Here is a 126,263-nt window from a genome sequence, read left to right as displayed (position 1 = left end):
AACTACTCCACACTTCCCATTAGGAGGAAATTTATTTTTGCTTGGAGAAAAGACAGTATCATTCCTATTCTTCACTCACAGTTCCTTTCATTCCCAAATCATCCGGTTGTATTTACTTAGTTATACCTCCCTTGGGGCACAAAACATTTAAAGCAACTTAGGACAGAAATATCTACAATAACTAAATAAAGAATACAGTGGAGCCTGCAAACCAAGGCGAAAAGATATCAGTTATGTAGTTCTCATTAAATGAAATTGAAAGTAAGAAGGCTCTCCTGATAAATTATTTTCAACAATGACCACATTATTCTCTGCTCTGTGATTTACCTGCCCGGCAGCAGATGTGACATTGTGACATTTGGAGTCTAGACTCAAGACGCCTTATATACTCCACTCTCAGAACTCTGCCCAGCCTCCATGAGAAGTCCAGCTGGCTTGCAGGAGCATGAGAGACTCCACATATCACAGTTGAGTCAGAGCAGTTGTTCAAGTTTAGACCTCAGATTTATGAGAGAACCCAAGCAAGATCAAGTGGGCCTGACCCAGATGAACTGAACTTCCCAGCATACCCTAGACTCACAAGCATTGATAAATGGTTGATGTTTTACCAAAGTTTGGGGAGTAGTTTCATCTGTTATGTAGCAGTAGATCACTTATAAAGAATTTATGAGATGAAGCAAAACATCCTACAACTGAATTCTAAAACAAGTAAGTGGAACTTACTTAAGTGGGATGGGTCCATTGTCCTTCCCAACTGTGGGAATTTCGCCTGGAATCTCTCATCCTCAAGGAATACTTTATCTGGGTCCTTACCATATTCCTATTTAAAAAAACAAAAACAAAAACAAAAACCTACTGGCTCTGTGCTCATTCTTTTACAGCCTTGATCTATTTCAAAATGACAGCTACAAATCTGATGAACCAATCTACAGTAAAGTGTTAAGAGATTTTCCTTCCAGCTACTATTTTGCATTTCATCTATATTTTTCCAATGTTTGTAATAATAAGCTAAATATCAGATAGTAGGAATTCCTTAAACTTCCAGTCAATGCCGCTTCACCTCTCCTCCTTTTGAAAGGCTTGCTATTCTACTGTGAATGTCACTTCATCAGTGTAAACTGTATTTGTTAATCTGTAATACAACAGAATTGAAATAAAGGATTTCTATCATTCCTTGTAGTTCTCTGGATTTGGGTTTTGTACCATCACTTACTTGTCTTGGTGTGTGTATTTTTTCCCCAGTTAATAAGTACAGGAGACCTCCTATGTAGCAGCTGATTAAAATGCAGGGATGCATATCATGGTTTCAACAAAATCGCAGTATGTACATGACATATTTCATCCCAACATAGAGGAAAGCTATGACTACTTATAGGAAAATGGCCATATGCAAGCAAGCTCTGTTCTTCACCTTAAGGAAGAATAACACATGGACCAGAATTCTATTAATGATTATAATGTAGAGAACATAATCTTTTTTTTAGAAGTTTTCATAATATTCTTGAACTTACAGAAATCTGCTATAAGGAAGGAATCAGATATAGATGAAAGATTTATGCAGAATGGTGTTCATAGCAGCTTCATTTATAAGTGAAAAATCAGAAACAACCTAATTTTCCAACTGACAGTTAAGCACAATTCATATAGTAGAATATCAAAGTTAGGCTTTCAAAGACTGTTTAATTCCACATTGGAAAATATCCACGTATAAAATTAAATGAAAATGATGGAAAGAAAACATAGACAGTATTATCCTATTATTGTAATAATATATAGAAATGTAAATAAATGGAAACAGAAAGAGGGAGTAAAAATAGTCTAAAATGCTAATGTTTCCGGGTAATATATTACTTGTATATAATTTATTTTTAATGTTTACCATGAGCACTATTACATACATGGTTAAAACCCGCTCAGGAACACTTAGGAGCCTTTGCTTTCAGAACCCAGGGAAAGCAGCCCGATCCCGCCCGGCCCGGCTGCTGGCTTTGCGTGGGGCAGTTTGAACGGTTTCGGAAACAGCTGGCCGGGCGCGCGCGGAGGGAGGGACGCCAGTGTTCGGAAGAGCCGCCCCACGTGCTTTCGGGGAAACTGCCGGGGAGCGAGAAGGAGAGGGATTGAGAGGAAACCGAAAAGCGAAAGTCAGAGCTGCAGGGAGCAGTACGCAGGCGCAGCGGGGCTTTCCGGCAGCCCGCCCCACTTCCTCACCGTGGTTTCCCACTTTGTCCGCACGCTCCCCTGGGGCTGCATATTGGCTTGCGGGACTGGGTCCCAGAGGGGTTGGTCCACGCGGACCCGCACGCGCGAGTGTTAGCCCTGCACACGACGGAAGGCGGAGGCGCGGGTGGCTGCCATCTCACCTTAGAGAGAGGGAGGAGAACGTCTGCTGATTTCCGCACCTAAGGTGCTGGAAACCTTGCTCATCCACTTCCAACGTTTCATTCTTTCGTTCCTTGTCCTGAAAAGGTCTTTTTACCCGCTTCACTTGGCTATCTACACAGTTTGCACTCGCACTAACTCAGATCTTTTCCTGTCTGGTAAGCTCTGACCCTCAGCCAGCCTGTGTGGTGGTGGGCTGGCAGTGTCTGTAGGCGTCCTTAGGCTCGGTCTGCGTGGGGCTTGCCTCTTTCTTCTGGGGTCTTCTCGCCCCCGTGCCTTCTCAGTTATGGTGATTATACCAGAAGAAAAGTGGGAGAAGTATAATGGAGAATGCTTAGTTACTGGACAATGATTTCGAAAGTTCGACTGGCCCGGGAAACATAATTTTGTGTAATGTCTGTGACTTTACCCAATGCTTCTATGAGGCACGAGACTGGATTTCTTTGGGCTCTGTTCGCCTACTCTTAAGGGGCTCTGCCTTCTTAGGGTGAACCCAGCACCCACCTAGAACCTCCAGTGTGTGAAAGGGACGACCACTTTGGCTCCCAACTTCCAGCCTCTTGTGAGAGTGAGGACCAGCCCCCTTGGCTGCACACAAACAACATCCTAAGGTCCAGAGTTCTGCTATGCAAATAGACGTTTGTTTTCCCCTGTTAGAACACAGGACCAGCTGGATAATTTGTAGGGCACATTGCAAAATGAAAATGTGGGAGCCTTTATTCAAAACTAATTTAAGAATTTCAAGAAAGCAACAGGAGAGCATGAAGCCAAGCATGGAGCCCTTCTTAGTGGCCTGCCCTGTGCAAGTCAGACCTAGGTGGGGAATTGGGGGGCATTTCTGTAGGAACCTGGTTTGATGATCACTTCAATAAAGAAACAGATTTTATAACACCAGTCACCTGTGTAAAAGCCTCTGCTGGCTTCCTGTTGCATTTGCAATAAAAGCCGCGGCCCTTAGCGTTCCCTATAGAGCCTGACAATTTGGTCTCCCCTACCCCTCTCACTCATCTAATTTCACTCTCCCCATACTTCACTAGGCTCCCCTCATTCCCCTGGCCTCTTTCTGTTCCTCAGATACCCCAGGTTTTTACCTGCCTGAGTCCTGTGCATACATAACACTGCTCTTTTGGGATGCTCTTTTCCTGGCCGTGTTCATGGACTGCCCTCTTCACATTCTCTAGGTCTCAGCTCAGTCATCATCCCTTAAAAGACACCCTCACTGATTCCTTCTTCCAGTGACTGAGTCACATGTGCAATCCTCTTAACACTTGTAACATCTGTCCCTGTTTGTTGTTTGTCTATTTTTTTTTCTTTTTTTTTTTCTTTTTGAGACGGAGTTTCACTCTTGTTACCCAGGCTGGAGTGCAATGGCGCGATCTCAGCTCACCGCAACCTCCGCCTCCTAAGTTCAAGCAATTCTCCTGCCTCAGCCTCCTGAGTAGCTGGGATTACAGGCACGTGCCACCATGCCCAGCTAATTTTTTGTATCTTTAGTAGAGACGGGGTTTCACCATGTTGACCAGGATGGTCTCGATCTCTTGACCTCGTGATCCACCCGCCTCGGCCTCCCAAAGTGCTGGGATTACAGGCTTGAGCCACCGGGCCCAGCCTGTTTGTCTGTTTTCATCTCTCCTTGCCAATGTATAAATTCACAACAGAAGGGACTTTGTTCTGTGTTACCCAGCCTTTTCCATCCAGGATTCCATGAGACAATTCAAATTTTCCAGGGCATCTATATGCGTAATGAATTCCCTGCACTCCTGTATATCTAGAATGGCACTGTATACCATCCCTGGGAGAACTGAGAAAATCATCAAGCAAATTGCTTTCTGTGTCTTGTGGTTCAGAAACCCTGGTTAAACAAGGCAAGGCCTGATATAGGCATTTTAAAATATTTTAAAAATATTTTTTGAACTAGTGAATAAATGAACATCATTGACCAGCAATGGGATCAGGAATCACAGGTTAATTCAGACATTCAGATCTCAGCACTGGCTCTAAGACCTATCGAGCCACGGTTGAGCAGGGGAGAGAATAATGAGCAGGCATAGTCCAAAAAAACTTCCCTAAAGGATTTTTAATGAGAACTCTACTCCTCCACACCCCTTTCAACCTCTCCCCTCTCTCTGCCCTCTCTGGATGGCAGAGTTCTTTCCGTCTGCAGCAGTCTATGAGACATCTAAGAGGATACCTGTCAAGCCTAACCTAAGAGTGTTGTGGAGGACTTTTACCGGGGGCAGACATAGTAATGGCCTTGAGTTTAATGGAGAGTTTAGGGGCGATTTCAGGAACACTTGGTTCATCTGTGAGTAGGTAGATATCTAGGATGTTAGGCATGCCTGAGATAATACCTAAATCAAAGGGAAGTTAGAGTGAGCTGATAAAGAGTGTAATTCTAGACAATGTCTATTGGAGGTTAAGGGTGAGATAGGAAGTCCCCTCTGTGCGATCAAAGGCAAGTGTGTTTTGGTTAATCAGGATGAAGCATAACACTGAGGACTGTTTCATGATTTTAGAGTTTGGAGTTGAAGAGAATTCTAGCTTAGTTCTGCAGGCAGCCCAAGGAGCAAAGGAAAGGAAGGAATGAATCACCATCCTCAGATGTGTTCAAACACCAAATCATTAACAAATAATTATTCAGGGCCAAATTGTACTAGATTCCAGGAATATAACTGTGCGCAGGGCTGTCTTGGTCTCAAGCCTAACAGAGCTTGCTTGGAGTCTATTGAGGAAAACAGATGATATCATTTACACCAAAGGTGTACTGTGCTGGGGATCTAGAGGCTGCTATGGAGGAAGCATGGCATGATCTGAGGCATGCACATACGTGTGTGTGTGTGTGTGTGTGTGTGTGTGTGTGTGTGTGTATGTGTCTGGCAGAAAGGCTTTCCAGAGCCTGAAGAATGCATGAACATTATCCAGGTGCAGGGGTAGATGGGATGAGGGTGGAGAATTGAGAGGATGTGGCAGGCGAAGTGGTGAGAACATTATCATAGAAACTGAAAGTAGTTCAGTCAGTCTTGTGTGCAGTTGTTTGGGTGGATAAGAAGCTGTTGGGGTGGGGAGGAGTGATGAGAGACGCGCTGAAGACTAAGAGGAGACTAAATAATACATGACTTTGGAAAGATCTGGAGAATTATGGTCTTTATCCAAGCCTGGGATTCTTAACCTAGTTTTTGTGCCATGGACCCCTTTAGCAGTCCAATGAAACCCACGCGTTTTTCAAAAAATAATGTTTTTAGTTGAATAGATAAGATGCCTAAGATTAAAAAAAAACCAATTATATTGAGATGCTGGTATCAAGCCAACTTTGTGATATATTAAAACCAACTTTGTGATATAGTAATGTAAATGATTTTTTTTTCTCTTTTTTTGAGACAGGGTCTCACTCTGTCACCCAGGCTGGAATGAAGTGGCAGCACAGTTCACTGCAGCCTCGACCTCCTGGGCGGACTTCCCAGTTAGCCTCCAGAGTAGCAGGGACCATAGGCACCTACCACCACACCTGGCTAATTAAAAAAAAGAAAATAAAAGACAGGGTCTCACTGTGTTGCGCAGACTGGTCTTGAACTCTGAGGCTCAAGTGATCCTCCCACCTCAGCCTCCTACAGTGTTGGAATTACAGGCGTGAGCCACTTCACCTGGCCAAGTGCTTATTTACTAATGACATTAAATAACAGGATCTAGCAGTGGGTCCAATTAATGCAATTTCAAAATTGTGCTTAGCATAAACAATATTTTGAGATAACTTTAATAATTGTGCTATAAATGTGGTATGGGTTATGGTCTGCTGCCCTTATAACTGAAGGAAATTAACTGTAGTTAGAAGTTTGTGGAAATAAAACCATAACTTTGCCATCTAAATTCATGAGCCCCTTGAATTCTGTCCGCACACCGCAGACAAGAACTGCTAATGCAGAGCATCCTGAACCATTCAAAAATTTTAAGTAGGGAGTGAAATTATCCAATTTTAGTACAGCCCTCTGTGTACACATGAAGCTACATAAAATTGCTTCTTGTCTTTACTGTAAGGAAACAGAGAATGTCCTTCCCCATGTTTTTATGGCATCCCCCTTGTGAGTACTCTGGTAGAAATCTTCTGTCTTTATAGTGGTGGTTACACAACAATATGCGTTTGTTAGAATTCGTAGGCTGACATGCATAAAACAGTGAATTTTACTGTATGTAAATTATATGTCAATAAGCCAGACTTTCAAAAGGACATCAATAAAATCAATAAATGTTCCTGGTCAATTTGGAAAAAAAGATACCTTTACTCTGTGTCAGATATTGGAGCATGTGCACACAGAGGCCAAATGGTATTGTGGACTCTCTGTCTACTGCTAGAGCAGAGTATTCGGATGTCTTGACCTTTAATTCTTTTTCTTTTACTGTGGGGAGTTGCATGGGCTTCCCGAACTGTGGAAGTAAAGAAGAATCCTTTGAATTTGCCGGAAGTATATTCATTTTTTATGATGCTTTGGTGGGGTAGGATTCTTGCTACCTTAGTTTTTGATGAAATTCATTGGCCTTCTTTCAGCATTTATTACAGATGAAGGCATTGATAGTACAGTTGGTTAAAATGATCTTTTAAATTTGAAAAGTCATTAGCAAACTGTGTATCTGTGATTGATCTGGGATGGGTGAAAGGAGAAGTGAAACTAAATCTACGTTTTGTTTCAATTTCATTAAATACTGCTTATTTGCTACTAGTTTGTTACCAACTGAATGTTTGTGTTCCCCTCTGAAAATTTGTATGTTGAATTGGTAGTCCCCAGAGTGATGGTAGTAGGAGGTGGGTAGATGATTAGATCATGAGGCTGAGTCCTCAAGAATGGGATTAGTGCCCTTCTAAAAGAGACTTCAGAGAACTCTCTAGCTCTCTTTCTATCCTGTGATACAATGAGAAATTGACAGTCTGCAACCTGGAAGAGGGCTCTCAACAGAGCTAGACCAGACTGACACCCTGATTTTAGACTCCCAGCCCCGAGAACTGTGAGAAATAATCTGTTTTTTTATAAGCCACCCAGTCTGTGGTACTTTGTTATAGCAGCCTGAACTGACTAAGTCACAGTAGGCAGAAAAAAATATTCTGGGGTAGAGTTTGGTCAAAACATGGTCCAGATTCCCTTCCTGTTGCACCTTCTGCTCATGTAGCACACCTTATCTTGAACTAAACAGATCTCCCCAGGACTTCCCTGACAAAACCTCATTGCCCTCTGCTATGGTTTGGATGTTTGTCTCCTCAAAGCTCAGGTTGAAATTTGATCCCAATGTTGGAGGTGGGACCTAACGTGACGTGTTTGGGTCATGGAGGCAGATCTCTCATTAATAGATGAGCACCCTCTGGGTGTGGGAAAGGTAAGTCCTTACTTACTCTGTTAGTTACTGACAGCGCTAGTTACTAAAGAAAGCCAGGTGCCTTCCCCACTCCCTCTTGCTTCCTCTCTCACCATGTGATCTCTGCATATGCCAGGTTCCCTTACCCTTCCTCCATAACTCGAAGCAGCCTAAGGCCTTCATCAGATGCAGGCACCAGTGTCATGCTTCTTGCAGTCTGCAGGACCATGAGCAAAATAAAGCTCTATTGTTTATAAATTACCTAGCCTCAGATATTCCTTTTGAGCAACACAGCACAGACTAGGACAGAAAATTGGCACTGAGGATGGGAGGTTGCGATAAAGATACTTGTGAATATGAAAGTGGCTTGAAACTGAGTAACAGGCAGAGGTTTGGAAGAGTTTGGAGGACTCAGAAGAAGTTTGGAACTTCTTAGAGATTGATGGAGTGGTTGTGACCAAAATGCTGATAGAAATCTAAAGGTCATGTTGACGAAGTCTCAGATGGAAATGAGGAACTTACTGAAAACTGGAGCAAAGGCCACCTTGTTAAACGGTAATAAAGAATTTGGCTGTATTGTGTCCAGGCCCTATGACTTTGTAGAAGGCTAAACTTAAGAATAATGACCTAGGGTATCTGGCAGAAGAAATTTCAGTAGCAGAGTACTCAAGAAGTGGTGTGGCTACTTTTAAAAGCCTATGCTAAATTGTGGGAGCTAAGGAATGACTGAAAAGTGTAATTTGTAATTAAAAGGGAAGCAAAATATACAAATTTGGAAATTTCATGGGCTAGCCATGTGTTAGAGAAGGAAAGAGCATTTTTAGGCAAGGAATCCAAGGGTGTGAGGAATCTGGGGGTGCTACAGAGCAACCATTGCTAAAGAGATTATTGTGACTAAACCAGAGCCAGGTGTTAGTAGTTAAGAAAATGAGAAAAAGGCCCTGAAGGCATTTCAGAATGCCTTTTTCTCAAATGCCTTTGAGGCTGACCCTCCCATCACAGGCCCAGAATCCTAGGATGACAGAATGGTTTGAGGGGAGGACAGGCCTGGAGACTGTTGCCCTGTGACCAGTCTGCTGCTCCCCATATCTCCACCACTCCAGATGGCACAGCCATGGCTCACATTACCTCGGTGGCCCCAGGTAGGACTCATGCCGCAGCTCTGGAGGACATAAGCCATAAGCCTTGCTGGTGTCTACACGGTATTAAGTCTGCAGGTGCCCAGAATGCAAAAGTCATGGAGGCTTGGCAGCTTCCACCTGGATTTCAGAGGATGTATAGGAAATCCTGGATGCTCAGGCAGAAGTCTGCTGCAGGGGCAGAGCCACAACAGAGAGTCCCCCTGGGGCAATGCCTAGTGGAGCCAAGGGACTGGGGCTGATGCTACAAGGACCCAAGAAGTATAGTCATCAGCAGTGTGCAACCTCAGCCTGGAAAAGCTATAGACATTCAACTCGAACTTGTGAGAGCAGCCAGTGACCTTGGGAGTAGGGCTCCTTGAGATCGTGGGAGCCCACTCCTCATACCAGTGTATCCAGGATGCAGGACATGGAGTCAAGGATTATTTTGGAGCTTTAAGATTTAATATCTGTCCTCCTGGGTTTTGGACTTGTGTGGGTACTGTTGCTCCTTTTTTTACAGATGATTTCTTCTTTTTGGGATGGGACTGTTTATCCAATACGTGTACCAACATTACATCTTGGAAAGAAACAACTTGTTTTTGATTTTAGAGTTTCATGCTTGGAAGGAATTTGCCTTGAGTCTCAGATGGGTCTTTGGATTTTCAAGTTGATGCTGGAACAAGTTAAGAGTTTTGGAACTATTGAAAAGGGATGATTATATTTTGCAACATGAGGAAGACATGAGTTTTGGGGGGCCAGAGGAGGAATGCTATAGTTTGGATGTTTGTCTCCCCAAATCACATGTTGAAATTTGATTCCAGTGTTAGAGGTAAGACCTAATGGCAGGTGTTTTTGTCATGGGAGAGGATGCATGAATAGATTAATACCCTCACATGGTGGGGGACATGAATGCATTCTTACTCTGTTGGTTCTTCTAAGAGCTGGTTGTTATAAAGAGCCTGGCACCTCCGCACTCTGTCTCTTGCTTCCTCCCTTGCCGTGTGATCTCTACAAACACCAGCTTCCCTTTGCCTTCTGCAGTGAGTAGAAGCAGCCTAAGGGCCTCACATGCAGATGCAGGTTCCATGCTTCTTGTATACTCTGCAAAACCAAATAAACCTCTTTATGAATTATCCAGCTTCAGGTATTCCTTTATAGCAACACAAAATGAAATAAGACTCCCCCACAGAAATGATTTTTAGAGCGCAAGAATCACACTTTTGGGAAATAACTCTTAACTCTGGGATCAATTAATTAACCCCAGTTAGCTGGGGTCAGTAATTATGGGGTCAATAACTCTGGGATCAATTAATTTTGGTTTTCTGAATCTAAATAAAAATAGCCACTCATTGAGCTTTTATAACATGGCCATTGTCCATACTGTAGAAAGTGAGCTACAGATGTCCTTTATTTTCTACCCCCAAATAACAAGGATGACTGTGATCACATAGAAAACCTTGGCATTCTGCTACCATACCAGGCTCTATATTGAGAAGTTTTCTTTTTTAAAACTTCTGTGAAATAGGTAGGAGTCCATTGTACTTTTGATAAATTCCAAGGAGCAAAGAGCGTCTGCAATCTTTTATTGTCTAAATCCAATTGTTTAAGAGCACTTCCTGGAAGGAAATTACTTCTTTAAAGATAAAACTGTAATAGTCATGCTCCGGTTTACATTATTTCATCCAATTCTGCTGCCAGTTGATATAAATATATATATATATATCAGGCAAATTTTAGAAAACTGGGTTTTGTGGAAAGAAGTAGAGACTGGGAGGATGCACCTCCAGTAAGATGAACGCTTCCATCAAGCGGATGCCTTCACCCTGAAAGCATTTGGGAGCTCACAAAGGAGTAAAGGAACTGGCCTTGGGGCAGGTGGAGAGTTTGTTCCATGGGAACAATCTAGGAGCCAGTTGGGCACATGTGGGTGGGATGAGATTGCTCAGATGGAATCTCTCTAAGTGAAAGGGCAGGTTATAATAATAACCTTTTTTCTCTTGAACTCTTTTCCATCAAACATTGGCTTCTACCTGTTTGGTTTGTCTGGAGGACCGGAGGTAGGCAGAAGGAATTAAATAAGAGCCCTTCAGAGGGGGCTGCCTTCTCTGACTCGGCAGTCAGGGCTCACCTTGGAAACCTGGTTCTGTATTTTTCTGCATCTGGTCACAGCAGATGCCTCAGTAGATGACTCCCTCACCTGGCGCATCAGCATCCCCAGGGCTCAGCAGGCATAGAGAGCTCTCCAGGTCTTGAGCATTGGAGGGCTCCATGCTATTACTAAGGACAGCAGCTGGGCAATGGCACCACTAAACATCCAGTCGGAGTGAGGCAAGGACCAAAATAGACTTGCAATTCGCATGTATTACTATCCAGGAAACCACCTACCCTTCCTCTTTACTAGAGAAAATTGAAGGAATGGAACTTCTCATTCTAAACCTCTTTCCTAAGTCTCAGGTTGGATACATGGGATCAGAGAGACTATTAGAGCTGGGAAGGATCATAGAACCCACATAGTCTAACCTCTTCTAGAAATGAAGAATGAACAACCTATGAATAAAATCAGTCACCCGTAGCCAGAGCTGTTATTCTCCTAGTCCTCATTTCATGAGTTGTTGTTTTAACCCATGTGTCTGCTTATAACACCTGTAAAATCAGTGCAATTTGCCCAAGATACCGCCAGGAATGACTCTGGATCCCTCCTCCTATGGTACCAGCAGCTGTTGAACCCCATAGTTGGGATAATGTTGACATGGCACTGAGGAGGCGTCATAATTCAACCCTGGATGTCCTGTGAGTTTCTGCTTATGTTCCATCATGATTTTCATCCTGGATCTACTGTGATCACGGTGTCTGGTAGCACTCATCACACTGACTGGCTTATTTGCCTTTTCCCTCAGGCCTTCCTGCTGAGGTGTAGGTTTGACTTTGTTATTCTTGACCCACCCTGAAACATTAACATTTACATTTTCTAGCGAAATTCATAAGTAACACCAGAAAGACAAATCAGAAATAAACCAAACACAGGCAAGCAAGTCTTCTGTTAATATTGTTATTAACACTGGTTTCTTAAAGTTGTCTTATCTTGCAAGTTTATCTGAAACTTTGGTTTCTAGCATTTCAGTTACAACACTCCCAACTGGGGGGTGCCATGACAGTGAGAAAAGAGCTTCAGATGTCAAACATTTCCTATAACCCGATATTTACAAAGCTGAAGAAATAAAATGTGGTCGTTGGGCAAAGAACAGTCTTTAAACTTTTTCATTTGCTTCCTTTCTTGGTGTGTCAGTTTATCCTGTCATTCAGCAGAATAAGGAGACTTCATCTAAAATTAAAAATGAAAATAATCTTTAAGGAAACTACTGATGTGCAAGTAAATCACTATTTCATGTGTAAATAAACCTCCTCTTTTCTACTAATTATAATTTTTCTATTACTTAGTTAAAATACTTTAAGTATTTGCAAAAGTAATTGTGGTCGATCAATCTAAAATCAAAGGTATCTTTCAAGTAGACAGAAAACTGTTTTAACGAAAAGGCCTGTTCATCCACCAAAAACACAATGCAATGGGTACAAAATGTAGCAAAAGTTCTTTTAGACATAAATAACTTGATGATTTAAGGGAACTGACATAGAATAAGCTATAAAGGAAAGTGAATTTTTCATCTATGGAAATCTTCAAGAGAAGGTCTAAAAACCAGCCAAATACAATTTTTTAAGGCTTAAAGTCCCTCCAAGTTTCTGTTACTCTTTCATGTAAATTGGGGGTTTGAATCCATTGACAGTATTGGCAGATAAGAGTAAATAGGATGCATCCTAACATTATTGCATTAAAGATTATGACTCAATTCTCAAAAAGGAGAGCATTATTATGCTATTGACTGTTATTCACATATTACTTGATGAGGCTCCAGGTTCTTGAAATGCAAGTCATAATCAAGAAAAATTGCAATTTGTGATGCTTGCCCTGTTAAGATAGCAAACTAGATTTACTAGATATTAAGTAATTAGTAAGCTAGATAGTATACTAGGTTTATAAATCATGACCAATAAATGTTGTTTGCTAATGTAGAGAGTGGTGGGGAATGAGAGGGCCCATGGTGCAAGTAGGGATAGTGTGCTTGAGTAGGGTATAGGAATATTTTGCCCTCTGGTGGTTTCTGAGGGGAAGAACTTAAAGCAGTTTAAGTAAGTGAAGGTGTCTGCTTTCAATACCCATAACATCAGCAACACCATCCAGACATCTTTCGTGTTATGCTTATGATTTTGTTCCAAAACATGTGTTTTCTCCCTACCCAGGCAGAATTTCAGCCCCTTTGATTCACACACCACCTTTGCATCATTGGAAATGACTTTGACCAGCAATGGAAAATAAAGGGAACATACTGCAGTTTCAATTGTTGCGGGACTCAGGTTTTCTCTCAGCACCGCGTACACGCTTGGAGACATGGGAAGAAGGTCTGAAGGAGAATGTGGCTCTGTTGAATCACTTCGGCTTAAAGAGATAACAAGGTCAATGTGGACAAGGATTAAAAAATAATCATAGCTCACGGTGACTTACTGTGTCAGGAACTCATTTCTAGGGCTTCATCTATTTGTGACACTGAGTTGTCTAATTCATTTTATATCAGAACATTCAACTTGCTATGGAATATATGGCATGTAAAAGGGGAATTTTATAATTCTAGTCACCACAGATTGTGCTAAGTGTGCCAGGAAATGGGATATTGAACACTAAAATGCCTTGCTCTCAGTTATGTGCACTCTGCTCTATCTTTAAATCTCCTATAGGAAAGCATTTACTAAAAGAAATTTTGCATGTGACTAAGATTACTCACATTGTTGAGATGGGGATAAAAACAGAAGGAACATAACCTTTGTCTCCTCTTTCTGTTGGTCTTGAAACTGAAAAAAAAAAGGCACAACGTTGGGGGGAAATGTCAATATTATCAATAAAAGTGGGGGAAAAAGTGTCTAGAAAAATATTAGCAATGCTAAGAGGAAGAGAGATTATACAGTTGTTCGGTGATCCACAAAAATGTTTTGTTAAATAGGGGACACAATCTTTCAGATAAGCATAAAATGTGCAGGAAGAGAAAAACAAATCTCTTGGCAGGCCTAATCTGACTTTACATATTAATGCCTCTGAACTGTGTGGGAAAAATTGAGAATCAACTATATTACCTATCTTCTGTTTCATTTAAGTTTGATTATAAGGACTGATTGAGTCATGTTTTGGGAGATAAAACCCAGTTCTTTTCATTAAAAGTGACAGCAATCAGAACCTTATGATTACAAACATTTTTGAAGTACAGACGTCAGTGTTCCTGAAAGGATCTTTGTACTGTAGTAACCGTCATGTGCAAACCTCACCTTGGAAAAATTCCCCAAACTTCTCCGGTATACCATGCTGAACTAGTATTTGTTCCAATTTCCCAATCTGAATTTGTTGCAGTGATATTTGTTATTTCATTTGATTAGTTGTTGAACGTCATTGAAGAGCCACCGGTTTTTTGCTTTTATTTTCTTTTGTATTTTTGTTTATTTCAGAGGGCATGAAGTCAGGTGGCTGCCAGTCTGTGAGTGACAACTGTAGGATATTCTACACGATGGTGCCCAGAGATTTAGTTGCTACAGATGAAGATTTTTATGGATTGTATACACTTTCGTTAAAGAAACAGAATGGTGAATGTACCTTAAAATTACACAGCAATTTAATGAATTTTCTTTTATGTATTAGAATAATATTTACTGAATGCCTGTTTTGGCCAGGCATTGTTCTAGGTCCTTAGAATACAACCAGGAAAGGTAGGCTGGGAGTGCGGGAGGAGGGAGAGGAGGAAGCACAGATCCACAGATACCCTCCTTGGAAAATGAACAAATACCCTGAGGTGTAAGACCACAGTAAGGTTAAAAATATAAAACTTATAAACCCTGGGGTTCCTTTGCGAAATACAGACTTGCTTTGCTATTACGAGCTTCTCATCATTATCCCCTCTTTCTTTTCCCTTCCCTTAGTCACAGACATGAAGTCTGCATCACTTCTGTCTTATGAAGGAGAAAACTGAAGCTCTCCAAGTGGCCGTGAGAGGCCCCCACAGCCATGGTGAAGTCTAGTTGCAGCTGCTTATTACTCTGCTAGTGTTAGACAGCCCATTGGTCCCTTTTCAGGAACTGCTGACATACCACTTCATTTCTAATGCTTTGACCTCTGTATGCTCCTTAGATCTTAACAGAAATTAGAGTAAACAAAAAGAGGAACTTCATTTACTTTGCGCCAATATGAGGTTATTTTCCAAAATCTTAAGGAAAAAAAAACAAAAAACAAAAAACCAAAAAAAAACACAAAAGAACCTAACCTTCACCAAGCTGGGAGCTGTAGTGTTTACCGAAGGCTTTGTCTTTGGGAATGTCAGGATATAGGTACTTCAGAGGGTTTTCAGGAATGTTTTCAGCCATGATAACTTTGTAGTCTCGCAGGATGTCAGCGAATGGCAGAGCAGACAATCGGCCTTTATTGTAGGGTTCTACAGAGTGGAATCTCACTTCCCCTTAAAAAACAAAAATTGCAGAAATACACAGGTTCCTGTACACATTCCCTGTGACCATTTTTTCCTGCCCACATTATCTTCATGTCACTGGAGTGACTTGTCAGTTCATATCACTTCAATGTCAGACCTTCTGCTGTCTGGACAGTATAGATTGTTAATACAATAGAGCTTTTGGGATTCATAGGTACCCTGTTCTGAGACAGCTGCAACAACAAATATTCAGACCCACTGAACACATGACAAACAGATCAACACATTATTCACAAAAACTGAAAGACTAGTAACCAAATTTAAGAAAACTAATTTCACATGAATAAACATTAGTAAGTATATACCATTTTCAGAATGGTCCACCCAGGTGAAAGTTATTCCTCCAAGATGGCTTTCACTGAATCTTAATAAAAAGGTACCAGGCATTTTATCCTTTAGCAAGAGCCGTTCTTTCTCTTTGCTAACAAAGCCCATGACAAACCTAAAAATAGAACATGCATGATTTTATCTGATCATTATTGCATCTGATCACTTATTGCATCTACAAAGAACAGACCTAAAGTTTGTTTTGAGTATAATCAAAAGTCATTCACATCTGAAGTACTTATATGTACATTAATATACATAGTGATACTCCACAAAGAATAAGAAGTTGCAACTATTTTTTTTCTATGGTACTAAACATGGATAAGAGAAAAAGAAATAGAAGAAAACCAATGACAACAGAAAAAAAAGAACATAATTAACTCATATGAAAAATATAGCCTATAACTCACCCATCAATCCAAAGGGGAAGAATATGTTTCTTAATTAGATCCAATATTGCTTCAAGCCATGTCCAAAAGGTAAATGATTTACCAGGTAAATGTTCCTAGAGGAATAAACAAGCACTTTAAGACAATGATTATTTAAGTAATAATAATGTTAGGTCAATTTTTCAATAAAATATTTTCTTTAAACTGAACAACACCTTAGTTTCTTTTAAAAATATCCTTATCTGGGAAATTCTTAAAACTCCAGGTCGTAATATAGAGACTTAGAAAGGAACATTGTATTAAAAATATGTATCGAAATGAGTCCCTCCTCCCCTGTTTGTACCTTGCAGAACTTGGCCCAGGTGAGGTGACCATCAGTGTAGCCAGAATGGACTGAAATGAAAGAAAATAATGAGATTTTTCATCCAACAATGAGATGCTTCAATTTTGTGCTCAATTTAGATATTTCCCCTCTTCCCTTTCAAGCATTTCTTAAGCACCTGATATGGGTTTGCAGTGTACTGAGTGCTAGGAACAGTACAAATATAAGACATCATCCTTGCTCCTAAGAAATTTATTATCTAGAAAAGAAGATTTTTGGTGGAGAAACTATGGTTTAGCAAGCAGGTGGGTATCTAGGATATGGGTGGGTAGAATATAAATTGTCAGAGGAGAGGAAGGAGAGCAAGAATAATATAGGACAAGGCATGATGACCATGGACCTGACTCATATAGGAGACAGGAAGAGCTGCCTAATGTTGGTGAATGAACATTATAAAACACATTTGTGTAAGTTAGGTGTAGCTAGATTACCAGGAATGTTGCCTATTGATATGGAAAAAATAGACTAGAAATCTGTTAGACAATAAGTAGCCATTGGCTGTTTTGATCCAGAGCAGTGAAAGGATGCAAGAGTTTCCATCTAAATTTTTAGGGAAATTATACTCCTAAGAATAATCTGATAAAGGTCTGAAAGGATGTGATTGCTATCTATACTACATGTTTAAAAGCTTTAGTCACTCTAACAAATATTTATTGAATGCCTACTGTTGCTGCTTACGAATTAAATTAGGATCAAAACATGTATTTATATTAAGTAAATTTTGTCATATTTTCTGAAGTCCTAATTTATTTAAGTACATATTGATCCAAGAGTAGGCACGAGTGGCAACCATCCCAGCACCATGTGAGTCCAGCTTAAATCACACATGATTCTACTTCTGCTGCACAAATGGATCTTTGGCTGTATTTTAACTAGAAATGCATATAGATTTAATTTTAACTCTTTTTGATGCTAAATATGTTAAACCCTGACTTGTCAAAATACAGCTCTCTTAGAATTCTTTTAGAAAAAGTTTGGATTATAGTTGGTTCATGTAGTACCAATGACTCTAGTTTGCAAACTTTAGAAATCTCAGTCAAAGCTTAAACCTTCTTGGTATGCAGAATTAAGTATTGCCCAGGTGTCTCAAAATTTCGATTACATTTCCTGACCTTTGTGAAGGAATCAGTCATTTTCCAGCTGGCTAATGTCAACTGAGATGTTAATATGAACGATCAAGGCACCATTAAGGCTTCATATCATATTTAGTGGAAACATAGCCTGGAGACCGGGGTGGGGAATAGACCTCCAAACGCTGGAGACTGGAGTGAAGAATAGACAGGGAGGGGCTTTGGACCGGGACAGGTCTGGCCCGTGGCTTGCTTCTGCTATGTACTAGCCATGCATCCATGGCAAGTCACTTAACTGCTGCACTCCAATACAATCACTTATAAAATTGATAGAATAAGTTTAGCCTTGAAGGACTTTTCTGAGAGTCAAAGATAATATAGCACTTAGCTCTGTGCCTGGGAACATAGTAGGCATTCCATAAATTATGATCATCATCATCATTGTTAATAGTAGTAATAGCATCCTCGTTATTTAAAATGCTTGAGTACCAAAAACTGAGGCAAATCCTCCCTATCTACCAGCTCTCACCTGTAAGCTTCTCTGCCAGCATATTGAGTTGATCTGAATTAAGGCCACGACCAACGTACGATGAAAACTGCCAGCTCATCACCTCCAGTAGTTGACTCAATGTGGCAGGTGGAGGATTATTAAAGAAAACCAAGTTCTGAAATAGAGTCATGATGATGATTTGTTAATTATGTTACAGTGGGTAGCTAGTTAGGTATGAGCAGGGCAAGAAAGGTCTCCCCCTGTTCTGCACACACACACTAGGAGTGTTGGGTGACCCATTAGGTGATGGTCAGGCAATTGTTAAGTGTTTCTCAAAAGTCATCATTGGTTACAGCTGGTGTCAGGGAACAATGGCGTCCTAATGGAAAACACCTAAAACCAATCAGCAGCTTCCCAGTAAGATCTCAGAGTGGGGAGAAGTAACACAAGACCCTAAAAGGTCGAGCTCCACACTTGGTTTCTCAACTCGCCCACTTGGCCCTTTTGCAAGTTGTACTTTCCTCCTTTTCTTCCCTTTCCTTCCTTTTCTTACTGTTCTAAAGCGTTTTAACGAACTTTCACTCCTGTTCTGAAGCTTGTCTTGGTCACTCCTGCCTTATGCCCCTCAGTTGAATTCTTTCTTCTGAGGAGGCAAGAATTGGGGTTGCTGCAGGTCCATACAGATTCAATACAGCCAATAGCAATTACGCCAATGATACTGTAATTCAATATATTGGATTCCTAATTTAAACTCTTTAGGCCAACCTAAGTTAATATAAAATATCATCTCATCTCTGTTGTTCTTAAGACTAATGTCTTTTCCCAAAAGTCTCCTTTTGCTTCATGTATTTATATAATCAGTCTCCATCTTTCTTGAGAAGAATCACTTGACATCTCTTTTACTTTTCCCTATCAGTCTACTGATGCAAGTACTTAACACTGTCCAACAAGTAATTTGACAGATACTCTTTTCTAGAACAATATTCATCCTAAACAAAACTTTTATCATGTTTTAATTGGTTTATCATGGGGTTGGCCCAAGTTTTACCTTGACCAGACCAATCATCCCAAAGTGCTAGAAACAGTAAATTCCCAGGCTAGGGAAGGTAATCCTACAATATTAAGATTAACCTCAGATTCCTGTTTTATGGACAGCGTAGTAGTCTTTTCTTATTTGCTCTAGATAATTAAAAAAAAAAAACAAAAACAAAAACAGAGAAATGATCTTGCTATGTTGCCCAAGCTGGACTTGAACTCCTGGGCTCAAGAAATTCTCTTGCCTCAGCCTCTCAAGTAGCTGAAACTATAGGTGTGCACCATGGTGCCCAGTTAAGTAAGAAAATATTCTGTGTGGTCAACTACAAACAAGATTGTGCCAGAAAGGGGCCAACAACAGTGGAACATGAGACCTCTGTTCCAGATTACTGGAAAACAGATGTCTGAAAGTCAACAAAAATGTTCTAAGAAGAGGAAAGGAAGAATTCAGAAATCCAATGCATTGCCTGGAGAAGACCATTGTGAACATGAGCTAAACTGGGCTTAGATTAATCAAGAAAAAGAACCAATTCAAGAGATTTCAGAAGGTGCAAATAAAAGAGGACACAGCATTCAACAAAGAATGGGCAATAGGAAGAGGAGGAATGAAGAGAAAGAATTTCTAGGGAGTTGGTTTTATGTGAACCTGACAATGGTGCCTGGAAAAGTGACCAGAAAACACAGAATGCAATCAAGGCCTAAGGATGTAGGTTTTGAAGCAGGACAGAATTAAGAGGAGAAACCAGGATTAGTTGTTCAGATTGGTTCTGTAACTAGGCTGTGAATCTGTATTTTAACAGCTGTATATTATCTTTAGCTCTAGATTCTCATCCTAGAGCCATGTAAATCTGGGATAATGTGTGTGATGACTTCGGTGCCTTTCTTACAAAAGGAGGTTGCTGAAGAAAGCTAAGTGCAGCACCGCTCTGTGAGGCTGGAGAACAGAGAAGTAGCCCATCACTCCTTCTACTTCTTGGAGTTGGAAGAAAGCTGAACAAGTGTAGGTCTAATGAGGATCAGCATTTAATCTCAGGGGCATTGGCTGTCCTTCGCCTTACAGACCAGGTGATTTCTCTGGTAAGTTCTGCTCTTTTGGGGGTACTCTGTGCAGTCTTCCTCTCTGCAGTTAATTTTTCTCAGATGCTGGGGCACTTGAGGAGGAGAAGGAGTAGGGCTGGGTCATTTTCCTCGTTTTTTTCCTTATTAGAAACATTGAATTAAGAAGAAAGAACACTTACAGCTGATTCATTATGATCTCATTCTTACTGCTCGGATCTAAAGTACAAGAATTCTTCCCTTTGGAGGGAACATTTGCTTTGAATTAAGAAGAAATGTTGTTATTTACATTTGACCTATTTTCTCCAGACCTTAACGGTTTCCAGGACAACACACTGAGGTTTTGAAGGAGGGGTGCAAAGGGAAGTGCTGACACATCTTTTTTGCCACTCCCCTTCCCTGGTTGTCTTATAAGAAGAACATGTATTCACTGATGGCTTTGTGACTTGAGGCCAATTTTGAGTCAGTGTCACAACCACCAGATGGCATCAAAGCCCAGCGTGAGCCTAGAATGGATGAAATCTGTAATTGACTTGAAAAATGTGTGCTGTCAGAATAGGGTTAGGCAAGATTGATGAATATTCTAATTACTTACTTGGAAACCAATTCTCTACCTTTGTAGAAGAGACTATATGAACAAGGTGGGACCAGAAGCAGCTGAGAAGGAGTTAACTAAGAAGTTTCCCCCAAGTTAGTTAACAGAACCATAGGATGGCCCTGGAACTCTTATATACATAGTTGGGAGCTGACCAGATTCTCAGAAATAACAAATACTTGTCTGTTACTTTTGCCAGCAGAACTCTCTCAGGGTCCACAAACATTAGAACATAATACTTTAAATATGATATGAGAGGAAACACACAACTAGAAATAAAGCAACTCTCACCCTCACACCTCTGGCACACACATCTTTTGATGCAGATGTATTTGTTGGCAATAAAACAAATCAAATAGAATTATAGAAGGTGAGGTAGAAATAAAGTCTACCTGGGGATCGTTGGTTGACACGTTGTACCAAATGATGGATGCCCAAGCATTAGGTAACTGACTGACATTGGAAATCATCACCACAGGCAATGAGCTGGTCTGGTTTGGGGGAAAAAAAGCATGACTCAGGAAATCTCAGAAAACAAACAAGAATCTGAGCAACAAATTATTTAATGAATATAGAGTTCATAATGCCTTTGAGCTTTTTGTTTGATTGATTGATTGATTGATTGAGACTGGGTCTCACTCTGTCACCCAGGCTGGAGTGAAGTGGCATGATCAACACTCACTGAAGCCTCCACCTCCTAGACTCAATCGATCCTCCTGCCTCTCTGCCTTCTGAATAGCTGGGACCATAGATACATGCCACCACACCCAGCAAATTTTCGTATTTTTAGCAGAGATGGGAGTTCCACCTTGTTGCCTAGGTTGGTCTTGAATTCCGGGGCTCAAACAATCCACCCGCCTTGGCCTCCCAAAGTGCTGGGATTACAGGTGTGAACCACCGCACCCAGCTATGCACAAGCTTTTATCAATTATATGTAACCAGAATATTATGTGAACCAGTGAACATTTGACATATTGATTTTCTAAATTAAAACAAAAGCAATGAATAGGGAATATACTAAAACCTAGAAAATACCGAGCTTATGTCTATAAATGCTGACCAATTCCTGCAAATGTCATTAGTAAATAGTATACGTTCTTTAAACACCTACCTCCAAATCCATGGTCAGGCCATAGAGGCAGATCTGTGTTTCAAAGGTTATGGAATGAAGTTCTTCAGTCACCATGTGACACCCCTAAGGGAGAGAGAAAAAATTGTTACCTCCCAAATGCATATTTACTATCTAATAGAAGACTTCTTTCTATATAAGTTAATACATTCATTAATAAATTAATAAAATTAATGCCCCCAGACAGTCTCTAGTATATAGAACATTCCCTCTTACTGTCTTAAAAGTTATATACAGAGTTTGGAAAATCTTCAATTTCCCAAACAGAATGATTTTAAGTCTTCAAAACAAGATAATTTCTGGCTTTAAAAATTGTAGCATAGTTTTTTTTTTTTTCAGTTGAAATTTAGACAAGTTGTTCTTTATTTTAATATTTGAAAATTGGTCCTTTTGATTTACCAAATGTTAATAAAAAAGTCCATATATGCACCGGTATACAGATACAAGTCTTAGTGTCACAATGAATTTGTTTAAAAAGAATGCAAGACCTCCTTCTGGTTTAACATGTAGGTGGATTACATGTATTTTCCTCTGTTCCCTCCCTACCTTACCTCCAATAAGGTAATAGCTGGAGTTTTATTCATTTCCCAATAAAGCAAAACTGTAATCTAGATCCCTGAGTAAAAGGTTGAGGAGTGCAGAGTGAGGGTAGAACAAAGAACCCGGAGATTGAAAGCACTGAGTGCCCTGAGGCTGCAGACTGTAAACCAGGATGTGCTTTAAGACCCCCAGCTCAGGCAGTGAGGTCTCCACGCCTCCTGACCTGGGCAGAGGAGGGAGGTTTGCTCTTTGGGGCAGATGAGTCAGAGGAATTACAGAGGCTGTCTACATTCTGGGAACAAGGTCAAGCTGCAGGCAGGGGTTAGGTGCTGTGTGTGCTGAAGAGAGGAAGGTTCTGTGAAAGTTTGTGGTTGAGCCCATGCTTGTCCCTCCTCTGACATCTAGAGCCAGGCTTAAAATCTCCTGGAAATGTATCTGGGAAGTGGACCAGACCAAGGGAGGTAACATACAGATACCGCCTTCTACATCCACCACTGCCCCCCAGCAATCCATTGAAATAGCCAGATTCTAAGAATCACCCTAAGTCTACAGTTCCCAACATGCATATAGAATATTCAGGCAGTTTTTTAGTGCCCTTCTCTTAATTATTAACAGCAAATTGATGATCATCAGGCTTTAACAAAGGCTCTCACATGAAATGAGGCTGCAAAAACAAAAAACTCAGAGGAAAAGTAAAAAAAAAGAAGAATATAAGAAAACAGTGAAAAAAGTCTCCTGTATTCAGCTCAGTCTGTTCAATAAATATATGGCATGTTGAAGGAGCAAATCAACCATCTGCAATGGGAAGACAGTGCTTAGACACTGATTTGAAGAAGCCAACTGTACAAAGCCTTTTTTGAGGCAATGGAGGAATTTGAATACAGAATAGGATTTTTTTAAGGAAGGCTTTTTAAAAGTTGTTGTTTTGGTTTTTCTGATAAGGGTATTGTGGTTAGATTTAAACATTTCTTATATTCTAAAGATACCTGTTGAAGCGTCTATGTTATACTATACTATCTGTAATTTAAGAACTCCAGAAAAATGTATATATAGGGGGAAAATAGGTTAAATATGATAGGCAAAATATTAATCATTGTTGAAGTTAGGTGATGCATAAATCCATTCCATTGTATTTTCTCTCTACTTCTGTATATCTTACATTAAAACATTAAACACTTTAAATGTTTATATTTACATATATTTGAAAATGTTCAAAACATTAAAATAGTTTTTAAAAACTATATAAGACAAATATTGGATCAGTGAAACAAGAATAGAATATTATAAGAAACATTCCCAAAATAATAAAGAACCATTTAAAATATAATAAGTACAATAGACAAGTCAGTAAAAAGATTGGATATAGAGTAGAGGAAATTTCCCAGAATGTAAAACAAACAAAAAACTGTCAAAGAAATAAAAAATGGAATAGAAAAGACAGCAAATAAAGAATCAATACATGAACTGTAACAACAAACTAACACAAGTTCCAGAAAGAGAACAGAGAAAAGGGAGTAGAGGAAATATCAAAGATATAACCACACTGAAACTTACACACTACTTATGGAATTGTTACAATCACTGTGGAGAACAATTCTTCAGTAACTAGAAAAGTAGAAGATGCACATATTACCTACATACAACAATTCTTTTTGACTCATCTGATTCTGACTCATCTGCTACCAAACACATATAAGTCAAAGATTTTTTGCACTCACATTAAGAAAAAGACTTGAGAAGAATGTTAATTGATGAATGTTTATACTAGAACTGTTTATAATGCTAAAAATGATGCATCGATAGGAGAATAGCTAAATATACCGTGTACATTTATAGAGTAAGAAACTTTATAGCATTGGAATAAGTGATCCACAGCAACATGAATCAATGTAGGAATGAGTCTCAGAAAATATTTTGTTGAGCAAGAAAAGCAAGTTGCGATAACCTATATACATAAAGATGTCATTGATGTAAAATCTAAATTTATAATACAGAATAATAAAAAGTATGTAGAAATATATTTATTCATAGAAAAATTATAAAGACATTCTTGAAAATAATGAACACCAAAATTCAAGAGAATGGTTACCTCTTCATTGGGAGGTGGGTAGGTACAGAAAGGAAAAGGATTAAAGGGGGATACCAGGTGTCTTCAACTATATTTGCAAAGTCTGAATTTTTAAGCTGTTTGATGAATGTTCACTCTATTATTCTTTATGTTTTTACATGTTTTCAATAGTCTATAAAAATGAATAAAACAACAAAACTTCACAAACTGAAGGGCATGAGTATTCAAATTGGAAGGACCCATGAATGTCTGGCACAATAAGTAAATGAAGAGCCACACTAAAACTCATTGCTGTAAAATTGCAGGAAACCAGTTTAAAAGTTTCAGAGGTGCAGGAATAAAAAGGCATTTATAAATGATTAAGAATCTGGATACAAGATAAGTAGAAGACAATGGAATAGTATTTTAAGGATTAGGAGGAAAACAGATTTCTAATCCAGAATTCTATATCCAGCCAAACTATCATTCAAGGATGAATGGAAAAAAACTTTCTAAGATATGCAAAGCCTCAGGAAATCTGGCTCCCTAGTACTTTTTCTCTGGAAACTACTGAAAGAATCTCTTGAATAAAAAGGATACAGTAAACTAAGAAAGAGAAAGACATGAACCCAGCCAGGAGAAAGGGGGTGGGACTCCCTAGAATAATGGTGAAAGGAAGTTTCAAAAACAAACAAACAAACAAAAAACCACAACTCCATAACTGCACAACAGGATCAGAGGGCAAGTAGCCAGAACTGGAGCCAGAAGATGGAGGGCTTCCTAAGTGATGTTGCAAAGAAAAAAGGAAGAAGAAAGGAACTCTTAGATTGACATGTTTGACCAAATTGTAAGGACTTTTCTAGTCCTGATGGAAAGTTTGGATCTTAATTAGTGACAGGTACATAAATTAATCAAATAAAAATTTAGGGAAACTATTATATACAAGGAAAACTAAAAGTAATACAAGAATGGAAATACAATTATAGTATGCTGTATGGCTCAGCTATTAACAATTTTTATGTAATCATAGTAAAGTAAACATTGAATACATTGAGTAAGTGAAAATATGTTATATAATGATATTATGAAGATGGGGGAGAATTTCTATGTATGGAAAGCTGTTACAAAAAAGACATAGCTTAATCTTTTATAGAAAATCAAGAGTTAGATATATAAATTAAAAATCAAGAGGTATCAGTATTAGCATGATATTTACAGCTCAAGAAATGATCACATCCTGGGAGGAGACTGGGATGGAAAGAAGCAGGAAATTGCAGTTAGTCCCTGATAAAATTTTATAGTAGGTGAAAAAGGGCCCAGCAGTATTGTCCTCACCTAAAAGCTTGTAAGAAAAATAGGATCTCTGGCCTCATCCCAGGCCTACTGAATCAAATTCTATATTTTAACAAGAATCCTGGGTGGAATTAATTATTCTCAATGTGTGTATCCTCATTATGTTTAATCTCAAAAGGTATATGGAAAATTTGGAGATATAAAATTTCAACAATGTATAAAATGAGCCCTGGGAACCTGTGAACAAGTAGGATTATCTAAACCAGAAAAGTCAGACTGGGGGGTTGGAGGTGGCAGGGTCACCTCAGAAGAAAAGGAGGCCAACACTAACTATGCATTAATAATAAGTCAGAATTCTGTTTGCATTTGAAATTTGAAATAATGAAAACAGTCTAGTATGATGATACGAATAAAAACTATGTGATTATGTGAGAAGACTTCCTTGATAATGAGAATACTACATTTAGGATTTGTTATTGGGAAGGAAGTAATTCTTTGTAATGCCTTACATTGCCTGATGGTCGTTCTATTGACTAGGGTGGAATCAATTCTTACTGGGTTAGTAGAAAGTTATGTTTAATAAAAATTTTGCTTAATAACCCTTTAGACCACCCCTAAAAGTACTCCCAACATGTCAACACATCAAACAGCCAGTTTCTTTTCTCCAGCCTCTTTATATTAAAATAAGTTGCTCTTTCTTTCTTTGAGCATGAGATGAACTAGTTGTCTTGAGTGTAGGCACCAAGTTGGACAGAAGATGTATTTTTAAACAATAGAAATGACAGATACAGGTGAGGGGACGGAAGGCAGCAAACCACACTGCCAAGTGTGTACCTATGCAACAATCCTGCATGTTCATCACATGTACCCCAAAACCTAAAATGCAATAAAAAAATTAAAAAAACCAAATATATATTATATCTATACAGTATGATTTTTTTAAAAAAAATCGAGATTATACTGCACATATTGTTAAACCTGCACTGTCAATATTATCTAGTTAAATAAACTTCAAAAGTTCTATTTAAAAAAAAAAAAAAAAAAAGGAAATCTCACTGCCCTCTAGGGAGGAGGTGCTTACCCTATGCCAAACATGAGACAACTGAAGAATCTACAACTTCCACTTCATGTTTACTAATGAGTGTCCTTTAGATTCTCCATGTGTTCAATGATGGAACTCACCATTGAACCATGGTGATACAAGCTTGTGCAAAACATTTGAGAGGCCTCTATAGTTTAATTTCTTTTTCTTTTTCTTTTTCTTTTTTTTTTTTTTTTTTGAGATGGAGTCTTCCTCTGTTGCTCAGGCTGAAGTGCAGTAGCATGATCTCAGCTCACTACAACCTCTGCCTTCTGGGTTCAAGCGATTCTCCTGCCTCAGCCTCCTGTGTAGCTGGGACTATAGGCACATACCATCATATCCAGCTAATTTTTGTACTTTTAGTAGAGACAGAGTTTCACCATATTGGCTAGGGTGGTCTGAAACTCCTGAATTCAAGTGATTCGCCTGTCTTGACCTCCCAAACTGCTGGGATTACAGGTGTGAGCCACCACACCCAGCCTACAGTTTAATTTCTATGAATAAATATATATCGGATCATTCAGTACATCTAGCTTCCTCAGCTTTCAGTTATGGAACCTGTATGTTAATCAGCCAAACATCAGGGTCTTAAAAGTGTGAGAAACCAGGATTCCACAGACGCAATAATATTCAAGGTCGTCCATTAACTTTGGAAAAAGACTTTATGCTTTAGGTAGTACTTTACTGAACTGAAATGTGGGTAGTGAGAAGGTGATTCTTTTATCTGTGATTCAAAATAATTTCTAATGTTTACTTTAAATTTCTAATGCAATTGTGGGCACATTTAGAATGAAATCCAGCAAGGAAGCTGACATACAATACATAAGACAGGAGGAAAGACGTTCTGACCGAACAAAGCATCATTAGTTTTTACAACCTGCATGGCCATCATAGTCTTCATTACTTCATCAGTGTCGTCTAAGCTAGAGACACTATTTAGTCTCCCATCCTCAGGGTCCATTCCTCACAGAAGCGTCATAGATAAGATGCACCATTAATGTTTGTATCAAAGCCATCCTAATCATTCAAGATGATTCCAGATAGAAAATACCCATATTAATGATATTTACACTATCTGGCACTGAATATTATAGCTAGATCGACTGTATTGTACTTCTAAAGAAAAATGCCCATTGGAAAACCTGCTAAGAAACTGGAAAACTAGTCAACCAACTTAATCAGGGCTCCACTTGGGGAAAAAAAAAGATACAACCTAATAAAAGGTAGGTCTAGATGTCACCATATTCTTCTCTGCTTCCTCTGCTCAGTATCTAATAATACACCTTGGAAACCTAGACTATATTAACAAATGGTAATGACTTTTAACTTGATAGAAAACCTCTGCTAAGAAAAATATGACTTGGATAAAGGGTGATTTTTCACCCAAATTTCTTGCTCATCTTTTAACAATCCATAATTTATGATAACGTCCCACATGGAAAACTACGTAGACTAGAATAGAAACAATTAAAATAATCCTTTCATTTAGTGAATATTGAGCACCTATTATGTGCTAGATACTGGGTTAGATGCTGGGAAACAATTAAGAGAGGGAAACAGTGGTTCAATCACATGAGCGATAGCCTTTAATCGCAGAATCACAGAATCAGAAGACAGGAATATAAAACGACAACTCTGCTTAGCCCATAAAATAAGGGTACTGTCTGGGTGCTGTTGCATTCTAAAATGTCTAAGGTTTTAATAATATTTTTGTACAATTCTCCCTCAAAAAACTGTTGCAACTCTTTAAATTAGTTCAGCAAGAAATCAGCTTGCTGTGCAAATGCTTGGGGTGTGAGTAGTGTGTCTGTGTTTGAGAACACTGAACCTTGAAAGAACATCTGTTTGGCTATTTTGTTAAAGGAAACTCAAGTCACCCAGGCTTCACTAATAGCTTCATTGTGCTTCATGACTTTCCACCACATAAACAAAATTACCTAACACCTCAGTCTGTGGCTAAAACTGTCATTTATCAGTTAAAGCCCACTGACAAAGAGCAAACTGGAGAGACTACAATTCCAGCTTCTCTATTCAAACAGTTTTCACATTTCAATAATCACTCTCTAGCTGGCTCCCTGCTAGATAAGGGCCTCCAGGGAAAGGTTGCTTCCTGGGAATGTTTATTTTACAGGGACAGATGGATTGGCTCAAAGCCTGGCCACTTGCTAGGTGATGAAATCGTTTATTCACATTGACTCTTCCCAGGCGAGAACAGAGGTGAGAGAAAGGCAGTGATTGCTAAAGCTAATTTTACTCCCACTGTCAATCATTTAATAACTATTTGATACAAGCTCTTACAACCACAAAAGTAGAACGAGGGGACCCACAATTGTGTGTGTGTGTGTGTGTGTGTGTGTGTGTGTGTATGGTGTGGGTGTGTGTGTGTGCATGATGGGAGTGATGAGCATTGGAGTGGTAGCAGGAATGCCAGACAGAAAATCCCATGAAGGGGCATACACAAATGGTGACCTGAGGTTTCAGGGACCTCGAGCTGGAAAGGGGAAGTGCCCAGGGTTTTGATAGGGACACATCTCCAGTAGAGCACTTGGCAGGTAAGCAGAGAAGAATAAAGATCAGCAGTTGTCTGAAGTTAGGTACCTCCTTTCAGAGCCCAGTTTTCCCATCTGTGTAGACACCTGCTCCCTCCAGAGGAGGCTGATCTGTAAATGTCATGCCAATATCTACACAGCCCACCATCACTGACTCATACACAGCTCATTCGGTCCTCATGACAGTCCTTAGAAGTGTAGGTTAACGTTAGCACCATTTTGTAGATAAGGAAATTGGGAGTTAGAGAGGTTAAGTGGCTTGTGCAAGCTCAGACTGCCCGAAGAGGCAGAAACCAACACAGTGCTATCTCCACTATCTCACCGAGGCACGGCCCAAGTGCAAAAGGAGACACAGTAGACAAGAGAGGTCAACAGCATTTTCTGAAGAAGCATTATCTTAAATTGTGATGTGAGACAGCCATGATTTCTGAGCGGGTGGGCAAGGTGCAGCCACTCTGTGAGATAGATGGGGTGAGGTAACTGGGTAGGAGGAGTGCCAACCAGCTCGCCTTTACGGGGAAGATTCTGCGACCCAGAGGCAGCATAGCAGGGGGGCCAGGAGCAGGGAGATGGGATCAGACTGCCATGGTTTTATCTTGGCCCTGCCATCAACTGCCCCTGTAATCTTGAGTAAGCTGTGCAAACACTCTGTGCCTCAGTTTCCATAACTGAAACAAGTATGAGGCTAATAGTACCGACTTCACAGTCCTGTTGCAAGAATAGCAGAAATCAGTATTAGTGAAGCTCTTAGTGTCCATGAGGATTGTTGAAGTCATTCTTAGGAGGCTGTGAACTCCTGCTACAGGTGCTCACAGATAAGCAATAGCAACTTGCTGTAACTTGAAAATGAGGTTAGGATATCCTGCTTCCTGTTTTCCAGAAATTTGTTACTATAATCCCTGGCCTCATGACTTTATGAATTTCACTTTATTGCTCCCTCTTTCCTAACCTTCGTGTGATCATCCCTACTGAATAGCCAAGACCCTGATTCCTGGCTTATCTTCCTTCACATTTCAGGACTACTCCTGCAGTACAAAGGATAGAGTACCTACGAGTCATACTAAAATTCTACCAACAGGTGGAGCTCAAAGAATAGATTAAAATAAAATGAACACGATTCAGCAAACCTGAAAAAAAAAAAAAAAAAAGAAATAAAAATGATTCTGATATGACTGTATGATTTTGCTATTCATCAGAAAATAAGAGAAAATAAATTGAATGCAATATACGTAGACAGTGTTAATAAGACAGTGGTTGGTTTTTCTACAGTGGAAGATGATTTACTTAGATTTCTGTCTCTAGGGAAATCCAAATGAAGATTTTATATTCATAAAGATGACAATATACTACAAGAGGTGAGCTATTTGGATTTATTCTCATTCGATTTGTTTTACTTAAAAAAGTTCAGGATAATGATGCTTCATCTGTTCAGATTCATAAATAATACTCAGGGATGTCAAGCTGAATGAAATGTTGCAACTCTGGCCAGAATTCCAAGGAGATACGTGGAATGAGCTTTTATTTAAAATGTGCTAATGTTTAGAAAGTTTAGAAGACCTTTATGGGTTTCTATAAGCCGGGAAGAACAACTCCCATTCACTTGTTTTACTAGAATCTCCTTAAACTCAAAAACTCTACTCCTGTGATTTCTTTGACTGCAGAGACCTGCTTAGGGGGCTCTGCCCTGAGCAGCAATTCTACCCTGGAAGACTGAGCTCGTCTTTGGTGGTCCTATGATGTTTGGCAAATGATCTTTAAGATACAGTTAAGGGAATGAAGAATTCTTGGAGGGCAAAATGGTACGGCATTAAATCTTTTGTGATGGATCTTTATGGTTTTGTGGGGTGTGATAAATTGGATGTCATTGGAGGCTGGCTTTACAAAGTGCTTTTATTCCAAACAATTCAGAGATCTTTCTTATAGGAGCTGTGACTGTCAAGCCTAGAGTTTGGATCCATATGAACCACCCCAAAAATAAACCTCGTTGTTTCAAAATTGCATCATGTAAGTGGTTTTACACCTGCCGCACCTCTGAACAGGGACTGTTGAGCATTACTATCCTGATCTCTTGGAGGAAAAAAAATTGCAATATTTCTTCATCAGATCATTTGCCAAACATCACATTTTCAGGCCCTGGCAGAGCATGTACTCAAACCCAGGTTTTCTAGTTCCAAATAGACAGGTCATGGACTTATGCCTTAGTTTCTAGGTCAACTCAATAGATTTTCTCCAAGGTCATGTCCAGTTCATGATTTGACTGCTCGATCATCTACTAACTCAAATGTGAGTACTCAGACTGCATCAGTTGGTTCCTTCATTCAATTTGTCTAGTGAAATGCAAACATTAGAAAGCAAGGTGATTGATACCTCAAAATAATAAGGTTGGTTTTTACCCTGAATATCATAATTGCAGGGTAAAAAAAAAAAAAGGCTGACTTCATGTATGTGAGAAAATGAGTGAATGAAAAATGAAGAATAACAAAGATATTTCTTGATAATGGACTAACTAAAGAAATTACAGCACATCTATAAAATGCAATGTAATGCAACCAATTTAAATTATGTTCTCCAAGAATATTTAAAATTATGAAAAATTATTCTCCGGGTTGGGCACAGGGGCTCAAAAAAAAAAAAAAGGATACATGAATACATTGCTATATGAAGCAATGAATATTTTTTTTTTTGAGACTAAAGCTCATGCTGTTGTCCAAGCTGGAGTGCAATGGCGTAATCTCAGCTCACTGCAACCTCTGCCTCCCAGGTTCAAGCAATTCTCTGGCCTCAGCCTCCTGAGTAGCTGGGATTACAGGTGCCCACCATCATGCCCAGCTAATTTTTGTATTATTAGTAGAGATGGGGTTTCGCCATGTTGACCAGGCTGGTCTCGAACTTCTGACCTCATGATCCATCTGCCTTGGCCTCCCAAAGTGCTGGGATTACAGGCGTGAGCCACCCGTGCCCAGCCTGAGTATCATATATTTTTAAAGTAATATATACATAAATAAAAGACTGGAATGATGTATACCAAGATGTTAATAGTTATTTTCTTTGGAGGGTGTTATTATGTTATTTTTATTTTCTCTTTTAAAAGAACTTCCTCATATTTTCTGCAATTATCAAGCTTTACATCTATAATCAGAAAAACATGAATTTGATTTTATATGAAGTCAAGCAGTTTAAAAGCTTTGTAAAAATAAGATATTATAAGATCTGTTCCCAGAAAAATTCTATAGGAGAAAACATTTCCTACCTCATTTCCTTTACCTCCAGCACTGGACTTCATTTCCTTTGGTTGCTTTGTAAAAGAAAACAACAATATTTAGATGGAGAAGCATTATCAGCTACATATTAAGTCGGTCGTACCTGTTGCAGTCGTTTTCTTGGCCACAGTTTTGACTTCTAGAAAAGCAACATATTTTCAAACTCATTGAAGCCTGACACAACTGCCCAGATTTAAGAGAGGAGCTTCCTGTCTCACCCCATGGGATGCCACTTTAGAAACTTGAGTTGGCTTATCACTAAGATTTTAGCTTTCCGCCAACATTTTCAAGAAAAGAAATCATGCTGAGAACTTTCAGAATCTGTACAGCACTCATTTGTTGCTGGAAAGAATCATTTTCAAGCTATGGGTGATGATTCCCAGTCCCTGAGAAACCAAGTCTAACAGAGAGGACTAGAAAAATAAACTATAGGGCAGAGTGTACCATATAGCATAGTAAGCCATTAAATGACATTAGAGAGGAAGAAGACTCATGGACACAAAATAAATGTTCACTGATATAGATTACTGAATGAAAAAAGAGGCAGAAAACAAATAATATAGTGTGTATTATTTGATCCCACTTTAAAAATAATTATATATAAATATTTTAGAAAAAAGGACAAAGTTATAAAAAATAAAGATGTTAATAGCATTGCAAGGTGGTGAAATTATAGGTTATAATTTTAAATTTTTGACTTTTATTTTCTATATGTATTTTGTATTAAAAAGGAATTAAGGTTTTATGCATAAAATAAATGTGAAAATGCTTTGGAAGAGCAAAAGAGCACTGTGAAAACTGCGATTTTGTTATTTTATATTTTGTACCTGCTAAAATAAAGACCTCACTGATTTTTGGTGCATTTCTTGTTCTCCCTTTTCCATGTGACTTTTTTGGGAGACAGACATTTCTAAGTTAAGCTCTTCCTACTTTACTTATTACCAAACATGGCCCCTTGTTCAAAGTTCCTGGAGGGTAGGAATTGAGCCTAACAAAATAGAGTGCAAGTTACAAGGATGTCTATAATACATTGTTCTTTATTACATTTTATTTATTTGGCAGTTCACACAGGAAGGATTCATTAAAAAAAAAAAAAAGCAAAAACAAAAGCATATTCCTCAATACTAAAAACCAAACAAAAACAAAATCAAAACCAGAAATCAGAATAAATTTACGTATGCAGCTATCTTTCTGTTACGCTACATTTTATCTTTTAGAAAGTAGACTTTTTAAGGCAGATTCAATGGTGCCCAAACATTCAGTGAGGCAATTGCTAAACATTAATAAGCAGGAGGAGTAACGTGGTTTCTGACAAGAAAAACAGTAAGGTCTTTGGGAATCTAAGAACTATGCAAAGAATTAGAAAGGCGGCAGGAAGAGAACTCTAGGTCAAGAGGAAGTGGTAAAAACAAGAAGCAACAGGATGAGGCTGGGTCAGAGCTTTCTAGACATACCAAGGTGAGCTATTTACAGCTGCTATACCCAGGAGCATCCTATTTCCCCATGCTAGCCTCCTAAAATGAAAGCGCTTGTCACCAGACATGATTATCAGAGAGATAAAAATGAAACCAGGAATGCCTATCCATTATTGCATGTGTGTGTGTGCCTTTGTACTTTCATATTTATATATCATCATTGTACATATTTTTGTGGTACATGTGATGTTTTCATACATGTATACAATGTATAATAATCAAATCAGGGTAACTGGGATATTTATAACGTAATTTATATTTTCTTTGTGTTGGGACCATTACAATTCTTCTCTTCCTGCTATTTAAAAATATGCAATAAATTATTATTCCCTTCTATAATTTTTTTTTTCAAGTCTGAGTCTTGCTTTGTCACCCAGGTTGGAGTGCAGTGGCATGATTTCAGCTCACTCATTCACCTCCCAGGTTCAAGCGATTCTCCTGCCTCAGCATCCCAATTAGCTGAGATTACAGGCACGCGTCACCACGCCCAGCTAATTTTTGTGTTTTTAGTAGAGATGGAGTTTCACCATGCTGGCCAGACTGGTCTCGAACTCCTGACCTCAGATGATCCGCCTGCCTCTGCCTCCCAAAGTGCTGGAATTACAAGTGTGAGCCACTGCACCTGGCCCCTTCTATACTATTGAATACCAGAATTTATTTCTTCTGTCTAACTGTATCTTCGTACCCATTAACTGACTTCTCTTTATCCTCCTGCCTCACTTCGTTTTCTGGCCTCTGGTAACCACCATTCTACTATCTGCCTCCAAGAGATCTGCTTTTTTAGTTCCCACATGAGTGAGAACATGCAATATTTATCTTTCTATGCCTGGCTTATTTCATTTAACATAATGACCTCCAGTTCCATCCATGTTGATACATATGACACAGTTTCGTTCTCTCAATGGCTGAATAATATTCCACTGTGTAATACCTCTCCATTTTAAGACAGATTATCTCTGCCCTTATCAGCAAAATATACTGACCAACTCCCATGCACGCTTAGGTTCTATGTCTTCGTTGCTTATAACTCAGACCTTCTGAGTAAAGGTTCAGTGTTCTTTCTACCATTTTAATTATTCACTGATGGCATGTTTTATTTCTCAATATGGTTCCTGATTTCTTTTCTTTCTTTCTTTCTTTTTTTGTTTTGAGACGGAGTCTTGCACTGTCGTCCGTGCTGGAGTGCAACGGCGCGATCTCAGCTCATGCAACCCCTGCCTCCCGGGTTCAAGCGACTCTCCTGCCTCAGCCTCCAGAGTAGCTGGGACTACAGGCACCCATCACCACGCCCAGCTAATTTTTCTGTATTTTTAATGAGACGGGGTTTCACTATGTTGACCAGGTGGTGGAGGTTGCAGCATCCTGACCTGGTGAACCGCCCGCCTCTGCCTCCCAAAGTGCTGTGATTACAAGCCACCGTGCCCGGCCAGTTTCTAATTTGAAACAAGAAATGTTTAAGCACAGAATATACTGTTATAAGGCCTCTTAGTAAAGATGTCTCTGATTTGGGGGAAAAAAAGCCTGTGTAACTTTACTGCTAAACTTACCAAATGTCGAAATTCTACCGAGAGACTCCCACTGGAAGATTCTTCAATAGACATGGCTTTGACATTAGTTCCACAAAGTACAAATCTTCGGTTGCTGGAGAGGAAATCTTAGCTATTTACATGGTCTCAGGTAAAACAGAGCAGCAATAAAGATTCCACAAAATAAATGTCTTACCTTAGAGTTGAAACATTCCTGTAAAACCAAGAAGATTCTTTAAAATGAGCTATTTAATAGATCTAGGAACAACTTTCTATGATACTTTATTTATTTATTTACTTATTTATTTAGAGACAGAGTCTCACTCTGTCACCTAGGCTGGAGTGCAGTGGCATGATCTTGGCTCACTACAACCTCTGCCTCCCAGGTTCAAGTGATTCTCCTGCCTCAGCCTCCTGAGTAGCTGGGACTACAGGCATGAGCCACCACACCTGGCCTCTATGATACTTTAAAGGATAGTAGATAAAATTGATTTCAAGTTTTTATAATAAAATTTTAAAGTTAAACATTGAGTTTTGTTAAATGTTTGAACTTCAAATATTTGAAGTACATTGTTAGATAAGTCAATTTAAATGATCAAAATTATTCTATAAAACAAGGGTCATTCAATTTAAACAGTCTTTCACAATTCAAAATGATATTAGAAAACTTACTTGTCAATTGATGCTTTAACCTTTACCTGATAGTTTAGTTCTGGTAATTTTATTAGTAGTCTGAAAAGAGATATCAATAAAAAAAAGATAACAATTGAAAGGGTTTTAAAACTTTTTTATATTTAAACATTTAAATATACTTATGGAATATGCATATAAATAAACCTTACATTATCCATAGTTATATGATAGTATGTTTTAAGAATGTACAATGCCTCTTCAGTTTGCCATTTTACTAATGTAGACATTAGTCACGTAATAGCATTATTGACAAACATTTGGAAAGTGTTTCCATATTGCTTCAGTTGATGTTTGCTGGATAATACATTGGCTGGGTCAGAAAAAAAAAGATTATATTTTGGCTGAAGCCCAAATCTGAGTTAAATGCATAGATATAAAAAATTCTTACATGGTTTAATTTTATCCTCATATTACAAAAAAAAAAAAAAAAAAAAAAACCATTTTGTAAGTGTTGATGATGAGTATTTTATGGTGACTATACTATGACAGACCTCTAGTAAAATATGGAAAATCCCAATTAGAATGCATTTGAAATCTTTCAAAACACTATATTAAAATAACAGCAAAAATGTTCATTAAAAAACCAACTTCAAATGAAAAAGTAATTGAAGTTCAATATAAAAATTTCTTTAATTCCTTCTGTGTCAGCCCATCCATTATTCTTTTGCTTTCTCTAACTCCTCAGATTTCTCTCCTGTGATGTAAGCTACCTGTGGGTTCAGTGCAGTTTCAGAGATAGTCATTCAGTCCCTCACACATTCATTCATTTACTCATGCCCTCATCCTAAACTTTGCTCATTCACTCAGCATGTGCTGAGCTCCTCATATTTGCCCAGTACAGCCTTAGGTACCAGAGAAGTGGTGTAGCAAAGATTGCAGGAGGGAGAAATGTGAACATGGTTCTGCAAGAAAGGCGGGAATCCAGGCACACAGATGGAATATAGAGAATATGGTGATAAGCAACTCGCTGGCATTAGAGAAATGAAATCATAGTTCATAGGCAGCCCAAACAAAAGGGTGGGTTGAATGTTGCAAAATGTTGAAAGTCCCGTACAAGGCACAAGATTGGTTCAGGGTTTGGAGTATGTTGACTGTGCAGCCACTAGTAATGAACGGTGAGAAGGGGGCATAGTCATATAAAATAAGGCCAGATGTTTTTCTCCTCCACCTTCCTTTTTATACTACTTCAGGAAGGATCTGATTCACTGTAAGATGCTGATGAGTCCCACTGAGTCCACGTTCATCCTTTCCTTCGAAACAGGAGGATGCAATGGTATGGCAAAGAGGGGTTTTAGGAAAACCTTGATTAAGGGATCACCTATCAAGATGGTGGGTAATAATGTGTAGAGGAGGAGGATGGAGGCACAGGAGGTAGACGAGGAAGGCAGAACCTACAATGAGGGACTGAAATTCTATGCCCCTGGCAATCAGTCCACACCACATGCCAATGGTGCTGCTTCAGAGTACTTTTGCTGGGCAATCCCTACTCATCTCCCCTTTTGCCCCAGAGACCATCTTAGACTTACTATATCATCTATAGGAGCGTCTCAAGGAAAAGTAGAATGTCCACCACTTCTCCATCCTAGTTCCCTTTATTGTCACTCTCCTCCGAGTTATATAGAGACGTGGGAATGAAGAATGAACAACTTTTGATAATTCCTATTTTATTTTATTTTCCTTTATTATTTTATTTTATTTTTTTGAGACTGAGTCTTGCTCTGTCACCCAGGCTGGAGTGTAGTGGTGTGATCTCGGCTCTCTGTAATCTCTGCCTCCCAGGTTCAAGCGATTCTCGTGCCTCAACCTCCTGAGTAGCTGGGATTACAGGCGTGCACCGACATTCTCAGATAATTTTTCTGTTTTTAGTAGAGATGGGGTTTTGCCATGCTGGCCAGGCTGGTCTTGAACTCCTGACCTCAGGTGATCTGCCTTCCTCGGCCTCCCGAAATGTTGGGATTATGGGCATGAGCCACCATGCCTGGCCAACAATGCAACTTAAAAAGGAACCTAGCCTCTGCCTTTTGCTTTCAGTTCTTAAATCTTGGTGCAAAATTCACACAAATAAACTGATTAAGAATTTTAATTGGTGTCTTAAAAAAGCAAACTGAAGACAAATGCCTTCTCTTTAAAAATGGAGTTCCAGTAGTGATACGTGATCAGCAACCCCATCATAGAACCCTAAATTGCTCTGTATCATGGCGTCACCACCTCTTGACATGTTAGTCGGTGGTTTCAGTTTTCCAGAGGTGACCTAGAGATTAAGCATTTAAAGCTTTAGTTCTTGGAGTTTGAGGCATGATGAGAATCTTTGAAAGTAAGAACTCGAACTCATTTTTCTCAGCATCATTACGGACAACTGTAAGTTTTGATTGCTCATGCTAATAGAAAGGATCAAATTCACAGAGAAAGCAAAGCAACAATAACACAAAAGTTATGTCTTTAACTCAGGGACACAATAGAGATATATGGAAAACTGTGGTTTTGAGAGTTTTTGTGGAAAGTCCAATAAGCCAGTTACTGGGTAATCACAGGAGATGAATATGCCACTACATTTCCTGGATAGGATATTCAAAGCCTTCCAGAATCTGTCCCCAGTCTGTCCTCTCAATTCTGTCTCTCCCTGCCCCTCATGATTACCAGACAGACCCAGGAAGCCATTATTTCTGTACTCTTCCTCTCCTACAATCCTCTGGGTGATCAATCTCTCCAGTCTTTTCTCAAGTCAACCTTTTCAGTAATTCATTTCATTGTGCCTGATAGTATGATTCCACACTTTCAGGCTAATATCCCTCTTGTCCTCATCCGCACTGTCATGCTCCTGACAAGCAGGACTCTCATCTTAACATTTCTGTGGCTATCTCCTAAGGCTCAGAGCTGGCACAGAGCAGATGGTTCAATAAAGAATAGCTGAATGCAAGCCACAGTGAGAGAAACTGGCCTTGACTACCCAGAAACTATAGCTCCACAAACACATGAAATAGTAGAAGACATTCTGCCTACCTCAGTTTTACAGTGAACTGAATTAGGGTTTTAAGTACCAACGGCCTCTGAGGGTGGGTTGGCATACATGGCTGTCGCTCAACCACAAGTGAGCTAGATAAAAAGGAAAGAAAGCGTGTCATTTGAAAACATTAAAAATATCAATAGACTGAAAACCACAGAGGAACAGGATGCTATCCACTCATAAAGTCCAAGTTTTCTACATTTAGGAGATATTCAAACCCCCAATTAAACTCAGATCTTTAAAATGACTATTCATAAATCATTTAACAGCAGTAAATGATTCTTGTTATAATTGAGCCATAAATAAAAGTCCCAGTTCATTTAGTAATTTTTTTTTCTTTTGAAAAGGGTCTCTCTCTCTCTCTGTTGCCCAGACTGAAGTGCAGTGGCATAATCATAGCTTACTGCAGCCTTGACCTCATGGGCTCAAGTGATCCTCCTGCTTTGTCCCCCTGAGTATCTAGGACTATAGGAATGTGCCACCATGCCTGGATAATTTGTTTTATTTTTTGTAGAGATGGGGGTCTTTCTATGTTGTCCAGGGTGGTCTCAAACTCCTGAGCTCAAGCAACCTCCTGTCTCAGCCTCCCAAAGTGCTGGAATTACAGGTGTGAGGCACCTTGCTTGGCTGAGAATAAATTTCATGACTTTTTTGGACTAAATATTAGGATTTCTGGTACATATTAGTATTTTTTCTTTAGAATAGCTCATAAACATGAAAATGTTCTCCATCCTTCATTTCATGGATATGCACGTAAGAAAAAACCCTTGAAATCTTTTCTAAAATGTAAAAACTGAGCTGTAGGTGAGTGACATGGTTTAGTTTGTAGAAAACCGAGCCAGTTGGTGAGAGAAGTGTTGATGAATAAATAGTGAAGAGTAGAAATGTGATTTCTGAAACTTTTTGGGGTTCTAGTCACTTCTTCCTGAGGCTCGTTGTTGAATACATCCCTGCCACTCTTTCATCTAACACCAAAACCTTAGGCAGGGTGTTCTTACTTCACGGGATGGAGGATGCCGGGAAGCACTGAAATTTATAGCACTTCACTTACTTCTTGAAAAGGTTGTAGATCAAGAAGGTGACTCTTTCTAGCATGTGAGTTCTTTGCATCGGAATGGGATCACCTTCATATGTCATTTTGGTAGATTGCTCCTCTAGTTTCTCCAGCTGCCTTCGGAGTTGGAAAAGACTTTCTGCCAATAGTGTAAAGCTATTGAACAGCAAATGAAAATCAAAAATAATTTTTCCACTTATTAGTAAAACATTGTAAGAATGGGTCATAGCTAACAAATGTTAAATTATTAAGTACTTATTTAAATTAATGAAATGAATCACTTAATTTGATTTAGGTTAGTGACAGTTCTTTATTTTTATTTTCCTAACCCATCTTTTTCTTGAATATGCATATGTTAAACATTTTCAATGTTTTCTCATTTATACCTTCAATTAGATATGTCATCATTTATGAGATTTTATCAACATCTGGAACCAAATCCCTTTTAATTACTCTTTGTTTCAGCTTATTAAGCATATAGATGTTAAAACTATGGCACTCACTAAAGGGCAAAGAAAAAGCAAATTTAAAGCCATAAAATACATGAGATGATTAATGTTTTCTTATGTAAGCATACTGAAAGAAAAACATATGAAACAGATCTTCCTCCACAACATATATTTTATTGTCCTAAGTATTAGCCAAGAGTGATCAATGACTCTCTTTAGAGTGAGGTATATTTAGAAATGCTTGCTCTTGATATCTGCTTGGAATTTTATTCACGACATGGTGCTCTCACCTCAGAAACGGAGGTGGTAGTGTGAGCCAGAAGCCTAGGGAAGAGTAAGATTGAAATGGACACAGAAGGGACTGCCAGCTGCAGGAGGCATAACCTCTTAACAGACTTGGAAAGTCCACTTCACCCTACAGCAACTCTTTTTCTACTTCAAGTATCCCACATGTAAGACTGTGACAAGAGTGGTTGAATACGTGCTGACTTTTGGTCTGAGCACCATTATTGATTAAGCTCTTAATTACTCCCTTTATTGTTGTTTTCGCAACAGAGTACAGTGAGTTAAAGAATCAAAGTATCTTCGCAGGGAAAATCAATGTTTTAAGATGAGCCAAACTCCTTACATTTCTTGATAAGTAGGCCTGGCAGGGCAGAACTTTTAGTTAGGGGATCCCCAGTTACTTTGAACAATTTTAGATTTAAACTTAACAGTTTCTTTCTATTTCATATTTTCCAATTGTTCTTTCAATCAAATAGTTTTGTTCTGAATTTATGACATGGAAAATCGTATGAACATTTTAATCTTCTAATGCAAAGGTTAGTATCTACATTTCACTGCATGTTTGCATACATAGATGGGGAGTGGCAGGTTGTATTAACCATTTATGGTTTTAAAACTTGACACATAAAAATTGTATATACTTGTGATATACAACATGATGTTTTGATGTATGTATACATTGTTGAATAGTTACATCAAGATAAATAACATGCATTATTACTTGGCATATCTACTTTTCTGTGGTAGGAACTCTTAAGATCTACTTTCTTAGTAATTTTCAAGTATAGAATAAATTGTGATTAACTACAGTCACCATGCTGTACAATGGATCTCTTGAACTTATTCCTCCTGCCTAACTGAAATTTCCTATGCTTTAACCAACATCCATAACCAAGCAGATCACTATGTTGAAAACACAAAACTAATATTTGAAGGTTGAGATCCCTATTTTCAGGATTATGAAGCTAGTGCTTCTTTTTTTTTTTTTTTTTGAGACGGAGTTTCACTCTTGTTACCCAGGCTGGAGTGCAATGGCGCGATCTTGGCTCACCGCAACCTCCGCCTCCTGGGTTCAGGCAATTCTCCTGCCTCAGCCTCCTGAGTAGCTGGGATTACAGGCACGTGCCACCATGCCCAGCTAATTTTTTGTATTTTTAGTAGAGACGGGGTTTCACCATGTTGACCAGGATGGTCTCGATCTCTCGACCTCGTGATCCACCCGCCTCGGCCTCCCGGAGTGCTGGGATTACAGGCTTGAGCCACCGCGCCTGGCCGAAGCTAGTGCTTCTTTATCATGTCCTTAAAGAAAGCATATTGCTGGTTTTAAAATCTATTCAAGTCTTTTAAGATGGATATCTCATGTGAAAATTAAGCATTCAATACATGCTTTCTTTTATTTTCCCCAAGAGAATAAAAACTAATTTATTCTCATAACTTTGTTCTCAGCTATAGAGTTCACAGCTGCTAATAAGCTGAATGAACTGACGTTCCAGTCTAAACCTGCATGCTCTGGCTGAGTGACACTGACGCTTTGTATTTCCTGTGGTTTTCACTAGAAACTGCAGCCAGTTCGTTTTACCAGTTCTGCAGCTGGCTGAGCACGCTGTGGAGCGGACCCCCGATGCAGGCGATCTGCTGCCGCCGCTTCCAGTCCTGCAGCTCTTCGACGAGCATGCTGTTCATTAACATGTCCGTCTCATGGATGATTTGGGTCATCTTACTGAGAGCCTCCTAAAAACAAAGGGGACAACTGAAGAGGGTTTCGTAAGAAACAAGTCACTTAGAATTCAATTTACAAAATGATTTCACCTGGTAGACAAAGGCTTGGTTAAAATTTTGACCAAATATTTCACCCAATACTAGCTTCTATGTGCCAGGCCTCTTCAAACAATTACATTATTGAAAATAAATGGTGTCATGGGAAAAAAAAGAATGACCACAGTTTAACATTCCCATCATGTGTTTCAGGATAAATATATTGAATTTGTAACTCCTGTGCCACCAATATTGAATATTACAGTCATAAAACTGGATAGTTGCTTATTAAAAGGATATTTATATATTTATTTTTAATAAAGATGTTATCCATTTATATTAAAATGAGCTGATTAAAACTTGAGCCTTTCTGTGTTAATTTTTATTAGGATTTTTTTCTGGGTTTTGGAAGGCGTAATGGAGAATTATAACTTTTATTTTATTTTATTTTTTGAGATGGAGTTTCACTCTGTCACCCAGGCTGGAGTGCAGTGCCATGATCTTGGCTCACTGTAACCTCCACCTCCTGGGTTCAAAGTGATTCTCCTGCCTCAGCCTCCTGAGTAGCTGGGACTACAGGTGCACACCACCATGCTAGGCTAATTTTTGTATTTTTAGTAGAGACAGGGTTTCACCATATTGGTCAGGCTTGTCTTGAACTCCCGACCTCATGATCTGCCCACCTCGGTCTCCCAAAGTGCTGGGATTACAGGTGTGAGCCATCGTGCCCGGCCAAGATTTATAACTTTTAAAGGCCTAGGGGTTAGAAGATACTAATTTCTGTTTTGGCATTATTGTAAGCCATACAAATGCAAACAAAGTATTTAACTTTGCTGAAACTTGGTATTCTCATTTATACAACCTATTGAGTGAATTGAATTATTATCAATGTTCCTTTTCTTTTTAAAATTTTATTCCTAAAGTAGAATAAGATGGCATGCATAAAAATAAATAGCATAGATTTATTATGCATAAAAACATTAAATTTTTTCTTGGATTAACTACTTGCATGCTTAAAATCTGATATGTAACTAAGTTTATAATTAATTTAGGGTGAAGATAAATGTTATGCTTGTTTGTGCTCACACAAATTCCAGCACAAAAAAAATTTAGCCGAACTTTTAGAAATGAACTGTAGATTTATCAATGATTCGTTAAATTTCAATTGCATTTATTTTCCAAGAGATGTAGAAAAGTGAAATAGAGATGTTCCCCCTCGTTAAAAATATGTCATTAAATCAGAAAAAAATTCTTGCTCTCCTTGGAAGAAGTTAGGTTTAATATGTTCGGATGCCAAAAATGAGCTATTCTGAACTTCAGTAAATTGCTTACCACTACATCATTTCTCAGAGTAGAAACTAGAACATTTATTTTCCCAATAAAATTTTAGTAGTCATCAAATACTATTTTAATTATATATGTTCAGTGGAACCCATCTCAGCATATTAAGTACAGCAATTAAAACAGACATGTCTGGAATAATGAAAAATAAAAATTGGGTAAAATTTCCACCTTGAAATTAATGTTAGCTACAGTAAATGTATCACATAAGCAAGATCAATAGGCTCTAAAGAGGTCCAGGGTTGTAAATTCATGAAGAGAAGCAGGGCAAACAGTGTGGGCCTGTTCCTAGAAACCTTTCCGTTTTTTCACTCAGTAAACGGAACTGATAAAATCTGACAGCTTGATTCTTTTCAGTGGGACTAAGTTTAGAAAAAGGAGAAAAATAGGCAAAAGTCAAAATTAAAATTCTTCACTCACCTTTCTCTTGAAATCGAGGCTGTTAAGCATTTCCTGCAGTGTCAAAACTTCCTGATTCATCATGGCACTATTCTTGTCACTCTGATCTGCAAAGGTAAAGAGATCAGATTTAGAGTCCTCTCTAAGTCAAACCTCTCTATTCCTGAAAGTCAAGTCAGCCTCAATCCACCACCCTAAAACAGCCCTGGCCCGGAGAACTTACGTGGTAAGAGACTAATTGGGCTCACGAGAGATGAGCTTGGAAGTCTCTGCTCATTTTGCCAGGAAGAATTACATCCAAGCATGCAGAAAAGGACCTCTTTATTTTACAGACCTTCAGGAAAGATTCTGAAGGTCTGTAAATGAACTATTATAGACAGAACAAAACTTCACTTGGCGTTTTGTTTTGGTGGTGGTGTATGGAGGAGATAAAGCTGCCATAATGGATTCCTTAGTGGATACCTTTACATTAATAATATACTTGGTTGTTTGGTAAAAGTAAGGAAGGTGAGGATCTCCCCTTGTGCCCATGATTAAATTATAGTTGACTCTCTGTTGCCTTTACCTACCCCTCCTGCCCTGCTTCATATGCAGAAGTTATGAGAAACTGCCTGGTAGAGATACAGTCTCATCTATGTAGTCTCATGAACTAATAAAGACTGAGTTCTTTACTGTCTCCCACTTTTATTTTCAAAATGAGCCAGCCTCATCATAAAATTAGCAGTGGGCTAGACTTGTAACTAAGAAAAATATCTGACTAAAAAAAAAAAAAAAAAAAAAAAAAAAAGGTTTATCCTTTTTTACATGGAAATACATGCAATAAATAAACATTATATTATTTAATTTGAAGATTAAACTTTGTTAACATAGTGGTGGGCTCAGAAAATGACACCCCAAAATAAGCAGCAGCCTCAAGGTCTCTCTCAATCCTCTGTCTCTCCATAGCACAGATGAAGTGTTCAGAAGCTCCCTGATCTGCCTAGAAACAGGACCCTTAAGAGGAACACAATTGTCTTTGATACATTTCCTGAAATTTCATTAACTAGAGAAGGTTAACATTCATACCACAAAGGAAAAGTCCGAAAATTAAACACCACACCTAGAGCCCAAACTTTGTCCCAAACCATTGTTTGTTCTTAGGTTCCAGTCAATTATTCGAGAGAATTATTTACTAGCTACCACCTGAACACTGGGTCCATTCATTAACTTTAAAAATCAGGGCATAAAAACATCTGTACCCCATTGGATTATGGGTATTCTCCTGCTCTTCTCCCATCCTGTGCATGTTAAATTTATATGCCCTTTTCTCCTATTGATCTACCTTTTAATAGTCCATATTCATTCAGAGGGTGAAGGGGGAAGGTTTCCTTTTTTGCTCCTACAATGGCAAGTGAATGTTTATACCAACCATTCATGTTCATGAAAAATGAGGGCTGGGAATGCTGATTTGATGTGTGTAGTTGTGAAAAGGAGGCCCCAGAACAACAGTGTGGCAAATTTCTCTACAAAACAGGACTAATCTCTAGGAACTCATTATTGGTTGTAATAATTTGCAAATTCACTAACTCCTAGATCCCATACATAGCAAAATCTTGCTTACACAGCATTTTGGCAACTGAAAACTTCTTTAGCTAACCTTTCTCATCTTCACCAAGGATATAATAACTTGTTTCCCTTGTATTTTTCTTTTTACTTATAACAGGATGGAACAAACAAAATAAATATTTGTGGATTTAGGTGATAAAATGATCATTTTAATTCATAATGTACAGGAAGCACTGAAAAAGTGACTCAAATCATAACAAATTAAGTTAAAATATTCTAAGTCTTAAAATTAGTAGTTTGCATATAAAATTTAGAATAAGGCTGCAAATTTGTAGTTGTTCTAAACCCTTTTAGGGTCATGGACTCCCCCTTTGATAATGAAACCCATGTTTGTGCCATTTCTTCTGAATGGAAAAGCTGTATGTACAAATAATTGTGAAGATTTTGAATAATACTTCCTGGAAGTCAAGGCATCTTCAGCATATCAGGAGAAGAACCCAAAACACCTCATCTTCACGTATGAAAAGTTAAATGTTTGATCACAATCATTCATACTTTCTTCAAGATACATTTTAAGTCAACATTTTAATAGTCAAAGATAATTCTGTGAATGAAAAGTTTATATCTGATTTTTAAAATTATTTTGAAATAATTTTAGAAATACAAGAAAGTTGCACAACTAGTACAGAGTTCTCATATATCTTTCACCTAGATTTTTTATTCTCTTACATAAAAATAGTAAGCATAATGATCAAAACAAGTAAATTAACATCAGCACCATTCCATCAACTAAACTAGACCTAATTAGAATTTTGCCAATTGTCCCATTAATTGCACCATATTTTAAACTATTCATCTATTATTATTTATAAATCTTAGGTCTTGTAAATATTCCCTTTCCCTTCATTTTTTAAAAAACACCTAGTTGTAAACAACTTCAGTGTTTAACTATAGAAAAATAGTCAAATAAATTGCAGTGTCCTTTCATTTTGCCATTTACGAAATTACTGAACTTATGTTTTTAGAGACTTTTTGACGTGAGGAAATACTTAAAAATAAAACTTTAAATGCAGTACACAAAATTATATACAACCTGATTTCATTTTTTGAAAATAAATACATAGATATGTATGTATGGGAACATACAGAGAAAAGGCTGGAAGGAAACATATTTTGGCAGTACTTATCTGTAGATAGTGAGATTTAATCAGATTTTTATTTGTTTTAATGCTTTTGTCTATTTTCCATGCTTTCTTCTATGAAACACATTTCTATTGTATAATCCTAGAAAATGGTATTATTAAAATACTACTTAGGGGTTATATTAGTAATTCTCTGATCATGTTAGGCAATTATTATTTTTGTTTTTGTAATAATTATATTTTTATTCTATAGGAGAAGGTTTTTATTTTTTAGAGATGTATGCTGAAGTTGGGTAATTCCTCACGCAGTTTGAAATTTACACTGAATTTGCTGGTAATTTACTCAGAATTGGTTGTATATCTCAATACACACACACACACACACACACACACACACACATATTTATATGCAGAGAGAAGGAAGAAGCAAAACAAGAAAATACTCCCTGTATTTCCCTAGGCTCACCTAAGGAAGTAGATCAAATTTACCAACTCTGTCAGTGAAAAAAACTCTACTCAAACTGCCTTTTTGTCCCTATGCAGAATTATAGAACACACAAAAACTTACCCATTGTCTGAATTGTTTTATACCTGTAGTCAAATTCATCTTGCAGGTCTTCTAAGTATTTGGTATCTTGTTCTGTCATCTTTTCACAAAAGAAAATTTACTCACTCAGCTGTTACAATTAAGCATGTCAATCAAACAACATCATAAGTATTTAAAAACACTGTTTGGTGCTTCTAGTCTTCAGCAGCAACCAAAGACCATAATGAACCCATGCTTTTGATGAGCTAAGTCATATGAAAGTTGAATAATGCTAAAAGAACCAGACTGAACTTGCCCTTCCAACTATTCTCTCTTTCTGCTTGCCTGGAAGTCTTTCAGCATCTACTTGCTCATTTCTTAATTAGTTCCAAATGATGCTATGCATATAATCTTTTTAAATTGAAGAATATGAATATTTTTGCCTTTTTAGAAGTCGTGGGTATTTCATATAACTCTGTACTAATGGATCAATTAGCACTTTTTGCTTAAGTCTTCATTTAAATATGCTGTAGTTTATGACAATTCAGCTTAAATACTTTTATAAAAAATTTCCTGAAATATGCCTATGCTTCTTCTGTGTCTCTTGTTATTCTGTCTTTAAAATTTTTACTTCACTTTTCTCCAAACCTGGTGATAGTTTCCTGCTCAGATATAATAGTAAATGTCAAGATCTGGGCTAAAGGCTTTTTGCATATTATCTCGTGCAGTCCTCACAACACCCATGAAGTGGGTTAGCCTCAGTTTTACAGAGGAAGAAGCAGAGGTTACGAGATGTGAAGTAACTCACTCGTCACTCAGGTGTTCAGTGAGAAGTTTGTGGGAAGTCCAGCAGTCTACCCCTGACCCCTTACTTAACCAAAGACAGACTTGCTGTGCTTCCTAGATTCAGACTACTTTACTTCCTTTTCTTCTCAGAAAAGTCAAACTTTCTACTGCCTGTTGATTCCAAGAAGTCTTCTCTAAGGAAACATGTATCTACCACAACAGTGCTTTCATCACAAAATTTAAATTTTAATCAGAATTAAATTTAGTTTAAATTTTAACTTGTTGGTTACAAAAAGTGTAGAATTTGGAGTAAGAGAATCTGAATTTGTATTCCAACTCTATGACTTATTAGCTGCATGGACTTGGGCAAATGTCTTTGCATTTTAGCTTCTTTGCCTGTGAAAAGGCGTGTGGGGGTGGGGAGAGGAAGGAGGATAACAGTGTCTACCTCAAGGAGTTGTTACAAGGATACATGAGTTCCACTGCTTAAAACAGTGCCTGGTACCAAATATATGCTTCATAAGCAGTAGCTATTATTACTCTTCTAATCCCTGTTTGTTTTCTGATTCTGTTAATGGCATTCTTTATATTTATAAACCTTAGAAAAGAAACAAAGTAATAGCTATTGACTACATGATATACTGTCTACCCATCTATAGTAATAACAGCTACCAATTTTGAGCAAGCTGTGCTGTGCCTACACCTTACATAGATTATCCTTTCAGCAACCTGCAAAGTAAACTATTTTCATTTTTTGTGTGAGGAAACTGAGGCTCAAAGTCATACAATAATACATGCTCAAGCTAGAATTCAAATCTAGTCTGGTCTAGCTTCAGTCTTTACTCCGTCTTTTCACTATACCCCAATACCGCTTGTAGCATTTCACTCTGATGCTAAGTTTCTGCAGAACGAAATCCCATGGAAGACTCTGGGCTACTAAAGTCATGGAACCCACACGCATGAGAAAATGAACCAAAATAAAATATGATCGTTTTAAAGCAGAGATATACTGTGGTTCCTTCTTTTGATCTCAAAATTAATTAAAAGCTGAAAGAAGACACTATCTTGCAGAATCTTCTAATGAAAAGCATATTAAACTAATGCCAGAACTCTGAAGATTCAATGCTATGGTAAGTAATTAAAGGGCTTCTAGATTATATTGTCATCAGTAATTGCAAAAGGTGAAAATACCCAGTGATAATCTTCATAAGCTCTCTGAATGATCTGAGAGCTACATTGCAAACATTCCATAGAGAAAATAAGGTTACGATATAAGTGGGGGAATTACATTGATTGAAAAGCACTGCTTTGCCTAAAAGTCAGGCCAGGTTTCCTGGAATCAGAGCCTGGGACAGGGATCAGGTACACAGGATTTGTTGAAGGAGTCCTCTTAGCAGAAAGGATATACAAGAGAGGGAAAGGGAAGGGGATGGAGCTAAGTGAGCATGTAGTTTTCGTTTAGGTCAAACTTTGGTTTGAGAAACCCAGGAGCATAACCTGCACCACAGGTTAACCCCAACTTGTGGCAAGGGGTCTGTCTTCTTTCCCCACAACCCCGTGTCCCTCAATCATTGTCTGAAGGCAGTCAGTCTCCTCATAGAGGCAATTCTCCAGAAAAGCCATTAGTGGCCAATACTCATAGCAGCTGGGGAATCCATGCACAGGCCTGGTGAAGATCTGGTTGGGGCTCCAAAACCTATGGGCCTCTGCTGCATCCAACTCCTCAGGAAGTTAAAAGGAATTTGTGCTGGATGCAAAACCCATCTGTGCACTTGATTAATGTGCTTAAGTATTGTTACTATAGTAAAATAATAATCTCCTGCCTTTACACACTTACAGGGTGAGTAGAGCCCTTAGTTTTGACATTATAATGTGCCAAGTATTTGTCCTAGGTCTATCTGATTCCTTCTCACAATAGTGTTAAGCTCACACTTTCATATTTTACTTGTTATGGAGGATCACTAAATCAGAAGTCTGAAAATAAATTTAAACCCTATGCCCATTATTCAGATATTTGGGACAGTTGATTTTTAAATATTTATGAAAAGCATATTAAACTAATGCCAGAACTCTGAAGAGTCAATGCTATGGTAGGTAATTAAAGGGCTTCTAGATTATATTGTCATCAGTAATTCCAAAAGGTGAAAATACCCAGTGATAATTGTCAAAAGCTCTCTGAATGATCTGAGAGCTACCTTCCAAACATTCCATAGAGAAAATGAGGTTACGATATAAGTGGGGGAATTACACTGATTGAAAAGCACTGCTTTGCCTAAAAGTCAGGCCAGCTTTCCTGGAATCAGAGCCTGGGACAGGGATTTATAGTTTATTTATTTTTATGGAATTATTATTTTTATAAATGGCAAGGAAATGAATGCTACATTAAGTTTTTGAAAGGAAATTAACATCCTATTTTATATACATCCCATTTTAAAGACAGAAAGTCTTATTTAAGATAGCTTCACTAGATCCATAAAATTGATAAATCTCTAGATAGACTGATTAGGGAAAAAAAGAGAAAACAAAACTGAGCATGGTGACTCACACCTATAATCCCAGCACTTTGGGAGGCTGAGGCTGGCAGATCATAAGGTCAAGAGATCGAGACCATCCTGGCCAACATGGTGAAAATCCACCTTTACTAAAAATACAAAAATTAGCTGGGCATGGTAGTGCAAGCCTGTAGTCCCAGCTATTTAGGAGGCTGAGGCAGGAGAATTGCTTGAATTCAGGAGGTGGAGGTTGCAGTGAGTTGAGATCGCACCACTGTACTCCAGCCTGGCAACAATGTAAGACTATTTAGAAAAAAAAAAGAGAGACAGAAAATAAAATTTATCTATATTAAATGAGAGATGTGACATTACTACAGATTCTACAGATATTCAAATGACAATACATGAACAACTTTATGCCAGTAAAACAACTTAGATCAGTGGACACATTTCTTGAAAAACACAAATTGGCAAAGCTCATTCAAGAACAAATAGATAAGCTGAATAACCCCATACCAAAGAAGTTCAAGTTGAAGTTAAAATGTTTCCCATAAAGAAATATTCTTATATAAACACAGTATGTGAGAGATATTTATATTATTAACAAATTGCTCTATGACTTCAATATACACTAACTTTGGGCACATGAGAGAATGATACATAGTTATTTGGGGACAGTAGCCAGCCTTCCTAGGTATCTGTGTAAGGTCACTTACCTGCACACTGTTTTTGATGGCAGCCACTTTGTGCTCCACATTCCTCTGTCTTTCTGAAACTGAAGAATTTTGTAAGGATTTCTCTAGAGGCCCCTGGAAAAAGAGTGTCTTGAAATTTCACCGGTTTTGAAAAGGTTTATGATGAATGCAATACATACAGCATACAATTTGAACTGATGTCTGGATTAATGTGATATGAATACTCTGCAGCCATAAAAGAATCATGCTGTAGAAAACTATTTAATGACATAAAATTTAAAGTGTTAAAATTTGAAGACTAGAGGAAATTATAAAAATACCATATATAGGCTGGGGGTAGTGGCTCGCACCTATAATCCTAGAAGTTTGGGAGGCTGGGGTGGGTGGATTGCTTGAGCTCAGGAGCTCGAGACCAGCCTGGGCAACATGGTGAAACCCCGTCTCTACTAGAATACAAAAATTAGCTGGGTGTGGTGGCATGCATCTGTAGTCCCAGCCACTTGGGAGGCTGAGGCAGAACTGCTTGAACCCGGGAGGTGGAGGTTGCAGTGAGCTGAGATTGTGTCACTGCACTTCAGCCTGGGCAACAGAATGAAATTCTGTCTCTAAAAAAAAAAAGAAAGAAAAATAACCCACCATATATAAATATATATATATATATATATATATATATATATATATATATATGATATCTATTGCTCAAACATGTATATGCATGTATGTATAAATACACTTGCAAATGTATGGATAGATGTATAGATATGTAAACTCAAGTACATGTGAGTGGAAGAACATATGCACCAAAATCTTATCAATGTGTTATCTCTGAATAGTGATATTCAGAGATAATTTGAGATCACAATTACAGGTAATTCAATGATTTTTAAAATTTTATCTCTAATTCTCTATAACATCTATATAACTTTTGAAATCATATAAAACCAATACATGCAATTTTTAAAATGGTGTAATGAAACTATATTAAATTGGGCCTAAATTTAGAATCGGGGATGTTAAATTTGCTGAGACGAGATTTGTTTTTACTGTAGAACAAAGGGAGTTTATAAAAGAAAATGTAAAAATGTTAGCCTGGTTAAGCAAAAAGACAGTTTCTCCAAGCACAACGTCTTAGCTACTCTAATAATCTGACACTGAGTGTGTTCCTTAGATAAAAAGTTCTATATTAGAGATGAGAGTCAGAGATGTAAGCAGCCCCTTAATCTTAAATTGGGTGGGGAGCTATAATTAGAAAGGTTGATAACTAAAATCCGCAGCAAATTCAGTGCAGTAACCTCAAGTAGAACCCATGTCCTTGACTCTTAATCAGCTATTCTTCAACTATACCACACCCTTCCAACTGGCAAAGCCTTTATAAAATACTCTTTCTCTCACTTCAGCCTCCATTATCTACCTACTTGAAATTTAGTGAGCAGTGCTGCTTTGGTGGTAGTAAGTGGTACTGGCAAATTATTTTCAGAGTGACGTTGATGAGCATATACTCAAACAAACGTTTTGACTGATAACTGACATTTGAAGAGAACACGCACACATGCACACACACGTGCACAGACGAACACCTAGAGATAAGAGAGGTACAAAAAAGGACAGCTGAGAATACATCTGAGAATACCTTATATTTGTAAAAGTATCTTGAATTTTACCCCAAAGGCGCTGAATCAAACTGTATGTACTTTAGAAACTTGCTATAGTTTTAAAATTAAATAAAATAATGCCATCCTTCTTCATCTAAAAAATAAAGTTGTTACAACTTCAAAGTCCTCCCAAAACGGCCATAACCTGACAATAACAAACCAGGAGAATTTTTTAAGAGTTAAAAAAAGACTCTTTTGGCCACATGCAGTGGCTCACACCTGTAATCCCAGCACTTTGGGAGGCCAAGGTGAGACAATCACTTGAGGTCAAGAGTTTGAGACCAACCTAGGCCATGTGGTGAAACCCTGTCTCTGTTAAAAATACAATAACTAGCCAGGCGTGGTCACAGGTGCCTGCAATCCAAGTTACTTGGGAGGCTGAGGCAGGAGAATTGCTTGAACCTGGGAGGCAGAGGCTGCAGTGAGCCGAGATCATGCCCCTGTACTCCAGCTGGGCGACAGAACGAGATTCTGTCTCAAGAAAAAAGAAAAATGAAAAGATACTTTTGTTAGACTTTCAAAAATAAATATAATGGATAATTTATTAAATTATGGAGGATGTCACTTGGAAAATTATTTGCATATTAGTCTTTTCTTTTTGTAAGGATTAACTGAAAAGAATATTCATTAAAGATTGCATTGACTCCTCTACTTGTCTTCAGTGAGGACTCTGAATTCATCCAGGAAAATGGGATAAAATATAATCTAAAATATGTTAGGGTAAAGTACATTGACACAATTTTTTTGTTTCATTTTGTTTTTGTTTGTGTTTGTAGAAAGTGATTTATTTAGAGAGAGAAACAGGAGAAGGAGAGAGAAACAGCTAACTCTCACACTGAGTGAGAGAATCCAGAAAGATGGAATCCAGGAGAGGAAAGCAGCTTCCACACTGAGTGGAAGGGAATAGAGAGAGGTGGAGTTTAGGAGGGGAAGACAGCCTTCCGCGAGAGAATGTGGAAGGGGACTCCAGAGGGAAAATCCAGGATAGAGAAAAACAGCTTCCACGAATGGAATGTTTGTGGAAGGGGACCCAAACATGGAGTCCCACATTCACACAATTAACAAGCAAGAATTCGTGGAGCTTCTGCAAGATGAAATTCCTGCTCATGGACTGGTTTAGCCTGAGAGGAAGGAAATGGAAGCTACTAAAGGGTATAGAGCAAGACCCGTCTGTGAGAGAAACATCCGGGGAGAGGCAGAGTTGGAATGACAGGAATTCGGCTTGGAGGTGATTACGGTATTCCTAGGCTGATATTGTAGGACCCTAGAACAGAGTGTGGCCAGTACAAACAGGAAAAGACGTATAGATAAGATTGCAGGCATACACTCTGGAGAGACTTGGTAATTGTCTTAGCATGCGGGTGGAGAAAAGGAACTACTCAAAGATGACCCTTAAGAGCTCGATTCCAAGTGACTGGAAGGATGGCGGCACCACTAACATAAGTGAAAGAGGCTGGAGAGATTCTTTAAAAATTTCTCCCTCCCTCCCTCCCTTCCTCCCTTCCTTCCTGTCTTTCTTCCTTTCTAAGAGACAGGGTGGATTACGTGGTGTGAACATAGCTCACTGCAGCCTTGAACTGCTGGACTCAAGTAATCCTCCTGTCTCAGCCTCCACAGAGCTAGGACTATATGTATGTGTCACCATACCCAGCTAATTTTTATTGTGTGTGTGTGTGTGTGTGTGTGTGTGTGTGTGTGTGTGTGTGGAGACAGGGTCTTACTACATTGCCTAGACTGGCCTCAAATGCTTGGCTTCAAGTGATCCTGCCACCTCGATCCCTCAAAGTGTTAGGATTACATGTGTGAGCCACTGCATCCTGCCAAAGATGAGAATTTCTGTTTCAGAAAAATTCCTGTCAGAAAAATTGAGTCCAAGGTGTTAACAAGATCTCAGAAAATATTACCTGGACAGGCATGTTGGCTGCGGCCAATATTCTCCTCTCTTCCCTTAAACAGTTCGAAATAACCACAGCTACATGCATTGGATTTCCATGAAATTTTCCCTGAAAAAACAAACAAACAAACAAACAAACAAAAAAAAAAACAATGAGCAAAAATAATTAACATGAAAGCGTAAATACAGGCATCATAAGAAAATATCACCTCTTGAAAATCAACAACAATTTCTAAACAAATATGTAAAATTATTTAGGATTTGTTCCAATAATCTGTTCCATTAGAAAGCTACAGAAACTTATACTGTAAACACACACCCCTAAAGAGAATATTTATCTCTTTGTCCTCAAAAACAACTTTCAACAATGAAAGTTTCTTGAGCAGCTTTTTAGGAAAGATCCTGAACACACACTTAGGAGGATCAATTTAAGTTTCAGGCAGGATTTTTGTTTGTTTGTTTTTGTTTGTTTTGTTTTGTTTTTGAGACAGAGTTTTACTCTTGTTGCCTAGGCTGGGGTGCAATGGTGAGATCTTGGCTCACTACAACCTCTGCCTCTTGGGTTTAAGCGAGTCTCCTGCCTCAGCCTCCCAAGTAGCTGGGACTACAGGCATGTGCCACCATGCTTGGCTAATTTTGTATTTTTAGTAGAGATGGGTTTTCTCCATGTTGATCAGGCTGGTCTTGAACTCCTGACCTCAGGTGATCTGCCCACCTTGGCCTCCCAAAGTTCAGGCAGGTTTTACACAAAAGTTACTTTCCTATAAATTATCAGGACCCAGTGGTCTCAATTTTTCACTTGTTTAATTGTGTGTTATGGTTTGCTTAAAGCATTTGTTTCTATCACTATTTGGTACTGTTTGTGTCAACTAGCTCATAACTTCATTAGTATACTGGAGTGAAACTACATCATACATTGTTTGAGCAACTATATTTTTATGCAGGCTAAGCATACACATCTTTTGTTGTCAAGGTTAATGATGCAGATACTGTAAACTGGCTGCCTGTGGGCCTAATTGAGCCATCAGTGACTTTGTGTAAATTAGAATACTGGAATCCCTTTGGAGAAAGTGTGTACTAACCCAGAGTTGTCATAGTGCCCACCAGTGAGTGTCCCAAGCACTCATTTACCTTGCCTGCAAGGCCTTGGTAGGTGTCTGAGTTGTCTAAACTTACTGTATGGGACTAATCTGAACAACACCATCGTTTTAGTCAATAGTGTTAAATTTCTTTGTACCTGACTTTTTTCAGGGCAGGATTAACAGGAAGCACAGTAGAAAAATGCATTTATTTAGTTTCCCTCGGCCCTTCTCTCTGAAACTGGTGCTAATATTTATGAAATGACCAAAAGATTAGCAGCAGAAAAAATAAAACAAAAATCCGCAAAGTGGAAAATTAACAAACAAAAAGTAGGTTGTACAGATATAAACTAGAAGGTTTTTCTAGGGAAAAAATAAGGTTATTGGTTCTAAAAATTTTTTTGGCTTTGCTGCCACAATTTTATTAAAGTGGTATGTTAATCACCACTTCTATTTGTTTTATTAAATGGTGTATGTTAATTACCACTTCTATTTGTAACACAAGAGTAAACACAAACTATCTGAATTCCTGCTCTTACATATTATACAGTATTCCAAACTCTTTCTTTTTTCTCTTTAAATCAGAAGTCTCCAAATGAAAACAACAACAGCAACAATAAATTGAGTGAAACTCGGAAGGTAAATAAATAAATATATGCGTCATAACAAATGATCCTAGTTATGAAGCGGGGATACCAATTTCTTTTTTTTTTTTTATAATTTCTGCATGTCAACAATTTCAGATTCTCTCTAGTTAGAACTTGTTCCCACTGTTAATTTTCCCATGTGTTGATTTTTTTTTCATGTAACCTATATTCAATGCTCCAAAAAAAGCTATGTTTCCTCATTTTGCCTTTGATTTATTTTAATATTATTCCATAGTTAAAAATAAAAGGCTTCTCCTAGGGCTAATTTGGAAGCTCTGTTATTCATGTAAACTTGAAAACTCTTGCCATTTAAGACGAGGATCCTCTTGTATTTTAGAGTTCCTCTAAGAACCCAAGAATTACTATTTGCCTGTTTTTCTCACTGTTGCTGGAGTATTTCTATGCTGATCATTTAGATGCCACCTTTCAACATTTCTCGGTTGTGTTGTACACTGTCTTCATTTTCCTTTCTTACTTGCTCTTCTACCTTCCTGTTCAGATTCAGTTTCCCTCATTCTTTGTAAGGTTAAATTACTCACTTTTTCTTCTTTGTTAAGAGCCAGGAATCACCACTGTTTTCATCTAGGATATCTTTTTACTTTCCTTGAGCATTTTTCCTAAGTGCCCCACTTGAATGTATGAGACAAAAACATCTTATGGAAAATTGATCATTATAGATTCAGTACCAGATGAGCACTTCTATTTTCCTAAGTATCAAAGACATAACTCATATTCACCTTTCAGCAGTTACCAAGTATATGAACCTCAAAATAAAAACAAAACAAACTCCTAAGTGTGTGTTGGTGGGAGGAAGGAAGAAGCATGCCAGAGAAAGAGAAACTGCTCATTTTCTGTAGGGTATCAGTTTCTCATGCAAATGTATTGCAAATACCTTCTACTCTCTGGCTTGTCTTGTTTCTATCTTCTAGTGTCAATGAAGAGGTTTTAGATTTTAATAAAATCATTTATTAGTCTTTTCCTTTATGCTTCTTATGATTTAAGAACTCTTTCTCTAAGCTGTGGGCATGGAGATTTTTCTTTGTGGTTTTGCGCAATTGATTGTAGTTAATTTTGAGCTTGTTAAAAATGACAGTTTTCTTTCACGTTTTTCCATATGTCTACCAAATTCCAATAACATTTACTGAACATCTTATTCTTTCACCACTGCTCTGCTGGGCCAACTCTGTCATAAATCAAGTGTTCGTTTGTGGGTGGGCTTGTTTCTGGACTCCATTCCAGAATCTTATGGTTCAATCTCTGCTTCGTCAATAGATTAGCTTTTTATTTTTTTTTAGCTACAGCTTTATGGTTAAGTCTTGATGTCAAGTAGAATATTTGTATTTCTGTATACATTTTAGAATCAACTTATCAAGCCCCCCGTCTCACACACACACACACACACACACACACACACACACCCTGGTTGAGAATTTGTACAGCATTAAATATTTAGATAAATTTTAGGGAGATATGGCATCTTTATACTTATGTTCTAATCTACTTATTTATATCTTCTTTAATGTGTCACTATTAAACATTATAATTTTACAAGTTTCATTAGGTTTATTTCTATGTAGTTTGGTATTTTTGATATTAGAATAAATATCTTTTTCTTCATTGTTTTTGCTGTTCTATAGAAGTATAATTGATTATGAATCCACCAACCTTGCTAAACTCTGACTCTAATGCTTTTTTAACATCTCTCACCAATTCTAAATTTTTATCTGTGGCTTATTTTGAATTTTCTGCATACACAAATCATACATTATATGGATATTGATAGAATTTTCCTTCTTTTCAATCATCTAACTTCCATCAAGATTTTACTTTGTCCTAAGGTGGCTTGTTTAGAAATGTATTAGTTAATTTCAAAACATAAGAATTTTCTATTTATCTTTTCCTTTTTGTGAATTTTTAGCATAATTCAATTTTAACCAGAATACATGCTCTGAATGACTTCAATCACTTTAAATTTGTTGAGACATAGATATTTACTAATATATCAGTAGTGTATACATATATTAAAGGGGAAGTACATGTATAATAAGTTGGCTAATGTCTTCCTAAAACTACTTCTCTTTAGAGTTCAATTTTTCTGAATCTCTTTTAAAACTTAGATTCATTGGCACCCATATTTTTCCATAAAATAATGTCTTCTGAGCCATCAAGAATGTCAGTGATGCATATTTCTGTAGACTGTGCACAATTATTGTCTTCATTTTGTAAGTTTGACGCTGGTACTTTCTTGATCTTTCCAAAATTTCTCAGTAGAAGGTTTCAGACAAGAACCAGGACTCTTATTTTTTCTACATATGGTTAAATGGTTTGTTGACTGAAATGCTGAAGAGCTGTAATAGTCTAGTCATGCCATCATGATTTACAACCACATCACTAATAGATAAGATTCCTATTTAGCTTTTCAGGCAGATGTCTGTGGTATCACTGAGAACTAGAATATATGGTAGATTCTCAGATGTCTCTTCCAGAAGACTTCTGATCAGTCTTCTGTCACCTTCGCCATTATCCATCCACTATTGCGGTTCACTCTCAATAACACCTTTAAAAAAGTTCTTATTCTTAGACATTGTTTTATAGTTACACAAATTAAATATGGTGGCAACTTCAGCAATTAGCAGTTAGACATAAGATCACAGTGATATGCTGCTTTCGATACCCCAAAATCATAATCTTGGGCTCCTTAAAGATCCTTTTGTATTGGCAGTATAATTTTAAGTCTTGCCAAGGAAAACCACTCCCTCATCTATAGCATTACCTCTTTAATTAAACACACATTATCATTTTTCCTCACTTGCATCCTGCTGGAAGTTAAGTGTATTCTGTTTAGTCAGCAGGATGTTTCTGATAAATTGATGCTGTACATCTTAATGATAATACTGTGCAATGCATGAATCATTCACTCCAGGCTCTTATTGTGCTGAGATTTCTTTCATCTATTATGAGAACTTTAGCAATTTATCTTGCCACTGTTGCTTTGTGTATGACAGGCAATCTTTTTTTTTTTTTTTAATTTGAGTAACAAAATATAATACAACTTTATCTCCTTGTGAGCATCTTCCTTTCTTACATCCTATAAAGCATTTTATTGTTGCTTTCCAAGAAAACTTGAAATTTAGGGTCATCCATCTAGTGACAAATAGTTGCTTCACAAATATCGAATTTGTACCCTGCTGATTTGTTCCCATTCCATTCTGCATACATGATAACTATTTGTTTCAATCCTAAATCATAGTGTTACATTTTGATGACATTTTAAACAGCAATTAAGATCAACATATGTTGCACCAATGGTGCACATAATTCAATTGAAGTGACAACATGAATAGCTTTGATCCAGTTTCACATCACAGGCAATGACAAAGATGTTGTGATTGCCACATGGCAACAGCAATTAAGAGATGTTATTGATTGTGATATGCATTCTGATTTCAGAGATGTTAAAATGTAGAGAAAAGTGTCATAGAATCCATGAATATGCTATTTATTCTTTTTGCTACTTTATGCTAAATTTTTTGGCTTTCCTTCAAATTACCCTTCTACTGCCTTTCTACCTAATTTCCAAATTTGACTTGTCATTAAAGAGTAACTAGTTTAGCCAGGCATGGTGGCTCATGCCTGTAAACCCAGCACTTTGGGAGGTGGAGGAGGATGGATCACGAGGTCAGGAGTTCAGGACCAACCTGGCCAAGATGGTGAAACCCCATTTCTACTAAAAATACAAAACTTAGCTGGGTGTGTTGGCAGGTGCCTGTAATCTCAGCTACTCAGGAGGCTGAGGCAGAGAACTGCTTGAACCTGGGAGGTGGAAGTTGCAGTGAGCTGAGATCGCACCACTGCATCCCAGCCTGGGTGACAGAGCAAGACTGTCTCAAAAAAAAAAAAAAAAAAAAGTAATTAGTTCATCTGCTCTTTTTCTTCCAAATAGTCCAATAAGTTCCAGAGTCATAAGTAATGGATGTGAGAAGGACTGTTCAAAATAATCTTCTTTGTACCAGCAATACCAAGCCTGAAATGTCACAATTAGGCATTCACTCCTCTGAGTTCTTTCCTTAATGGTCCTCTTAAAAATGTAAATACATTTGGAAAGTTAATACCACATTTAACAAATTTCCTCTGTATTGTGAAGGATTTATCAGATGACATTCTCTGACTGTAGTGACCTGGCAACTACCAGATGAGAATGATAGATTTCAGGTTAAATAAAGGGAGAACTTTCAGGAGGGCCTGAAAGAGGAGGCATTAGTGACCAAAGGGAAGAAACACATAACCAACAACTGTCCTGGCTTGGGTTTCTTCAGAAACTGACCTTGAGACAATGATTTCAGTGCAAGTGTTTTAAGTGGAAGTTGGTCCCACAAAACACGGTTACGGAAGTGGGCGAGTGAGATGAGGAAGAGAAGGCAGCCAGTAAGGGTGTGCGGTAAGCCACTTACACTGTTTTGCTACGGTGGGCTGAGAACCCTTGAAGCTGGTACAGAACATGTGACTTAGAGTTATCTACTCAAGGACTTTGGGAACTGAAGCATTTTTCACATCAGCTCTTGTTGTCCATCATTAGCGATTTAAAAAGATAGGATACTGGCAGCTGGATTTCTACTTAACTAAACTGAAATGATAAGGCCAAGAAGATGTGGACAGGACACCTTCACCTCTGCTGTGCCAGCTCTTCTCCTAACCCCAATTCCAGAACTTTTTGCCTTCTCTTTTTTTTTTTTGAGACGGAGTTTCTCTGTTGTTACCCAGGCTGGAGTGCGATGGCTCGATCTCGGCTCACCGCAACCTCCGCCTCCTGGGTTCAGGCAATTCTCCTGCCTCAGCCTCCTGAGCAGCTGGGATTATAGGCACGCGCCACCATGCCCAGCTAATTTTTTGTATTTTTTTTTTTTTTTTTTTTTTTTTTGAGACGGAGTTTCGCTCTTGTTACCCAGGCTGGAGTGCAATGGCGCGATCTCGGCTCACCGCAACCTCCGCCTCCTGGGTTCAGGCAATTCTCCTGCCTCAGCCTCGTGAGTAGCTGGGATTACAGGCACGCGCCACCATGCCCAGCTGATTTTTTGTATTTTTAGTAGAGACGGGGTTTCACCATGTCGACCAGGATGGTCTCGAACTCTCGACCTCGTGATCCACCCGCCTCGGCCTCCCAAAGTGCTGGGATTACAGGCTTGAGCCACCGCGCCCGGCTGTATTTTTAGAAGAGACGGGGTTTCACCATGTTGACCAGGACGGTCTCGATCTCATGACCTCGTGATCCACCCGTCTCGACCTCCCAAAGTGCTGGGATTGCAGGCGTGAGCCACCGCACCCAGCTACTTCTAATTTTTTAAAACTACCTACAAACATACTTCACTCAAATGTAGGTATTTGTTTTTCATGGTATCTCTGGGATATGAAGCATTTGTCTCCATTTACAGAGTAAAATGTTTTCATTCACATTTTTGAATTGAAAATGTGCCACCTACTGCATACTTCTGGTTGCCAACTAGCTCTCTGTCATCACAAATACTACTGTTGAATCATTTTTAGCTTTATTCTTTACCAATGTCAAACACACTGGCCTGTGTGGGTATCAAATTGACTTATTCATAAATTAAGCAAATAAGCCAAAATGCCTTTCAAGTTCACATGATTTTAGTAATCTTTGATTTTAAAAAGATAGTTTTAAAATTATTGGTAAAATAAAATAGCAATGTCTTCAGAATTAAGACATTTGGCTTAAATTAGTCTCTGATAGGTGTTTTAAGATACAGAACTTTGGGCCCAGCATGGTGGCTCACGTCTGTAACCCATCACTTTGGGAGGCCGAGGCAGGCAGATCACAAGGTCAGGAGATTGGGAGCACCCTGGCTAACAAGGTGAAACCCGTCTCTACTAAAACTACAAAAATTAGCTGGATGTGGTGGTGTGCACCTGCAGTCTTAGCTACTTGTGAGGCTGAGACAGAATTGCCTGAACCCGGGTGGCGGAGGTTGCAGTGAGCCGAGATGGCGCCACTGCACTCCAGCTTGGGAGATAGAGCGAGATTCTGTCTCAAAAAAAAAAAAAAAAAAAAAAAAAAAAAAAAAAAAAAAAAAGATATAGAACTTTGTTTCTGACACTTGCTTAACTTGTCTATAAACTTACATTCTTAGATTTGAGCCATTAGGATACGATGAAGCGTAGTTCTAGGCATTGTTCTTTGCTCTGGGCTCTGCACCTGGTACATAATTAAATTACTTACCTCCTAAGTTTTTTACTAAAAATGAGCTATTAAAAATTAACATTACAGGCCGGGCACGGTGGCTCAAGCCTGTAATCCCAGTACCTTGGGAGGCAGAGGTGGGTGGATCACGAGGTCAAGAGATCGAGACCATCCTGGTCAACACTTCTTTTCTTGCGTTTCTATAGAAATGCCTCTTAGCCTTCTGGAATGGGACACAACTGTTTAACTGAATTGATCTATTCTCAGGACTAATATACTGATTAAAGAAGGCACGGGACAATATATTTAAATCTGCTCTTTTCTATTTATCCTGATTTGTCTTTTGCTACTTTGTCTTTCTCCATCTAACAACGTCTAAACCTGAATCTCTCCAAAGCCATCAGCTTGGCTTTTAATGCCTAAAATCTGTTTTAAGTTTCAAAGTGGGAACTGAAGGAAATTAAAATATTTTACTCCCAAATATATTTCTTTGATGTGTTTTGAAATGGTTGCAGCTTGGCCAGCAAACAGAAGTGGTGTTGCAAAGCTGTCTTCTGTGGGAAAAATTTACGTCTGTAGAGAATCTCTGTTAATGTAGCCGTGGCCCCTCCCCTTTCCATCCTACCACCCGATCCAGGACAGAGTAAGAGTCTGAGGCGCCTTTAAGAATCTGAAATGAAACATTTACCATCATATTGAGGGAGCTTCATTTACATAACAGGGCCACCTTTGCCAGCCAAGCTTTTTCCTTTCTCAGCCAGTCTTTCCACTAAACCTGATTTCCCTAGTTCCAGCCATGCTCTGCATCTGTATTCTTTCCTGTGGTCTCAGGATGGTATATACATATGTTTCTATAACTCCTTGGGAATTGGCTCTTCATTCTTAGAGCTCCCTTGTATATATGCTAAATAAATGTGTATGCCTTTTTTTCAATTTAAAAAAACCAACATCACTGGCCAGTTTCTGTAACAGAGCAGTCTCAGTTCAGCTTCTTCTTATTTCCTTCTCCTTATTCTTGGTATGCAATTTTTCTCAATGTCTTCTACCTAATCTTTTTACCAGAATCGAAAGGCTATCTCTATAGTGAAAAAAACAAACCCACTAAATTGAAGAAGAGCTGAACTAGTTGTTTTAAGGCTGATTAAAATAGAATGGCTAGTCTAATAGGTTTTAAAAAGCAACGGTCTTTCATGATAAAAATTCTGAGTATACTAGCAATAGTGAACTTTCTCAACTTGGTTAAAAAAAAAAACCTACCAAAAAATATACAGGCAATATACTTAATGGTGAGAAACCAGGCGCTTTTCTGCTAAGACCAAGAACAAGGCAAGGTAGGCTGAACTCACCACTCCTATTCAGTATCATATTGGAAGTCGTAGCTTAATACAATAAGGTAAGAAAAGGAAATAAACGGTGTACAAATAGGGAAGGAAGTAATAAAATTTTCTTTGTTCACAGGTGAATTGTCTATGTGTGTCCACAGACATCGTGATTGTCCATGTAGAAAATCCCAAAGAACAAATAAAAAAGCCTCCGAAACTAACAAGCCGTTAGAGTAAGGTTACAGACTGCAGTGTTAATACAGAAAGGTCAATTGCTTTCCTATAGAACAGGAACAAACCATTGGAATTTGAACTTGAAAGCACAGTGCTACTTATATTAGCACAAAAAAAGAAACAGGTGTAAATCTAACAATATATGTATGAGATATTTAAGGAAAATTATAAGGCTAATGAAAGAAATCAAGAAGAACTAAATGGATGAAAAGGTATTTCATGTTCACTTTAGCCAAAAATAAGTAGATAAAGGCTGTATTGTCAAGATGTTGGTTATTCCCCACTTATCTATAGATTCAATGAAATTATCTACAGATTCCAATCAAAATCCCAACAAGTTATTTTGTGGATAATGACAAACTAATTTTAAAGTTTATATGGAGAGGCTAAAGAGCCAGATAGCAACAATATTGAAGGAGAAAAGCAAAGTTGGAGTGACTGTACTCAACTTTAGGACTTAGTGTAAATCTATTTTCATCAAGACAGTGTGGTATAGGTAAAAGAATGGACAGATAGATCAACAGAACAGTATAGACAGCACTGAAATGGATCCACATAAATGGACATCACTGTCTTTTGACAAAGGGGCAAATGCAATACGACAGAACAAAGGTAGCCATTTCAACAAAGGTGCTGGAATAGCTGGATATTCGCATGCAGAAAGTGAATGTAGACACTGACCTTAAACCTTCCACAAAAAACAAGTGAAATTAACTCAAAGTGAACCAGAAACCTAAATGCAAACTGCAAAACTATAAAAGTCTTAAAAGAGAACATAAAAAAGAATCTAGATGACCTTGGGTTTAGTGATGACTTTTTAGATACAACACTAAAGGGAAAATTTATGAAACGACAGATTGATTAGCTAAAAAATTTCTGCTTTGTGAAAGAGCTGTTAAGAAATGAAAAAGAAAGTCACAGACTGGGAGGGAATATTTGCAAAAAACATATCTGATAATGAATTGTTATCTAAAATTTTTTTAAAAAAACAAGAAAACAAACCCAATTTAAAAATGGGCCAAATACCATAACAGACATCTCACTAAAGAAGATATACAGGTGGAAAACAGGCATATGAAAGATGCTCCACATCATATGTGATCAGGGAAATATGTATTAAAATAACAATGAGATACTGCAATGCATCTATCAGAACAATCAAAATCCAGAACACTGACAACAGCAAATGTTGATGAGGATGTGGAGCAATGGGAACTTTCATTTGTTGCTGGTGGGAATAAAAAATCATATAGCCACTTTCAAGGACAGTTTGGCAGTTTCTTATAAAACTAGACATACTCTTGTAATATCATCCAGCAATTACACCCTTTGGTATTCACCTAAAGGTAACTCATTTCCACATGAAAGCCTGCACATAGATGTTTATAGTGGCTTCATTCATAATTGCTAAAATTTGAAGTGCCCAAGATATCCTCAAGTAGGTGAATAGATACACTGTGGTGCATCCAGATGATAGAATATTATTCAGTACCAATAAGAAATGAGCTATCAAGTCAGGAAAAGATACGGATGAAATTTAGACGCAAATTACCAAGTAAAAGCAGCCAATGTGAAAAGGCTACATATTGTATAATTCCAACTATTAGATACCATGGAAAAGTCAAACTATGGAGACAGTAAAAAAAGTCAGTGGTTTCCAGGGATTAGAAGAATGAGAGGGAGTAAAGGATAAATAGGTAGAGCACAGGGGATTTCTAGGGCAATGAAACTATTCTGTGTAATAGTGTATTACGCTGGATACATGATATTACACATTTGATAAATCTCAGAACATAAAGTGAGCCCTAATGTAAATTATGGGTCTTTAGTTAAAACAATATAATATTGTAATAATATAAAATTATAACAAATACATCTTTAGCACTATAACAAAAACATTCTTTAGGACTAACTCACACATGCACACAGATACACTCAATGCCACTTTGAACTCACAAAATGAACCCACAAAAGGTAGCAATTAGAAATAATAATAATACAGTGCTTTCACCTGAGCATAATTCATATAATCATTGGAAGAGAACTGTTAACACTAAATTTTCTTTGCACAGAAAAAGACCTGGGAAGGAAAATATCAAGATGTAAGATGTAGGAGACACTGTCTGATGAGGGGTGTGAGGAGGAGACTAAGGTAGTACATGGGAAAGTATTCTCTGTACTTTCCACTCAATTTTTCTGTAAACCTAAGATTTCTCTAAAAAACAAATCCTTTTTATTTTCTGAAATTGTCTTGCTGAAGTTTCAGTTCTTATATGCCCTCCTTATGCTATTCCTCTCACCAGAAATGAATGAATCCAAATTAATGAAGTTGCTCTCCTCTTCACTCAAAGTTAGCTTTAAATTCTCTCATCCTCACGAAGGTTTACTTGATTTTAAAAAAAAGGTATGGTATAGATTGTTGATGGATCTAAATAACAATTCTCTGCTATTATTTATAATAATAATAACACATCTATCTTAAACTAGCTAAAAATTAGCTGCAGGTGTGTATAGCTTGTCTTATTTATTATTTTTAAACTACTTCTTAAAGGCATCAAGTATGTCTTCTGCAAAGTGTGAGTACATTTCCTGCAGAATGATCTATGTCTATGAAGACTTAACCCTTCTAGACAATCACTCTGAAAAGCAGCCAGAGAGCACTCTGTACAAAGCCAGAGGACCTGGGTTTGTGGCTCAGTCCTAGCTATGTGACCTAAAGTAAGATATATATTAACTTTCATTGCTTAATTGCCCAGTTGAGATAATAATGCTTGTCATTCATCACAGAGTCATTGTGAGGAGTCATTTGAAAAAGAGTTTTGTAATTTGTAAAGCACACTATACATATATGGAGTTTTTTGTGTTGCCCTCTCATGGTCTTAAGAGAGCTTAAAAGTCATAAATTGTAAATCAATACAAACAGAAGATAAAATCTTCCCATTAGTTTCACAGAAATGACCAAAACTAAATAAAAAGTCAATGAAGTAAGACTGACTTGTGTTCCAGGAAATAGATTTATATGAATATAAAAGAAACTCCAGGAAAAGACTGTGTCTTTGGTGGTTTTCAAAACACTAGACTGTGGGGACTTTCCTGGCATTTCTTTAGGACTAATTCACACATGCACACAGATACACTCAAGGCCACTTTGAATTCACAAAATGAACTCACAAAAGGTAGCAATTAGAAATAATAATAATACAGTGCTTTCACCTGAGCATAATTCATATCATCATTGGAAGAGAACTATTAACACTAAACTTTCTTCGCACAGAAAAAGACCTGGGAAGGAACATGCCAAACTCTCACTAATGATTATCTTTGGAGAACAGGACTGAGGAAAGGATATTTTTGCTTTTACTTCAATTCTATGGTATTTTTAGAATTAAAAGAAATAATTACACATGTTACTTTTTTTATTAAAACTAAACAAGAATTGATAACATACATATATATATATTTCATATCAAGTCTTTGCTTGATTTCTGCATGGATTTTTTAAAAAGATAAATGCTAGCTTTGAAAATGTGTCATTCAGGTGAAAAAAGAAGAAAAACGAGTCAGAGTCCAGACAGACAATTACGATGACTAAAATTGAGTGCCCCTAGGGAATTCACAGCAGTGTAATCAAGAGATAAATAGATTGCTGAATTCAAAATGACACGAAGTCAATAAGGAAGATGTTTACCAACTCTACTTATCATTTATGTTTGAATATGCCAGTAACAGAATCTGCCATGTAATGAGAACCTATGTGCAGAGTGCTCTATAGGCTTTGTTTTTATCTTGATAGTAGCCTGCAAGGTACCTATCAGGAAGCCCAGGGTTATGTCATTTGTGAAAAGTCATAGAACCAGGAAGTTAAGGAAAAGGAACTTCTCAAATCTAGGTGTTTCTTATTCTATGGTCTAATTCACACATGCACACGACTTTCCAAATCACAACTGCCTTTTAAAAAGCTTGTTCCTTCCTTATTTAACCAGATTCTGTGGGCCACAGCTGTGTTTAATTTTATTTTCCCGGGAAGTTATATTTATAATATTTTATGTGATAAAACTATTCAGGGCTAACCATCATTCGTAGAACCTCAAGATAGCTGCAGTGGTTAAATAAATAAAGCAATAGAAAATAACCATGTGATTGGTTTTAAAATCATTAAATCAGTTTTCCTGAGACAACTTAGGTCTTACTAGCCCTGGCAGTTCTACTTGCTGTTGGTAAAAGCAATCTGCCATGACCTGTGGATATCCCTGCATGACCCTGTTAGGTATGCCAAGAATGCAAGGCCCTGACCATTCTTTGCTTGTCATTTTTTAGGGTTATTGCATAGGCAGCAAGCAACCTTGAGGGATAAGGTAATATGTTCACCCAACCAGAGTGGGCTTACTTCTCCAGCTACAGGAGCAGTGAATTCCTCAAGTTCAGTGTTCCTTTCCTGTAATGCAACCTACTGGTGTCCAGACATCCCCATGATGGGCCCACTATGACACCTCCACAGGACTTGGGGTACCTGGAGAACCAGTGCCAATGAACACGAAGCTCTGATTACTGCTTTTGCTATGAATAATAGTCTTTTGTCTCTGATCTAGAAGGCATGTTTTTTTCTAGCATCCATGAAACAGTAACAAAAACAATAACAATAACAAGCTAACTTGTTAGCTTGCAAGGAGGAGAAAATTCTAGACCCTGCACAGTTCTCGATGCCTGCTTGTGTTGTAAAACTTATTCCAGGATATTTCCATTTTTAAGTCTATATCTGATTTCCTATCTAGACTCTGCATCTTTCAAAAGCAGGAACTGGTCTGCTTTAAGACCAATCTTGAAATGGCTGTCACCTCATAGGGACCTCACAAGTGCTAGCTGAATGATCAAAGGAGAGGCTGAATAAACTATAATAATCACCTCCTAACTGAAAGAAAAATAGAAAAAGCATAGTATTCAATCTCTGTGTTGGTAAAGACCTCTGTCTCTAAATCTTTTTGGAGTTTTTATTAGTTATTTTTATCCCTAGTTAGCAATAAACATATGAAACTAGAGTCTTTAGATTAGTTGGAAGGGGCAGCAGGGTACGAAATACCCCTGGAGATGGCAATTTTGCTTCTTGAAGGCTGGATGGGATATTCCCCCCAGTTGATCAGTATCATTGGTAGCAAGGCTGCGTTACGGAAAATTGCATCATGAGGATTAGCCCTTTGTGGATGTGATGTTTGCATCACCTGCTCACTGCGTGGTAAGACAAATCCTGTATGGTAAACGGAGCTTGTCTTTCACTTATATCCTGTAAGATCATTTAGTCACCCTTTCACCCTTATTCTGTGATAACACCAGATATATTATCATCATTAGAAAGTGTTTAGACAAGATTATAAGGACAAGAAAATGAAATAGTAAATGTAAATATTGGTAAAGGGGGTATGCACATCTCTCTTGCTGATGATAAAATTATATTTCTAGGAAAAAAAGAGACATAAAAATTCTAGAATGAATATACAAGATGACATGATTTTCTCTACATTGGTAATAACCATCTAGAGCTAGAAATGGAAAATAAGAAATAGAAAATAGATTCAAAATAAGAAAAATAATTTTAAAAACAAAGGAACGAATTTAACAAAGAAGATGCAGGTCTTATATGATTAAATTAAATTAAATCATACTGAAAACTTTAAAACCTGAGAAGACACAAATTAAAAACCTATATTCTAGAATGTGAGAGACTTGTTATTATAAAAATATTAATTGTCTCAAAATGAATATGTGTATTTAACACAATTAAAGTTAGAATCCTAACTTTTGGAGGGTTTGTGGTTGAAGGAAAAAGTCAGTGAAGAGATCTTAAAGTTCATATGTAAGAGGAAATGTCTGACAACAACTATGACAATCACAAAGGCTAATTTTTTACTGCTTGAAATCTATCAGGGAATTTTCTGACCACTCTGTTGAGTTTCATCTTATTAACTCTCACAACTGCCTGTGATAAATGCTGTCATCCTGAGTATACAGCTAGGTAAACTGAGATAAAGAACTGTTAAGTGACTTTAAGCCTGTATTCACTTTGACTCCAGAGTGTTGACTTGCTTTTAACCAATTAACCAACAAGTTCAAGTTCATTATCTCTAAGCTGGAAGAAGGAGGACTTGTCTTTTATGATACTGAAATACACTATAAAGCTGTTGTAACCACTAGTAATGACATATAACTAGATTGGCAGAGCATAATAGAGAGTTGTGGGAAAAAATATTAAATAAGAAAATTAACACATGAAAAGGTGATTTTTCAGTTGAGTAACAAAGTGCTTATTTCTTTAAATCTTGCTAATATAACTGTCAATCCAGAAGAAAAAGTTGGATCTTTATATAAAGAATTTCATGTTGATTTAAAAAGTTTTTAACTTTAAGAAAATCTTAGACTAGAATTTAAGAAAACAAAACAGCTGAGACTCGAGGAGACCTTTTAAACCAGGATACAATCCCTCGAAACTATACAAAAAAGATGGACGCTTCACTAATTTAAATATTTCTGTAGGGAAAAAGATGTCATAAAGCCTAAAGACATGTGACAGACTTGGAGAACATTAGTAATTCATAAGAAAGAATTATTAATAGATAAAAGACTTTAAAAGTTATCTTTAATGTAGATAAAGAGCCCTTTGAAATTGATTTAAAATGCCTGATAGAAGGAAGTGAATGGGAAATTCACAAAAGAATACATCCAAATGACCAATAAATGTGGGAAAGGATGCCACACCTTCCAAGTAGTTAGAAAAAAAACAAAAAACAAAAAACAAAAAACAAATTTAAAATAAAAAGAGAGATCGTATCTCCCAAAAAGTCAGGTTGACAAAAATAAAAAAGAATGATAATATCTATTGTTCATGAAGATACGGGGATGAGGGTCCTCATACATACTGATGGAAATGTGAATTTTAAAACCTATTAGGAAAGCAATCTCACAATATCAGAATTTAAAATGCTTGTATGTTTGTCTCATAAGTCCATGTCTAGGAATCTGTCCAATAAAAATGAAAACGCTGGCCCATAATAATATATGTATAAGATTGTTTGTTCCAATACTGTTCATGGTGGAGAACCAGAAGTAAAGTAATTGCTCACTTAACAGGAATGACAATAGCACATTCACACCATGAACTATTTCCTACCATTAAAATGAAGGGATTTTTGTTATGTAAAATTTGGAAAGCAGAGACACAAATAATAAAGTTTCATTTTTGTAAATGACAAAATACTTCATCATTTACGAAATTTTATAAACACACACATATACACATTATATATTTCAAAATATACACAAATTATATCCTTTCTATTTTTTTCCATTTTTATTTGACTGGTAAACATAGACACACAGATGGAAAGGTGGACACTTGACTGTTCACACTGATGTCTTTGAAGGTAGTGCTGTGGATGGAGGTAAGTAAAAAAGAAGTGGGATTAAAAAGGAGTTTGTAATTAAAAAGCTGCATGTATATTATGATCTACTTTACGGAAAATTACATGAGTGTGTATGCAGTAAAAGTATGAAAAGATGGTGAACAAAATGTTAATAGTGGTTATCTTATTTTGGTGGAATTTCAGGGGAATTTTTTCTTTCTTCTTAGACTTTTCATTATCATTTGACTTTTTACAAAGATTTGCATTACTTAAACAATCAGAAAGAAATTATAAAGCTATTTTCAACATAACAAAAATTCCATCGGTAAAAATTTTTAAGTTAATTTACATAACGTGCAAAAATTAGAAAATTAGAACTCCTAAAGCAAGAAGTGGAAAAATTATTCCAACCTGAAGAAATAAAACCATTCTCTGAAGATTGTTGACATTTACGAAACAGCCCTCAAAGTGTCCCTGTATATTTTCCATGGAACAAATATCTGAAGCCTATTTGAACTATGTGGCGGAAGTATTAATACCGTCCAACTACTGAGAGAAATGGAAACTTAAGGGATTGCTAATAGCTCATAAATAATAGGTTCGTGCCTAAATAACCTGTTAGACGACTGTGGGCATGAGGATGGCCCAGAACCACTTCCAAAACGGTGAATCCTGGATTTGACTTGCAGGTACACAGAGTCACACTGCAAAGCAGCCTCTGGGCTGGTTTGAAATGCAAATCACTATCATGCTTTTATATTTAAAGTGACCTTTCCTTTCAAGGCCACTCTGGAAAAGATGCTAACACCTATAGATGAAATTAGTTCCTCAAGCATCAGAGCTTTTTCTGCTGACTGATTTTGGCTTCCACGACTATTTCTACCTCCAGTTTCCATCAAAATGCATTTGTCTCATCCTCTCAGTACCTTGCTCATTTGGAGCTAATTAGTCAGATATATTTACCTCTTTCTCCTATCACCTTGAATAAAAATCATATTTATATATTACATAAATATATACACTTTTATATTCACATATACATTTTTATATTAACATTATATAAAATATATGTGAATTTACATGTTTCCTCTGGTTTTGATAATGGACTTGATCTTCTGAATCAGCAGCATTTCAACAGGTCTTTGTGCTCACATGGTTTACCCAGAAAAATGTACTAGAAAGTCCTCAGGACTGGAGGTCAGGAGGCAAGGGTTTTAGTCCACGTACTGTCATTAACTATGACATTTTTTTAAGTCGCTTTTACCTCTTTTAGCTTTGATTTCCACTCCTGTCAAATCTCTACCCTACCTTTCTCTCCTAAGGGGTGAGAAACAAGTGGGACGTTCATAAGATCATAATCATTAAATAAAGGTCAATTTTACTTTTCTCTGATTGCGGAAGTAAAATGTTCTTTGTAGAAAAATTTTTAAATGCAAAATCACTAAGGATTAATAAAAATAACTAAGAAAGATCATCACCCATAATCGCAAGATCTAGAGATAACTGATGTTAACATTTTCATATAGACCCATTTGGTTTATTATCTCTGTGTGCATTTTTATAAACACTTACATACACTTTAAAAATAAGATTCAGAGCATATTTGGTGTATCATTATGTATATGCTTTTTTATATAATTGGTAATTAATACTTCAATGTCATTAAAAACTGTTTAATAATACTATTTTATTTTGTTTAAAAGGAATAAAGAATGGCCACTCCATAAGCCAACATATTTCAGCCCTAGTCTAATAAATTCTCCACTGTTGATATTTAGATTTCTTATAATTTTTTGGCCATCAAAATGCAGTGACATATTCTTGGTTAAATCAACCTTATTAAATTGTAGCATTTATATCTCATTCATTTAAGGTTTTGCATACTCAATGTCAGAAAACTGAGAAATGTGCTAAAGTGTTCTACTGCTAGTCATTTCTATTTGTGTTTATAATTTTTACTTTATATGTTGATTTAATATTACTTGGTGTATACTGACCCATGAACATTCACTTGAAATTGTTATAGTATTACAATATTTGTTCTGGTTACTGTTTTTGGGATGGAATTTGACATTATCTAACAAGCTCATAGTTATCATGAGCATTAACTGAGATATTACCTGTCCTTTGCACTAAATTGAGGTCGGCTATTGTATCTCCTTTCTATTTTATTATTATGTGATTATTACATAACATATAGTGACCATATTTTCTTTTTGTCTGCATTAGTTTGATATGTCTTTGCTCAGCCTCTTTTGTTTGAACTCTTCGAATACCTCATTTTAGGTGGTTACTTTTTTTTTTTCTTTTATTGCATTTTAGGTTTTGGGGTACATGTGAAGGACATGCAAGATTATTGCACAGGTACACACATGGCAGTGTGGTTTGCTGCCTTCCTTCCCCTCACCTGTATCTGTCATTTCTCCCCATGCTATCTCTTCCCACCTCCCCACCCCCCGTCCCTCCCCCATTTCCCCCCAACGGACCCCAGTGTGTAGTGCTCCCCTCCCTGTGTCCATGTGTTCTCATTGTTCAACACCCACCTATGAGTGAGAACATGCGGTGTTTGATTTTCTGCTCCTGTGTCAGTTTGCTGAGAATGATGGTTTCCAGGTTCATCCATGTCCCTACAAAGGACATGAACTCATCGTTTTTGATGGCTGCGTAATATTCCATGGTGTATACGTACCACATTTTCCCTAACCAGTCTATCATTGATGGGCATTTGGGTTTGTTCCAGGTCTTTGCTATTGTAAACAGTGCTGCAATGAACATTCGTGTGCATGTGTCCTTATAGTAGAATGATTTATAATCCTTTGGGTATATACCCAGTAATGGGACTGCTGGGTCAAATGGGATTTCTATTTTTAGGTCATTGAGGAATCGCCACACTGTCTTCCACAATGGTTGAACTAATTTACACTCCCTAGTTGGTTACTTATAAGCAGAAAGTGGTTGATTTCTGTGTTTTAATTTTCACCCATTTATGCTTGAGGTTGCAATTTTTTGAATTTTGCAATCAGACCTTGGGGATGACCTTGAGCAGCAGGATATAAACAACTCCTACATGCTTAGCGTTCCAATAATGAAACACTAGGCATAAATGGACTAAGTGAGAATTTTCTCATTTTTAACAAGAGTGCTTAATTCACTCACATGCACTGCTATATTTGGTTTATTTGGTTTTACTTTGTCAGTTTTTAAATTATTATTTTCTTTGCTTGTCCTTTGATATATAGACTATTCCTCTTTTGCTCTTCTCTACTATTTTGAAGGTATTTATACAGTTTTTCATGCTTATAGCAATTACCATCAAATTTATCAAAAGCATTTTTGCACCCACTGGTTCACAAACTTATTTTTATCACAACCATCAGGTAGATAACCTCATGTTCACTTCAAACTCCCCCATTGTGGGCTACTGTGCCAATAGAATGAGCTGTGCTTTATGCACAATTCCCACTTGCACTATCTCCAATTTCACCATTTTTCACTTGCAACAATCACAATCCACCATGAATATGTGAAACTGACTTGAAACCTAATTTTTGTTGTCTGGAGTAAAAATTAAGCTTTTGGAATTTCCATGTCAAGATAAGGAATTTAGCATACTTTAATCGAATCTCTCAAGTGACATGCTACCTACAGTGACACGCTTTCTTTGTTAACTCAGGAAAGTCTTCTAAAAGATACCTTCAGTTGTAATTTTTGTTCAATTTGCTTTTGTCTTCATCAATTATCTGTGTGTTGGCACTTCTGTATCTCATTTTCATATGCTATTTACTTTCATATTACTACATGATATGCTTTAACTGTGACATCCGTGTATCATCTATTTTCCATGGTATCAACTATGCCCAACATGGATTTAATTCTACTTCTGTTTCTTTCTTTCTCACCATAGAATCCTTTCCTATTCCGGTCACAACCTCTCTCTTTTCATATCATTCTTTTAAATTTTTAAATTTTAACCCATTTGCTTCTTTTAGTTTCCTGCTCCTATTTTAAACACAGAATTTTCCAGAAAGGCTTCATAAGATAGAATAGATCATTTTCAGAAGTATGCTATTCTTTTAATTTTTAAGGTATGTTTGCCAGTCTCTTGTTATGTAGTATTTTTTCATAGGTCCCAGGTGTGTGTATTTAGACAATGTTTCATTAAAGGAAAGTGGGGTTGACTTCCTGATTTAGTTTTATTTGCCTGATATTGATGTAGATTTCGCTCATGTTCTGGCATTTAAATTTCCAGTCATCTTAGGCTTTAATGTTGGATATGTTTGTCTTTTTGTCCTCTTACGTATTGTATCTAAAAGTCTGCAGAAATTTTTCTATCAATTATAAACCTGAAGTGCTTGTTACCAAAGTCAAGGGCATGAATTCCAGGCAGTGTGGCAGAAAAAAGGATATCTTCAGGGAGCTAAATCTCCTATCAGAATCCATAAAAGCAAAACTTAAAAGTCCAAATTCTCTTAATCATAGGATTGGTACTATTTTAAGCTGAAGCATAATTTAATTTTTTTAAAATGGTATTCATCATTATGTTTACAAAGAAAAACAAATTAGAGTTTAATATATGGTGTCCTCTTCATTCTTGAGAATTAAATAAAATGAATACAACATATTTTCCCTATTTCAACATGCAACATAGTTTGCTCTTTTCTATATTTCCCTTTTTCAAATTATTTAACTCTTTGACTTTTAAAAAGTCTCATTGAGCTACTAATATATCATTAATATCTATTATTTTCTATTTTAGCTTGAGGGAAATTGCTCAGACAATGGGGCATCTATAGTTTTTCCCTAGTTTATCTACATTTATCATCACCCCGGTCTTTAAAACAGATATAGCTTCATTTGCACATTTCTGATGAGCAACCAAGGTTTCAGACTATGAGTAATAGGTTGCTAAGTCTTCTAGGTATCAAAGCCTTTGTGATAGCTTTTTGATGTAAAACACTAAAGAAATAACCATAGAATCCCCATTTTGTGAAAAAAAAATCTATTCATCTCTAATACGTTTAAAAAGACAAGAAAAAATATACGAAAATATCAACAGTCATTGCAAATCTGGTTGATGGAATTATGGATTTTTTTCTTCCTTCTTCATTTTCCAAATTTCTTATAATTAATTTACATTACTCATATAATTTTTAAAAACACTCTCTTTTAAGTGAACAAAGCTTTGATAATAAAGAAGTTAAACCAGTGAATTAGTTTTTCCCATGTTTAGTTCTCACTAACATTTGTTTTCTGGGAGAAGATGAGGAAATACTGTAGATAAAAAGTTTTAGAATCAATGTTCATTTTTTGTTCAATTGTCAAAAAAATTAAATTCACAATAGGCATATGTGAAGAAGATTTTGCCATATAGACTAACACTGTGTTTTTAAAATTTGATTTAATGGACCAGAAAAATGCCATAGAAGTCTTTGAAGCTGAAGTAAAATTGTCAACTTTTGATTTTGCTAAATAAGCATATATTAAATGAAGCTCCACAACTACCACCACATATATCATCATCATTTTATAAAGCATAGAACACTTCTCCCCAAATGATTAGAAAGGATATGTATTGTCATAGAATAAAGAATAATCCTTTAAAGGGAATTTTGACTTTGCAAAAATTCTCTCTATTATTCTTTTATTTTACTACCAACTGGTAAAAACTTTATTAAGGATGGGTCCTAGCTGGTGTTTGAGACCTTCCCGACTATTATTGAGACCACCTGGTGCTTAAGCAGAAAAAAGTCTCAATGGCCCATCTTATCTGGCTCCAGAGTGACAGGATAACTGTTGGAATAGGGGCAGCTGTTTAAAAAGGAAAGGTATAATCAGACTCGGCATTATTTTCAGGGAGAAGGCCTGTTATACCCAAGGCTTTTTAGATTTATCACAGGTTCTGTGGATAAAAATACAACATAAAAGATGTATTTAAATCCCTAAATAATAAATAACAGACTGTAGAAAAATAGTTTTCAAAGTCTAATGCTGTGATAGATAAGTAGCTGGAATCCAGCTCTTCTCACCCCTTGTACCACTACCCTCCTTTGTAGCCTGGCTTGTCACCAACTTCCTGAGACTCAGTTCCCTGTTTTTACCCTTGCTCACCAGGATGGCAGCCAGAGTGATCCTGCTGAAATCCAAGATGAATCAATCATGCCATTCCTCTATCCAAAACCTTCTGATGGGTTATCATTTCAAAATAAAAGCCAACGCCTTTCCATTGTTCTGCCCACACCAAATTCATGAAGGGATGGCACGTACAGTACGCAATGTATGCATGTTTGCATGTTCTTTTCAAAAAGGTAGCCTTCACAGCTATCGACTCCTCTCTCCTGATTTATTATGAGTACATCAGATTATTTTAAACAGCATTATTTGTCTTCCCTTAGTTTAATAAAACCCATATCCACTGTATAAAATATGTAAAACACAGCAAAAGTATACATCAAAAAATGAAAAGCCAGTCTTAATTTTACCCACTAAAGATACACATTGGTAACATTTTAATATATTTTCTTCCAGTTTTAAAACTTTGAAATCAGGATAAAGTTTGTATTCTGTAGTTTTCACGTAACATATTTTCACATCAGTAGTCTCCAAAAACACAATGTTAAATAAATGTGTGCTACTGAATTATCTGGCTTGGTCAGATGAACCTATGAAGTCATTTCTCTGCCATGGACACTTAGGTCATTCCTGATTTTTAAGTATAGTATTTAAATATCCTCGCCAATGGATACAAACAGAAAATAAATAACCCCAAGCTCTGGAGTGTGCTGGCATCAGCATAGGGGCCTTGTGGAGGATCTGAGATTGTGAGTGTCCCACTGGGATTTGCTGTGAAGATGACAGTGGAAAGAGCAGGGGCTAAGGAGAGACCTTGTGGTGGCTTTTCTGTTACTAAGGAATTTTGGTCAGGTCATTATTGCCTCAACATAATCATAGTAATATTAAGAGTGGAATTAAATGTCATTAGAATTCCTTCTCTCTTCATTTTTCTGTTCTGCTGTCAGCCTATCTCATGCTGAAAATAAATTAGCCATCCATCAGAATACAGATGTTACAGAAAAAACTGTAACCCTTGGAATCTCATTTGTGCTTTTGTAGCTTTTGTGGTAAATAAATCAGTAGGTACTGGGAACTTTTCCAACTTGGCAGAAGACAAATCAAAACACATGCCCAATTCTGTTTAAGTTTTATGGTGTGGTGTCTGTGTTCAATTTGAATAGCTTTCTGGGGAAAAATGTGCATGAGTCAACAAATCATTTTTTAAAAAGTGAACATACACCCTTCAGGGACAGAGCAAGACTGTACAACCCTGTGAGAGTGTGCCCATGTCAGCATTAGAATTAGATCAGTTCCTAGTGATAGGAATCTTTTGGCCTGTGGAGAAACCCTGTTTTTACGATAGAGCATTTCTGTAATATTCTAGGTGAGAAAGATACTGTAAAGTAAACTGAGCAAGGATGCTGCTCTCTGGGGAGGTGAGATGTTGCATGTTTGGTGATACATTTGGATTGTCAGTGAAGTGATATTTAGACTTGATAGATATATGGATGAAATTCAAGTACTCCACACATTAATGTCAGCAGTAGAAACATATGGTTGCATAATGAAATGAAATATAGATGTTTCTCACACTAATGAGATTAGTAAGACGAAAAATGATTAAAAGCTTCAAGGACTGAGGTTTCTTGTTTTGTGAGGTCTTTAGTATGATAGTAGTCATTTCATTTCCAGGGTCAAGCCTAGTGTGCTGACCTCAATATGTACTCGAAGCATATTTACCGACTGAAACCCTGAGTCCATCCTTATTTCTTCTTTGCAATTTTCCTGCCTATTGACAATCTTAAAGAAATATGTTGACTGGGCATGGTGGCTCACAGCTGCAATCTCAGCACTTTGGGAGGCAGAGGCAGGCAGATCATGTGGTCAGGAGTTTGCGACCAGCCTGGCCAACATGGTGAAATCCTGTCTCTACTAAAACTGCAAAAAAAAAAAAAAAAAAAAAAATTAGCTAGGCATGGTGGTGGGCACCTGTAATCCCAGCTACTTGGGAGGCTGAGGCAGGAGAATCATTTGAAACTGGGAGGCGGAGGTTGCAGTGAGCCAAGATCTCACCATTGCACTCCAGCTCAGCCCACGCTATAGTATGAGACTCTGTGTCAAAAAAAAAAAAAAAAAAAAAAAAGCATCCACACTCAGTTCAGTTCTAGACGTGATAATGTTTATAAAATAACATTCACTGAGCACTTTCTGAGTGCCAGACACCATGCTAAGCTCTTATATGAATTGTCATTTCATATAAGAATGACAACAGCCCTATAGTAATGGGCATAATACTATTACTGTTTCCATTTTACACAGAAATAAAGACAGTAAGATACAGGGGAGGCTGGGGTTATGCAAATTGACTAAAATCATGTTGCTAATAAATCTGAGGCAGGGTTTTAACCCCAGGTATCTGACCTGCAGACCCATGTACACTTAAACATTATGCTATTACCCTTAAATTCTATGTCCATCTTTTGGTTTTGATCTAGTGTTTTGTTTTTAGGGTTAGCAAGTGTGGCATCAGTTTACAGGCCGAGTGAAAACATACAAGACATAATTTATTTTTCAACCCAGATTACTACCATACATTCCTAATATATGGTCCTACTATATGGTCACAGGAAGAGAATTTCAAGGATAGCTCTAGTTTTTCAGCAAGTATTTATTAGGTGAAGAAGTCCCAACATTTCTATAGGATGAAGGGCCCAAAGTTTCTATAGAACATTTCACTCATTGATGCCCATATTTTACAAAATGGAGTAATTTTCATGATTTCTGGAAACAATTATTATAATCCTTGAAGCAAACCAGGGATGAAATAAAGACATTATCCGTTGCTGGCAGAGTGCAGTGGCTCATGCCTGTAATCCCAGCACTTTGGGAGGTCAAGGCAGGCAAATCACCCGAGGTCAGGAGTTCAAGACTAGTAGGCCAACATGGTAAAACCCGATCTCTACTACAAATAGAAAAAATAGCCAGACATGGTAGCAGGTGTCTGTAATCCCAGCTACTTGGGATGATGAGACAAGAGAATCTCTTGAACCCAGGAGGTAGAGGTTGCAGTGAGCCAAGATCTCACCACTGCACTCCAGCCTGGGTGACAGAGTGAAATTCCATCTCAAAGAAAAAAAAGATATTATTATTATTTACCTTACAGAGAAGTAAGAGAAAATAAGAGAACTTAGTGAGAAAAAAGTAAACATTATAACTATAAACTTAATGATAGTAACAGTCTTGTTCATTATAGATGAATATCCTTTTGAAAACAGACTCACTTGCACATACTGACGTGTTGAGAAACAGATTCAGAAACTGACTTTGAAGTGTTCAGGACAAATAAGTCAAATATGAAATGAAGAGGAGGTGGTGGTGGGGGAAAAAGGAAAGGGACAGGTGAAACATTGCTTATTTCACTTCAACACTTCATGCATGCAAGTTATACAAAGCTTAAACGCAGATGGATTTTTCTTACTTAGAAAAGGAAACCTTTTGGTCAACATCAGCAAAACGGAGATGAATAGGTTAAAAGGAGAACGCAAGTGCGAGCCCTGGGACAGCGATGCTGTGGTTGGACCTGACAGATTTAAACCAGCTAAAAGGTCACAGCCAGAACAAGCGCTATTCACTAATGGAAACCCCCCTAAATTTCTAAAACACTGTGTACATGCCTTTCAAAATTTGATAAAGATTCAATAACAAAATAGTTTTTCTTTATTGAATTTTCCACATCTACTACACTCTCTGAAAAATAAAACTGTGTGACAAACCTTTTTTTCCACTTGGCGAAAAACAGAAACCTGTTGGTTTCTACTGGAAAAATTACAAATTATTAGCTTTATTTAATTTCCTATTTATGAAAGGCACTTGCCAACCATCTGAACTGTTCACACACCTCTAAGGATTAGCAATGCACCAGTAAGTGTATCTGCTGCTGAGAAGAGAAGTATTTTAGACGTTTGTTGGGTGCTTTCACTGATTTCCTGTGGGTTGCACAGCACCACTAGGAGGTAAGAGGAATTATCTCCGTTTTTACAAGCGAAAAACAGAGGTTAAAGGAAATTCTATTCATTTTGATGAAAAATCTCTCAACTTTTCAAAGAAACTTACAAAATATGATGACAGTGTTTTTTAAAGAGAAGGAGGGAAGCCAGAGTGGTGGGTTCCATTTGTGTAGCTAAGAAGAGAATGGCTCCTTCAGGCATTCATTCAGCAAATATCTATTGAACACCTACTATGTGCAAGGCTCTGTGTTTGGTTTGTCTATTCCCACTCTTATCTCATGTTGTCTCCCTTCAAGTGATTCAGAAACATAGAGGCTATGAATTCACCAGTTCACACATGGGAAAATTGAGGATTTGTGAAATGAGGTGGCTTCTTTGGGGTCATATGCCTTGTTACAGGCTGACCTGGAACTCAAACCAGGTGTCAGTGCTCCTCCAGAAGGCTTTCAATAGTGGAGGTAGGAGTTTAAACATGCTAATGATCCTTCTTTAATGTTTTAGCTTGCATTCGATTTCTCTTATTCCAGCGGTACTTAGAATGTTTTCATTCTATTATTTCTCATGTCTATCCCTCAAAAACAATCCCACTGTTGTTTTCTGTGACCGTTCTTTAATTCAACATGGTCAATTTTCTAAGCACCTCAAGTCTCCAAGGGTCCCTGGATCGGGCTCCCTGGCAACTTCTTTGGGCAGCTCACAGTTGCAGGGTATTTGGTTTACTTACTACCTCCTTTGAGGGAATTTCAACGCTCTAGCTAGTCTAAACAGTCTCTTACCTAATAGCTTTAAGGGACTGTTTAGACTAGCTAGAGAGTCCCTTTCATTGAGAAAGGCCATCATATGCAAACTCCTGGTTTCCAATATGAGTTGTCACCTCCCACCTAGGATCCAACCACTGCACCCTCCACGGGGCCCTGCAGCAGACACTGGCCGCACAGCAGGCTCAACCACTTGAGGAAACACTACTTGATGTCCCTATGGAAACATGACCACAAAACCATTCCTCAGTCTGCACAAACATAGATTTGTGTTGATGCCAGTCTAGGAAGAAAGGGTCCTCTGCAGGCCTTTATTCAACAATATGCAGGTTTTAGCTATGTGGCTGCCTCATAGCATATGAAAACTGCTAAAAATGAGTTAAAGAAGCTGTTGAGTTCCCAAGGAGGTTAAAGTCTTCAGAATAAGGGACATGGGAGGAGCTAGGACTGGGGATGTGTAATAACACTTGTAAGTACCTTTTATATGTCCTGTGCTCACACATACCATCTCATTCAAAGCCTACTGTAGCCCTTCGAGATAACAGCTATTATTCCCATTTTACAGGCAGGAGAACGGGGGCTGAGGGAAGCTCAACTTCAGACTACCTGACATCCGCGGGTATCTCTAACACAGCATTTGGAGCTGGGTGTCATGTTAATTTCAATCTGAAAGTCTGAAAAAGACTTTTTACTCTTTCTTTAAAGTGTTTTTGTTTTGTTTTGTTTTGTGATATACCTATATCCAAGGTGGGGAATTTATTGGCCACTTACAAATATATTGCCAAAGAGAAAATGCATGAATTTCAGTTGATACAACTGAAGTACTGTATCACTGAGTTTCTAAAATTTGTAGTACTACATTTGAATTAAATTTCATTTAAAAATTTTTGTTTGTTTGTTTGTTGAGACCGAGTCTCCCTCTGTTGCCCAGGCTGGAGTGCAGTGGTACAATCTTGGCTCACTGCAACATCTGCCTCCTGGGTTCAAGTGATTCTCCTGCCTCAGCCTCCCAAGTTGCTGGTATTCAGGCAGGTGCCACCACGCCCAGCGATTTTTTTTTTTTTTTGTATTTTTAGTAGAAACAAGGTTTTGCCATGTTGCCCAGGCTGGTCTCAAACTCCTGAGCTCAGGTAATACACTTGCCTCGGCCTCGCAAAATGCTAGGATTACAGGCGTGAACCACCACACCCGGTGAATTATATTTTAAATATACAATTCCAAATGTAGAATGTTACATATGGAAAGGAAAAATATAGATTTTATATGCATGCATGCAAGAGCCAGGTTTCAAAATTAATTTACGGTTTTGAAAGACAGGAGTGATTTTATATCTCGGGGACAAAGCCTTATCCTTTTCTTCTCTTCTATTTAACTTCTTACCCCATTCTTTATCAATTTAGAGATATAGTTATTATCTTAGGAAGAAATGTATAACAAGTTTTAAAATAAACATTAATTAAGAAACAAAACTAACAGTTTAAAAATGTAATTTACTTTTTTAGTTGTTGAATATTTTGGAGTATAATACTTCTTCAAATGATCCTAAATAAACAAGCTGTAATATATCCATACAATGGAACACTGCTCAGTAATAAAAAGAAATGAACACTTGATTCATGCAAAAATGTGGATGAATCTTGAAATAATTATGCAGAGTGAAAGAAGTCAGTTAAAAAGAAGTGCATGGGGCCGAGTGTGATGGCTCGTGGCTGTAATCCCAATACTTTGGGAGGCCGAGGAATGAAAATCATTTGAGGCCAGGAGTTAGAGACCAGCCTGGGAAACATAGTGAGACCCCATCTCTACAAAAATAAAAATAGGTTAAAAAAATTAGCCAGGAATGGTGGTGCTCACCTGCAGTGCCAGCTCTCAGGAGGCTGAGTGGGAGGAGAACTTGAACCCAGGAGTTTGAGGTTGCAGTGAGCTATGATTGCATGACTGCATTCAAACCTGAGCAACAGAGCAAGACCCTATCTGTCAGAAAAAAAAGAGACGAGCGCAACTGTATAGCTCTAATTAGATTGAACTCTAGAAAATGCACCCTCATCTATAGTAAACAATAACAGATCAATGGCTGCCTGGGGCTGGCAGACAGAGCACAGAGACGTAGGAGGGAGGGATTAGGAAGGGACGTGAGGAAACTTTTAGGGGTGCTGGCTATTTTTATTATCTTGATTGTGGTAATGGCTTTATGGGTGTATGCTTACGTCAAAACTTGTCAGACTGTACACTTTAAATATGTATTTATTTTATGTCATCATACCTCTATAAGGTTGTTAGAAATTATCATAAACTACATGTTTTTGGAAAAATATAAAGACAAAGTTTGGAGAAATCACCTACATGTGTGTAACATTTGGGGCATATACTCTGGATTAAAAAAAAAAAACCAACAGATCACATTTGAATTCTCTCATTTCCTAGCTATGTGACCTTGGGCAACTGTGTGGCCTTTCCAAGCCTCAGTTCCCTCATCTGTAAAATGGGGGAAATAACATTATGTACCTGCCAGGATTGTTGTGAGGATATAATGAGGTAATGAAAGCAGCACTGTGTACCAGTGTATATAGTAGTAAATGGTCATCATTGTTCTAAACTGCATATACATACATGGATGAATACATATGGGTATATGTATGCATATCTATTTTTTTACTAAAACAGGTTCTGTGGCACAATCTATATACAGCATAGGATAGTGATGAGACCCAAAGAACCAGTGAGTCAATCTAAGAAAAAGGAACCTTTTGTTATTACTGTTATTACTTTCCCAAGTATGATCTCATTTTCGACAACTTTGTGAGGTGTTATTATTACTCCATTTCTGCAGCGAGGAACACTGAAGCCTCGGGAAAGGAAGACCTCTCAGTTACAAGTGGTAGATGTGGAAGCAGAACACATATTTCTTGAAAGCAGTAATTATTCTGTGACTCATAAACACACAATATCTAGTCCTGTAGAAGAGCAAATATATTAAGAATCTTTCAGCCTTGCACCCCACTTCTGGTTCACTCCACTCCCTGGCAGGAAGGGCATTCCCATAGCTCTTAGCTGTTCTTGCTCATCTGGTCATACTCACAGGAATAGGGCAAGTGGACCCTTCAGCTGTGCTGGTCTAAGCTCCCCATATCTCATTGCTTTCCTGCCTCTGTGTCTTTGCATACATGGTACTGCCCACCTGTAACACCTGCTCACACCTTTGCTTATGAAGGTCCTGCCCATACAATTACAGCCAGTGCTGGCAGACATTGCTGGTGCCACTCATTCATTTGTTCCTGCTTTTGTTCCACAAATCTGTACTGAACAGCAATGATTGCCAGGCACTGATCTGAGTGCTGTGAGTAATTATACCAAACAAGCATTACCTCTCCAATTTTTCCTTCTGTGCATCTGAACTTGTTTCTTAGTACCTATATTACAGTTGTTCCTTTGCTCTTGAGAGCTACAACAGGGTTATATAGTTCAGGGCCTGGGACACAAGAGAAAGCACTTTTTCAAATGGATTGGATTGAAAAGAAGGAAAAGCACTGCATTGGACAGAATAAAACAGCACTGGATATAAATAATGCTCAGAAACTTATATAAGGTAGTCAAACTTGAAGAAACTTGAATTGGTTTAAGAGATTCAAGGAAACTTTTGACTTCACAGGGAGATGTAAGAAGGCAATTAGGTACCACTAGAGTGAAATTTGTTTTTTGTTGTCATGTGGAAGAAAGATCAAATCGGTTAAATATGAAATTTAGAGAGTCTTCCAACTTGGAGTTTCAGCAAAAAGTGCAGGGAAATAGGATAGAGAAAAAATAATTATGGAAACCAGTATAAAGAAAATCTGTGAAAATTTCTTATTTTTTAAAAGTATGCTTTTTGTACAGGAAGTACTCCCAAGAACATTATAGAAATGTTACAGATTCCTTAAGGAGAGAAAGTGATTTATATAAGGAACAGGTTTTCATACATATCATTTTTGATGTGCCTTTCCTTTCTGCTCAATCACCACACACAGGAGCTTCCCCTAGAGTTTATGGCTGATCACATCTGATGTTTAAAATACATTGTTTCTAAAGAAAACTGGTTTGATCTAAGATGCAGTATACAGGAAGCTGCTGTTACAATTTAGTCATAATTGTTTTACAACTTAGGTAGCTTTTTAGACTTAGGGTATCTAATTGAATTGTGGTAGAGACAGGAATAATTATCAGTGAACTCAGTGAAAAGCTCAGCTTTTAAGTGTTGTAGTATTCAATGCTAAACTGCTAAAATAATTTTAAAGTGGGCCAAAGCATAACATTTATAGCCTGAAGTCTTACCAAAATCCTGGTAATGAGATCATACATCAATAGAATTTCCCTAAAAATAAATCGTGCTGCTTACTTGTTGCATACGTAGTATTATTAAGGTTCCTCCAGTATCTAACATGTTTTTTGCCTTATGCATATGGTATAATAAATGGATACCCTGGTACATTTTGTGCGCCGTATAGAATAGTAATGAAAGCAAAAGAAGAAATGATATATTAAAAAGAAACATTTCAGTATCGTTTCTCTCCTACTGCTCTATTCTCACCTCCTCCGTAAAGTTTAACAGGAAGTCACAACTCTTAGTTGCATAACTCTTGTTTTCCATTCTCTGCATATTTTTCAGCTGAGCGCATATTAGAAATATGAAGTCACTTCAAGTGACAACACCATCATGACACATCTTATCACAAGTGACATCACTTTTGTCTATAATCAAAGCACTGGGGCTCTCCAACCCAAAACATTTCACTTGCCATAGGGCCACTGCTGTAGATCATGGACCTTATGGGCTACAGAGCTCAGGATTGCCTTTGGAGTGGAGAGACAGCAATTATGAAGTTGGAGAGGATGGAGTTCTGCTTCAACTCAGTTTAGCAGCTACATGATGTATTGCTGGAGCAGCGGGAAGGTATGTTCCTACCCTCACAGGCAAAATTTCATAGACTTTTATGTGTCGTCATCATTGCTATTGCTATTTTTTTTTTGTTTCCAGAACTGATGTACTGAATCACACATTAATCTGTATGATTAAAAAGGTAAATTTGTTTATTTTTCACTCTAAATTTGGTATTTTAATTTTTTTACAGGTATAAAAATGTGTTACTTTTATAAGCAGAAAAAAAAAGTACCTGTTTTTCATTTCTCCCAACACTTACGGAGGGTCTGCTACATGCTACACAACATGCTGAGTATTGGAAATCCAAAGTTGAAGGAGATAATTCCACCTCCAGGTCATTTCATCAAAAACTAGTTCACCAAGAACCCATTTGTCAAGGTGATTCCTGGTCCTTTGTTCTCAAAAACTCATAAAATAAAAAACAAAACAAAACAAAACAAACAAAAAAAAAACGCAGACAGGTAAGCAGCCATGAAATGTCTGCTTTATTGGTGTTGAACAAAGCTGTTGTTCAAGGCTCAGAGAGGAAAATAATTATTTGAGGTTAAGAATGGATCCAGTGAAATAAAGCAACCTGAGTGTCTCACACTAGGACACACAGCTTCATAAGAAGGGTGTGGTTGGATTCCATTACCTGCTTGCCCCTCCGTGTGTTTCATTTGTGCAAGACATAACCTGCCAACCATACTTCAATGCCTTGGAGAGCTCTGCTGTTTTGAAAACATCTTTGGTCTTGATGCTATCTTATCAGATTCTGCAAAAGCTGACAAGCCATTTTCATTGTGTCTCATCAGGTCCTTAGTCACTTGTGACAGTTGAACAGAATGCTCCTTCCACTGGAGCAAAATCACAATAGCTTGTTTCCAAAGAGGATCTCAGGTCACATTAAATATCTTGGTGATTTGGCTGGTACCTGACCTCAGTCCTCAGAAATATTGACTTTGTGTCAATGCATACACAGTGAAGAATAAATTACATATTTTTTTTGCATATGTTATGCCAGGATTGTGCTAATCAATAAACTTCAATTTGGTGGGGGTGGAGGGAGTCCAAAAATGTACTTTCACCCTAAAAACTAGTTCCTCTTTCTGATTATTCAAGTAGGGCTATTATAGAAGATCAGATAAGACAGTATCTATTATATAGTACTGCTTATTTCTTGCAAGAGGAAGGTATTAGTCATGTGGTACATTTGGCCGAAATGAACATTATGACCACAGAAAAAACTTAGAATGTGTTGGATTATTAGACAAACTGCATTTGCTTGGTTTGTGGTCTGCTCATGACATAGAATGCTTCCTTGGCACAGGCTATGACAGACAGAGTCAATGGCATGCTTCCATCATTTCCATTCCCAATGTGAAGCTAAGATCACATTTGTATCCTTTGTTCACTGATACTAACAGGAGGGAACTGATTTCATAATACAGTGCTTTTAGACCTATGATATGGCACCATGTCCTCTACAGAATCATGTCACCTCTACGTTTCAGCCTAAATTAATGCCCTTGTCAGCTGGTCTTGTGGCTGCACAAATTACTTCGCAAGCTGAAGTTTAGATAAAGAAGAATCAGCCTAGTTATTATAATAAAATAGCCCAAGGAAAATTGAGAAATGCTAATTCGAGTTAGAAAGAAATACCTCAGAGTAACCCAAAAATAGTTTTCCAATAAAATCAGAGTAGATTTGTAATAAATCAGAAGGAATAACCTTATAGATTTTTTTTTTTAAAAAGCATATTGCATGAAATTTAGACCAAGATGGCATGCTTTGGGAAAAGACCATCCCACTTAACTTTCTTGGCTGAAACAAAACACCACTGAAGGCTGCTTGAAGACTCAGCTCCAGTATAATTACTTGCAATTACTTATTTAATTACTGTCCTCTTTGGTACATTACATACCTCATGGGCAGGAGACACCTCTGTCTTATTGCCAACATCAGAAGTGTTCCTGGCAGAGAAACTCCCCAACATATACTTGTTGGAGGAATAAATGACTGAAAGTAAATTTACTCAAATGTCTCAGAAATGACAAGAGGCTTGAGGTGGACCATAAATAAATCTTTGGGAATCCATCACTTCCACCAAGAAAGCAACTCAAATATCCCTCCTGCTGGAGTAGCAAATAATAATGAAATATATATGAGATCTCCATGTGATTGTTTTTGCATCACTTTGAGCAAAGAGTCTCAATCTTGGTTACATCTTACAATCACCTGGGGAGCTTTAAAAAATCCAACAGGAACAGAATCTCTGCAGTGGGGCTGAGCATGGCTAATTTTCAAATGCGTCATTAAGGAGTCTCATAAAGCAGGCAATGCTGAGAACACTGAGTGTGGGGCATTGTTTCTCAAATGTGTCTGATTATAAGAATGACCTGAGCTGCTCAGTCCACAACAAACCAAAAACGGTTTCAAGGGTTTTTAATCTTTGCCAGTTTTGAAGATAAAAAGTAGTCTCTTATTTTAGCAGAGAAGCACAAGTTTCTAATAGCTTAAGGCTGCTCTGACTTCAAATTTCAAAGACTTGCCATTACATCTAATTTAGTGCCAACACAAATGTAATTTATTGTAGGATTATTTTCCAGGATATCCTCAGGCATTTCTTCTTGTCCTAAAATAATACTTCTACAACTCTCATTAGACTCTATTTTTATTACTGTAAGTCGATTCTCATCTATCTAAAGTAATTGCCACATGTGATTAAGTGTCAGGATGAGTCGTTTGGACACTAAGTGCTGTGGGAGTGAGAGGAGAGAAAACTCGATGTGGATTTTAATGACATGTTGAGCAGGACGTGGGCTGCAACTTGAAGGATGGCTGGAAGGTAAGGAACCTGCATCCTGGGCAGAGACTATTGCAAGCAATGAGCAGAGTCCATTCTAAGAATACAAAATACCCAGACCCTAAATCCACCATTGCTTATTTTTCTTCCAATGCATGAAGAATCCTACCTCTTCAAGCCACATTCCCAAAGTCCACCTTTTACCTATTCAGTCAGAATTAGAAATGGGGGCTGGAAATCTACATTTTAAATAAGTTTCTCAAGTGATTTTTGTAATGAAACACAAACAGAGAAGGATGTGTCTATCTACACCATTCAAGAGGAAGATGGATGGGACAGAGTGTCCTCCAAAGAGAACCAAATGCGACAAACCGGTGCTTCTGTCACAATAAATCAGACCTGGTGTTTTTCATCTATCAAACTGGCAAAGATTAAAACACTTCATACCACTCATATTGATGATGGAATGAGATTTTATGCACTGCTGGTGGGAATGTGAATTGGCACATTACTAAAGGACAATTTGGCAATTCTTATAAAAAGCCTTAACATTTTTCACACCCTTTGACATAGTAATTCCACTTTTAGAAATTTATTCTAAGGCTGTGGTCTTAACCTTGGCAGTTTTTCAGAATCTCTTGTGAAGCTTTATAAACTGCAAATTTCTGGGCCCCACTCCTTGGAGATTCTGGGAGTGAGTTCTGGGAATCTGTTGAATCTGCTTGTTGGTTTATTTGTTCAATACTAATGTAATCAGGGCCTATTTTTTAAAAGTTCAAGTAATAGAAAAATAAAAAATTGGTGAGATCCCCATCTTTCACTTCCTCCCCCGATTCCCTGCAGCTAATCATACTAGACATTGTTTTGCATTTTTTCAGTCAATAACATAACATATAGTCATTCTTCCATTCCAATATATTCAGATATAATTTTTAATAGCACTGTAAGTTGCATGGAGATACTTCAATTTACTTTATCAATGTGGACATTTAAGGATAGACTTTTAAAGATCATTTTTGCATTTTTATTATGAATAATAATACAATGATCATTCTTGAATGTATATCCTTTTCTTTATCTATGTGAAAATTCCTGCAGGATAAATATCTATAAATGGAATATCTTTGTCACATTAAACTTAAATTGTTATGATCATGTTTTTAGTTTGGGTCTTACTCTGTAGACCAGGCTGGAGTGCAGTAGCTTGATAATAGCTCACTGCGACCTCAAACTCTTGGGCTCAGGTGATGCTCCCACCTCAGCTTCTCAAGGAGCTGGAACTACATGTGCATGCCACCATGCCTGGCTAAGTTCTTCTATTATTATTATTATTTAAAATAAATTTGACATCTTCCTATGTTGCCCAGGCTGATCTTGAACTCCTGGCCTCAAGTCATCCTCCTGCCTTGGCCTCCCAAAGTCCTGGGATAACTGGTGTGACCCACAGTGCCTAGCTGAACACAAGTGGTTTTGATGGACAGAGTTAAGACCTATGGTCCTGACAAAAATCACAAATATTAACAAAATTTTAACAATAGATATGTGTACTTCACCTGTGTATATTGGTGAAAAACTGAAAAATTAATAAATATCCAATTAATAGGTGAATTAAAATATGCTAAAAAGAGTATTTAATGGCATGTAAAGATGTTGACTAAGTGAATGTATAAAGCTTAGGAAGGAGACTCTAAAACAATATTAATTTTTAAAATAAGTTAATATTGGCAGGAAATATACTATAATGTTCACAGTGGTTACCAGTTAAACATATAATTACAGATTCCTTTTGCACATCTATGTTTTCTAGACTTTGTTAGGTATGTATCACATTGGTAATAAAAAACATTTAACAATCAATAAATATGATACTAAGCTGCATTATCAAAAAGATATGGCCCACAGGAACTCAGAGATGAGCCCCCTACGTGGCTCAGCATTCATGTGGTTTGATGCCCAATAGTTTATCAGAGTTGGTTACCTTTGAGAGAAGACCTGAAACCAAAGTTTTTCACTTGTTTATCAAAAAGCCTTACATAGAACACTTTACCAAGTACCTGTATTTTCATTCATCAACAAGGTTGGAGATTAGAATCTATATTTATTTGGCTTTCAGTCGAGTTAAAAAGTTATAGACTTGGGAAATTAATTGTCCCAAAAATACAGTTTCTATCTTCTAATGTATACATGAGTATTTTTTAAAAGATGAGACAATGTTTGTCCATTCATTGATAAGTTCTTTTCCCGCTAAATGAACAACGAGAAAATGTGCTTAATTGACAGCAGAAGTGACAAAAGGAGGATGTTCTTAATCATATTGGTAAGGGTTTAGAAAGGTTACCGGGTCTGTTCATGCGATATTGGTCCCTAGAGATTTTAACAACAGGAAATAGATTGAGGTGGTTCTGCTGTGGTTTAAAAATCAAAAGATGGGCCTGGCGCGGTGGCTCAAGCCTGTAATCCCAGCACTTTGGGAGGCTGAGGTGGGTGGATCACGAGGTCGAGAGATCGAGACCATCCTGGTCAACATGGTGAAACCCCGTCTCTACTAAAAATACAAAAAAAAAAAAAAAAAAAAAAAAAAATTAGCTGGGCGTGGTGGCGCGTGCCTGTAATCCCAGCTACTCACGAGGCTGAGGCAGGAGAATTGCCTGAACCCAGGAGGCGGAGGTTGAGGTGAGCCGAGATCGCGCCATTGCACTCCAGCCTGGGTAACAAGAGCGAAACTCTGTCTAAAAAAAAAAAAAAAAAAAAAAAAAAATCAAAAGATGGGACACCCTGGGGGTCATTCTTTGCCCTTTGACTTCTTACATGTCAGTGAGAATATAGGAGAAGAGAATGAGTTTTAGATACCAATATGGCACTTTAAAATAATTTAATATACATGTGAGGCTTTTAATTTCATTGTGCTTATAAAGATAGAATGGAGTAAAAATGGAAAAGGATGGCTCATTTCCAGAGGACTAGTTAAATTATGGTACATCCATAAGATGTGAAAGACTTATGTAAGAACACTGTAAAACATTGCTAAAAGAAATTAAAGATCTGAATAAATGAAGAGATGTTTTGTGTTCATGAATTGGAAGACTCAAAATTATTAAGATGTCATTTTTTCCCAAAATGATCTATAGATCTGGTGTAATCCCAATGAAAATCCCAGTAGGTTTATTTGTTGAAATTGTCAAGCTAGTACTAACATTTATGTGAAAATTTCAATGATCAAGAAAAATTGAGGCAATTTTGAAGGAGAACAAGGTTTCCAGACTTTTACTATCACATATCCAGACTAGAAATCTACAACTGTTAGCTATAATGTGGTACAGGTGCAGGTAGAGACAGAGTAACATATTAGAGACGCAAATAAATAAAAGTCCCCCGATTCATGTCAAAAACACCACTGCAGTGCAATGAGGAAGGGATGGTCATTTCAATAAATGGCTTTGGGTCAATTAGATGCCCACATGGATTGCTTCTCAGTCTTATGGCTAAGGTCAAGTGCAGTATGCACATGGAAAGTCTACCTTACCCCTAACTCCTTGCAGACATAAAAGGCATCCAATGGATCCTAGTTCTTAATGGAAAAGATAAAAACACTGAAGTTCCCAGAAGAAAACCTAGAAGAATGTTATGATCTAAGGCAAGAAAAGCTTTTTTATAAAAAGGATACAAAGAATGGTAACATTTAAAAAATTTGAAAAATCAAATCTCAATTACAACTAAGAACTGTTGTTCATCAAAAGACATCATGGAAAGGAGACTGAAAAGCAAGGCACAAAGTAGAAGATATTAGCAATGCATGTATCTGACAAAGATTCATTTGGAATATGTAAAGAATTAGGAATAAAAGAGACAAAAAAAACAACAATTTTAAATGGTCAAAATGCCTAGGCCACATAGGGAGACCCTGCCTCTATGAAAATAAAAATAGAAAAATAAATAAATTAACTAGGTATGGTGGCATGCACCTGTGATCCCAGCTACTAAGAAGGCTGAGGTGGGAGAACGACTTGAGGCTGGGAAGTCGAGGCTACAGTGAGCTGTGATTGACTCACTGCACTCCAGCATGGGTGACAGAGCAAGATCCTGTCTCAATAAATAAATAAATAGGCAAAGAATTCAAGAGATACTTTTTAAAAAGAGGATATCAGTGGTTGCTTCAGCAGCACATATATGAAAATTGGAATGACACAGAGTCCATTTGCATGGCCCCGATCAAGGATGACACACAAATTTGTACAGCATTCCATATTTTTTTGTTTATAACTTGAAGGAGAAATGCTTAAGGGGATGGATACCTTAGGATACCTTATTCTCCATGATGTGCTTATTTCACATTGCAAGCCTGTATCAAAACATCTCATGTACCCCACAAATACATACACCAACCATGTTCCTACACAAATTAAGAAAAATAAAAATAAAGAGGATATCGATATGGCCATTAAGCATAAGAGTCTCAACATTATTAATCATCAGGGTAATGGAAATTTAAATTACAACAATTTGCTGCTAGATGCACCCTGAAATGATAAAAATGAATTAAAAAAAAAGACTGACAATAATATGTGTTGGCTAGAAAGTAGAGCAACTGAACTCTCACATACTTCTGTGGCAGTGTTAATTACTACAGCCACCATGGAAATGTCCGTGGCAGCATCTCCTAAATCCGCACATCTAAATGCGCTATTACCCAACCATGCTACCTCTGGGAATATGCTCAAAAGCAATGAGTGCTTATGCCTACTAGTAAAGGATACAAGCAAAAATGTTCCTAAGTTTCATTCATAATAAGCAAAAACTGGAAACAGTCTAAGTTTCCACCCACAGAAGAATGAATAAATAAATTGTACTATAGTTATACAGTAGAATACTAAGCTGTAACTAAAAAAAACAAAACAAAACAAAACAAAGGAGAAATACAGATAAAAAGCATGGATAAATCTCATGACATAGAGTGAAAAAAGTCTAACTTCAGAAAATTATTCAGTGAAATCTCATTCATACGACTTTCAAGATAGCCAAAAGAAACCTACAGTTATGTAAGAAGGGTGGTTATCTCTGTGACTGGTGTTACCTAGGAAAAGCATTGGGAAGATTTCTACATCTTGAATTGGTGGTAGTTACACGGATGCATATTAAAAATTCATTGACCTATACAATTAAGATTTGTGTAGTTTACTGTATGCTTATTTTGCATCAACAAAAACATCTTTAAAAAGCAATGCACTTTGCTCTAAGTGCCTTGTATTAACATATGACATAATAGTCAACCTCAATCTACACCTCTTTCAGTTTGACTTTAAAACTTTCTCATGAAACAGAGTGGGCAGTGAAAAGGAATGTCTCTCCTAGGCAATTTCTAAGTGAATCTTGACCACTTTGTCATTGTTTTGTTTGAGAAACTTCAAAATCTTCTGTATTCCTGGAGTCCAGAGTGTTAAAGCTCCTGACTTGGCTCCTGGGGAGCTGGGGATGGTTCAGAAAAACCACCTCCCCTTCTGCGTGAGGGCTAGTTCCAGGTGTGCGTTGGATTTCCTTTCACTTTCTCTCAGCTTCCAGAGGTTTAGTGTCTCCCTTCTGCTGCTGAAAGGTTTTCTCCACCCTTCCTGCTTCTGGTTCCATCCAGCCTTCTCTCACATGTACCATATTCTCAAAATACGGATGCTTCTCCACTCATGAGGGGGTTACATCCCAGTAAACCCATCATCAATTGGAAACTATTCTAAATCGAAAGTGTGATTAATACACCTAACTTACTGAATATCATAGTTTAGCCTAGCCTACCTTAAACTTATGCTCAGAATACTTACATTAGCCTAGCATTGGGCAAAATCATCTAACACAAAGCCTATTACATAATAAAGTGTTAAATAGCTAACATAATGTGTTGAATACAGTACACTGTAAAGTATTGGTTTTTCATCCTCATAATTGCTTGGCCAACTGGGAGCAGGGCTCGCTGCCACTGGCCAGCATCATGAGAGTATTGTACTTTGTATTATTGCTAGATCCAGAAAAGATCAAAATTCAAGATTTAAAGTATGGTTCCTACTGGGTGTGTATTGCTTTTGCACCATCATGAAGTTGAAAAATTGTAAGCCAAACCATCCTAAGTTAGAGACCATTTGTACATTTCTTTGCAAAGCCAATTCCTTCCATCCTTAGAAACTGCTGATTCCAGCAAGGAAACTCTTAAAATCTAAGTTGTTCTTATGAACTCTATCTAAACTGAACTTGCAATAATGACATGATATTTGATCCATTTAGTTAGGAATATTCATTGCAATAAGGCAACATTCATATTTTCAATGTTAGCTCAACTTCTCATTTATTAAGAAAGACACTGAGCCCTTGCTATATGCTGGGCTCTGTGGGGTGAAGCACTGGAAAGGCAAAGATGAATGCACTCAAAGAGCTCACAGTCTTATGTAGGAGGCAGGCAAATATGTAGACACATTAGTTTCACTTATTTCCTATTATAATAACTTTCTACTGTATATCACATAGAATTTATCAAACTCATCTTCCCTCCCTAAATCTAATCTGCATTATGCATCAACATCTATGTCTGTCTATGTCAATAACCCAAGCTAAAACCCTCAGCCATCTCTTATTGTTCACTTTCTCATATTTACTTATTACATGTCAATTCTTTCACCAAATTCTTTCACAACTCTAGCACTTGTCCTTCATTCCTGTGCCACTTCCTAGATCAGAATTCTAATTTCCTTCTCCTTGCACTATGGCAATATTGTTCAAACAGGTCTCCATGCCTCCAGTTTCCTCACTGCTATTCTATACTCCACACTGTTGCCAGAGAAGTCTCTCTCTATCTCTATAGTTCTGTCTCCACCGCTAGGAAGACTTTTTATTTGTTAGGAACAGAAATATAAGAATCTAAAGGAAAGGAAAAGATTTGGTAAGTTGATGAGTTGCTCAGCTACAGAGAGCCAATAAAATATTAATTCTTTCCAACATAAATTTTGACAGATGTAAGTTATGGAAACCTGGTAAGTTGTAAAGGGCAGCTGGTTTTTTTAAAGTTTGATATGGTACATATTATCTTTCCATTCCCGTATCTTTCTACTGAGGCAGAGGTCACAGATTAAATGATAGAAAACAGACAGGTTCTTGATGTCATAGGCATTTATGAGGTTCTCATTTTTTAGGTGCCAATACAGCTCTTGGCTATCTGTGTGACTTTACACCTCATTGTGCACTTCGGAGCCCACTGGGGGTGAGATCACTATATTCTTGACAAAAGTAGCCAATCAGAGCATTATGGTAATAGACAATTGGAAATTGACTATCTACTGAGCCACTGGCTCTGGATCCTCAATTGTTTATTATTATTGTTGTTGTTGTTATTGAGACAGAGTCTTGCTGTCACCCAGGCTGGAGTACAGTGGTGCAATCATAACTCGCTGTAACCTCAAACTCCTGGGCTTAAGCAATCCTACCACCTCAGCCACCCAAGTAGCTAGGACTACAGGTACACGCTACCATGACCAACTAATATTTTATTTTTTTGTAGAGATAGGGTCTCACTATGTTGCCCAGTCTGGTCTTGAACTCCTTGCCTCAAGTGATCCTCCCACCTCAGCCCCCCAAAGTGCTGAGATTATAGACATGAGTCACCATGCTGCACCTGGATCCTCATTATTGAAAGAGTGTGTGTGGAGAGTTAGGTTTAAGTTGAGCAAATCTTTTGTCCCCAGGTCATCTCTAGGAAAGGCAGTAATGAAAGGCCAGAAGGTTCCTGGTGACTTGATGAAAAAACCAACTTATTGACTGAGTCATGAACTTCTTGTTGGTGAATTAAATTGATCTATTTGAAGCTATTTGTTTGGACACATTAAAGGAAGATGTTCAATGCCTACAAATTAAATTTAGAGATCTACTAAGTTTAGATACCTACTTGATCATTACTCCCTTCAGTTACAACTTTAAAGCTAAACATAAATTAATTTTTAACTGATTTGAATTATATTGACAAACTTGTTTTCAAGTACATCTATTTGTTTTTGCTCACATTTTTACACTTTTGCTTATTAAACCTACTTTAACAAAACATATTAAAATATGTCAGAAGGCTTATTTAAGGAAAAAGTCTTGTGAGCTGTCTTGGTTTTGATTAAGTATCTCTTTGGAAAGTTTCCAGATCATGATGAATTTAGAACAGTGTAGATGGCTTTCTTATAGGTCTTCATCTCCATTAAATGGGGACAAATTATTTTCTAAAACTGTTAGTCAAAGCACACAATTATCCTACTTTTTAGGTGATTATCTGCCCAAGTTTTACTTAACAATCACCATGATGCTCCTGGCAAATGAAGCAGAAGATAGTAAAAATCAACAGATGACTTTGAACACCTTCATGTCATCTTTCTCTACTGGCATCTTGTACCTCCCCAGCCACTTCCTCAGTGGTATGGTCAGTTGTCACACTAGAGGCTGTAGAAATCTCACTTTTCTCTTGGCCACAGACTGCCCTCTAGATTGGCAGCTTCTCTGTAAGCTTGTTACAGCTGACAGTCCAGCAGATTCACATGCTGGGGTTACCATATCAGCTCCTGGACAGATTGGGTGGGCTTCTAATGTAAGTACCCATGATGACATGAGTCTTGGAATTGACTTTTCATCACATGAAATTGTTCTCCCCACATTGGTATATTACAGCTAGTCTTGTTGGTTGGTTGGTTGACATTCTGGCTCTGTCAGTCAGGCTGGAGTACAGTGGCATGAACCCAGCTCACTGCAGCCTGTACCAGAAGGGCTCAAATGAGCCTCCCGCCTCACCAACTCACATAGCTGTCTACAGGTGCACACCACCATGTCCTGCTAATTTTTTAACTTTTTGTAGAGATGGGGCCTCCTTATATTGAACAGACTGGAGGCTAACTTTTGTGTTAAAGAAAATAAAATCCATCCAGTCTCTGGATGATTTGATGAGAAGGAGAAAAGAGGTTAGAATGAGAAAAACAAACAAACAAAAATTTCAGCCACAGAATTCCCCGATATTCTTTTGTTTACAGCAGACAAGGGGTGGGTTTCCTAGAGAGAAAATGAGCTCTGGATACATTTTCGATAAAAATATATTGAAACCTTTGATGATTCCCTATTAGGTCCAAACTGCTTAGCATGGCATTCAAGGTCTTTAATCCTCTTTGAATGTTTAAAGTGCCTCGCTTGTTTGTGGGATAGGATAGAAAATCTCATGCTGTCACGTTCTTGCTCTTGCTGTGCCAGATACTTTTTCCTCTACTTCTCTTCAAAGAGTCTTGAACTATGCTTTTATAACCAATCCATTGGTTTCTAACTCTAAGAATTATGATTGCAGATGCCTCTACCATGGTGCTTATCAAACTACATCATAAATATTTATTTGCACTTTGTTCCCATTCTAGATAGCAAACTCTTCCAATATAAGAATTTTATCTAGGCACTCTTCACTTTGTCTTTGCCAGTCAATAGTATCCTGATGTTAACATCCATATGATGTAATCAATATTCAGTCAACAAATATCTGTGGAGTAGACAGGCATTGTACCCCAAAGTAAATTATATGAGCCCAACTTTCAAGAAATTCAAGCTGTCACTTGGAATAAAAATGATGTTTCATAATCTAAAAAGTAATTATTGCATAAAAAACCCCAGACTCTGGCATAAACTTTACAGAAAATAAAAAATCAGGGAAAGGATGAATCATCATGGACTTGAGTGTTAAGTTGTTAAAGAAGATTTAATCAGGAGGAAGAGCAATACAGGATAAAATAAAGGCTTGGAGGGATATGCACAAAATGACTCATGGATGAAATTTCAGGTGGTTGGGGCCTTCTGTGGATCATATCGGATTCCAATTAGAGTGATATGCACAAATTGTGATGCACCCCATCCACCTTGTGTTGATGATCCCATACTATGCAGCAAACTAAGTCTTAACAACTAATTCATATTTCATCTTAAACAGCACAACACAGAGTTCTCTAAGCTTTTGAAACGTGAGTGTTGTGATACTGGTATCATGGTATTCTCTTAAAGGGGGACAGATTTTGAGGGTGTGCATTGGGGAATTGGGGAAATAACTGTGAAGTGATTGACAAATTGACTGCCACCCATGTGTGGCAAAATGGTATGAATATTGATCCCTCAACTGAGAACTCCTTCAGAGTTAACACAAAGTGGCTACACATTCTTCTCAGGTCTCAGGTTGAGGTCATCTCTTCCCTTCTCTTTGTGTGTGGTGTATAGAGGGGAAGGAAGAGGAGGGAACTGAGAAAGCAACACGAGTTACGAGAGAAGATCTGACAGACTCAGAGCAGCGCCACGTTTCAAGCCACTTTACTTTCCTCGCTGGTATTGCAAAATCTGTTCCTAATGTTTTACCTTGTCACATTAAAAAAACTCACTTTATGGGATATTCAGAACCAAGAAGAGGATTTTTACAGACTGAACAAGAAGGAACCCACCTATGGCTTGATTTTCGAGGTGCTTTGAGCTCTAACATATTTTCATTCAGTCATACCCAAATGGCTTCCAAGAAATAGGCCATGGTGGTTCAAAGAGTAGAGTAAATGAGGTGCAGGTTGCACTCGCTCATGCCCCCACCAAGTTTAAACTCTCACTAATAGTCATTACCCTGGTTTGTGAAAAATACTTTATAGGCGGTAAGATTACTAACCACAGCGTTAACACCAAAACTCTGAGCAGAGCTTTCTAATTGATAGAGATTTTTATTTTTCTAATATCAGAGAAGATTGTTAATGCCTGTTTCCCTCTCCTTCCCTAACACTACATTTTGATGAATAGCCATAGAAGTTCCCAACATTTAAAAGCCAAAACATAGGAAGCATGGACTTTTTGCAGTTGCTTCTAACTGAAAGGCTGAGAAGCAATTGAATGTGAACTCTTTAGACTGTGAGTTTCGTGACTTCCTCTATTTGTGTTCCTAATGCTTAAAATGTGATTGATAACATAGCAAGTCCTCTTTAAATATTTGTTGACTAAATAAAAATTGCTATGTGATATTTACAAAAGTTATACCCAGTAAAAAATGACACCGAAAGCATAAAATTGAATTCATTTACCAGTTAGTAAATGATCATAAAAATAAAACATGCAATGAAATTTTAAGATGAAAAATAGCAAATGGGTCAAAGGAGGAAGTTTTAGATGGACTTTTAAAAATGTGAATGTACAGGCATGGTGGTGCACGTCTGAAGTCCTGGCTACTTGGAAGGCTGAGGTGGGAGGATCACTTGAGCCCAGGAGTTCAAGTCCAGCCTGGGCAACACAGCAAGACCCCATCTCTGAAAAAAAGAAAAGAAAAAGGTCTCTTTTAAAAAGTTTCAATTCTCCAATAAGATGTTAACTTCTACCTGTGCTCCTTACAACATTGTATCAAAATATATAAAGCAAAAGCTTTGAGAAGATTAGGAGAGGTGATAAATCCATGGTAATAGAAAAAGACTTTAACGTGTCACTTTCAAAAAAAGTCAATGGAATTTTTTAACAGATCTCCTTCCTTCTTTCTTGACTCAATACAGTTCATTTAACAGCCAGAATGAGTTTTTTAAAACAGAAATTGGTTCTTGTCACTCGCTTGCTCAAATTCCTCAGTGGCTTCCCATTTACACTAAGTCTCAGATTTCTTATTAAGGTCCGTAAGCGTCTTTATGAGACAGCCCCAGCTCACCCCTGTGACCTCATCACCCTTCTATTACTTCATGTTTTGGGTGCATTCTTACAAAAAACATAATTTGTCTTATGACTGAGGAGTTTTATCAATTTAATATATATTATTTGGATTTTTTGACATTTTGTACAGTTAATTTCTTATGTAGTCTATTTCCACTTGTTTTAGCGGTCTTTTTGAAGTTTTGCCAAGCATGCTTAGTTTCTATGCTAATTAACTTCCTTTAGGAATTCCTTCCATTAAGGTATTTTTGTGGTGAACTTCCAATCTTGTCTAATGACTTAGCTGGGAATAGAATTTTGAAAGATATTGTATTGCAGCTCTGTGAAAAAGTATTCTACCCTGCTCTCACTTCTTACTGTTTTGGCTCTCAGTCTATCTCCCTTTTTAAAAATAGATAATATATTTTTTATCCTTTGTTACTTTTAGAATATTTTCTTTCTAGTGTCCTATAGCTCCTTTGCTTTTAAAATTTATCGTGCTGGGGAACCTGTATTTCTAAAACCTAAGAATGCATGAAAGCCATCAAGTTAGCTTCTACTTAAATTTTGTTTTACAGGGTTTTCTTTTTTTCTTTTTTCTTTTTTTTTTTGTTTCTGTGATTTCCTTTAATTTGTGGTAAGCTTATCTATGCATCTAAAAACCTGTTATAATTTATATAGTATTTCTGTGTATTTATAGTGGAATTTTAAAAATTTATCTAGACAGAAATAGAATTCAAAACTGGAATTACAGACAACTTAGGTGTGAAAAATGAGAGCACTACATATTAAAGTATACAAAGTCACCTCTCAAAAATATCAACAATTAAATGCATTTATAAAGAAAAAGGGATGAAAATTAAGTATCTGAATAAAGTTAGAAAAATGATAAAAAGTACAATGAGGAAAGAAGGTGGATATAGCACCAGATTGTATGATCCATGACCGTAACAAGTGTGGATGAGAATATCAAGCCAGAACTCTAGCCCTTTGAGGAGGGTGTAAATTGGAATAACCATTTTTGGAAAACAATTTTGCATTATGTAGTACAATTAAAGATGTACATAGTGCATGATCCGGTAATTCCACTCCTAGGTATACATTCTAGATCATTTCTTACAAATGTGCCCCAAGGGACACACATAAGAATGTTCACAGCAACATTGTTTATAATAGTGAAGAAATACAGGAAATAAGGCAAATGCCCGTCAACTGTAGAATGAATAAATTGTGGTAATTCACACAGTGGAATACCATGCAGCAATGAAAATGAATAAACTACTGCTACACACATCCATATCGATGAATGTCAGGAACCATGCTGAGTGAAGAAAGCAAGTTGCTGAAGAATACATATAGCGTGATCTCACTTATGTGAGATTTAGCAGCTTTCAAACATAGATACTATATCGTTTTGGGATACTTATGTGGTAAAATGGTAACAAAAAGGAAAAAACTGAGAAATGCAAAATTTGGGTCAGTGGTTGCTCCAGGTGGAAAGAAAGAGAGTGGAGTCAGGGAGGAGGCACAAGAGGCTTCAAAGGTAATGGTAACATCTGGGTATAAAATGTCAACAGTTTGCAAAAGCCAGAATTCTCTGATGTTTTGTATTGGAAGGAGTAGATGGATACTACATTCCTGTATCATGATTTCCTCAATTGGTATCATCTGAATGTCCCAGGTAGAGAAGCTAAGGCCTAGGGACAAGATTTGGGCCTGTGAATTCAGGTTTCTCCAAGTTGATCCAGGAGCAGCTGTGCTGTAGCCAACCCAGGGGAGTAGAGCAAATTAGAGGCCTGTCTGTTCTCTACATTTGTGGAGCTGTGTGCTATCTAGATTTATATCTACTCCTAAAGAGAAGACAGCATGAAACACACCATTCATTCCACACTAAGTTACAACTGGAACATAACTGAAGAAAAACGTTTCTTAAGAAATGAAGGACTTCCATTTTTCACATTATACCCTTCTATTCTGTTTGACTTTTCACTCTAAGCAGAGCTTACATTCATTGGGTATGCATCAGTAGGACTAATAAGTTATTGGATCCTAATGCTTTCTCATTCATTATTGCTCACACTGTCTTGGTTGTAAAATAGCTTCAACATCACTCCTAACTGTAAACAAAAACTACAGGTTGGCCTAACACTTCTCCAGTGTTGATACAGCAATGTCTACAAATAGTGGAGAGAAAGAAAAAGTAAACCAAGAACTTTATAGCAAGTCGGGGTGTCCTTTACAGTACCAGATATTCTTAAGCATGAATGTCCTCAAAGATTACAGCACCATTGAGAGTTTCTTGAAAAACTACTTGATGAAATCTAGGCAATTCAGAATGAATTACAATTTGAAACCTCAGGAATGGAGAAGTAATGGTTAAAGAAGTGGTGATGAGCACTGAATCTACTTATACATAAAACTAAGAAATGTATGGAATTGCCATGATACAATAAGGATGATATAACTAACAAAATATAATATAAATGATGAAAATTGGCAGGTGGAGGGATGGGAATGAGAAGTGGAAGCAAATTTAACAAACTTAACAATGTTTAATAACATGGAGTCAATGCATAACTGCCTAAAAGTGAAACATGTGGTTTCTGTATCTCATCTCTTAATGCTTTTCATGGCTTTAAAAATTAACTTGAGTGAAATTTCTTTTGGAAAAAAGATATTTCTTATGGTGAGGAAACGTTTAAGATTTTAAAATAACTCAATATTTAATTGAATTCAAATAAAATAGAATTTTATTTTAAAATAAATAATATGATTTTTAATCTGATATTCCTATGTAGATATTCATTTATTCATAAATCATTTATTGAGCACCTACTATGTGTCTAGGCACACTCTCCAGGCACTGGGGATATAGCAGTAAATAAAAACAAAATCCCTCTCTTTATGAAGATGATATTCTAATGGCAATAAAAAGGCAAGTAAATAGAGAGGAAGCCAGAGGTTTATAAAAGCTGTGGAGGAAAATAATGTAAGGTAAGTGATATGGAGAGTTCCTGGTGTGTGTGTGGGTGGGGGCAGTGGAGAGGAGCATCTGTAGCAATCCCACCTTCCATCTGCATATATACATGTATAAAGAGATGTCTGGAATTACACTCATCAAATATTGATATGTTTATTTCCAGGCCATAGAGTTTTTTCATACTTTCTTCTTTGCACTTTTTTGTGTTGCTTTGATTTTTAAAAATTATGAATATGCACTATTTTTATTGTTCTTAGGTCATTCTATCTGAGGGTGAAAGACAAAGAGGAAGGTGAATAAGGAAAAGAGGTTTGCAACAGAATGTCCAAGAATAATGATTCAGAAATCATGTTTCTAGATATTTACCCAAATGAGTTGAAAACTTACTCCTACACAAAATCCTGCATGTAAATGCTAATAGCAGCTTTATTCATAATGGCCAAAAATGAATATACAAACGGTGGTACATCTGTACAAAAGAATATTATTCAGCAGCAAAAAGAAATAAGCTATAAAGCCACGCAAAGACACAAAGGAACCTTAAAACCATATTGCCAAGTGAAAGACGCCAATCTAGGAAGGCCACAGGCTATATGATTCCAACTGCATGACACCCTAGAAAAGGCAAAACTGTAAAGTGGGGTTTACACAACCCAGTCTACCACCATTCACACCTGAGCAATCCTTCCAAAGTCTAAGTCTGAGCCCACCCAACCTGCTGCTACAACCACAGCTGGCACCCACCCACATGTGCCACCTATAGGCCTGGAGACTGGCCTTCCCAACCCATCACAACTACTGCCAACATCAGCATGGACTGCTTGGGAGCAAAGGGTTGTCCCATCACTGCTATTACCATTGCCCATGCCATACTTCCTGCCCAGGAGTCTAAGAACCCACACAACTGCCTGTCCTACTGCTGCTACATCTGGCACCTAAGCAAGCCACATAGAGGCTTAATAATTGGTCCACCTGAACTTGCTGGTGCCAGCATACTCCACCCTAGGTCCCAAGGACAGACATGGTCAGCCCATCACTGCCACCACTGGGGCCTAAAGACTGGCCCGCCTGGTGTCCCAGTCCCCAGAAAAACTTCAACACAGCCTCTACTAACAAATGCACCCTAAGCTGTCAAGGAAATCATAGACAAAACTGATACTGTTTATAGCCAAATAAATTATACAAAGACTACACTATTGCACACACTCAGAATCAAAGCCAAAGGGTACTGCCCAACCAAGATCATAGGACCAAAAACAAGTCTCAAACATTTTTCTAAAAATCAAAATTATATCAAATATCTTCTTAGACCACAAAGGAATAAAACTAGAAATCAATAACAAAAGGCACTTTGGAAACTGTAAAAATGAATTAAAATTAAACAGGATGTTGCTCCTGGGTAATCATTGTATCAAGGAAGAAATTAAGGTGGAAATAAAAAAATTCCTTGAAACAAATGAAAATTGAAACAACATATCCAAACCTATGAAAAAGCAGTGCTAAAAGGGAGGTTTATAGAAATAAACACCTACATAAAAAGGTATAAAATTTTCAAGTAAACAATCTAATCATGCAGCTCAAGTAACTAGAGTAACTAGAAAAGCAAGAAAAAAAATTAGTGGAAAAAAATTAATAAAAATCAGAGCAGAACTAAACAAATAGAGACAAAAAAAAGATGCTAAGGATCAACGAAATGAAAAGCTAGTTGCTTTGCAAAGATAAACAAAGTCAATAAACTATTTGCTAGACTAACCATAAAAAAAGAGAGATAAACCAAATAAATAAAATCAGAAATGAAAAAGGAAACATTACAACTGCTGTCACAGAAACATAAAAGATCCTCAGAGACTAGTTATGAATAATACACTAACAAGCTGGAAAACCTAGAGGAAATGGATAAATTCCTGGACTCATGCAACCTAGCAAGATTGAATCAGGAAAAAACCAAAAAAACCCTAAACAGACTAATAATGAGTAATGAGATTGAATTAGTAAGCCTCCTGACAAAGTCCAGGACTGAACGGCTTTACTGCCGAATTCTTTTTTTGTTATTTTTGTTTTGTTTTTGATACAGAGTCTCACCTTGTTGCCCAGGCTGGAGGGCAGAGGCATTGGCATAATCTTGGCTTAGTGCAACCTCCACCTCCCAGGCTCAAGTGACTCTACTGCTCATGAGTAGCTGGGACTACAGGTGAGTGCCACCACGCCCAGCTATTTTTTTGTATTTTTAGTAGATATGGGATTTCACTATGTTGACCAGCCTGGTCTCGAACTCCTGACCTTAAGTGATCCACCTGCTTCAGCCTCCCAAAGTGCTGGGATTACAGATGTGTGCCAACATGCCTGGGCTTTACTGCCAAATTCAATCAAACTTTCATAGAAGAACTAACACTAATTCTCCTCAAATTATTCCAAAAAATTAGAGGAAGAAATTCTCCCTAACTCATTCTATGCCAGCACTACCCTGGTACCAAAACCAGACAAGGACACAACACAAAGAGACAACTACAGACCAATATCCCTGATGAACACAGATGCAAAAATTGTCAACAAAATGCTAGCAGATCAAATCCAACAGCATCTCAAAAAAAAAAAAAAAAAAAAAAAAAAAAGTACAATGCCATCAAGTGGGATTTATCCCAAGGATGCAAGATGGTTCAACATGTGCAAATCAGTAAACATGATACATCACATAAGCAGAAAGACAAACAAAAATCATATGACCATCTCAATAGTATAGGAAAAGCATTTGGTAAAATTCAATGTCCTCATGATCAAAACTCTCAAGAAATGAGCCATAGAAAGAACATACTTCAATATAAAAAGGCCATACATGACAAACCTACAGCTAACATCATACTGAATAAGAAAAAACTGAACGCCTTTCCTCTGAGACCTGTAACAAGACAAGGATGGGCACTTTTCACTACTCCTATTCAACATATTGCTGGAAGTCCTAGCCAGAGCAATTAAGGCAGAGAAGGACATAACAGCCACCCAAACTGGAAAAGAGCATGTCAAATTGTCTGCCGATAACACTTTGGGCTCTGAACCTACAGGGAAGCTGGGTTTCTTTTTCTTTTGAGATTGACTCTGGAAGAGCTCCTGTGTTCCCAGGTGCAGAGCAGCCCCTCTGCAGTAAGGACGCAGCTTTCAGAGCCAGTAAGGCTGCAAGCCTCCACAGTCCCACTTGTCCAGGGGCTGTGGTTTATACTGTAATCCCAGCACCTTGGGAGGCCTTGGCAGGCAGATCACTTGAGGTCAAGAGTTTGAGACTAGCCTGGTCAACACAGCAAAACCCCATCTCTGCTAAAAATAACAAAAATTAGCTGGGTGTGGTGGCACATGCCTGTAATCCCAGCTACTTAGGAGGCTAAGGCAGGAGAATTGCTTAAACCCAGAAGGCAGAGGTTGCAGTAAGCCAAGATTATGCCGCTGAACTCTAGCCTGAGTTACAGAGTGAGACTCTGTATTGAAAAAAATTATCCCTGTTTGCTGATAATATTTTATACTAGAAAAACCTAAAGAGTTTACCAAAAATCTCTTAGTTCTGATAAACAGATTTAGTAAAGTTGCAGCATACAAAATTAAGATAGAAAAATCAGTAGAATTTTCATACAATGAAAATGAACAAACTAAGAAATAAAGCAAGAAGACAATTTCATTTACGATAGCTTCAAAAAAATGCAATATAATAAAATAAAATACCTGGGAATAAATTTAACCAAGAAAATGGAAGATCTCTACAAGGAAAACTACAAAACACTGATTTAAAAAATTGAAGAGGGCCAGGCATGGTGGCTCACATCTGTAATCCCAGCACTTTGGGAAGCCAAGGCAGGTGGATCACCTGAGGTCAGGAGTTCAAGACCAGCCTGGTCAACATGGTGAAAGCCCGTCTCTACTAAAAATGCAATTATCCAGGCATGGTGGTGCATGCCTGTAATCCCAGCTACTCTTCTTGGGAGGCTGACGCAGGAGAAATGCTTGAACTCAGGAGGCAGAGTTTGCAATGAGCTGAGATTGTGGCAAGGCACTCTATCCTGGGCAACAGAACAAGACTTCATCTCAAAAAAAGAAAAAAATTGAAGATTACACAAACAAATGGAAAGACATCCCTATGCTCATGGAGTGGAAGAATTAATATCATTAAAATTACCATAAAAAGCAATCTACAGAGTCGAAGCAATCCCTATTAAAATACCAAGATCACTTTTCACAGAAATGGAAAAAACAATCCTAAAATTTGTGTGGTACCAAAAAGAGCCTGACTAGCCAAAGCAATCTGAGCAAAAATAACAAAGCTGGAGGCATCACACTACCTGACTTCAAAGTATATTACAAGGCTATCATAACCAAAACAGCACAATTTGGCATTAAAAACAGACACATAGACCAATGAAATAGAAGAAAGAACCCAGAAATAAATCCACATATTTACAGCCAAATAATTTTTAACAAAGGTGCCAAGAACATACACTGGGGCAAAAACATCCTCTTCAATAAATTGTGCTGGGAAAACTGGATATCCATATGCTGAAGAATGCAACTGGACTCTATCTCTCACTATATACAAAAATCAATTCGAGATGGATTAAAGACTTAAACATAAGACCTAAAATTATAAACTGCTACAAGAAAACATAAGGAAAATGATTCAGGACATTGGTCTAGGCAAAGATTTTATGTTTATGAACCCAAATGCACAGAAAACAAAAACAAAAATAAATATAACTATATTAAATGAAAAAGCTTCTGCACAGCAAAGGAAACAATCAGCAGAATGAAAAGGCAATCTGTTAAACGGGAGAAAATACAAACTACTCATCTGACAAAAGCTTAATATCCAGCATATACAAGGAACTCAAACAACTCAACATTAAAAAGCTAATAATCACCTTAAAAAGTGGGCAAAGATATGAATAGACATTTCTCAAAAGAAATTCAACCCAAACTCAGCAGACAAAAAGAAATAACAAAGATTAAAGAACTTAATAAAATTGAAAGAAAAAAATACAAAAGATAAATGAAACAAAAAGTTGTTATTTGAAAAGATAAAATTGATAGACCACTAGTGAGATTATAAAAAAAAAGAATAACCAAATAAGCTGAATGATAAAAGAAACTAGAGATATTACAACAAATACCGCAGAAATACAAAAGATTGGTTAAGACCACTATGAACACTTTTATGTGCATAATCTAAAAAATCTAGAGGAGATAGATAAATTTATGGAAATATAAAACCCTCCTAGATTAAATCAGGAAGAAACAGAAACCCTGAACAGATCAATAACAAGCAGCAAGATTGAATCAGTAGTTTTTAAAAAAATTGCCAACAAAAAGATCTAAGACCAGATGGATTCATAGCTGAATTTTATCAGACAAAGAAGTATTGGTACCAATCCCACTAAAACTATTGTAAAAGATAGAGAAAGAAGGAATCCTCTCTAAATCATTCCATGAAGCCAGTATCACCCTAATACCAAAACCAGGAAAGGGCAAAACAAGAAAACTACTGGACCAATAGCTCTGATGAACAAAGATGCAAAAATCCTCAACAAAATGCTAGCTAACCAAATCCAACAGCTTATCAAAAAGACAATATATCATGATCAAATGGGTTTATATTAGGGATGCAGGGATAGTTTAACATACACGAAGTCAATGAGTATGACATATTACATAAAAAGAATTAGAAACAAAACCCATATGATCATCTCAATAGGTGAAGAAAAAGCCTTTGATAAAATCCAGCATCCTTTTATGATTAAAAAAAAAATCTCAACAAAACAGGTATATAAGGAACTTAAATTGATGAAAGCCATATGTGAAAACCCCACAGCCAACGTCATACTGAATAGAGAAAAGTTGAAAGCATGTCCCCAGAGAACTGGAACAAGGCAAGAATGCCCATTTTCCCCACTTCTAATCAATGTAGTACTGGAAGTCCTAGCCAGAGCAATCAGACAATAGAAAGAAATCCAAGGCATCCAACTTGGAAAAGAGGAAGTCAAATTGTCACTGTTTGCTGATGATATAATTGTATACCTAGAAAACCCTAAAGACTCATCCAAGAAACTTCTAAGTCTGATAAAGGAATTAAGTAAAGACTCAGGATACAAAATCGATGTACTCAAATCAGTATCTCTACTATACACCAAAAATGACCAAGCTGAGATTCAAATAAATAACTCAATCCCTTTTACAATAGATGCACAAAAAGAGAACTACTTGGGAATGTATCTAACCAAGGAAGTGAAAGATGTCTACAAAGAAAACTACAAAATACTGCTAAAATAAAGCATAGATAACATAAACAAATGGAAGCACATCTTGTGCTCATGAATGGGAAGAATCAATATCGTGAAAATGACCACACTGCCCAAGGTAATCTACAGATTCAATGCAATTTCCATCAAAATATCATCACCATTCTTCACAGATATAGAAAAAACAATCCTAAAATTCATATGGAACAAAAAAAAAATAAAAATCTGCGTAGCCAAACCAATGCTAAGCAAAAAGAACAGGTCTGAAGGCATCATATTACTCAACTTCAAATTATATTAGAAGGTTATAGTTACCAAAATAGTATGATACTGGTATAAAAGCGGGCACATAGACCAATGGAACAGAGTAGAGAACCCAGAAACAAAGCCAAATACTTTCAGCCAACTGATCTTGGACAAAGCATGCAAAAACATAAATTAGGGAAAAGATACCCTATTAAATAAATAGTGCTGGGAAAACTGGCAAATCATGTAGAAGAATGAAAATGGTTTCTCCACTTATACCAAAAATCAACTCAACATGAATCAAAGACTTAAATCTAAGACCTGAAGTCATAAAAATTCTAGAAGATAACATTAGAAAAATGTTTCTAGACATTGGCTTAGGCAAAGAATTCATGGCTACAACCCCAAAAGCAAATGCAACAAAAATAAAGATAAATAAATGGGACCTAATTAAACTAAAAAGCTTCTGCACAGCAAAAGAAATGATCATCCAAGTAAACAGACAACTCACAGAGTGGGAGAAAATATTTGCAAACTACGTATATGACAAAGGACTAATACCCATAATCTACAAGGAATTCAAATCAGCAAGAAAAAAAAAAAAACAAAAAACAATCCCATCAAAAAGCGGACAAAGGACTTGAATACACAAATCTCAAAAGAAGATGTACAAATGATCAACAAACATGTAAAAATGTTCAACATCACTACTTGTCAGGAAAATGCAAATTAAAACCACAGTGAGATACCATCTAACTCCTGCAAGAATGGCCATAATTAAAAAGTCAAAAACCAATAGATGTTGGCATGGATGTGGTGAAAAGGGAACACTATTAGACTGCTGGTGGGAATGTAAACTAGTACCACCTCTACAGAAAATGGTGTAGAAGGGACATGGATGAACCTGGAAACCATCATTCTCAGCAAACTGACACAAGAGCAGAAAATCAAACACCGTATATTCTCGCTCATAGGCGGGTGTTGAACAATGAGAACACATGGACACAGGGAGGGGAGCACTACACACTGGGGTCCGTTGGGGGGAAATGGGGGAGGGGCGGGGGGGTGGGGAGGTGGGAAGAGATAGCATGGGGAGAAATGACAGATACAGGTGAGGGGACGGAAGGCAGCAAAGCACACTGCCATGTGTGTACCTATGCAACAATCTTGCATGTTCATCACATGTACCCCAAAACCTAAAATGCAATAAAAAATAAAAATAAAAAAATAAAAAAATAAAAAAGAAAAGAAAATGGTGTAGAGACTTCACAAAGAAATGAAAGTAGAAGTACCATTCAATCCAGAAATCCCACTACTAGGTGTCTACCCAAAGGAAGAGAGCTCATTACATAAAAAAGACACATGCACACCCATGTTTATAGCAGTACAATCTGCAATTGCAAAGATATGGAACCAACCTAAGTGTCCATCAACCAATGAGTAGATAAAGAAAATATGGTATATATACACCACGGAATACTACTCTGCCATAAAAAAGAATGAAATAATGTCTTTTGCAGCAACCTGGATATCAATGGAGGGCATTATTTTAAGTGAAGTAACTCAGAAATGGAAAACCAAGTATCATATGTTCTTACCTATAAGTGGGAGCTAAGCTATAAGGATGCAAAGGCATAAGAATGATATAAAGGACTTGGGGACTTGTGGGGGAAGGTTGGGAGAGGGTGAGGGATAAAAGACTACATGTTGAGTGCAGTGTACACTGCTAGGGTGACAGGTGCACTAAAATCTCAGAAATCAACCGCTAAAGAACTTATCCCCAAAAACCACCTGTACCACAAAAACTACTCAAATAAAAATAATTTAAGAATTTAAAAGATATATAAGTAGTCAACAGATACAAGAAAAAATGCTCAACATCATTAATCAGGAAAATGCAAATTGAAACCACAGTAAGATATTAACTTACCCAAGTTAAAATGGTTATATATATATATACATATATATATTTTTTTAGACAGAGTCTTGCTCTGTTGCCTAGGCTGGAGAGCAGTTGAACTCCCACCTCTATCTCTGCTTCCTCAGTGCCACTTCCAACCATCGGGTTCAAGCAATTCTTCTGCCTCAGCTTCCTGAGTAGCTGGGATTACAGGCATGCACCATCACATCTGACTAATTTTTTTATTTTTAGTAGAGACAGGGTTTCGCTATGTTGGCCAGGCTGGTCTCAAACTCCTGACCTCAGGTAATCCACCCAAAGTACTGGGATTACAGGCATGAGCCACCATGTCCAGCCTAGAATGGCTATTTTTTTTAAAAAAACAAAAAATAACCTGCTGGTGAGGATGCAGAGAAAAAGGAACTCTGCACACTGTTGGTAGCAATGTAATTTAATACAATCAGTATGGAAATTTTTCAAAAAACTAGAAATAGAACTACCATAGGCTACAGCAATTCCACTACTGGGTATTTATCCAAAGGAAAAAAATTAGATATGAAAGAGATGCCTGCACTTGCATGTTTACTGCAGCCCTATTCACAATAACAAAGATTTGGAATCAACCTAAGTGTCCATTGATGGAACAATGTATAAAGTCACCCCTCCCCCAAAAAACACACACAACTTAATGGGATTATAGTAGCTTAAAAAGAAACATAACGTGCAGGTTTGTTTAGGTGTAAACCCAAAGCTAACAATGTTCTTTAGTACTAGTTTCTACTGTGTTGTTAATATAAATATCCAATAAGCACAATTTATAAATTGAGATATATGGAAGTGTTTTTTTCAACTCAAATATCTTAACTCACCAAATTGTTTTTTGAATTCCTAGTGTGCAGTAGAACCATACTGAGTACTGGGGGTGAGGGAGGGGAGTCCCAAAAGGAGGTCAGGCTTTTACTGTTAAGGACCTTGTGACCCGGTTAGACACACATGCAACACACATGAAGGGACACATGGAGATGCTGCTTACCTTGTAGTCGTCCCTGGAGAATGAGAACACAGACTAAAGCATGCGGTGAGGGTTTCCTTCTTGCACTGGGACCTATGCAGATTCTTTAGGGTTGGATGGGAACTAAATTGGTGGAAGAGGGATGGAAGAGAATTCCTGGCCATGAGACCATCCTAGACAAGGCTTAGTCATTCAAGAGTGTGTGTGATGTGTTCGGGAACAAGTAGATCTATTTTTCTGAAGTAGGGATATGGAGGAACTCAATAAAAATTGTTGGGGAAGATCTAAAGAGGAACGACGCTAGAGGGCCAATGACACACGCAGGTGAGTGTGTGCTTGAGCTGAAGCGTGACTGGGGATAAGAGCAGGTTTTTGATCTGTGGAGTAGCGAGACAGCAGTGATGGTTTCACAAGGTTTGTCTGATACAAACGGTCAGAAAAGAAGCTCCCTTCATAATCTTATCCTCCCGCCCCGCACGAAAGACGGCCTGTTTACTTATCCCTGATTGACATTGAGAAAATCCTGCTATTTTCCCTGTCAACAATGAGAACCATTTATTGAATGCCTACTTTTTGACAGAAGAAAAGCTCCAGCCTTCTTCACAATTCCAAAAGGTAGACAATAATCATCCTTGTTTATATTAAAAGATACAGGTCAGAAGATTAAGTAATTTGCTCAAAGCCACATTTGAGGGTCAGATTTTTAACCCAGATCTTTCTGATTCCAAAGACCACACATCATCTGTTAGTATTTTCCTCATCTGTGCTTATCTAGCAAAGTGACCTATAGACTCTTTGCTATTAGGCTAAGAGTTAGCAAACTTTCCTACAAAAGGCCAGATAAATATGATATATATATCATATGTAAATATGAGACATATATATATACACAGAGACATATACACACACATTTTTATTTTAGGCTGTGTAGGTCATACTGTCTCTATCACAACTTCTGTCATTGAAGTGTAAAAGCAGCCATAAACAATACGTAAACCAATGAGTGTGGCTTTGTTTCAATAAAACACACAAATTTGAATTTCATATAATTGTCATGTCAGAAATATTATTTTAAATTTTACTGTATGATCTATTTAATTTTTATTCTTTTCTAACGACCTAAAATATAAAAACAATTCTTAGTCATGTGCTATATGAAAACGGGCAGTGGCCATTCGACTTGTGGCCTATAGTATGCCAATCCCCATTTCGGGTTTATAGATTAGAGCGCTAAGCTAATGAGGCCACTGTTAAATGTCTCGTCTGCATAAAAGAGATTGCTGTATGCCGCCAAAAATCCTGTTTTGTCGGCAATATGCAATTGCCCCGTTTCTTGTCAAGTGTCTCGCAGATTTGCAGGGGATTACAAGGGCAGAGATAGCTCAGTGCAATCCAAACAATAGGAAAAACAATATATCTGCCCTTCTCACAAATATAATGTCAAGAATATTTCTGCCATAGTTTAGTTAAAATGTTGTAAAAATGTGTTAATTTTAGGTTTGGGATTCTAAAAATGCCCCCATGTGAAACGGCACAATGCTCTTTTCCTGTTATCTAATAGGTTGTATAGGCACTCAGTATATATCATAGCAGTCCATGGTCAGGCTGGCACTTCTAGGTTTAGTTCCATATTAGCCTGCCTTTAATTCTTTAGATCCCTGATTCACTTACTTCATTTTCTTTACCCCTTAATCAGTAAACATTGCACATCTATCATAAGTCCAGACTTACGCTGCCTGCTGGAAATTCAAAGTTGAACTCCAAAGTCCTTGCTAAAGGAACTCATGATGTGGGGAGAAGGGGTATTGATGCAGCAAACCACCATGGCATGTGTATACCTATGTAACAATCCTGCACGATCTGCACATGTACCCCAGAACTTAAAGTATAATAAAAAAGAAAAAGAAAAAAAATAATAATCACATCATAGAAAATGGAGTATCCACCCCCTCAAGCATTTACCCTTTGTGTTACAAACAGTCTAATTATATTCTTTTTGTTATTTTCAAATGTACAATTAAATTATTATTGACTATAAAAAATAAAAATAAAAAAATAGCAATAACATTGAATATACCAAATGCCGCAGTACTGATATGTTTTGGTGCTGAGGAAACATGCACAGATGGGCTCTGCCTGCATGAACCAGAGTACCAAAGAACACTTTTAAAGAAGGGTGAGGTCTGAACCAAATCTGGAAGGATACATTCACTCATGATGCTCCCATTTAGGAATGAGAACAATGCTAACTCTAACATGTTACATAAGAGACAAAGGCAAGGGAGGGCTGTGGAGAGCCATGAAACTGTGGTCTGAGCTAGTGTTGTTGAACTTGATAGTAGCTAGTAAACAAACCACATGCAAGTCCTACATACAACACATTTGTAGTGTATTTTATACATTATACTTATAGTGTATTTTATTTTCAACATTTCATAAAAAATACTGGGTAATAAAATTGAGCACAAACTTTGTAAATGGTAAGAGAACTCAAATCTTTCCCCCTTAAATCTCATTTGAAAATAATATAAGGGTACATATTTAATTTTTACTCCTATATCCAAATATTTTGGAAAAGTAGAAATGTATTCTTACCTGAAGGATTTTTCTAATTCTTTTTAGATTGTGTATCAAGAGTAGGTTTTTCTCTTTGGAAACACGACCTAACTGTTCATCCAGTTGTATTAACAAGTTTTGAAGAAGAATCGTTGCCATGGTTTCATTGTTAGAAGCTGCCTCCCTAAAAAAAATAAAGGGTTATTACACAACAGAAACCAATTTGGTAAAATGTCTACTCTTTTACCATACTAATTTTAAAGTGATAAACCTTTACATGGTGCTAAATATTTAAAAGTTTTAAAAAATTAAATTGTAAACATGAAGAGATGTCAACGTTATTAAGCATTAGGGGATTTCAAGTCAAAATCACAAGATACCACTTCATACCCATGAGGATGGCTATTATTAAAAGGAAAAAAACAGAACATAACTGTTGGTGAGGATATAGAGAAATTGTACAATGTTGGTGGGAAGGTAAAATGGTCAATCACTGTGGAAAACTGTATGGCAGATATCCAAAATATTAAACATAAAATTGTCATATGATCCAGCAATTCCATATCTGGGTATATATCCAAAATAATTAAAAGCAGGGACTAAAACAGATACTTGTATACCCATGTTCCTAGCAGAGTTATTAGCAATAGCCAAAAGGTTTAAACAACTCAAATGTCCATTGACAGATAAATTTATAAAACAAAATGTGATATATACAAACAATAGAATACAGCTTCAAAAAGGCAGAAAATTCTGATGAACGAATTTTGAAAACGTTACACTAAGCAAAATAATTCAGTTACAAAAGGACAAATATTGTGTGAATCTAATTATATAAAGTACCTAGAGTAGTCAAACTAATAGAGACAGACAATAGAATGGTGATTACCAGGGGCTGGGGATGGAGGACGAGGGAGTTACTGTTTGAAGAGTACAGAGGTTCAGTTTGGAAAGATGAAAAAGTTCTGCAGATGGATGGTCATGATGGTTGCATAATAATGTGAATATACATAATGCCACTGAATAGTACACCAAAAACAATGGCAAATTTTATGTCATGTGTATTTTACCACGATAAAAAATATGGCCAAAGCAAAAAAAAAAAAATTTAAATGGTATAAGGTGAATAGAGCTTTGAAGAATGCAAATCTTACTGTGAAAAAATATTGATTTACATTGAGTCTGTGATAGAGAACTGACAAGCAATTGATTTCTTTTTTAAAATACATGAAAAATTGTTTGGGTTTTGGTTTATAGAGAAACAAAGCACTAGAACCATTAAGTTTTCATTTACAATGAATGAAACCAGCAAGGACAATGATTCCCCTTCTTCAGGAAGGCTTTTCAAATCCTTGAGAAAGTTCTTTACCTAAAAAGAATGCATCTACTGAGTCAAGAGTGGGCCATAAAATAAATTCACACGGATGGAGCATAAAGCATTTGTGCATCAACTTCTAGGGAAAATACATTTAATCCTACCAGTCTTGATTTTCAATCCACTGGGCCAGCAGATGCCGAATTTCCATAGGAAAGTTGTCATCATAGAATTGATCCACCTGCTCCAAAAACTTGATTTCTAACTGTTGGACTTGATTCCACTGAGACATGCTATAAAAGAAGGGGTAGAATTAGAGTTTTAGAATATTGTTCATAGCTCTAGTACGTATTTTCTTCTTTATTTGGAATTCAGTCAATATTCTGACTGAATTCCAATGCATCCAAAAATACAAACATTTCTCTAAGGTTTTTTTTCATAATCCAACCCTAATGAAGGGAGCAGCCTTCTTTCTGTGCCCCCAAACTACAGCCTTCCTTGCTCTAACATGAACTCCTGTTCCACCTGCTCCAGGAATCTTTCACTCCTGCTCCCCCAAACACCCCACATCCTGCCCACAGCTGTCTACATGAATTTGTATTATCAACAAGCCCTTTCCCTATCTCTTGTCCCCTCTACATTTAGACTTGGAGCAACTTGAAGGCAAACATATTTAACATTTACTATACCTTCTAAAGCCCTCTAAGACTTTATATATGAAGAACAACTTCCCAAAAAGCTTCTTTTATATAAATTTGTCAAATTTCTTTATTTCAGATTTGTCTGGCTTCTAGAGTCAGATTTATGTTCCCGACTTCTAGTCCAATTCTGTCTTAGCTTCATTAAGAATTTTATGTGTGCATTTTCGTAGGCTCTAGTTTAATTAAAAATATTTCTGAACCAGTGAATGTGTTTTATTTCTCTCTATGAGGCACCACTATGGGTGGGCAAAGCTCTTAAAAGATGCAGTCTTCTTGTCTCTGAGAAACATCTGATAGTGGTTAAACCCTCAAGTTAATTATGGAGTAAGAAACCACATTTGATACCTATTTGGCAGCCCGTCATAAAACAAAAGTATGTATTTCCCCCTTGTAACCCCTCTCTGGCCAGTTTAGAAGCTGTAGACATATTTCCTAACTCAGGAAAATTAGTATGACGCTGCCTCCTTGAAATTACAGCATTTTATGTTTTGCGAAGTCAAACTTTTTATTGTTTCATCAGCAATTCTATGTCAAATAAAAACACCAAACCCTCTTTTACATGATTATTCACCATAACATTTCAACATATCTTACAGACAAGCTAAGGTTTCCTTTTGCCTATAGAACACTAGGATAATTTCATATATTTCATATACATATTCTTCAGGTTTCAAATAGAATCATTCTGAGCACCTGTTCTCTGAGCACCCGGTAAATGATTTAAAATTTATAGAAAAACCTGTTGCCAATGTTTTGCTAAAGAGAAAGCAAGTGGGAAAAGAAGTAATGTTTTATTTGCATATCACTATATATTTATGAAAACCTTTGTACTTTACAATTTTAGGCATATTGTAAATGCTCAATCATGGCTTGTTAAATGAAGAATGAGTGGCACTCTTGATGTTGCTATGAATAGGGTAGGTGGATATAAGTAGTTTGCCAACTTTAAAAAGAAAAAAACTTAAAGCTCAAATAGGTGAAATGATGCCTGCCTAATGTGTGAGGCTTCTAAGGGGCAACCCGAGGTTTCCTGAGCCTGAACCATTTGTCCTTCCAGCTACTCGATGTATATATATGCCACACAAAATTGGAACATTTGTTCCCATGCTACTATCAACATTATCCTACCAGTTTATTTTAGTTAATGACAACAGAGAACATGAGCTGAAAATAGCATTATCATTTTTTTTTATCATACTATTGTTGAACCCCAGCTGTGATTTGGATGAAAATCTATTTTCTAACTAAAACTTACAGGTAGATGGGAGGAATAAGCTCTGGTGCTGTTACACTAGGATGAATAAGGTTAACAATAACTTAGTGTATATTTTCAAAAAGCTAAAATAGAGGATTTTGAATGTTCACACATAAAGAAATGATAAATGTTTGAGGTGATGGATATGCTGATTATCCTTTGATCCTAACACATTGTATATATGTATTGAACTATCACTCTGTACTCCATAAATATTTACAGTGGTGTGTCTAATAAAAATAAAAGAAAAATTTAAAAAATAAAAATAAGTACCAAATAAAAAAGACTACTAAGATCTGAGTATTGCAGAGAGCTGATTCAAAGCTGAGAAAAGGAAGAAGAATGAACACATAGTCCTAGGACATTCTCTATCGCAGCCTCTGGGAACGCCTTTAGACATCCTTCAGCAGATTTCTTCGCTTTCACTCTAAGTGCTACTTCTTTCTTGTGAAAACTGTACGTTGCCTCTGAAAACTGAGTGCCTGTCTGCTCTTTTTGCCTGCAGTCCCTAGAAGATCCCTCTAAAGGGGCATTTTGTCCCACCGTCTGGGAGCTGGTGGTGCCGCGTTGGCTCTGTGGCCTGTAGCTTGCAAAAGGAGATGAGCTGCCCTAAAATGTCACTCGTGCTCATCAAGGCCACAGTCACAGGCTGCCGTAGCTGCAAGCTTTTTTTTTTTTTTTTTTTTTTTTTTTTTCCTGAAACCCAGGTAAGCCAATCTAAAGTCAGACAACACAGCTCTAGAGAAGCTGTCTGAGAAAGTGAGGAGGGGCTCACTTCCAGCCTCCGCGAGGACACACCTCCGCAGCCGCCGCAGCTCCCCCGGCCCCCTCTGGGAGGTTCGCCCGGGCACCGTGGCGCGGGCCTGAGGGGCGGTCTCCGCGGAGAACCTGTGCCAGGGCGCATCTATGGGTCGTGGAGTCGGGCGCTTCTTTGTATAATAACCCCTCCGCAGGCAGGTTAAAACGAAGCCACTGTCAAAATGCACAGGGAAAGCAAAGCTTCAGAGCATCCTGCGTAACAAGCGTGTCCTCCTGGGGAGAGGCAGCCAGAAGGTGTGGTCTGGCCACTTACCTAGCGCTCTCTCGGCACAGGTCCCAGGCGGTGCTCAAGTCCAAAGTCAGAAGCGCCCCTCACGGTCCCTAGGAGAAAGCCGCTGACGCCATCGTCAGTAGGGGATTTGCATTTCTCCTCCCACTTGAGGCTTTCCTGTGCGTCAGTGTTCGAGTCTCTGGGACTTTACTTGGGTCAGTTCCCACCCACTCTTTATTCTAGAAACGCTGACACACAGAAACAGCCAGGTCGGAGCCCCTTCGCCGGGCATCCTCTTCCCTCTTATCCCTGCCAGCCGCTCCCGCCAACTGCAGGTGGCTCAGGAGTGCCAGGAGAAAGGGGAGGGGCGGGGCACACATTTTTCTTCGGTGGTTTCCTTCGACAATTCGAGATCCGCTGCAGTTACTTACCTGGAGCTCAGTTCTTGAGCTTCCTCTCTCCCTGGTTTAAGACTCCACTCAGCCTGGTGAGCCAGCCCGTGGGATGGACGGGGTGGGTAGCCAGGATCGAAACACCAAACTCATAGACCTTACTGGGCTCCAATTCCAGCGGGGTCTGCTCACTTGAAGGAGGGTGACCTGATCTAGAGGTTTAGCCAACTTCTGGGTAGGCCACCAGTGCCCGCCCTTCCTGGCCCAGCCTCCTGTACTCTCCCTGAGCAGCCCTGCTCCTGGTTGCTACGGCCACTCTTCTCCCTTTTTGACATCAGCCTGTTCTAGAATCATGGAGTTGGAGGAAGTCTTAGTCCCATCTAATGCTAAACCCTCTTTCATATCTGAAGAGGCCCAGTGAGGTCACTGAGATGACTCAGTAAGTTATCCACGGAGCCACACAAGAGCCCAGGTGTTTCCCTTCCCACCTCTGGTCTTTTCATCTCATCTCCTTGTAGCTAGATGTTAACGCCTTGATTCACAGTAGGGGTCCTATAAACGTTCAATAAAATCAAGACAAGGCCAGGTGTGGTGGCTCACACTGTAATCCCACACTTTGGGAGGCTGTTGTGGGAGGACTATGTGAGCCCAGGAGTTTGAGACCAGCCCAGGCAACACAGTAAAAACTCCACCATATTCAAAAAAATTAATAAAAATGTTTAAAAAAGCAAAATTAGTAAAAAATAAAGACGAAAATAAAGGCCGACAGGCAGACTGAAAGAAAGTGCCACTCAATTTGATTATACACATACTTAGAGCAATATTCCAAGGTGAAAGGCCTGCCTCCCCCTCCTGCTGACCAGTATCACACAGGTGCACTCTGGATTCTTCCCTCCCAGGTGACATCATTATCATGTGCTGAAACTTACCACCCACCCCTAAACAGGTCAGTCAACCCGAAGTCACACTTTCTATATCACTCTAAATTTCCTGGTTAAGTAGGCCTGGTCCCCACTGCTTGTTCAGTGGGCAGTTTCCAGGAGCTTATGCTGCTCTGACCCTACATGAGGAGGCGTCAATTTCAGGCAATTCCATAAGCTACTGAGCAAACTCTGATTCTCTTCTGGGGAAGCCGTCACTGCCTATAGGAAAAAATCCAAATTCTTGGCACTTTAAGTTTTGTGTCGTTTGCCCTTAACCTATCTAGGAAATTTTTCTCCCCTATAAGAGCCCATGATGTGACCCAAAACAGTCACCTCAGCTGCCCAGATTAACCTGAGCTTTCACTACTGATGCTTTCTGCAACTGGATATTCCTCCCCCAGCCTACCTACTTAATGAAATCCCATGGTTCTTGGTGAAGACTTCCTGATGACCTGAACCCACAGCAGTGTTTCCCTGCTCCAAATTCTTGTAATACTTCCTGCCCAAACCAGTCTACTCCAAGAGAAATAAAATGCAAGCCACGTATGTAATTGTATATTTTCTGATAGCCACATTAAAAAGGAGAAAAGCACAGGTGAAATTAATTTTAATATTGTAAATAACCCAAAATATACAAAGATCTTAACATTTTGGCAGATAATCAACATAAAAATTATTAATAAGGTACTTTGCCTTCTTTATTTCATACTCAATCTCAGAAGTCTGGTGTGTATTTAGCACTAGCAGGGCGTGTCCATTAGGACTAGCCACATTCCAAGCCACATGTGGCTAGTGGCTACCATGTTGGACAGTGCACATCTAGACCACTCATTTAGCACTTTTCACTTCCTGCCTCATAGTGTTAGTCACACTGGTTTCACATGTCCTTATCAGTATCTTATTCAATTGTTGGGTGCCTGCTGTACAAAACAGAGAATTTGTTTTCCTCTTCCTTTTCAGGGCCTTACCTTGGAACTCCCACAGTAGTTCTTAAACTCTTTGTTCTCAAGACACCATTATTCCCTTAAAAATTATTGACAACCCCAAAGAATGTTTGTGTATTACTGTTCTGGATGAATTTTTTATCTACTGTGTTAAAACTTAAATCTGAGAAAAAATTAAAATACTTATTTAATTTATTCCTTTAAAGTGACAATCATAACCCCACTATGTGTTAAACCTGTTTTAAGACAAGTGTATCTTCCAGCACAAAAAACTTAATGAGAAGTGTGGCATTTTAAAAAATCTCTTTAATGTCTGGTTTAAGAGAAGACAGCTGGACTCTCATGTCTGTTTCTGCATTTAATCTGCTGCAAAGTATTATTTTGTTGACATATTTAAAGAAAGTATGGACTCACATTTATGTAGTTGGAAAAGGGGAGTATTATAATGACCTTTTCAAATGGTGTGATTATTCTTCTTTGATACCACACCAAAACTCAGTGAGTGGTAGTTTCTGAAGGGCTAGTTGCATTGTGAAATCTGAAACCTTAACAATATGCTCTATGTACACTGTTAAATTCAAATCCTCTGTTTTGTCTATTTTGAATGAAACTATTACCCACAAATTATTTCGAAATGTCAGACACTGGTCATTTGAAAAATATTGGTCCACTGAAGTATGCAGATTTTCTAAATGCTGACACATTTCATCATATAATATTCAGAAATTCATGTCAGGTAATATCAATGTTGATCTCATCATGTAAGTATTTTAAGTACTGGGAAACTAGCAAGCTCATGATGATGGATACAAGCTCTCCAAATTCTCATTTTTGCTCGAAAGCTCCACTTTTACTATTGGCAACAGATACTGCCAGTTGTTTTCCTTAAAGAGACAGGCTCATCTTGGCAACTCAATCACGTAAGTGCTTTTCCTTGAGATGACCATCATCTTTTAACATGTGTCTTTTCCACTTCATTAAAAAGAATATGAAAAAGACATGTATTTAAGATCTGAGATTTAATAAAATTAACAATTTTTACTGCTCCATCAAAAACATTGAAGTCAAACTGGCATTTAAAAATTTTTATTGTAAGTACACGGCGGTGAAAGATACAACTCGTGGTAGAATTTGGCACCACCTCCTTGCTTTGTGCTGAAGCACCATTGCTTTGGTACCATTGGTGCAAATGTCAACAGAGTGAAAAGACAAAATTGTATTAGTATTATTATAAAATTTTTTAGTATAACCTTGCAGATGCCCTACAAAGATCTTGGGGACCATTCCCAGGGATCCGCATATAACACATAGAGAATCTCTGCTCTATTTGCCATATGCTGCCGGCTGTAACTCGTTTATCCAGAGATGTCTATCTTGAGGGACTCTCTGCACAAACACACACCTTTTTCTTGGTTAAAGCATCTGCCTTGAACCTCTGTCTTCCTCCTCTATTTCATGAGCAGAGCAAGACATCTAGGAAAGGGCACTTCTATGTCCACTTTGATTCTCTTTCTTAGAACCAAAACTAAATAAGCAGGTCCTCAATTTCTTGGCTCTACACTGTCCCTGCCCTCTTCAGTCCCTCAGAGACAGAGATATAAAACAATCCAAAGGTCGGGGATAGTGGCTCATGCCTGTAATCCCAGCACTTTGGGAGGCTGAGAGAGGTGGATCACCTGAGGTCGGGAGTTCAAGACCAGCCTGACCCACATGGAGAAACTCCATCTCTGCTAAAAACACAAAAATTAGCCAGGCCTGGTGGTGCATGCCTATGATCCCAGCTACTTGGGAGGCTGAAGCAGGAGAATTGCTTGAACCTAGGAGGCAGAGGTTGTGGTGAGCTGATATCGTGCCATTACACTCTGGCCTGGGCAGCAAGAGCAAAACTCCATCTCAAAACAAAACAACAGAAAAAATCAAAGGAAAATGAAGAAACAAACCAAATGCTAAAATGAAACCCCATAATGTTTTCCAAATTCAAAGGCTCCCACAGATTCCTGTCTCCGTTCTAAAACAGCCACCCAGTTGCCCCGGTGATAAACCCTATATCTAATTTTTTGCTGCATCATCCTAAGAAGAAAATCCCAGATTAAAGACTTTCAGAAAAGTAGATTCTAGTTCTGGAGTGCCAATTTCTAGCGGCACAAAATTGTATGTTACCTAACTTCTCTGAGCCCAAAACTCCCTGTCTACAAAAGTGGGAATATTACATCCCACCTGAAATTGCTCTGAAGAGTCAGAGATATAGTGTAGGAAATGGCATCGGGTTAAATGCTGAATCAATAGCTGTTAACAAGAGAATAAT

The 126,263-nt window shown here is 37.6% G+C and overlaps 1 protein-coding gene and 1 non-coding gene across 2 annotated transcripts; one reads left to right on the top strand and one right to left on the bottom strand.

Moving 5' to 3' along the window:
* Positions 1 to 11,399: 11,399 nt before the first annotated feature.
* Positions 11,400 to 121,983, bottom strand: STAT4 (signal transducer and activator of transcription 4). Its single transcript, XM_074399346.1, has 24 exons — positions 121,742 to 121,983; positions 118,878 to 119,006; positions 117,438 to 117,582; positions 55,385 to 55,483; positions 51,850 to 51,942; positions 47,898 to 47,976; positions 44,664 to 44,749; positions 42,727 to 42,878; positions 40,411 to 40,569; positions 39,356 to 39,448; positions 36,335 to 36,394; positions 35,859 to 35,876; positions 35,684 to 35,777; positions 32,652 to 32,696; positions 21,874 to 21,957; positions 21,155 to 21,253; positions 18,116 to 18,251; positions 16,478 to 16,527; positions 16,156 to 16,250; positions 15,724 to 15,860; positions 15,197 to 15,388; positions 13,676 to 13,742; positions 13,224 to 13,332; positions 11,400 to 12,162 (listed from the first exon to the last, which is right to left on the bottom strand). Exons 2-24 carry the CDS (start codon positions 119,003 to 119,005, stop codon positions 12,136 to 12,138), a joined length of 2,247 nt encoding a protein of 748 aa, XP_074255447.1. The 5' UTR covers position 119,006; positions 121,742 to 121,983; the 3' UTR covers positions 11,400 to 12,135.
* LOC120364431 (U6 spliceosomal RNA) lies at positions 94,908 to 95,009 on the top strand. Its single transcript, XR_005579692.1, has one exon. It is a non-coding gene; the product is annotated as a U6 spliceosomal RNA (small nuclear RNA).
* Positions 121,984 to 126,263: the final 4,280 nt, after the last annotated feature.

The sequence above is a fragment of the Saimiri boliviensis genome, chromosome 5 (genome assembly GCF_048565385.1).
Source record: "Saimiri boliviensis isolate mSaiBol1 chromosome 5, mSaiBol1.pri, whole genome shotgun sequence".
NCBI classification, from domain to species: Eukaryota; Metazoa; Chordata; class Mammalia; order Primates; family Cebidae; genus Saimiri; species Saimiri boliviensis.
This window is presented reverse-complemented; position numbering and strand designations above follow the sequence as displayed.

What these genes read in the sequence shown, in the direction of transcription:
- STAT4 (XM_074399346.1), bottom strand. Translation starts at nt 119,005, where the DNA reads ATGTCTCAGTGGAATCAAGTCCAACAGTTAGAAATCAAGTTTTTGGAG. An exon ending in CTGGAGGTAAAGGAAATGAG is followed by an intron (nt 21,958 to 32,651) that starts GTAGGAAATGTT and finishes TCTCTCCCTTAG; the next exon opens with GGGTGTCACATGGTGACTGA. An exon ending in TTTATCCCCATCTCAACAAT is followed by an intron (nt 13,333 to 13,675) that starts GTGAGTAATCTT and finishes TATCTCTTTAAG; the next exon opens with CCGAAGTGATTCAACAGAGC.